The sequence below is a fragment of the Anomaloglossus baeobatrachus genome, chromosome 8 (assembly GCF_048569485.1).
Source record: "Anomaloglossus baeobatrachus isolate aAnoBae1 chromosome 8, aAnoBae1.hap1, whole genome shotgun sequence".
Lineage (NCBI taxonomy): Eukaryota > Metazoa > Chordata > Amphibia > Anura > Aromobatidae > Anomaloglossus > Anomaloglossus baeobatrachus.
The window spans coordinates 215,420,640-215,564,818 of record NC_134360.1 but is presented as its reverse complement, the minus strand read 5'-3'; the positions used below and the strand labels follow the sequence as shown (position 1 = coordinate 215,564,818).

Sequence of the window (144,179 nt, the reverse complement as noted above, 5' to 3'; positions counted from 1 at the left end):
GCTCAACCCTCAAAATATAGCGGGTTTTACATGCTACGATATCGTTAATGAATTATCGTCGGGGTCACGGTGTTTGTGACGCACATCCGGCTTCATTAACAATATCGCAGTGTGTGACACTTATGAGCGACCTTAAGCGATCGCAAAAACGGTCAAAATCGTTTGCCGTGGAGAGGTCGTCCTGAAAGAAAAAATTGTTTTCTGTTTATTAGCGATGTAGTTCGTCGTTCCTGCAGTGTGACACATCGCTGTGTGTGACACCGCAGGAGCGACGAACATCTCCTTAACTGCCTCCACCGGCAATGCGGAAGGAAGGAGGTGGGCGGGATGTTACGTGATGATCTCCGCCCCTCCGCTTCTATTGGTCGCCTGCCGTGTGACATCGCTGTGACGCTGCACGAACCACCCCCTTAGAAAGGAGGCAGTTCGCCGGCCAGAGCGACGTTGCAGGGCAGGTATGTGCGTTTGACACTGCCGTAGCATTATCGCTTCGGCAGCGATCACACAATATCGGCCGTACGACGGGGGCGGGAGCTATCGCACTCGACATCGCTAGCCGATGCTAGCGATGTCACAGCGTGTAAAGCCCGCTTAAGACCTAAGGTCTGTCTAGTAGCAAATGTGGCGCCCCTGAGGCTTCCGTCGCCACAGGTCATTGCACCCCATCTGCGGTGTGATGCCCCATTCTGGGAGAGGAAGAGAGTGAACTCCGGTCTCCTGGTAAATTCACACTACACCCATTGCTAGGGACACACAGGACCAGGGAAAGTGGCAGGCAACCCTCCCATGCTGCATGCTGAGAGGGGCTGTAAGACCCATCCCTGCTCCCATAGGTTACAGCTTAGCAACTGGGGAGGTGGGAGGAGCCACAGAGAGCAGATAGAGAAAGGAAGGACAAGTTAGTTTCAGTTCGCTCAGGGAGTGGGAGAGTGAGGAGTGAGCATGTAGGACGAGAAGAGAAGAAAGGGTCGCAGGGCCACGGGTAGTCCTGTAAGGTACCACGAGCAGTCCTTGTTGGGTACCGCTGCCGAGGGCCCAGAGGCGCTACGGGTAGCTGCAGGCTGCGGTGGCCCGTTCCACAGTGACATCGGTGGAGTGATTAGCTGCGACAGGGGACGGTCCCTAGAAACTGGAGGAGTGAAAAGACAGTCTCCAGACAGTAAAAACCGAGGCCCAGGGAATTGCAAGCTCCCAGGGCCAGAACCCAGAGCAGACCTTCAGAAAAGGGGTAATCAGCCGACAGGTGACCCCCCAGCCTGGAGGCTGTAATGGAGGCCAAGCCAAGTCCATCTACCTAAGGCAAGGCTAGTGAAGACAGCGGAAAAAGAGACACTAAAGAGAGGGAACCGGATTTCACGCTCTGAATCATCCAGAACCGGCGGAGGTCCCTGACAGTGGTCCCAGCAGTCTGAGGGTCCCTGCAACTGTGACAGAAACTGTGAGTAAAAGAACTGGAACTGCACCTTTGGACTCGTCTCTGTCATTTCATCTGCATAGACACTTACAAGCACCAACTGTGCCCCGGGCATTGCTCCACCTGTAGGGAGCAGTACTATCATTGCTGCCACAACATCATCCCGGAGGCCTCACACAGCAGCGGCGGCTTAGTAGCCGCATACCACAGGTGGCGTCACGAACACAAACATTAACAAACAAGCCACATATTCTACTGACACCCACCAGGGCCACGGAGCCGGGCCCAGCCACCACTGACTACCACCGGACTAGTCCGGCCTGGCACCGGGTGTCCCATAGCCCTGGGGTGGGCGAGTCAACTTTTGGCGTCACGAACAGGATTTCGTGCCCGGTCACACCGGGTACTGTGCGCCTGAAGAACCGTGTGACAGACTGTGTACTTTACTGAGAAACCGCCGCCATTAGCGCTGCTGAGAGCGGGAAGAAGGGGGGCGTGCAAGAAGAAAGGGCGCGAAGAGAAGCCCCGCCCCCTTGTCCAAGAAAAGCGCGCGAAGCGGTGCCCGCCATAGAAAACGGAAGAAAAAGAAGTGGTGACCAAATAAGCTGCCCGACTGGCAGAAAGAGTTTAAAAACCAGATCAGAAGAAACGAAAATGTACCTGATACTAAGCGGAGCGGTGCCGGCCGTGATGGGCTGGGCGCCAGTCTGGCGCCAGTTGCAAGTACAGCCTCCGGCCCCGCCGCCGAGAAGGGAAAGGGAGAAGCCGAGTGGCGTGGTCGAGCACCCGAGCAGTGATCCAGCAAGCGTTCCCCAGGTCGGCAGCATGGCAGAGAGGCTGCAGGAGTGTACACCTGGGATCGGGAAGATGGATCCCGAGCTGGACCTGCTCCGGGAGGAAATGCGAATCCTGGCTCGGAGACTGCGTAACCTGCAAGCAGAGGTGGACCGGCGGAGTGAAACACCGATGGTGCCGGAGAGTGTGGGCCACAGGATGGAGGCCGCGGAGCAGCGACTGGGTGAGCAATGTGAAGCCCCGACCCGTCCGGACCCACTGACCCACCAAGCGCCACCGCCCTGTCCCTCTACTGTCCCGCAGGCCTTTCCCGCCCGCCCCGCTGATGCCCGGTGGGGCACCGGAGGCCTGCCCGAAACCCCCGCAGACGGAGCCTGGGGGGGGTGGACCCCGACCAGCTAGTGGGCCCCCTACCGAGTCCCCCTGTGAGTCTCCTGGGAGCGACATCCCCGGGAGTGCACTGGGACGCAACGCCCATAGAGAGTAGAGGACTGCAAAAGCCCCTGCGCCCCAAGGAAACCGCACTGCCAAACGAGCTGACCTGCCGGAGATTGGTGCAGGAGTACCAGCAGGAGCGGGAGGCCCGGGAGGAGACGGCCTCAGAAGAACCGGAGTGGCGCCGCACTATGCCAGCGTGCAGCGTCTCCCCTGTCAGCAGCCGCCGCAGCACTACCCCAACGCAGGCCCGAGCCGCCGAACTGAGCCGCGGGCCTGCAACAGCCACGCAGGAGACGCAGACCCGGATCTCCATGGCTTGTTTGATGCAAGGTGCACGGCCAAAGAAGGACCCCCGCAATGAAGAGTAAAGATGAAGAGATGCTGAACTGTATATAGCCCCTGTCTGCCCCTCATTCTTTTCGAAGATGACACCCTTTCCTGCTGTACTGCCCCTGATTCTTTTTGAAGACGTCACCCCCCCATGTTATGTGCTACCGGGCCACTGAACTGGAATGTGGGCCCCGGTGAATGTGTAGGTGTCCTGACATACCAGGCCACTGGACTTAGTGGCTGGTGTGTGGTGTATGTGTTTTATGTCCTACCAGGCCATTGGACTTAATGGCTGGTATGTTGTTGATCTGTCTGATGCAACCAGGCCATTGGACTTAATGGCTGGTCGAAGATGTTACTTTGTTTGTTTGAAACGAACTGACGGGCTACTGGACTTGTAGTAGCCAAAAATGTAATTAGTTGCACCCGTTGTGCCCCCTACCAGAATTATGGGGGATTTGCCTGAACCGTGCAATGGACTGGAAGTGCACACTTAGAGTTTTCTTTATAAGAAGTTTGCAACGTTTATGATATGTGCCTCCCATAAAGGGAAGAAATGTTTTACTGTTTTATGTTATTGCATACAAAAATGTTTTTGCAGTGTTCCATATGTTTTTGTTGTTTTTCAGCCCGAGGACGTGCTGGGATTTGCTGTGGGGGAGTGTGGCGCCCCTGAGGCTTCCGTCGCCACAGGTCATTGCACCCCATCTGCGGTGTGATGCCCCATTCTGGGAGAGGAAGAGAGTGAACTCCGGTCTCCTGGTAAATTCACACTACACCCATTGCTAGGGACACACAGGACCAGGGAAAGTGGCAGGCAACCCTCCCATGCTGCATGCTGAGAGGGGCTGTAAGACCCATCCCTGCTCCCATAGGTTACAGCTTAGCAACTGGGGAGGTGGGAGGAGCCACAGAGAGCAGATAGAGAAAGGAAGGACAAGTTAGTTTCAGTTCGCTCAGGGAGTGGGAGAGTGAGGAGTGAGCATGTAGGACGAGAAGAGAAGAAAGGGTCGCAGGGCCACGGGTAGTCCTGTAAGGTACCACGAGCAGTCCTTGTTGGGTACCGCTGCCGAGGGCCCAGAGGCGCTACGGGTAGCTGCAGGCTGCGGTGGCCCGTTCCACAGTGACATCGGTGGAGTGATTAGCTGCGACAGGGGACGGTCCCTAGAAACTGGAGGAGTGAAAAGACAGTCTCCAGACAGTAAAAACCGAGGCCCAGGGAATTGCAAGCTCCCAGGGCCAGAACCCAGAGCAGACCTTCAGAAAAGGGGTAATCAGCCGACAGGTGACCCCCCAGCCTGGAGGCTGTAATGGAGGCCAAGCCAAGTCCATCTACCTAAGGCAAGGCTAGTGAAGACAGCGGAAAAAGAGACACTAAAGAGAGGGAACCGGATTTCACGCTCTGAATCATCCAGAACCGGCGGAGGTCCCTGACAGTGGTCCCAGCAGTCTGAGGGTCCCTGCAACTGTGACAGAAACTGTGAGTAAAAGAACTGGAACTGCACCTTTGGACTCGTCTCTGTCATTTCATCTGCATAGACACTTACAAGCACCAACTGTGCCCCGGGCATTGCTCCACCTGTGGGGAGCAGTACTATCATTGCTGCCACAACATCATCCCGGAGGCCTCACACAGCAGCGGCGGCTTAGTAGCCGCATACCACAGGTGGCGTCACGAACACAAACATTAACAAACAAGCCACATATTCTACTGACACCCACCAGGGCCACGGAGCCGGGCCCAGCCACCACTGACTACCACCGGACTAGTCCGGCCTGGCACCGGGTGTCCCATAGCCCTGGGGTGGGCGAGTCACAAACCACATAACATGGGTCTCCTTAGAGGGAGAGGAGTCTGAGACGGTGATAGCGAGATTCCAAGTAGAGGAAACTGAAACACAGAGAAGTGAGTTCCTGGTGAGAAAGAATCGACTGTAGCGCAGAGTGATCAACTGGAAATAGGTCTAGAGAGAGGATGCCTAGCAGTACAGCCTAGAGTTTATAGCTCGGAAATGGTGATGGGGTAGGACTAGGGATGATCGAATACCTCAAATATTCGGCATCGCGAATATTTGCTGAATAGCTCGCCGCTATTCGACTATTTGCGAATATTCGATGCGCAATGTAAGTCTATGGGAAACCCGAATAATAACTATTCGGAAGTATTCGGGCTTCCCATAGACTTACATTGCGCATCAAATATTCGCATAGCGGCGACCTATTCGTCGGATATTCGCGAAGCCGAATATTTGAGGTATTCGATCATCCCTAGCCAGGATGGAACACAAACGTTTGTGGGACGAAGTCAGTACCTCTGGCAGGAGTTCCTTAAGCGTGAAAATGCTAGAGACAAATAGACATAGGAATAAGTAAGTGTGAAGAAGTAACAAAACTGTGTTTGGAGATACTCTGTGTTGGGAAAGAAACATAAGAGAAGTTGTGTACCTGCTATCTACTGTACATAGCTGTCATCAAATGGCAGTTGAGTAAAGCACTGTTTTTAAAAACTTGTGGTCTCCATCAATAAACTGGTTAATGGGAACCTGTCACCAGATTTGGCGACTATAAAATGCAGCCACCACCAGTGGGTTCTTATATACAGCATTCTAACATACTGTATATAAGAGCACAGGCTGCTGTGTACAACGTAAAAATCACTTTATAATACTCACCTAAGGGATGGTGCCTTGCAGACTGGTTGGATGGGTGTCTCCGTTCTCCGGTATCAGCGCCTCCTCTTTCGGCCATCTTAGTCCTCCTTCTTTTGAAGCCTGGGTACATGATGCGTTGTACGTCATCCACACAAGCCGACACTGGGGTCCTGAGCAGGCACAGTTTGATCTGCGCTGAACAGGGCAGATCAAAGTATTGTAGTGCGCCTGCGTGGGACCTCAATGTCGGCTAGTGTGGATGATGTAGGACTCGTCATGCACCCAGGCTTCAGAAAAAGGAGGACAAAGATGGCCGAAAGAGGAGGCGTCGGTAATAAAGAATGGAGACACCCATCCGACGAGTCTGCACCGGACCGCCCGTTAGGTGAGTATTATAAAGTGATTTTTACGTTTTACACCGCCGCCTGGGCTCTTGTATACAGCATATTAGAATGCTGTTTATAAGACCTCACTGGTGTTGGTTGCAGCTTATAGGCCCAAAATCTGGTGACAGGTTCCCTTTAAAATCTGGCCCTGGCCAGCCAAAGCAATCGGCATCATGTAGCCTGCAAATGTGTATTGTCTCCTTAAGACTAATCTACACACCCTGCCAGGACACCCTCTTTCATGTAACATGCCGGGGCGCTAGAAAGCCAACGACTACCGCACCACGTTACACATATGCATTGAAAGTTGTTTTGACATTGCAGTGCATATAGTATGTTAACTCTATTTTACGGTTTTTTAGCGATTTTTAGGCTGGTTCTGGGCAGAATCCAATGGAAAAACACTCTATATGATCATACCCTTACGGCTGATGCCACTTGCGTATGACTCGTGTAAGTCTCGCATCGGTATCACCCGGCACGGCGCACAATCTCCTGACAGGAGAGGGTTGGCTACATGTATTTCCATGCAGCTGAGGTGCTCGTGTCAGAAGAGTGTGCGCCGTGCCGGATGATACCGATGCGGGACTCACACGAGTCATACGCAAGTGGAATCATACCGTTAAGATGAGTCTTTGTGCTGAGTTTTTGAACACAAACTCCAAAGAATTTTTAGTGTTTTTGCTTCAAAAAAATTCAACAAAAAATTCAGAGTGAACACATGGCTACGGTATTTGCCCACAGAATCTTTTTGATGAGTTTTTGGAGAGCTCAGTTTCCACTCCAAAAAATTCTCAAAAAACTCATTGTGCAAATTGCCGAAGCAAGCAGACAACCCACAAGCAATTTTAATCGGGAGCAAAAAGGATAAATTAAGTTTGCCCTTGTAGCTGCTCACATGAGATCTTCTCTTCTTTTACTTTCCATTCATTGTTCAGGGCACATGTCGTTGTAAAGTGTCACGTACCAGAACCACAAATAAAGAATATGGCAAAAAAGTCACTAGATCCTTATTGAAAAGAAAAATGATTTTATACTGTAAGTGATTAAAATAAAAAAAAAAAAAACTTGTGAGAGGTTCCTCGTATTTTAATACAGAGAATAGATAAAGCACATAGCTGGGGGTTGCAGCCTACAGCTGACTGTTTATCTCCTCTGTGTATCAAAATATGGAGGACCCTATGCCATTTTTTCCAATTATTTATTTATTTTTACACTTCACTTCGGGAATCAAGACAGCTAGTGTGAGGGCAACAAATCGCAGAAGTTGGCACAGAGGGTGGGTTGGGGAAGTAGTGAATATTCATAAGCTTTCCTGAGTTGAAACATTGTGCAGAAACTCGATAAGGTTAACTGTCCTGCTTTAACCCCATTTTGCTTCTTTTTGTAGCCCTTGAGCCCTTTATCTGGGTTGGCTGAACCCGAAAAGTAATACATACTTCCCTGAGAAGTCTGTGTTCTGGGTCTGTGAATGGACAGTAGGTATCTAGTACAGACCCTGAACTTTACAGTACATCAGCATCAGCACTGCTCTGTAGAGCAGAAATCACAATCTCCTTTGAATGCCGGCTTGCAGCCAGCGTTCACAGGAAGATCGTAAAGACAGCCACAGGGGTCATCAGCTGACTCCTGGCTGTCATGAAAACCCATCGATAAGACTAGAAAAAAGAAGCGCTGATAGGGTATTACCGGATGACAGGAGTAATATATAAAAATATATACACTCAGCTAATGTGGTTGTGAAAGTCACAACCACTGCCAAGCATGAGATAATGGCGTCTGCCTCAGCCACACGTGGATGAGTATTCAAACAGGAGAAGAGAAGGGGTTAACACCGCACATCAGCCAAATGAAGATGTAGAGTTGTTGATAAATTTATATCTTTTTTTATTTCATAGGTCAACACGTTTCGAGGTTGAAACCTCTCCCTCAGGACCAGAATATCAACAAAGCAACCCGAAAAGTAATACATACTTCCCTGAGAAGTCTGTGTTCTGGGTCTGTGAATGGACAGTAGGTATCTAGTACAGACCCTGAACTTTACAGTACATCAGCATCAGCACTGCTCTGTAGAGCAGAAATCACGATCTCCTTTGAATGCCGGCTTGCAGCCAGTATTCACAGAAGGAACATAAAGACAGACAGAAGGGTCAAAAGTTGACCCCTGACTATCATGAAAACCCATCGTCATCCTGCAATCATGTTTCGGGCGTGCTGACGGGAGGGGACAATGACCCCCTTTTGGCTTGCGCTAAATCCCACAGTCAGAGATTGATAGCAGGATTTCCCAGGTTAACGCCCCCGTTGGATCTCCGATCCACCTGCGGTCGTTAGAGGCACATGAATCAGCAGTCAAGTGCTGGGCAAAATGCAGGAACACGACCTTTGACGTACCATTTGCTCTGGTTAAAGAGTAACTATTCTTTTCATATTTTTTTTTTTTAATTAATCAACAGTACATGTGAAAATAAGAAACCTTGTAATATATTTTATAAGATAAGTCTTCTAATTTCTTCTCCTGGACTCATCTTTTATTATCAAAATTTTTAATTCATGGTTAAAATCTGTCTTCAGTGAATATAGATTTTTCTCATTAATAATGTGGCGCCCCTGACCTGGTCAGGCACCACTGAGTACTGCACCCATGCTGGGTGAGTACAAACAGGTAATCCTAAAGGCTGAGTAGGGTGTGTACGCACAGGCACACTTTAACCAGGTCTCACACACACATTAGAGGGGACCCCTGGGCAGACCCAGGAGGGGGCGTGGCCTCCACATCTCAGCTAATGGTGCTGTAGTGAAGCTGGAAGAGAGTTGTTGCAGTGGCGGTCAGAGGAGTAGGGGTGGAGCAGTCGAGTCTGAAGTGCAGACGCCGAGGAGCGGAACACTAGTGAGACCCTGCACGTGTAGTGGCTGCTGGCGGGGGAGAACATTACCACCCAGTCAGTCTGAAAGACACCCGAAAAGAGAGAGCAGTAAGGAGTTGAGTACGAGGACTCCTGGTAATGATGCACGCATGGGGTACAGGTCCCTAGAGCCAGACATCCATTTAGTGGTCTACTAAATCCTGCAGGTGGTGTGACTAGAGGTTCCACACCAACCATCACAGAGCCCGAGAATCAACAGCAACGAGGGGGCCCATAAGGAGAATCGAGCCTGGAGCCATCATTTCCTTGGTCCACGCTGCCAGCAAACGGGTCAGAAAGGGGAGAAAAGGCAGCTGCGACTTCCCTGGATGAATCCCACGATACTTTAAGTCAAGGGTTGTCCGAAACAAGAAGTGCTAGGAACGCGAGTCAGCAGTCACTCCTATACCAGACTGAAGGATACCTGGTTCTCTCTGGTTCATCGCAGTATCGCCCGGGTTGCCTCACTCTACCACCAGAAAGTGAGTAAACAATTGAAAGATATTTCTGGACTGAGACTGAGTTCTTCTGCGACCTGTTGTTCCACACACATACACCCGAGCCCCTGGGGCCAGCCTCACTCTCGGGAGGCCATACCATCTAACTACAAGTACCATCAGCCCCAGACGCTCGTTAAACTGCAGTGGCGGTCACCCCTCGCCCTGACCGCAAAACCGAGAGTGGCGTCACGACTCTTATGAAAGTGAACCTGACATACCTGTTGCCAGAAGGGGTTGTTACAGAGAAGTCCCCGCAGTGTCCCGCAGGCGACCGTTGCAGTGCTGTGGTGGGCGACTCAATAAGATAGGGAAAAGTACCTCTGATCTTTGAGAGGCCTAGCAGAGTTGCAGCAGATAAAACAGAAAGAAGTCCAGTAAATACCTTAGTGCTGGAATCAGGGCATCTACCCCTTTTTTTTGTTGCCCTTAGGTGGAAAAGCATGAAGCTGGTAGCAAATTCCTTTAAAATCTTATTAAAGTGACAAAAATTAAACCCATGATACATTGTCTTTAAAACAACTGAAGCTTCAACGTATTATCATATATTTTTTAATTAATTCACTTCTATTATTTAAATATTCCAATTCTTATACAGTACAAACTGCACAGACAAATGCCCGGAATACAAACCAGTGAGTCCCAGCGGGAAGGTGGTATTAGCTGCTGCTGTCTTTGGTTGTTCGGTGAGAAAGTTACCCTGTTGTTTAGTTACCTTCTCCTTACCTTATTTACCCCCTGTACACCTTCTTATGGTGTTTGTTTTTGGGGTGTGTGAGTTTTGTTGTCCGCCCAGTCTGTGTTGTTTGTCGGTGGGGTTTTGTGATTACTGTCCTGGCCTGACCCCTGGGTGGTGGGTGTGAAGGGTGTTACATCAGGGTCTTGGATATGTGATAGAAACATGGTGGTGGCTCAGACCTCACTACCATCGAGTGTACCTCTGGGTTGAGGGTCAGCTCAGAATGCTACCTAGTCTGAGGCCCAGCTTAGGGGACATTTTCAGTAACATCCTAGTCACCAGTGTGACAGGTGGTCCTTGGCGACAGAGACAGATATTGATGGAGCAGGTCACGGTAGAGATGTAACTTTTACAAATTTGGACATTTTTGCAACAAAGAAGTCACAATATGCGAAAATGGATAATTGTCAATATTTACTTTTCAATGAGTAATACCAGAGGGAAGGCATAATGCAGACTTCTTCACTTATAGCTACAACCCTGCATATTTACAGGAACAACCACTTTCTGTCTGTAATAATTCATTTTAACCAGAATTTTCTTTTAATCCTCTCATTCACAGCATACAGAACACAAAATTAGTGTTTCCATCCAAACAAGAACCACCTATTGATTGGTCACAAAAAGTGAAGAAGTCTATAGAACTGGAGCATTGTGAGAGGAAACTGCTTCTATATACTGCAAATAAGAGGTAAGTCATACATGGCTATAATAAAATATATGTTAGAAATAATTTTACACAACACACACAGTAACACAAGAATAAATTGATAATAAGTTAAATTACTGTAGCACCCACAGGGCAAGGGGTTAAGTTACTCGTCACTGTGCCCAGGGCTAACTGACTATGTGTGAAGATGCTCCTTCTCTTTTCCCCAAGTGGTGCCCGCTCCCCAGGTGGTTGTCCTAGTGACTGGGAAAGTCCCATGCTTCGTGATTGCCACCCCCTATCTACCCCAGACCCTTTCCCCCCGGTGGGAAAGCACCGAACTGTGTTTGTTATGTGAATGTGAGAAACACCAGCCATTAACCTCTCCTTACCCGGGATGAGTACTACATCTTAAGGGAGATACAGTACCCTGCGGCAACTGAAGCCTCAGGGGCGCCACTGTTATGATCCGGAACCATGGAAGACCACCACAAATCATTGGCAAAAAGGTGACAAGAGCATTGGCAACTAATCTGGCCGCCATCCCCTTACTAACCAACACAACTAGAAGTAGCCGAGGGGTGAACTAACATCCTGTGCACCGCGAACCCAGCCGGAGAACTAACTATCCTAAAGGTAGGAAAGATGAATAACTCTCTGCCTCAGAAAATAGACAAGAATAGCAAGCCCCCCACATTCAAAGACTGCGGTGATATAGGAAAAACACAATACACAGGTAGATGACAGGATTAGCAAAAGGTGAGGCCCCCGCTGACTAAAATAGGAAAGGACAGGAAAGGGACTGATGGTTGCCAGAGAAAAACCCTGCAAAATACCAACTTCCTGATAGTACAAAAAGGCCCTCAGATCGCTCGATCTGAACTCCGTCCTATACCAGGTGCCCTTGTCATACCAATGAACAGAAAACAAGAATTATAACAAATTCAACAAGCCACAAACACATGGACCCAAAGGAGCTATACTCCACACAGAACTGCAGGGAGTTCCTCAACAATCCACTGAGGGGGAGAATCCCTGGAAGGAAATAAACTGAAACCAACCACAACAAATGACAAACCCAGATAAGCAAAGAACCAGACAATAAATAAAGAGCAAGCACTTATCTGGAGTAGATGTGGTGTAGAGCAGGATTAAGCAGGCTAGAGATACAAAGAACAACTGACATCCGGCAACAGCCTGCAATCAAACCAGGACTTAAATAAGCAGAGAGTTAGCAAAGGAAACACCCACTGCACAACACACCTGGTCTCTGTCCAAACCTTTCCTGGCCACCAGAGGGAGTCTCCCAGCAGCCAAGACATAACTAACATTCACAACAGTACCCCCCCCCTTGAGAAGGGGTCACCGAACCCTCACCCACGCCACCGGGTCACTCGGGATGAGCATGATGGAAGGCGCGAACCAACCTGTCCGCATGAATGTCAGAAGCCACAACCCAAGAGTTATCCTCCTGCCCATAACCCTTCAATTTCACAAGGTACTGAAGCTGACGCCTATTGTGACGGGAATCCAGAATTTTTTCAACCTCATACTCCAGATCCCCTTGTACCAAAACAGGGTCAGGAGGCGCTGCTGCAGGAACTGTTGGCTCCACATGTTTCTTCAATAAGGACTTATGGAAGACATTGTGAATCTTAAATGACGCAGGCAGAGTCAAACGGAAAGATACAGGATTAATAATCTCCGAAATCTTATAAGGTCCAATAAATCTGGGCTTAAATTTAGGAGACAGAACTCTCATAGGAATATTTTTAGAGGACAACCACACCATGTCCCCTACTTTAAACCGGGGACCAACAGTCTGACGTCGGTTGGCAAACTTTTGGGCAGTTTCTTGGGACTGAAACAATTTATCCACTACCTGCCCCCAAATCTGCTGCATTCTGTTGACCACCGAATCCACCCCCGGACAGTCAGATGCCTCAAGCTGCCCTGAGAGGAACCTAGGGTGATACCCAAAATTGCAGAAAAAGGGGGACACCAACGTGGTAGAGCTAGCTCTATTGTTAAGGGCAAATTCAGCCAAAGGCAAAAACGAAACCCAGTCATCCTGATCCGCAGAAACAAAACACCGTAAATAGGTCTCCAGGGTCTGGTTAGCCCTTTCAGTCTGACCGTTGGTCTGAGGATGAAGCGCCGAGGAGAAAGACAGCTGAACACCCAATTTGGAGCAAAAAATCCTCCAAAACCTGGATACAAACTGCACCCCTCTGTCAGAAACAATGTTTTCGGGAATACCATGCAAACGGACAACATGTTGGAAAAACAAAGGCACCAACTCTGATGAAGACGGCAACTTAGATAGGGGAACCAAGTGGACCATCTTGGAGAATCTGTCACAGATCACCCAAATCACAGTCATTTTCTGAGAGACGGGAAGCTCTGAAATAAAATCCATAGAGATGTGCGTCCAAGGTTTCTTAGGTACAGGCAAAGGCAATAATAGCCCACTAGAACGTGAACAGGGCTTGGACCTAGAACAAACTCCACACAACTGCACAAAACGACGGACATCTCGGGACAGGGAAGGCCACGAAAAAGAGCGTCTCACAAGATCCCGAGTACCAAAAATGCCAGGATGACCCGCCAAAACAGAGCAATGAACCTCAGAGACAACTCGGTCTCTCCATTGGTCTGGGACAAACAGTTTCCCTGTAGGACATCTCTCAGGTTTATCCCCCTGAAATTCCGCCAGTGCTAACCGCAGATCAGGCGAAATAGCCGAGAAAACTACACCATCATTCAGGATAGTAGACGGTTCGACAACCTCCAAAGAGTCAGCGCAGAAACTCCTGGAGAGGGCATCGGCCTTAACATTCTTGGTGCCCGGCAAAAAAGAGACCACAAAATTAAACCGGGTAAAAAACAAAGCCCACCTGGCCTGCCGAGGATTCAACCTCTTGGCCGATTCCAGATAGATGAGATTCTTGTGGTCCGTAAGCACCACAACTTGATGCCTAGCCCCCTCCAACCAATACCTCCACTCTTCAAATGCCCACTTCATAGCCAATAATTCCCGGTTCCCCACATCATAATTCCATTCAGAAGGAGCAAACTTCCGAGAGAAAAAGGCACAGGGCTTAAGTTTACCCGAAGTAGCGTCTCGTTGAGACAGAACAGCACCTGCTCCGATCTCTGAGGCATCGATCTCAACTTGAAATGGGCGAGACACATCAGGTTGCTGCAAAACTGGGGCAGAAGTGAATCGCCTTTTAAGCTCCTGGAAGGCCACAATAGCCTCAGGGGTCCAATGCTCAGCATCAGCTCCCTTCTTTGTCAAATCTGTCAGAGGTTTAACAATGGCAGAAAAATTGGCTATAAATTTACGGTAAAAATTAGCAAACCCCAAAAACCGCTGCAGGGATTTTAGAGAAGTCGGTTGCACCCAGTCGTAAATAGCCTGAACTTTAACCGGGTCCATTTCAATAGCGGAGGGAGACAGGATGAAGCCCAAAAAGGAAATCCTTTGCACCCAAAAGAGGCACTTTGACCCCTTAATGTACAGTGTATTATCCTTAAGTATCTGAAAAACATCCCGTACTTGCACCACATGAGAGTCCCAATCATCAGAAAAAATCAAGATGTCATCCAAATACACAATCAAAAATTTACCAATAAGGTCCCGAAAAATATCATTCTTGAAGGCCTGGAAGACGGAGGGTGCATTAGTGAGCCCAAAAGGCATCACTAGGTACTCAAAATGCCCCTCAGGAGTATTAAAAGCCGTCTTCCATTCATCACCCTCCTTAATACGGATGAGATTATACGCACCCTTGAGATCCAGTTTCGTAAAACATTTGGCACTCTGCACTCTAGAGAACAGATCAGACATCAGAGGCAAAGGGTACTGATATTTGACCGTAATTTTATTAAGAAGACGGTAATCAATACAAGGCCTCAACGAACCATCTTTCTTAGCAACAAAGAAGAAGCCAGCACCCAAAGGAGAAGAAGAAGGCCGAATGTGCCCCTTCTCCAATGATTCTCTGATGTATGACCGCATGGCATCATGTTCGGGCACAGACAAGTTGAAAATCCGCCCCTTGGGAAATTTACAACCGGGCACCAACTCAATGGCACAGTCACAGTCCCGGTGTGGGGGCAGAGAATCAGATTCCTGGTCATTAAATACATCACGGAAATCAGACAAGAAAGCCGGAACATCAACTGCCTGAGCAGACGTGGACGACACGGAAAGGTCCTGATGCAAACCTTGACAACCCCAACTAGCTACCGACAAGGATCTCCAGTCAAGAACCGGATTATGGGTCTGCAACCACGGAAATCCCAGTACCAAGGTATCCTGTAGATTATGCAATACTAAAGATGTACAAGTTTCCTGATGCGCTGGTGCAACTCTCATAGGCACCTGGGTCCAAAATTGGGGTTTATTTTCGGCCAAAGGGGTAGCATCAATGCCCCTTAAAGGAATAGGCGTTTGCAAAAGAACCATGGGAAAACCACAATCCCTAGCAAACCCAAAATCCATCAAATTGAGCGCTGCCTCTGAGTCCACAAAGGCAAATGCAGATAAGGAAGACAATGAACAAATCAATGTGACAGACAAAAGAAACTTTGGTTGCAAAGAACCCACAGTAACAGAAGTAGCCAATCTCCTTTCACATTTAGGGCAGACAGAGATGTTATGAGAAGCGTCTCCACAATAGAAGCACAGTCTATTCTTCCGTCTGAACCCCTGCCGACTAGCATTAGAAAGGACCCTATCACACTCCAAAGGCTCCAAAGGCTGTTCCACAGGCACAAAACCAGCAGGTATCTTCCTGCGCTCACGTAAACACCTATCAATCTGAATGGCCAAGGTCATAGAGGTATCAAGACCAGAAGGGACGGGAAATCCTACCATTACATCCTTCACAGCATCCGCAATACCCTTGCGAAAAAGAGCCGCAAGCGCATCATCATTCCATTTGGTAAGGACCACCCACTTACGAAATTTCTGACAAAACGTTTCTGCAGAATCCAAACCCTGAGTTAAGGACAACAAGACCTTTTCTGCTTGGTCCACAATATTGGGTTCGTCATATAATAATCCCAAGGCCTGAAAAAAGGAGTCCACATCATTGAGAATCGGATCATTAGACGCTAAAGAGAAGGCCCAGTCCTGAGGGTCACCACGCAGCAAGGAGATGACAATCTTAACCTGCTGTACAGGATTCCCTGAGGACTTAGGGCGCAGGTCAAAAAATAATTTACAATTATTTTTGAAGCTCAAAAATCTCGACTTATCTCCCGAAAAAAATTCAGGAACAGGAATCTTAGGCTCTGCAAGGGGAGTCTGTGCAAGAAAAGACTATACGACGAGCCTTAGCATCAAGATGAGCAACACGCTCACCCAATTCATCCATGCTAGACAAAAGAAATCTTCCACAGAACCCAAAGAAGAAGAGGAAAAACACCAAAAAAAAAAAAAAATTCTCAGCAGCTTTGTTTTTTTTTTTTTTCTTCCTTCTTAAGAGTACCCTTTAAATTTGGTTGGCCGGATGTACTGTTATGATCCGGAACCATGGAAGACCACCACAAATCATTGGCAAAAAGGTGACAAGAGCATTGGCAACTAATCTGGCTGCCATCCCCTTACTAACCAACACAACTAGAAGTAGCCGAGGGGTGAACTAACATCCTGTGCACCACGAACCCAGCCGGAGAACTAACTATCCTAAAGGTAGGAAAGATGAATAACTCTCTGCCTCAGAAAATAGACAAGAATAGCAAGCCCCCCACATTCAAAGACTGCGGTGATATAGGAAAAACACAATACACAGGTAGATGACAGGATTAGCAAAAGGTGAGGCCCCCGCTGACTAAAATAGGAAAGGACAGGAAAGGGACTGATGGTTGCCAGAGAAAAACCCTGCAAAATACCAACTTCCTGATAGTACAAAAAGGCCCTCAGATCGCTCGATCTGAACTCCGTCCTATACCAGGTGCCCTTGTCATACCAATGAACAGAAAACAAGAATTATAACAAATTCAACAAGCCACAAACACATGGACCCAAAGGAGCTATACTCCACACAGAACTGCAGGGAGTTCCTCAACAATCCACTGAGGGGGAAAATCCCTGGAAGGAAATAAACTGAAACCAACCACAACAAATGACAAACCCAGATAAGCAAAGAACCAGACAATAAATAAAGAGCAAGCACTTATCTGGAGTAGATGTGGTGTAGAGCAGGATTAAGCAGGCTAGAGATACAAAGAACAACTGACATCTGGCAATAGCCTGCAATCAGACCAGGACTTAAATAAGCAGAGAGTTAGCAAAGGAAACACCCACTGCACAACACACCTGGTCTCTGTCCAAACCTTTCCTGGCCACCAGAGGGAGTCTCCCAGCAGCCAAGGCATAACTAACATTCACAACACACCACATTACTACAGTATGTTACTGTCACTATACAGTCTGGGACAACTGGCAGAAACTATGGAATCACAACATAGGTGGACAAGTGCTAGATTTATTGGGGAAGGATGGCTATCAGTGCAATGGGAAAACTGTGTATTTTATGGGGCACTATTGTTGGCAATTTAATACATTTCCAATTGGGCGATATTCCCTTTTTCTGCGCAATTGTTTTTTTCCTATCCCTTCTTCCAAGAGCCAAAGGGATTTTTTTCTGACCACATAGCTGTATTGGGGCTTGTTTTTTTGTTGGATGAGTTGTATTTTTTAGTGACGCCATTCATTTTACCATCACCAGGGATAGCACCAATTCTCCAATATATACCACCTGCTTAACCCAGCAGTAGGTCACCTCAAATCACTAAAATGGACAAATCATCGGTTCTGGATGCTCCCCTCCTTCTCCAGTACTGTAGGGATTAAGAACTGTGATCAACGGACCATTATTTTTTATATTCAAGTATTCTATACTAAAATGGTCTATATCAGAGTGCTGAACCATAGCAAATGTAATGCCAATATTCGAGAACTGAGCCTATGGTTATTTGGCCTTTCCCAGCCTAAACATAACAACCCGCAGTTGCCCCAGACGTGGGACATCCATTACCGAGCTCTTTATGATTGCTCTGGTACAGTGGCAATTGGGGTAATATTTTTGAGTTTTATGTCAAGACCTTCTTAGCTTGATAATACCAGCCCCCAGCTGTCTGCTTTACCTTGGCCAGTTATCAAAAACAGGGGGAGCTCACACTGTTTTTTAAAATTATTTAAATTAAATAATTTTAAAAAATGGCTTGGAGACGCCTTTATTTTTGATAACCAACCAAGGTACACAAGACAGCTGAGGGCTGCAGCCCACAGCTGTCCACTTTACCTACACTGGTTATCAATAATAGGGGGGACCCCACATCAATTTTTTTTATTTATTCCCTATTCACATCTGTTTGCAGAGCAATTGTCCTGCTCTTAAACACATTTTGCTTCCTGTTGCAGCACCCTAGCCCTTACTATGACCATTTTCCAGCCATTTTACAACACATTAGTTTTTTTTTTATAGGGAATCATGGTTTCTTTTAAAGCCTGGCCACAGGTTAGGCTTAAGCAGAGCTATTTGATGGCAGACATGGAGATCTTCAATAGATCCCTGAATTTCATTGCAGCCCATGGGTGCCTCACGATCACTTTGCGAGGCAGCCAATAAGCACTGAAAAACCTATGTACCTATGCAGGTGCACTATTAATGCAACTTTAAGAGATTTGCTGTGGCATTTAATAGGTTAACAGTAGTGGGCAGAGCTCGGCTCTACTCATAGCTGTCTGAGGAGGTGGTCTGGTTGTCGTGTTACCTTCCTGGAGATACCAATTGTACCATTGTATAGTCATATAATTCGATATTTTATATTGTTAGTGTTGCTAAAATGTTTTGGTTTTCCTGAGGGCTGCAGTACTAACCACCAGCCATAAGAGGAAACTTTCTTCCGTTTTACTCTTGCATAGACTCTTGTTTGGAAAAGACAGGCTAAATACTTAGCCAGAGAAGGGGAAGAGTGATAGAGACCAAAGTGAGTCAGTTCCTGGCTCAGTTAGTGTAGTGGAGACCTTGAGCAAGAAGACAAGTCTTTTGGGTGTGTGTGTTCTGTACAAGGTAGCAAGCTCAACAAGTAACCCAAGTGATGATAGAGATACAGCACACAGGCAAGTGGGTGAAACCTGCTAAAGAGAGACTTGTTAGGGAAATGAGTCTAGTGTTGGCCAGTTGTGGGTAGACCTTAGGAAGGAAAAGGATCTACCAAGCTGTGGATAGAAGAAGAGAGTATTTGCTCTAGGAGACGCCCTTGTCAGGGATCACAGCTAGTAGTGTGGGTGCATGGTTCAAAGCGTAACACATTGACCTGTGTGGCCCTGTATCAAGGAGATGGAGGTTCATTTTATCTGGTCTAACTGTATACCGTACACAATTAAAGTACCGTTGCCTGTAACCGTGTTGATTGTGCCTCTGTATCAGCAAAGTGGTTGGATGCTGGACAGAGTGCGACAGGGGTAAGGTGAAGATGCGCACAGTAATAACACCCCTCAGAATTTCCAATTTAATGTAGGGTGCCGGTTTGTTAATGAAGCAGAACTCGGTTGTCTGAGGGATGTTCTGCCACACTAAATGCACTTGTGCATACAACTCATCAAGATCTGCTGTTGGCAGCTTCCTTTGAAACTGATAACCAATAGTGTTACAGACATGCTCGATAAGAGACAAGTTTAGAGATTCTGCAGGATATAGGTCACACACTACTGACAGCAGCACTAACAAGTGCCACATTGTGACTGCAGGAATCACACCAGGTACAAGAGGACTCCTGGCGAGTGGTGCAACACAGAGGGAACACCAGGGTAGTAATACAATGGAAGGTCCTAGCACTGGGAGAGGGGAGTGGGGTAACCTCCTAACACTCACCTAAGGCTGATCCCTGCACTCCATAACGTCACTAGATGTGTCATTACCCCCATGCTCAGTTATGTACCTGGGCCCTAACTGACCCTGAACCCACTCTGACAAGTAAAGGCCAGTGAAACACTAGTCTCACCCCTACAATAAGACAATACAAGGAAGGTGAGACAAACAGGTGGGGAAATACACAACAAATAATACTCCACAGCTTCTCCAGCAGGAACTTCTCAGCTGCAACAGAAGTGACACCTCAGCTTCTCCAGAGACTGGCTCCTTCAAAGTGGACAGCATTGATATGAGTTATGGTTGGCATAGGGAGGAATGAGGAGTGGATATTTATAGCAGAAGAGCGGACCTGCAGCTGAGGTTTCAACTATCTGTTAGATCACTGCAGGGTAGAAATGAACCTTAACCCCTTCAGTACTCAATGGAATTAAATACGTTCCAACTCAGGGTAAACGGTGAACGGGCACAAAAGTGGATGTGTGATAAACAATATGCTGTGACCTTCTGATTCCAGATCCCCCCGAGATTACATCGGACAGTGAAATACTCGTGAAATGTGAACTGGCAAAATTATCTTGAAAAATTACCCATGGGTCACTTTGTAAAAATGTCCTTACAACTTGTTCCACAACCAAATCAATGGAACACTGAGCTTTTAGTGCAACAGGAATGAAGACGAGTCTGATTACTGTGAATTATGCCATCCCATATAGTAATACAGGGAGTAGGACTTGTGTGACGTTTCCACATGAAAGCCTCTTCATGTTATTGCCCATATGGTCACCAGATGGAGACCAGAACCTGGGATAGAGCATTGGAGGATAGAATGGAGATCTCTCCTCTTTAGTGGCCTGTCCTGCTTTTGTTTTGGATGCATTGATAGTTGGGTCTTTGTCTGGAGACCCTGTGGGCATTGCCATGAAAATGCCTTTGGGACGGAACTTCACACCAATCCTGCTCCTAGGATTATGGTGTGGGATGACGTAATATACAATCTCTTTGAGTATATCGAGTATCATCCATCAGTCTCAGGAGGAAAATCCACTGCATCAAGCCACATAGACTTTCTTTTGTCACTTGAGAAAATAATGGTAACAGCATCTTGTCTTTGGTTCAGGCGTTTTCTTAACATCATTGTATACAAGTCAATTTAATTTTTCGTTATGACATCATTTGGGCTATGCTTGTAAAGATATTTTTTATTTGGTATAATTCAGAACTGTATAGTGTTGTAAAACATAAACTATGTTCTTTCTTATGCCTATTTTTACTTTTATGACTCTCCCTATCTGACATCGCTTCCACGTCTCTACTATTTTCATGGCTTTAGATATTTCTACCATTCACATTGTATATCTCTTAAAATAACCTGTTACACATGGCTTGTTCCTAATTCCAGAGCAAGTCTTTAGAACAATTTTTCTTTCCTTGAACAATTATCCTATGGAAACCACTTTCTTTATGTGTTTAGGATAACATGAGAGTGCATGTAGCAGAATATTAACTGTAGAGGGAAGCTCTCATCAGAAAATGAGCTATTGTTTAAATTGAGTTTTTTGATACATGTATATTTCAAAAATTTAATAAAATAAATAATAATTAATAGATAATAAATAAAAAACTTTTTTCTTACATCATATTCCTCAGTCAAATGCAGATTTTTTAATTTTGCAATTTTCATACTGGCCACTGGGGCTTTTTAGATTCATGCTTTCTATCCTTTCAGGAACAGTTTTCAGTAGACTTCTTATCGCATACAAAATTGCAAAGACATGTGTCACTTCATACTCAGCTGATAACAGAGATTACACCATTGACAATTAGTGATATCATAGCTGATCCTTCTCCCCTCCCTTCACAATAACCTTTGCACACACATCGATATACCCTACATCAGGACCGCCTTGATAAATGTTGAAAATAGGATAGGATAATTTCATCTGGAAGAAAGAATGGCTCATTAGATTTTTTAGTTATTACCAGAGCGGAATTAGGGGCAAATTTACCATTACCATTGTTGTCTTCAAAATCTCTATTATAAAAGTCTTTTGATTGTTACCATCCTCACAAATGTATTCAAATACAAAATAGTTCTGAACCGGATATCCAGACAGGTGAAAAAGATAGCCTTTTTAATAGTACTTGCACCTTTCGCTATGATAAAATACGACCCAAATTCTCAAAAAGTTGGGACGCTGTATAAAATATAAAGAAAACGAAAATCCTATGATCTGGAAATCTCTTATAGTGATATTTTTTACACAACACAGATCAGAAGGTGAAAGTTAGACATGTTTCCATTTCATTTGAAAAAAATATACTCATTTAAAAAAGTTGGGGCAGGGTTATCAAAAGAGTCATCAAATGGCTGGATGAAAAAATAATCCTATTAAAAAACAGCTCAATCTTCAACTAAGACACGTGACTGTATAAAAAGAAAATATTAGAGAGGCAGAGTCTCTTAGAAGCAAATATGGTCAAAGGTTCACCTGTTAAGATTCAGGGACCGAGGAGGATCAAAAAATGTGGAATCCCAAAAAGGTAACAGAGTGGCTGGAAACTTAACGGACTGCAGACCTAATCCTGACACACAACTAGAAGTAGCCGTGGAGCATGCCTACGATGACCCGGACGCCTCGACAAAGCCGGAGAACTAAATAATCTCACAGATAGAGATATAAGAAAGCTAATCTGCCTCGGAGCAGTCCCCAAAGATAGATAGATAGCCCCCCACATGTAAAGGCTACAGTGATATAGAAAAACACAATACAAAGCCAGAAAAGACAGAATAAGCAAAGGTGAGGCCCAAACTATCTTTATAGAAAAGGATAGGAAATAGCAACTGTCTGCAGTCGTAAAAACTCTAATAAATACCAGCACTTCTGATATGGAAAAATCCTGAGGTCACACAAACCCCCCCCCAGATGTTACTGGGATTCAAAAACTCTAATACAGATGAGGGACTGAATTAATACCAAGCATGACAAACACAATACCCTGCAGAATCATAGAGCTAAATATACAGATACTCCCAGCAGGGAATGCTCCCATTCCACCAAGAACTCCACACAGACAAAATAGGAATCAAGTATTAGTATCAAAAGCAGAAAAAACAACAAGAAAGTGGAAAACAAACAGCAGAGGTACAAAGACCACTTATCTGAGAGGAGTTCAGGTAGTGAGCAGAGCTGGTTACAGAATGTCCTTACACACAGGAGACATTGACCACTGGCAAGGAACCAGAGAAAATTACTCAGTTAAATAGCCCAAACTGACCCTGATTGCCAGTCCTCTGCAGGTGTGAGACTTTTATTCCACACATCAACTGCACCTCCAGCACTGACCACAAGAGGGAGCCCCAAACTGGAAAACGTATTCACAACATTCACCAATCTGTGCTCATCTCCAAAAATTTCAAAATTGTGGAATAATTTTAGAAAAATATTCCTCATTGTAAATTTACAAAGACTTTGAATATCCCATCATCTACAGCGCACAATATCATCAAGAGATTTAGGAGAAATCCACGTGCACAAGGGATAAGGTGTGTGGCACTTCAAATGCGCTGTATTAAAAACAGACATGTGCAAATCACTGCATGGCCTCAGAAATATGTCCAGAAATCTTTAAGTGTGAACACAGCTCGCCATGTAATCCATAAATGCAGTTAAAGCCCTATAATGCAATAAAAAACAAAAACATATATCAACACAATCCAGAAATGCTGCCTTTTTCTCTTGGCAAAGATCATTTAAAATGGACTTTGGGAAAAATAGAAACCGTTGTGTAATCAGATGAATCAAAATCTGAAATTTTATGGAAACCACGGACACTGTGTCCTGAGGACTCAAGAGGAGAGAGCCCATCCAAGTTGTTATGAATGCACAGGCCTGTATCTCTGATGATTTGATGTTGCACTAGTGCCTATGAAATGGGCAGTTTACATATCTTTAAAAGGCATAATTCACTCTAAAGGGTGTTGTACACGCTGCAATCTCGTTAGCGAGATCGCTAGCGAGCGTAACCGCCCCAGTCTGTTGTGCGTCACGGGCAAATTACTGGTGCACAACATCGCTTACACCCGTCACACGGACTTACCTTCCCTGCGACGTCGCTGTGGCCGGCGAACCGCCTCCTTTCTTAGGGGGCGGTTCGTGCGGCGTCACAGTAATTGTACACAGGGCATTTAAATACTATATTGTTCCCTTTTTTTGTGTAAAATCCTTCTAGTAAACTGTCATGGGGATCCTTATTATCTGTACCCTTCAAGGGATCAGCTTCTTTAACATAATTTTTGAAACTCGTCACATGCCACCACAGTTCATAGAATCATAGAATCATAGAATGGTAGAGGTGGAAGAAACCTCAAGGGCCATCGGGTCCAACCCCCTGCGAATGCAGGCTTTCCTAAATCATCTCAGCTATATGTTTATCCAGTTTATGCTTGAAGATTTCCATTGATGGACTACCTCCCATGGTCGCCTGTTCCACTCTCTGACTGCCCTCACCACCTCCCGTGGTCGCCTGTTCCAATCCCTGACTGTCAGAAAGTTTTTCCTAATGTCTAGTCTGAATCTCCTTCCTTTAAGTTTCTTCCCATTGCTTCTTGTACTTCCTTGTGCTAATGAGAATAGGGTAGTTCCCTCTGCACTGTGACTACTGTTCAGATATTTGTAGCCCGCTATTAAGTCACCTCTCAGCCTTCTGTTTTTCAAACTAAACATCCCTAGTTCTTTTAGCCGTTCTTCATATGACATGGTTTGCAGACCTTCTACCATTCAAGAGAGTTCAGTCTCTTGAAGCAGCAGCTTCTCCAAAATGTTCTTGTCATCCTAAATCAACTTGAAGTAGAAACATTTTAATATTCTGCTTTCAGAAAATAGTAAATATTTTAATCCCACATCTACCAGTGCATAAACTCTAACAAAAGTTCCGGTTTGTGTCTGGCACAAAACAATATTTCCTCGGTCAACATAGAACTGCAGTTATGTGTAAAAGTGGTTGGCTGGAGATGGTGCAAATTTATCTGCAGGACCAGTCCAGTGGCACAGCAATCTGTCACCAATGGAAAGGAGCCCAGAGAACTGTGTAGGAAAGTGCACCGTATTAGAGAGACCTGGAAAGGTTAGTGATGGGATAGGAAGAACAGACTGGGAAACAAAAATCACCTAGGATATAGAAGCCTTGCAGTTTGTTTCTGGCGGGAGGCATTTCAGAGAGGGATGAGCTCAGGAAGAGGGAGTGGGAGAGGAATAAAGAAGAAGAGCACAGGAGCCGACTGGAAAGGCAGCTCTGGCGTGAAGGAGAAGCAGCGCGCGGTTGTGCAGGCTGAAGGTCAGAAGGAGGTCTCCCTTGCAGAAGATTTTAGCATCAGAGAGACGAATTCAGTGGATACTGGAACAGGTAGTCCACAAGTCCCGCACCCCTGCACCACCCAGCAAGACCAGCAAGACCCCTGAACCATCCATCAATATCCTCCAGACCGCCGCTACACCTGTCAAGACCCCCAAGACCCCCGCTATGCCTTTAAATACCCCAATTTTGCCTGTCAAGACCCGCAGACCGGACTACATGGTCAAGCCACAGACATTGCCAGTCACAACAGCCACCCGTTGGTGACCCGACTTCGCCGGGCTATCGCTTCCTGCCCAGCCGTGCGGTACCTAATACAGGGACTGTATTGATAGTGGTTGGAGCTTAGCGTACTGTGCAATTCAGTGACCGTAACACATAGAGACGGGAAGTGTAGGGTCTGGGGACTACGGACGGAGGCCCTGGCATTTCTATACTGCTTCTCATGAGGATTAATGTGTTTATCTCTTGCCCCTGTTAGGCTGAGTTATATGAGCCGCTTTGTTGTTACCAGAAATGTAACTATTTTTCCCTTGTGATCACTGTCCCTTGCTTTCTGTTTCCCTATCCCTATCAGTAAATTAAAAAATTGAGTTACGACTGTTCCTGCTTCTCTGTGTGCTTCATTTTGACCCTGCTCTTACAACTGCCCGCTACCTGCCAGCATCTGCGGCTGTTTGATTAGCTGCCCTGGTGTGATGTCACATTTGCTTCACATTGCAGTGAACATATTGTGCCAGGCTGGCTAATAAAGAGTAGCCATGGATGCTACTGGACTGGATCCTGCAAATCAATTTGTGCTTATTCTAGGGCTGCCTTACTGCTCATTTACAAGGGGTTGTCAGATAAACTAATGAAAATGTATACATCTACAGAGAGAATGGGGTACTTGTTGTTATTTTAACATTATTCTCTTTTTTTTCAATAGGAAAATGGGTCTCAATGTTCTCACTCCTTGGCTTGCCCCAATTATCTGGGATGGAATATATGACATTAACATATTAGATAACCAACACAACAGTACAAGAATTGGATTGTTTGTTTTTGCTGTGAAAAAGTAAGTATACATTGGAAATTAGTAGTTGGTGCGCAATGCGCAATGTTGAAACACCGCTTACCGGCAACATTCTCACTGGCCAGTCGTAATTTAAGGCCTAAGACACACGGTGTGAAAATCGGAGTGAGTGGAATGCGATAAAACATCGCATTCCACTCGGACCAATATTAACTTGTGTGCCAGCACCCATGAGCGATTATTTTCTCAGCCCTAATCGGATCCGAGAAACCAGTCGCAGCATGCTGCGGGTGCAATGCGATCCTTGTTTCACTCGCACCCATTCAAGTCTATGGGGCGAGAGAAAAATCGCACTGCACTCGCAGTACACCGGTATAATGCGAGTGCAGAGCGAGAATCGCAATAGCTGGCAATGGAGGAGAGAGGGAGATAAATCCTTCCCTTTCCTCTGCAGCGCCGGTCCTCCCCTCCTCAGCGCTGGCCCACCCCTCCTCAGCACCGGCCCACCCCTCCTCAGCACCGGCCCGTCCCTCCTCAGCGCTGGCCCGCCCCTCCTCAGTGCTGGCCCGCCCCCCGCAGCTGTGGTCCGATCACATGATTGGACATCAGTCACAATGACACTCGCATGACACTCGGCTCCCGCTGTGCTGCCAGTGTGAGCCGAATGTCATGCGGGGATCACACTAGTCCCTGTGTGGCCCGGCCTAATAGTTTGCTTACAAAAGCCGACTGCAATTCAGATATGCACTGAACAATCAGTAATAAATCAGTGCGCACACTGTAGGCTGCCAATGTCCTCGGCGGCGCGAGTCCTGTTTATACAGGACCATACGCTGCCAAAAATATTTTTTTTTGTTGTGCAGTACACAAGATCATGCAGTGTGACTGGACCTTAACCGAGATTAAAAATAGACTGAAGCTACTTGAATTTATATTGATAGTGTTATATAAGCTGTTAGTGTGGTCATTATATAAATTATAACAGGAAACCATCAAGACCTTTAACTAATGTAAATGGGAATATGGGATAAAAAAAGTTTAGGACTTGAGCTCATTAAGCCATATGTTCTTTTTTTTTTATATATATTTTTTTTCTTTTTTTTTTATTTTGGAGTTGTTTATCTTTTTCATTCTTCTACAAAGCAATACTAGGGCCTTCTTTTGGGGGTGGAATAGGTGGAAAAGTTGTATTTATCATCTGCATCATCTTACGTATCTTACATATACGAGGGGCTGCTGCTAAGTCTTTGGCTTTACCCAGAAATAAACGAGATAGGATGACATTTATTCCACATACTCTCCACTGATGTCAACACACTTCTTACATCGGTATTCCAACTTCTGTAAGCCTAGCAAAAAAGAAGGATTTTGGTTGTGCCTCAAACCAGGTATCCATAGCAGCCATGGCATCAGAAATAGTGTGAAATTTAGAACCCTTGATCTTCAGGTTTGGAAACAGATCATAGTCAGAGAGAGCTAGATCTGGTAAATAAGGTGGATGGTCAAAAAGCTGGAAGCCCAGCTGTGCCAGTTTTGCTGTGGTTGCTTGTGCAGTGTGAGCAGAGGCGTTGTCATGCAGGAACAAGATTCCTTTGGAGAGCTCGCAGCACCTTTTGGCCTTCAGAGCTGCCTTCAATTGGTCCAAAAGTTCAATGTAATACCTTGCAATGATGGTGGAACCCCTTTGAAGGTAGTCTACTAGCAGCATGCCCTCCTTATCCCAGAACACAGACGCCATCACCTTAGTGGCTGATTTTTGCACCTTGAGCTTCTTTGGAAGAGGAGAACCCCTGTGCCATCACTCTTTTGAGTGCTCCTTGTTTTCAGGGTCATACAAGTAAATCCAGGTCTCATCAATAGTGACCAGTAGATCCAGAAAGTTCTTATCAGTCCAGAAACGCTGACAAATGGACCGGGAAGTTGTCACTCACATGCTTCTCTGATCTGTTGTCAAACATTTGGGGACCCACTTTGCAGATCGCTTCCTCATGTCCAAATGTTTATGGATAATGACACAAACACGTTCTTGGGAAATCCCCATGATGTCTGCTATTGCTTTAGCTGAAATTCGTGGATTCTCCAGTATGAAGTTGTGCACAGCATCGACAATCTTTGGAACAACAACCACTCTCAGTCGTCCACGACGCTCCTCATCATTGGTCCTGAAGTGGCCCGTTTTAAATTTGGAATCCCAGTTTATAACTGTAGAATATGAAGGGCATTGATCCCCCAATGTCTGCAACATATCACCATGCAGGATAAATAATAATACCATATGGGTCATATAATGTACGCTGTGATACCAAATATGTGTTATTTCTGCACATTACTTTAATTTTTTTCTTTTTACCACCCCAAAATATTTATGTCCATTTTTTTTTTTTTACAACTGCATCTTAGAGTCATCCTCCTCTAGCAGATTAATCCTCTATACACCGCTATGTCAACCTCTGGGAGATTAACCTTTTACAATCAGATGTTTCCTTCTCTATTATTTGGGTTGCACAGTACACAATTACATCTTATTACATGGTTGATGAATAACAATATTCTGTATATTGTAAAGTTCAGTTGCATATTTCCGGCTACCTTCCGACTAGGCATGCACAGCCTTGCTCAATGCTAGTGGATTGAGCAAGGCTGAGTATGACTAGTTATCATGTAACCGCATGTATACAAATCGATACTTGGGGCCATGTGACTGCCCACTCTTTCTGCTGGCACCGTACGGATTTTTCTTGTGTTTGTGTTTAAGTCTTATGACTTATGAGATTAGTGATGCAGGGGTTTCATAGACCTCTACCCATCACTAATTCTGGGCTTAGTGACAGCTGTGCGCTGTCATTAACCCCGATTACCATCACATCAGGGCAATCAGGAAGAGATGGGTAAAGCACAGGGATTGTCACATCTAATGGATGCAACAATTCCGGAGTGGCTGCAGGCTGCTATTCTTAGTCTGGGGGAGTACCAATAATCATGGGCCTCCCCAGGCTGAAAATATCCGCCCCCAGCTATCGGCTTTACCTTGGCTGGGTACCAAAACGAGTGGGACCGCACATTGTTTTTTAAAAACTTATTTATTTAAATTATTATTCCAAAAAAATTCTGCATGCAGTTCCTTTTATTTTGATACACAGCCAAGATAAGCCCACAGCTGGGGGTGGCAGCCTATATCCGTGGCTTTATCTGTGTTGGTATTGATATACAGGGGGGACCCTAAGCCATTTTATTTATTTATTTTACACTGCAGTATAAGGCCGCAAACAACGCCTGTTATGTGGAGCCATGGTCTACTCGCAGCCAATCAGAGCTGACGGTAGGCGGAGAAAGCAGTGAATATGTATAAGCACCCTTTGTTTTTGTTTTTATTATCTGGGTGGCCAAAGCCAAAGTGTAACACAGACTTCCCAAAGAAATCTGTGTCCGGGTTCGGGACCCAAACACCTGTTATTCAGTATATTCAGTATGGACGCCGAACTTTACAGTTCGGGCTTGCTCATCTCTAATCATGAACAATACAAGGCATAGACTGGTACAGGATGTCAGGAATCCGGTTATTCTGATTACCTTTTGGGATTTTTTTTGCCCTCTTACAAGATGTCGTCCTCTACTTCATTCCTCTCCATGTGTTTTTTTTGTCTTCCTGCCTTTACAAACCCCAGTCCAGCCTCCAGTTCTCTGCTTGGGTATGCTGCCTGGTTTCCTACTGCTAGTGGCATCTTAAGTTACTCCAGCAAATCCTGTGTGAAACTCCTGTCGCTGCTCTTCAGAGGTTCTGTCACCTTCTGCTCACCTGCTGCCTCCAGCTGCTGATGCCTAGCATCTGCTATGGCTCTTGCCTGACCTGCCTTGCTGACTTGTAAGGCTAAGTTCACATTTCCGCTAAAATGTATCAGTCACAATCCGCTGCTCTTGTAAACAACGGAATCTGTTTAGCGGATTCCATTGCTCCCATAGACTTGTATGAGCAGCGGATTGTGACTGATGATGCTGCGTTGCACCCTCCGCCCGACTGATCAGTCGTGGAACGACTGACCGCCGGGCGGGAGGAATGCAGCATGTAACGTTTTTTGAGCAGCGCGATCCGTCGGATTTCGCTGCGCATGCTCTCTAGCTCCCTGCACATGTCACCAGCTTTGGTTGGTTACCCGATATTTACCCTGGTTACGGTGCAAGGAGCCAGCGCTAAGCGGTGTAGGCCCGTAACCAAGGTAAATATCGGGTAACCAAGGTAAACATCGGGTGCTTTGCTACCCGATATTTAGTCTGGTTACGTGTGCAGGGAGGCTGACACTTCCCCGCTCGGCCCCGCCCCTCCCGCACTCCGCACATGTGTGTACACACACACTTACACACACTCACACACACACACCTACCTGTCCCCAGCCATGCAGACAAGCACTGCCACTGACACCCTCGTCTGGCCCCGCCCCCCGCTCGGCTCCGCACCCTCCCGCACATCGCATGTGCACACACACACACACACACAGTCACACACTCACACATACACTCACCTGTCCCCAGCCATGCAGACTGCAGCACTGCCACTGACATCCTCAGCTCCTGGCCCCGCCCCCCACTCGGCTCCGCCACCTCCCGCATTCAGCATGTGTATATACACACACACACACACACACACACTCTCATACATCACACACTCACACACACACACTCACCTGTCCTGCAGTCCCTGCGGCACTGACGTCCTCAGTGCCACAGCCCCGCTCGGCTCCCCCCCCGAACTCCGCCCCCCGCACACAACGGAATCCGACAAAGAATTCTGTTCTTTGTCATCCGTTGTACAGCGTTGAACAGCGCATCAGTCACATGCGTCAAGCGACGCATGTGACTGATACAAAACAACGGAAATGTGAACTTAGCCTAAGCTGGTTTTCTTCATTAACTGCTCTGTTGTTTCCACTTTTGAATTGATGCAGTAGCAGAGCACGGGACTGTTCTGGACACTAGAAACTGCTCTGCATCTGTTTCCTGAACATTGTATACTGCTCTGCATCTCGTTTTGGAATTTCAGAGACTTCCTTACGGAGCTTCAAAGACTGCATTGCTAAATCACATGATCCTGTGAGGTTTTCAAGAGACTTTCCTTAAAGGCTTCATTTGATATTTTCACTGTGTGTTTATGGACTTGATTGTTTTTCCTCTGCACTTGTTTGCTAATCACCGTGTGTTACAATACAAACTTTATCACCTAGAGACCAGGTTCAGTTGTGTCTTTGCTCCACGCAAATAGATTCCTGAGTTATCCATTATAATCATTACACAGGAGGACAGAGAACCAAACCTCTCAGGGCTCACAATCTACAGGATGATCTAATTATTGCATAATACAATCTGTTTGAAGACTGGAATGATATAAATTACACTGATGATATCAATTAGAAGCCAGATAATTTTGTATTGTTAAGTAACCTCCCGTTAAAGCCTATTATTTGTATATAATGAAGTCAATTTATTCCTTCCAGGTATATCCGATTCCTTCTACCATTCTTGGAGTCTGCAGAACGTTATTTCATGGTTGGTCACAAAGTTACGTACTACGTATTCACTGACAATGTCAATAATGTAGTTAAACCCAAAGTAGCTGATGGTCGCATCTTGCAACTGCACAATGTGATTGCTGACCAACGCTGGCAGGATGTGTCAATGAGAAGAATGGATACCCTCACGATCTTCACGAAGGAGCATATGCGCAATGAGATAGACTACCTTGTATGCGCTGATGTTGATATGGTATTCAACGATCATGTAGGAGTCGAAATACTTGGAGACCTGGTAGCTACACTCCACCCAGGATATTTTCTTGCTGAACCAAAGTACTTTACATATGAGCGTAGACCGATTTCTGCAGCATATATACCAGAAGGACAAGGAGACTTCTATTACATGGCGGCTCTGTATGGTGGAAAAGTGGAGGAAATTTACAAACTTAGTAAGGAATGCCAGAAAGGTATTATGGAGGACAAGAAAAAAGGTATTGAAGCTGTGTGGCAGGAGGAGTCTCATCTCAACAGATATCTGGTGTACAATAAGCCTACAAAGGTACTGTCCCCCGAATATCTCTGGGCCAATGGCCTCGGTATTGAGGAGTTCATCAAGAGGAAGCGATTCTTAGCAGTACCCAAAAACCATCAAGAAGTGAGGAACTAAAATGCTGTTATGTAAAGATGAAATATGTCATGTGTTCCTCTAGTGAAGAACTAGAAGCCGTTCTGGCCTTGTGTCACGTGCTATAAGGTGGTTTATGGCCGCTGCCAACAAGGACACTGAACTTTATATTTAATCTTTTATGTGCTGATCATACTTAGAGTACAAAAAGCAAACAATGTTATTGCTTCTAAAATTATGCATTCATATCTTTGTTAAAGTGATTTGGAAAATTTGACACATGTTCTTTAAAGTAACTGTAGGAAGAAAATGAGAAAAAAAGTGCGTAACAAAGGAATTCCCTCAGACCTCACCACAGGTCCTGATAGATCGATTGTATAATACTTATGCTAATTATAACAGGGGGAGGGGATAACTATGAATAACCCCAGATATTATCTGATCCTCAGCTGCTGTCACTCAACAAGCAGCTGCTCATTTTATAAACTTTACTTTCTTGGGTTTCAAAATCTAAACATCCGAGCTGACCACTACAGGTGTGTATAGAATCAGCCTGATAGCACCAGTATAGCACTGGCCATAGGTTATATACTAAAATCCTGGTGATTGGTTCCCTTTAAATAATCATAATTTCATGGTTGTTCTATTATAAAAATATACTTTTTATTATTATATATTTTGCCTTTCGCACTCTATATGTAGACACAAGTATATTTTAATTATCACATAACTTTATTAAACGAGTATCACCATTATTATGCATTTTGGAATAATTCCAATGATAAGCTGTTCTTAGGTCATTATTGTGTAATGTTTTATCTATACACTAGGGGGCTGCACTTTATGGTACTTTATGATTGTGATACCGTAGTTACTTTGATAATTTCATATATTACCCTTTTGAAGTGTTAGTAGTCTCTAGCCTCATTATGTCATCAGTCACTAATAGGCAAATAATTATTTTATTACACTTTCCGTATGATGTTACAATAGCTTCTCACTTGCAATGTGCTGCAAGATAAAGATCTGACTCAGCCTATTGTTATTTATCAATATTACATATTTGGTATATTTATATATATTTATATATATTCAGGGGATATATATACAGTGCCTTGTGAAAGTATTCAGCTCCTTTGAATTTTTCAACCTTTTCCCACATTTCAGGCTTCAAACGTAAAGATTAAAAATGTAAATGTTATGGTGAAGAATCAACAACAAGTGGGACACAATTGTGAAGTTGAACGAAATTTATTGCTTATTTTAAACTTTTTTAAAAAATAAATAACTGAAAATTGGGACGTGCAATATTATTCGGCCCCTTTAAGTTAATACTTTGTAGCGCCACCTCTTGCTGCGATTACAGCTGCAGTCGCTTGGGGTATGTGTTTATCAGTTTTGCACATCGAGAGACTGAAATTCTTGCCCATTCTTCCTTTGTAAACAGCTGGAGCTGAGTGAGGTTGGATGGAGGCGTTTGTGAACAACAGTTTTCAGCTCTTTCCACAGATTCTCAATTGGATTCAGGTCTGGACTGTGACTTGGCCATTCTAACACCTGGATACGTTTATTTGTGAACCATTTCATTGTAGATTTTGCTTTATGTTTGGGATCATTGTCTTGTTGGAAGACAAATCTCCGTCCCAGTCTCAGGTCTTTTGCAGACTCCAACAGGTTTTCTTCAAGAATGGTCCTGTATTTGGCTCCATCCATCTTCCCATCAATTTTAACCATCTTCACTGTCCCTGCTGAAGAAACTCAGGCCCAAATCATGATGCTGCCACCATCATGTTTGACAGTGGGGATGGTGTGTTCAGGGTGATGAGCTGTGTTGCTTTTATGACAAACATATCGTTTGGCATTGTGCCCAAAAAGTTCGATTTTAGTTTCATTTCACCAGTGCACCTTCTTCCATATGTTTGGTGTCTCCCAGGTGGCTTGTGGCAAAATTTAAACAACATTTTTATGGATATCTTTGAGAAATGGCTTTCTCCTTGCCACTCTTCCAGAAAGACCAGATTTGTGCAGTGTATGACTGATTGTTGTCCTATGGACAGACTCTCCCACCTCAGCTGTAGATCTCTGCAGTTCATCCAGAGTGATCATGGGTACTTGGCTGCATCTCTGATCAGTCTTCTTGTTTGAGATTAAATTTTTGAGGAACGGCCAGGTCTTGGTAGATTTGTAGTGATATGATACTCCTTCCATTTCAATATGATCGCTTGCACAGTGCTCCTTGGGATGTTTAAAGTTGTGGAAACCTTTTTGTAACCAAATCCGGCTTTCAACTTCTCCACAACAGTATCACGGACCTGCCTGTTGTGTTCCTTGGTCTTCATGATGCTCTCTGTGTAAGGGCCCAGGGAGAGAGGAGGACCTCAAATGTTCTATATGTCACAGTTGCTGTTTTGGCACAAGGGTGCAGGGGCCGTTTTCCCTGGGTGGTCTACAAGGCCCTGATGTTCCCGGCTATCCACCCCCACACAGTATCCCAGCTGATGGACAGTCCACAGACACGGTCGTGGGGATAACAGTTGCTTTAATACAGCAGGAGGAAAACAACACAAAGTATACTGTATGTTTCACAGTCTTTTGTGGGTAGGCCACGGCAAATACAGCTTGGAGTTGAATGCTGAAGTGCAATTAGGGTTCTGGAGCTTTATGAGCATGATTTGTTTCAGATGTAATACTGGTATGCTTTTAGAAGCAGGTTCAGAGTCTCTTGAGCTTAGAGGGTAGATATGATAATAAGATTGTACAGACCTGGGTCCTGGAGTTAATTTAACTGCTAGTTCAGACACGTGCAGTACTTGTAAGCAAATGAAAAGTTTCCCAGCGCGCTACGGGGACCGGACGGCTGGTGCGTGGACAATGGCATGCAAGCCACTAATATTGCAGTGGGGTGGGAGACCCTCAAACTTCCCCAATCTGCGTGCAGTGGGGTCTGGTATATACTCAGTATGCCCTACTGTCTGAAGAGATGTACAATGTATATCTGGCCAGTGAGGATTCAGGATAGGAAGCCTTCAGCATATTGGCTATAAAAGTCAGGAAATGATGAAATTCTAGGCCTCGGGCCTAGCAGGAGTCTTGTGGTGAAGAGAAACTCCACATAATGTCTCCCCTCAGAGGAGACTCAGCCAGAACCAGCTCATTCCAGATCTTTTCAGACAGAGGCTGGAGAATAGCTCCACCTATTGAGCCATGTGACCAAGAACTAGCCAATAGGATAACACACAATGCACACTTCAGATTCTTACAGTTTTCACCAGTAGATGGCGCTAGAACACAACAAATGAAAAATGCTTTACTTATAACCTATAAGGATGCTTTCACACATCCAGTTTTAGCAGTGCGGCTAAATCCGGCTCTAAAACCTATGCAACGGATGCGGCGAAAAAAACGCATCCGTTGCATAAGTTTTTACATGCGGCCTGTCCGGTTTTTGCTGCATCGCGCCGCATCCGGTATCTATAGGCATGCATTGGAAAAAGCGCCGCATCGGCCGGATGCGGCGCGATGCGGTTTTGTTTGCCGGACAAAAGGACGTGCCAGGCAACGTTCCATCCGGCTGCTGCATGGGCTAAATATGCCGCATCCGGCAAAAACCGGACCGAACGCAAGGCCATGCGGCACAATCCGGCACTAATGAAATTCTATGCGGAAAAAATGCAACAGGCGGCAAAAAAATCCGGTTGCGTTTTTTCTGCAAAGAGCCGGATTGTGCCGCACAGCAAAAACCGGATGTGCGAAAGCAGCCTAACATAATCTATATATATATAATTGCCTTATTCTGTCTGTCTGTCTGTCTGTCTTGCTCCAAAATTCTGTCCTTACCGCGACAAGCATCTCATTGGCAGCTCGCCTCGCCTCGACTCCGCCCCCCGCACGGATTGGCCGCTCGCCTCGCCTTGGCTCCGACCCCCGCACGGATTGGCCGCTCGCCCAGGCTCCGCCCCCCACACGGATTGGCCTCTCGCCCCGGCCCCCTGCACGCATTGGCAACTCGGCCACGCCCTGCCCCCCTCACGCATTGCACGCTCGCTCTGGCCCCGCCCCCCGCACGCATTCCCCGAACCGACACGGAGCCCCGATTCCAAGGTGAGTGCTGTACCCCCGGGAGCCCACATCAGCGTACGCCGGCAACCCAGCCGACACATACCCTCGCATTGCTGGGGTTGCCGACGTACGCTGGTGTGGGCTCCCGTGCGAGCGGGGGGCGGGGTACGCTGGTAACCATGGTACACATCCAGTAATATTGGGTAGCATGGTTACCAGCGTACACCGGCTCCCAGGTGAACGCATCAAGGTCCTGCAGCGGTGGAACACACACACACACGCACACACATAAGAACAGACACACACACACATCAGATCACACTCACTCTCACACACACCTCACACACACATCAGATCGCATCCACACACTCACAACTTCCAGTGATATCGCTTGCTTCTCGGCGGCGATACTGTGCGTGCAGTGACCTTCCAGGACCTGCCGGAGGATCACATGGCCAGAAGCATGTGGTATCTCCGGATGTTGTGAGTGTGAGCGCGTATGTGCAATATCGTCAATGTGTGTGTGCGTGTATGCGAACGGGTGTGTGCATGTATGCAATCGGATGTGTGCGTGTATGCGATCGGGTGTGTGCGTGTCGGCAGAAGGCAGAGGAGCACTGCGTGCAGCACAGCTGTTGGGACCGCACACAGGAGGGCACAGGCAGAAGTGGGCTGTGAGTGTATGCGATCACGTGTGTGTGTATACTGTCTGATTTGTGACTGTGGAGCACGATGGGGGGTGCACAGCATGGGGGATGGAGCACGATGGGGAGTGCGCAGCATGGGAGATGGAGCATGATGGGGAGTGCGCAGCATGGGGGATGGAGCACGATGGGGGGTGCGCAGTATGGGGGATGGAGCACGATGGGGGGTGCGCAGCATGGGGGATGGAGCACGATGGGGGGTGCACACCTCCCCCCAAAACACACACACACCGCCACACACGCACTGCACAACACACCACACACACACTGGGAACCACAAACACCGCCCTACACAGACACCCACACACACAGACAACGCCACACACACACAACACCCAACACACAAACACCGCGGCACACACAAATATACGCACATACCGCACAACACACACATTGCACAAAACATACCTCCCACCAAAACAAACACACACACCCCACACCCACACAAACCGCACAACACACACACACAACGCTACAGACACACAGCGCTCCACAAACAACGCAACACACGCAACGCAACACACAAACAACACCGCTCTCACCCCCCGCCAGACCCAGACAACACCCACAACATGTACAGCGCCATACACAAACACTCGGTAACTACACACAACAACATCTATATATATATATATATATATATATATAACAAAAATCATACATTAACTACACAATACATAAATTCTAGAATACCCGATGCGTAGAATCGGGCCACCTTCTAGTATTACATATAAGTGAATGTACTTAAAGAAACAGACACAATCTGGACCAGGCCACTACTTCTGTGCTTTAAACAGAATACTGAGGCTATCACAGAGCAGGTGCATGTATACGGAGATTTGATTACACACAGGGGGCTTATATTTATCATCATCAGTCATTTAGGACAACATTGGATCATTCAGAGATCCTCAATGAACTTCTGGAGTGAGTTTGCTGCACTGAAAGTAAAGGGGATGAATAATATTGCACACCCCAATTTTCAGTTTATTCTTTATTACAAAAGTTTAAAATAAGCAATAAATTTCGTTCAACTTCACAATTGTGTCCCACTTGTTGATGATTCTTCACCATAACATTAACATTTTTTTCTTTATGGTTGAAGCCTGAAATGTGGGAAAAGGTTGAAAAATTCAAGGGGGCCGAATACTTTCCCAAGGCACTGTACATATATATCCCCTGAATATAGTTGATATGAACTTATGGATCTACTTTTCTTTCCTATTAAAGGGGTATTCCCACCTCTAAGATCCTATCCCAATATGTACTAGGAGTAATAATAATAATAATAGCGAATATCTCCAATTAGAAATGTAGTATAGTTCTCCTAATATAGCCATGTGTCTTACCTCATGTGCAGGGCATTGCAGCTTAGGTATCCCATGGTTACTTCCTCTCATATAGTAACAGTTAGTTAGTCAGTTAGTTGCTCATTTTCGTAGTGATGGATACCTAAGATAAAATTCCTTGCACCTGAGGTAAGACACATGGCTACATGTCACGCTAGGGTACAGGGAAATACCAAGCAAACGGCAAAAAGAAAACCCTGTGTCTAGGGAAAGGGAAGATGGTGACTCCTGACCAAACCTACTGCTGATTCCTTGGGTCCCTCACCACCTTAGATAGGATACACAGCTATTTGCCAAGCCAAATACTTGACCCTATGTATCCCTAGTGCTGGGCCCTAGATAAGGAATGGATGGGATGAGCTCTATGTCAACCGCACTAAGCCACTATAGAAGACACAAGGAGGACACACAGGGGGAAAAGTGTGACGCCCTGGGCAAGCCAGGGGTCACAGGTCATGACACCATCACACCCTACACCCCGGATAGGTACACCGTAGCTACACTAAAATCCTTGTTGCCTTCCTCCAGGGGCTGATGTTCACACCAGGGGGTGGAGCCAGGCGGTTGGTCTCCACCCACCAAGGAGTTCACAGTCCTGGAGGCGGGAAAACCAGGCAGTTCAGTTGGGAGTTCAGTGAGAGTGGTAGAGGAGCAAGTCAGAGAAGTAAAAGTGACAGAGAAAAGTGACAGTTTGAGAGCCTGAAGTTGGTCCGGGTGTGTGCCCCGGACTACTATAGCAAGGTCAGCAGACGGCGGTGACTGTCTGCAGGAGAGGCTGATTGGAGGTTGCCGAAAGGACCGTGGACGGGTGGTGGCCCGGCGGTACCGGAGCGGTATACGAAGAGAAGCCAGCACCATTGGCAGGGGCCTTTCGGATCCCGGCAAGGCTAGGAGTCGCCGTGAATTTGCCAAATCTGTCAGTGAAGGGGACCTCCGGGTCTCCAAACAGCTAAGTCCCGATTGAAGGCAACAGTCCGACCGTAGAGGAGAGACACCGCCACCGCCAAGGCACCAGTTTCTCAGGGCCAGCGCCTGCGGGCAAAGAGGGGCTCCTCCGGCCCATATCCAAGCCGGGGAGCGGGTAACCGGTGGGAACCCATCGCTACCAACATTACACTAGGTGCAGGGACAGAGACCGTCACCGTCAACTACCGGGGAAAAGCAACAGCAGCCGTCCGTGGGCACCGTCTTTCCAGCCGTGTGTTTTACCGAGAACTGTGTCACCGTCTCAGCCTGAGTGAGTACCACAGTGCCGTGAGGCACAGCGCTGCCCCCGCGTCCTTGCACCTCATCAAGCCCTGCACCGGCCCTGCCATCCCTCATCCCCCACCTCATCACTGGGCCCCGGGACAACCACCCCCCTACCCACGGAGGGGAGAACTAACAACTTTGCTGCTCCCTGTCACCGCTCCCGGGATCCCCATACAGAGCAGCGGTGGTGTCCATACAATCACCACAACCGTGGGTGGCGTCACGGACAATAAACAATCCACCCCAACAATCAATTCCCCCTTTCACTCACGGGCAAGGAGCGCCGCTCGAGTCCCCGGGATCCGGCCCATCGCTCGAGCCACCGAGCAGCAGCAGCGGCGGCCGGACCCGAGCAGTAGGGAGAGCGCTGCGTCCCCTCCTCCGCCTGCGACAACTTGGCGTCACGAACAGAATCTTACCGCTCTGCCGTTGGGTAGAGGTGCGCCTTGTTATAGCCGGAGGTGTCCGGACAGAAAATTTCAGAAGCCGCCATCTTTGGCGCGAAAAGTTCCCACTCGAGCGTCTTCTCGAGTAGCGGAGGCGCGAAGGCCAAAACCCCGCCCCGATAGAGGAGGGGCCGGAAAAGAGGCTAAGGGGGACGAAATGACGACTGGTCGCATGTAGCCGCGGCTATACAGATAAGGACGCTGGGACCCCACGATCCGCCGACCCCTGCAAAGAATGTCCGCTCCCCCTAGCTATGCGGAGGCTACCGAACCGGTGCCCGGGACAGCGGCATGGCTGAGGGCCCGAGTGGCAGGGATCTGCCGATACTACCGGAGCCAGATCTGTGGGTTGATGGAGCAGTGGACCGCGGAGGTGGAGGTGGTAGCTGCCGTTGCACGAGTGTACGGAATGGAGGCCATGATGGAGGAGCTGGTGAGTGACCCACACCCCTGTGTCCCCGAGGGACCGGCCGTTGCAGCTGAGGGACCCGGTCTACCCTTGGCCCCCATGCCGCCTCCGTTCTTCTTGCCCGTGCACCGCACTGCGCCTGGCCCGTCGGGCGTACACCCCTTCATGACCGTGGCCGAGAGAGTGGCAAGCCTGGAAGCTGCGGCAGCTGGCGGCAACCCGCCTGGCGCAGGGGCAGACGATAGTGATTCCGGGCCTGACACCAAGCTTGTTTCAGAAGAAGATGAAGGAGTCGCTGCTCTGCATGGCATGGAGGCCCGTGTGATCGCCGCGCCCCCTCCCTCAGGTGATGTCGAGGACTCTGAATAATGGCAGCGGAGCACCGTTGCACCGTCCCCGTAGGGACCACCAGTGTTTGTTTAAAAGTTTGAAAAAGTTACCGAATTATAAGAGAAATAATTAACCGAGGAAAGTCATCTGATTAACCGTGATTGGGAACCGGCCGTTGCCGGCAGTGTTGTCCCCGAGGGGACCGTCAACAGTTGTTTTGCATAGAAACTTCTATGAACAGGCCCGTGAACTTGCAGGGCAACCACAAACGTTAAGTGGGTTGTAAATAAAAATGTTTTGTTGCAGCTACCGTTACCGCCTCCAGAGAGGCAGGTTGGAGGGAGGGCCCGCAGTGGAGCAGGCTGGGGCCCAGCCACCACCGGAACCGGTGGCTACCCTCTGGAGGGGAAGGACAGATCCCGCTCGGGTAACTTGGTTAAGGACTGGGGTCAAGGGGTGCTGCCTGTTTCTTAGAGGCAGCATCAGGGCCAGGTTACTTGGGTGGGAGAGAGCGGCAGCAGCAACCGTTAAAACCGTTTTGCAACGTTTAAGTACCGCACCTCCCGCTGTGGGATGAAGTTAGTATACTTGTTATGTTTTATCTCTTTTCAGAAAAATAAAACCGGTGTTGGATGGGCAGCCCGCGGACGGTCTGCATTTTGCTAAGGGGGAATGTGACGCCCTGGGCAAGCCAGGGGTCACAGGTCATGACACCATCACACCCTACACCCCGGATAGGTACACCGTAGCTACACTAAAATCCTTGTTGCCTTCCTCCAGGGGCTGATGTTCACACCAGGGGGTGGAGCCAGGCGGTTGGTCTCCACCCACCAAGGAGTTCACATCCTGGAGGCGGGAAAACCAGGCAGTTCAGTTGGGAGTTCAGTGAGAGTGGTAGAGGAGCAAGTGAGAGGAGTAAAAGTGACAGAGAAAAGTGACAGTTTGAGAGCCTGAAGTTGGTCCGGGTGTGTGCCCCGGACTAATATAGCAAGGTCAGCAGACGGCGGTGACTGTCTGCAGGAGAGGCTGATTGGAGGTTGCCGATAGGACCGTGGACGGGTGGTGGCCCGGCGGTACCGGAGCGGTATACGAAGAGAAGCCAGCACCATTGGCAGGGGCCTTATCGGATCCCGGCAAGGCTAGGAGTCGCCGTGAATTTGCCAAATCCGTCAGTGAAGGGGACCTCCGGGTCTCCAAACAGCTAAGTCCCGATTGAAGGCAACAGTCCGACCGTAGAGGAGAGACACCGCCACCGCCAAGGCACCAGTTTCTCAGGGCCAGCGCCTGCGGGCAAAGAGGGGCTCCTCTGGCCCATTCCAAGCCGGGGAGCGGGTAACCAGTGGGAACCCATCGCTACCAACATTACACTAGGTGCAGGGACAGAGACCGTCACCGTCAACTACTGGGGAAAAGCAACAGCAGCCGTCCGTGGGCACCGTCTTTCCAGCCGTGTGTTTTACAGAGAACTGTGTCACCGTCTCAGCCTGAGTGAGTACCACAGTGCCGTGAGGCACAGCGCTGCCCCCGCGTCCCTGCACCCTACCAAGCCCTGCACCGGTCCTGCCATCCATCATCCCCCACCTCATCACTGGGCCCCGGGACAACTACCCCCTACCCACGGAGGGGAGAACTAACAACTTTGATGCTCCCTGTCACCGCTCCCGGGATCCCCATACAGAGCAGCGGTGGTGTCCACACAATCACCACAACCGTGGGTGGCGTCACGGACAATAAACAATCCACCCCAACAATCAACCCCCCTTTCACTCATGGGCGAGGAGCGCCGCTCGAGTCCCCGGGATCCGGCCCATCGCTCGAGCCACCGAGCAGCAGCAGTCCGCAGCAGCCGCGGCGGCCGGACCCGAGCAGTAGGGAGAGCGCTGCGTCCCCTCCTCCGCCCGCGACAAAAGCATGAACTACTTATCCAAAGATAACACCGCTAGAATTTCAGCAGAGTTTTCAGCAATAATACCACAGAGGAGTACAAGCCACCTGCTTGCAACCAAGGCTTTAATGGACTGAAAAATATCACCAGCACCAGTCCAAGAAAGAAATGGATATTTAAGTACCAAGAGAATACTGATGATGAGCAGCAGGGTGGAATGTGAGCTCCTGCTGTGTCCAAAAAGGGGAGAGATGAAAATCCAGCAGGAAATCTACAAATACCAATGAATACTGACAGCAGGAACAATGGAAAGTCAGAGAACATTGTGCACAGCCAAACTATGGGACCTGCTATGGCCACAAACCGCATGATTGTCTATCACCCGTGACACTATATCAGGGTAACTATACTATGTCTAATTGGAGGAATTTGCTAATATTATTATTATAATACCTACTACATATTGGGATAGGATCTTGGAGATAGGAATAACCCTTTAAGTTTCACATTAAATCAAATCTCCAGTCATGTGATATTAATCTCCACCCACTGGGGTCCAGCCCCTCTTTCTGAGGCGTCAGAGGGGGACGTAGACACATGACATGGGCCGCCAAGCTGACAAGCATGGGATTCCTGATGCCATTGCGGCAGCACCGGTCACAGCTGCAGCGCCTTGAGGCACTATAATCCCCTTGTGAAGAAGCCCACGCAAAACGTGTCATGGGACCTCCATTTATACTCTATATATTTGAGCTAGGTATTTATTATTTTTCCATTTTGATTTGATTATAAATATAATGGATTATTCCTGCCCGCCTCACGTGAGGATTATTTTCTATGATGTTCACTACTATATATGATGATATGTGCTAACCTGACCATTCGGATTTCTGTCCTATTTCTTGTATTTATAGTATAATGAATTGTATTTATTAATCTCATTTGAGAATCACTTGCTATTTATTTACTGCAATTTAATATACCTTTAATTATTTTGGCCAATTTTAATACCTATCATTATTAAATTAAAATTAAATACAATATATTTATTGACACTAGCACTTTAGTCTTTATAGTATATCATCAATTTATTTGGCTGGTTTCCACACCTTCTCCTCTGAATTGGAAAGAAATACAGTGCCTTGCCAAACTATTCAGCCCCCTTGAATTTTTCAACCTTTTCCCACATTTCAGGCTTCAAACATACAGATACAATTTTTAATGTTATGGCGAAGAATCAACAAGTGGGACACAATTGTGAAGGTGAATGATATTTATTGCTTATTTTTAATCTTTTTTTTAAAAAAAAAAATAATAACTGATCAGTGGGGCGTGCAATATTATTCATCCCCTTTAAGTTAATACTTTGTAGCGCCACCTTTAGCTGCGATTACAGCTGTAAGTCACTTGGGGTATGTGTCTATCAGTTTTGCAGCTGGAGCTGAGTGAGGTTGGATGGAGGCGTTTGTGAACAGCAGTTTTCAGCTCTTTCCACAGATTCTCGATTGGATTTCAGGTCTGGACTGTGACTTGGCCATTCTAACACATGGATACGTTTATTTGTGAACCATTCCATTGTAGATTTTGCTTTATGTTTGGGATCATTGTCTTGTTTGAAGACAAATCTCCGTCCCAGTCTCAGGTCTTTTGCAGACTCCAACAGGTTTTCTTCAAGAGTGGTCCTGTATTTGGCTCCATCCATTTTCCCATCAATTTTAACCATTTTCCCTGTCCCTGCTGAAGCAAAGTAGGCCCAAACCATGATGCTGCCACCACCATGTTTGACAGTGAGGATGGTGTGTTCAGGGTGATGAGCTGTGTTGCTTTTACGCCAAACACATTGTTTGGCATTGTGCCCAAAAAGTTTGATTTTGGTTTCATCTGACCAGAGTACCTTCTTCCACATGTTTGGTGTGTCTGCCAGGTGGCTTGTGGCAAACTTTAAACAACACTTTTTATGGATATCTTTGAAAATGGCTTTTTCCTTGCCACTCTTTCATAAAAGACAGATTTGTGCAGTGTACGACTGATTGTTGTCCTATGGACAGACTCTCCCTCCTCAACTGTAGATCTCTGCAGTTCATCCAGAGTGATCATGGGCCTCTTGGCTGTATCTCTGATCAGTCTTCTTGTTTGAGATGAAAGTTTGGATGGACGGCCGGGTTTTGGTAGATTTGCAGTGGTATGATACTCCTTCCATTTCAATATGATCGCTTGCACAGTGCTCCTTGGGATGTTTTTAAGTTTTGGAAATCTTTTTGTAAACAAATCTGGCTTTCAACTTCTCCACAACAGTATCACGGACCTGCCTGTTGTGTTCCTTGGTCTTCATGATGCTATCTGTGCTTTAAACAGAACCCTGAGACTATCACAGAGCAGGTGCATTTATATGGAGACTGGATTACACACAGGGGGATTATATTTATCATCATCAGTCATTTAGGACAACATTGGATCATTCAGAGATCCTCAATGAACTTCTGGAGTGAGTTTGCTGCACTGAAAGTAAAGGGGATGAATAATATTGCATGCCCCAATTTTCAGTTATTTATTTTTTAAAAAAGTTAAAAATAAGCAATAAATTTCGTTCAACTTCACAATTGTGTCCCACTTGTTGCTGATTATTCACCATAACATTAAAAGTTTTATCTTTATGTTTGAAGCCTGAAATGTGGGAAAAGGTTGAAAAATTCAAGGGGGCCGAATACTTTCGCAAGGCACTGGATATAGCTCATATATATGATAGACTCATGAACATTGAAATTGCTACACAAGAAGGAAAACTGTGGCAGAAGAGCACTACGCATGTCCGGTCGTGAAGGAGAAGGCTTCTCCACTCCTGGATATACACAATGCACCTCTCTTAACCGGAAAGCATACACCTAGCTTCAGAGGTATAATGATATTGGTGGATAAAGCTGTGCACATGCGCAAGATTTATAGAAAGAGCTGGTGACTCTTGCAAATCATGCTATCACACCTACAGGGGAGTGACAACATGCTGAGAGGGCTGACTAAGTAAGCCAAGCTGGAAATAAATAAATGCGCAATAGGGTCTTATCCGGATAAAATATTAACAGGAGGTCTAGGATAGACTCGCCTTGTGTGATTATGAGAGTCACAACCACTGTAGAGACATAAACGGCTGCAGCAGAGACCCACATGGAAGACAATCACTGGTGAAGAAAAAAAGGGTTAAAAGCTCCACATTGTCTGGGGATGAAGTCAGGAAGCAATTGAATGTGATCAATAAAATGATTGATCGTCAATGCGTTTCAGAGCCATCTTGGCTCCTTCCTCAGGACAAATCATATACCGTACCTATGTATATATGTATATTTGCATTATTCCTTGCACATCTTGGCTGATCTGATCAGTTGACATGTGTCACGCTCCCCGGGTCCCCTGCTCTGCTTCCCGGCTCACCTGCCACGCTCCCCGGCTTCCCTGCGTCGCTCCCCGGTTCCTCTGTCCGGCGTCCGGCGACTCCCGGTCTCCAGCCTCCATTGCCTGCGGTTCCCAGGCGTCCTGGTCCCCGCTCCCGGCGCCCGTCGGCTACTCAGCCCCAGCCCGGCTCTCCTGCTTCCTCCTCACCGCTCCCTGCCCTGGCTTCTGGCACCCGGCCTCGCGCATGCGCATTAGGGCGCGCGCGCGGTCATTGACCCTTTCTTAAAGGGCCAGCGTCCACTGACAGGAAATTGAGCACACAGGTACAGGGTATAAAGGGGGTTAGTGTCCAAGTGGGCGGGGCCTGTTCTTCGTGTTTTCCAAGCTAGGAGTCAGGTCTCCTTGTGTTCCTGTGATATACTCACCTCTCTCTCTTCTAGAGCCGATCCTGCCTCGCCATCCGGTCCTGCCGAATCCCGAACCCCGACCGCTGACTATCTGCCATCCTGACAGTCCGTTCCATCTCTGATCCCTGTGGTGACCCGTCCTCTCGCTCCATCGGTTCCGGACTCCGCCTGACAACATCTCGGCTTCCGAACCTGAGCTCCGTCACCCGGACTACCATCAGTGACTCCGTGGTCCCAGGGACTTCTCCATTCTACTCTGGTGCACGGACTGTCCTGCTATCCGTAGTGCTCCAGCTACCGGACCCCTTACCTTCATCAAGGCGTTCGGCCCAGTGGATCCACCTCCTGGGTCTGCCCGTCCACCTGGCCCTAACAGTAAGAACAGGCCATGGATCCCGCCGAAGCACTAGCGGCCTTGCAGGAAGAACTCACACGCCAGCGTGAGACTCAGACCCGCATGCTGAACTTTATGTCTTCTGTGGACGCCCGCCTGAACACGCTACAAGCGTCGGTTACATCTTCAGCATCTCGGGCTTCCACTAGCCAATCCACGGCTCCAGCTCCCGTGGCAGCCTCCTCGGATGCTTCCAGGCTTCGTTTGGCCTCACCACCCCGGTACGCCGGAGATCCCAAGACCTGCAGGGGATTCATAAACCAATGCTCCCTCCATTTCACGCAGCTGCCGCATTTGTTTGCCTCCGACCAAGCCAAGGTCGCCTTCATGATGTCCCATCTAGAGGGTGAGGCATTGGCGTGGATGAACCCCTTGTGGGAGAAGGAGGACCCTGTGACCACGAACATCCAGGAGTTCCTGCAGGCATTTCGTGGCACCTTTGACGAGCCCGGACGCGCCTCCGCGTCTGCCTCATCTCTTCTCCGGTTACGTCAGGGGACTACGACGGTGGGTCAATATGCCATCCGTTTTCGCACCTTGGCTTCGGAACTCGGGTGGAACAACGAGGCTCTAACCGCCGCCTTCTGGGAAGGACTCTCGGGTCGAATTAAAGATGAGCTGGCTGGTCGTGACGTACCGTCCACCCTGGATGCCCTGATTACCCTAGCGACTCGAGTGGACATTCGCTTTCAGGAACGATCCAAAGAGGTGTCCCGTGAGAGACGTCCGGTACGGCATTCCTCTCCTCCGCAGAAGCCCGCCGTACTTCAGTCAACGGCATCTGGTGTCTCCGTCCACGAGCCCATGCAAATCGACCGTGTGCGGCAGTCTGAACAACGCCGAGCAGAGCGGCTCGCCAAGGGCCTCTGCTTCTACTGCGGAGAGGGCACACACCTTCTACGCTACTGTCCAGAGAGGCCGGGAAACTCCAAAGCCTAGGGTTGGTAGGAGAGGCCACCCTAGGTGCTGGGACTCTCTCAGACCCGGTTACGTGGACTGTTCAAGTGACAACGGGAGAGACGCGGTTCACGGCCGAGGCGTACCTCGATTCTGGGGCAGCAGGCAATTTCATCCAGCAGGCCACGGTGGACAAGTACCAGGTGCCTGTTATTCCACTCGACAAACCCCTCGTGATTGCCTCTGTGGATGGGAGACCCCTCTCTGACACCATCTCGTGGATCACCAGGCCGGTCGAACTGCGTATCGGTGCCCTGCACACCGAGAACATCGCTCTCTACGTCCTTCCACACATGTCCCATCAAATCCTGCTGGGACTCCCCTGGTTATGGATACACGAACCGTCAGTCAGCTGGGGCACTGGTGAAATCACCCGATGGGGCTCTTCTTGCCATGAGAACTGTCTGAAGACCATACAACCCATCCGACGACCTCCGGTTCCAGAGTCCCTATCGGGACTGCCCTCGGCCTATTGGTCCTTCGCGGACGTCTTTGACAAAAAGGAATCTGAGGTACTCCCGCCACATCGTCCTTACGATTGTGCCATCGACCTGCTCCCGGGAACTACACCACCTCGAGGACGGATATATCCGCTGTCTCCTGCCGAAACAAGGGCCATGTCTACTTACATCACAGAGAGCCTGGCAAGGGGATTCATTCGGAGATCCTCCTCTCCTGCTGGAGCAGGCTTCTTCTTCGTTAAGAAGAAAGAAGGTGACCTACGCCCATGCATAGACTACCGGGGATTGAACCAAATCACCGTGAAAAACAAGTACCCCCTGCCGCTCATCCCCGAATTGTTTGATCGGCTTAGAGGAGCTCGTGTGTTCACCAAATTGGATCTTCGGGGTGCCTACAACCTGGTCCGCATCCGCTCTGGGGACGAATGGAAGACCGCGTTCAATACTCGCGATGGGCACTATGAATACTGTGTGATGCCCTTCGGCCTGTGTAACGCACCAGCAGTCTTTCAGGAATTGGTGAACGACGTGTTCCGGGACCTTCTCTACATCTGTGTGGTGGTGTATCTTGATGACATCCTGGTCTTTTCTCCGGACCTCCAGACCCACAGAGAGAACGTGCAGCTGGTACTACGACGACTGAGGGAGAATCGTCTGTACGCCAAGTACGAGAAGTGTGTCTTCGAGCAGTCTTCTCTTCCCTTCCTGGGTTACGTCATCTCCGATACCGGACTGCAGATGGATCCGAAGAAGGTCTCTTCCATTCTCAACTGGCCTCCTCCGTCTGGACTAAAGGCAATCCAACGCTTTCTGGGATTCGCCAACTATTACAGCCAGTTCATCCCTCACTTCTCGGCTCTGACTGCTCCTCTCTCCGCCTTGACCAAGAAGGGGGCTAATCCAAAGGACTGGTCACCTGCGGCCGACGCCGCGTTTGGCTCTCTGAAGCGGGCATTTGCCTCCTCCCCTGTGCTCCACCGTCCGGAGTTAAACCGACAGTTCACCTTGGAGGTGGATGCCTCCTCCTCGGGAGCCGGAGCAGTGCTCATGCAGAAGTCCTCCTCCGGGAAGATGGTGACTTGCGGTTTCTTCTCCAAGAGCTTCTCAGCGCCTGAACGCAACTACACCATCGGTGACCGAGAGCTATTGGCAGTCAAACTGGCTCTGGAGGAATGGCGCTACCTTCTGGAAGGAGCAGTGTACCCCGTTATTATTTACACGGACCACAAGAACCTGGAATACCTGCGGTCTGCTCAGCGACTGAACCCACGGCAAGCCAGGTGGTCCTTGTTCTTTGCCAGATTCGATTTCCAGCTCCATTTCCGACCCGCGGACAAGAATGTACGCGCAGATGCCTTGTCCAGGTCATTCATGCCCATGGAGCAGGAGGAGGAGACATCCCAGCCCATCATCTGCCCTAGTAAAATCATTCCGGTGGCTCCTGTCACCCTGGCCCAGATACCGCCCGGGAAGACCTATGTCTCTGAGACTGACAGGCAAAAAGTGCTACACTGGGGCCATGCCTCGAAAATAGCCGGTCATGCTGGTCAGAAGAGAACATGGAGTACAATTGTACGTCACTACTGGTGGCCATCCCTTCGGACGGATGTCGCTTCTTTTGTCTCAGCCTGCTCCTCTTGTGCCAGGAACAAGACGCCCAAACACCTGCCATATGACCGTCTTCTGCCTCTGCCTATACCCTCAGTTCCGTGGCAACACATTGCAATGGACTTTATTACGGACTTGCCCCTGTCCTCCGGACACACAGTCATATGGGTCGTGGTGGATCGGTTCTCCAAAATGGCTCATTTCGTCCCTATGGCTGGACTGCCCTCTGCCCAGGAACTCGCTGACGCCTATATACAACACATCTTCCGCTTGCATGGCTTTCCATCACACATTGTGTCCGACAGAGGAACTCAGTTTACCTCCCGCTTCTGGAGGGCCCTCTGCAAACATCTGGGAGTGACTCTGGACTTTTCTTCAGCCTACCATCCTCAGTCGAACGGCCAAGTGGAACGGGTCAATCAGATCTTGACCTCCTTCTTACGTCACTACGTCAACGCCCATCATGACGACTGGTCCACGCTTCTTCCTTGGGCTGAATTCTCCCATAACCACCACGTCAGTGAGTCCTCCTCCAGCTCTCCCTTCCATGTCGTTTACGGACTTCAGCCTTCCGTCCCATTACCTGTATCCTCTTCCTCGGATGTTCCTGCTGCTGATGCTGTAGCCCGTGACTTTGCCACAATTTGGGACTCTGTCAAGGCGTCCCTTGGACGTGCTTCCCTGCAGATGAAGAGACACACAGACAAGAGGCGTCTGGATCCCCCGTGTTTCTCTCCAGGAGATCTGGTCTGGCTTGCTTCCAAGTACGTCCGATTGAAGCTGCCATCCTACAAGCTGGGACCTCGCTACATCGGGCCGTTTAAAGTCCTCAGCAAGATCAATGAGGTCTCCTACAAGCTGCAGCTCCCGGCCACGATGAGGATACCCAACTCCTTCCACGTCTCCCTGCTCAAGCCGGTTGTCCTTGGTCCGTTCTCCGCTGCTGCCAGTTCGGCTCCTCCTCCTATTGCCGATGACGACATCTATGCGGTAAGGGATATCGTGGCCATGAAAACCGTACGGGGCCGACAGTTCTTCCTGGTGGACTGGGCAGGGTATGGTCCTGAGGATAGGTCCTGGGAACCCCGGAAGAATGTGGGTACTCCTCTGATCCGTGCCTTCCTGTCCCGGTTGCGGGGAGGGGGGCGTGGGAGGGGGGGGTACTGTCACGCTCCCCGGCTTCCCTGCGTCGCTCCCCGGTTCCTCTGTCCGGCGTCCGCCGCCTCCCGGTCTCCAGCCTCCATTGCCTGCGGTTCCCAGGCGTCCTGGTCCCCGCTCCCGGCGCCCGTCGGCTACTCAGCCCCAGCCCGGCTCTCCTGCTTCCTCCTCACCGCTCCCTGCCCTGGCTTCTGGCACCCGGGCCTCGCGCATGCGCATTAGGGCGCGCGCGCGGTCATTGACCCTTTCTTAAAGGGCCAGCGTCCACTGACAGGAAATTGAGCACACAGGTACAGGGTATAAAGGGGGTTAGTGTCCAAGTGGGCGGGGCCTGTTCTTCGTGTTTTCCAAGCTAGGAGTCAGGTCTCCTTGTGTTCCTGTGATATACTCACCTCTCTCTCTTCTAGAGCCGATCCTGCCTCGCCATCCGATCCTGCCGAATCCCGAACCCCGACCGCTGACTATCTGCCATCCTGACAGTCCGTTCCATCTCTGATCCCTGTGGTGACCCGTCCTCTCGCTCCATCGGTTCCGGACTCCGCCTGACAACATCTCGGCTTCCAAACCTGAGCTCCGTCACCCGGACTACCATCAGTGACTCCGTGGTCCCAGGGACTTCTCCATTCTACTCTGGTGCACGGACTGTCCTGCTATCCGTAGTGCTCCAGCTACCGGACCCCTTACCTTCATCAAGGAGTTCGGCCCAGTGGATCCACCTCCTGGGTCTGCCCGTCCACCTGGCCCTAACAACATGTGCAGCTAACAGGCGCTGGGGGATCGGAGATCCACCCCACCTTTTAACTAGTTAAATTGTGCTGTCAAACTCTGACAGCATGATCTAACATGCGTTGGTGGGGATTACGCCATTCCCCGATGCCCTTGGCGGCCCAGTGCAACAATCACGGGGCACCAATGGGTTGTCATGACAGCCAGTGGTCAGCTGACATTCACAGATCATCAGCATTTCTGCTGTTCAGAGGGATGCTGAAGCAACGCTCTGAACAGCAGAAGCGATCAGACAGTGGCAACTTCAGGTCCTCTAAGGACAAATTAAATCAATAAAACAATTAAACTATTTTAAAAATATTTAAACCCCAAAAAAAGTTCAAATCACACCCCTTTTGCCCCATTGAAAATATAACAATAATAAAACATACACATATTTGGTAACTGAGTTCAGAAATGCCCGAGCTATCAAAATATAAAATCAATTAGGCCCCTTTCATTAGTTTTTTGCCATCAATCACAATCCGTTGGCTCGACGGATTCGTTGCAGATTGTCGAATAAACGTCAATCTGTCGCATCGGTTTTTTCAGCCCAACAGTGTTTTTACACCCAATATGAGCATGCTCAGTTAAAAAAAACGGAATCCATCGTCGGATTCCGTCATTTGACGGATTACGACGGATCCTGCACCTATAGGCTTCCATTATACCATACGACGGATCTCTGCCGCTATCCATTTTTTCAACGTAGACAAAAAATGATACTTTGTCCGTTGTCTCCGTCCGACAGACAAACAATTTTTTAAGGATCCGTCAAACAACGGATGAAACGTGAGGCCATCCATTGCAATCCGTCGCTAATACAAGTCTATGAGAAAAATAACGGATCCAGCAGCATCAGTCGCCGGATCTGTTTTTTCAAAATTCAATGGATTTTAACTGATGGCAAAAAAATGATCTTTGAAAGGGGCCTAAGGGGTACTTTACACGTTGTGACATCGCTAGCATCGGCTAGCGATGCCGAGCGCGATTGTACCTGCCCCCGTCGCACATGCGATATGTGGTGATTGCTGCAGTAGCGAACATTATCGATACGGCAGCATCACACGCACATACCTGCTAGGCGACATCGCTGTGATCGCCGAACTATCCCTCCTTCAAGGGGGAGGTGCGTTCGGCGTCACAGCGACGTCACCGCGACGTCACTAATCGGCTGGCCAATAGAAGTGGAGGGGCGGAGATGAGCGGGATATAACATCCCGCCCACCTTCTCCCTTCCGCATTGCCGTCGGGACGCAGGTAAGCTGATGTTTGTCGCTCCTGTGGGTATACACACAGCGATGTGTGGAGCTGCAGGAACGACTAACAACATCATACCTACGGTCGACCCAACATTATGGAAATGACTGACGCTACACAGATCACAGATTTTCTACGCTTTTGCGATCGTTTATCGGCACATCTAGGATTTACACGTTGAGATGTCGTTACCGGCGCCGGATGTGTGCCGACGATATTTCAGAAGCAATGTTGCAACGTGTAAAGCCCCCCTAAGTCTGATCACCTACTGTATCCTCAGCCATCCCCTGTAGACTGGGAGCCCTCGCGGGCAGGATCCTCTCTCCTCTGTACCAGTCTGTACCTTGTTTTGTTTATGAATATTGTACTTGTCCTCATTATGTGTACCCGTTTTAACATGTAAAGTGCCATGGAATAAATGTCGCTATAATAATAAATAATAATAATAATAATAATAATAATTGGTAAAAGGCATATCGAGAAAAAAAAACAAAGGATAGAAATATGGGGTTTTTTTTGGTTGCTGCAAAATTGCAGTAAAATGCAATAACAGACGATCAGCTCATCATATCTAACCAAATATGGTATAATTAAAAATAACAGCTCAAGAAGCAAAAAATAAGCCATCTTGCAGCCCCAGATACCGAAAAATGAGAACGCCACGGGTCTCAAGAAATGGCGACAAAAGTGCAATTCTTTTTTTTGACAAATTTCTGAATTTTTATTCACACTTAGATAAAAGTAAAACTATGCATGTTTGGAATTTACAAACTCGTACTGACCTGAGAAATCATATTGCTGAGTCTGTTTTACCATATCGTGAACATTGTAAATAAAAAAAACAAAAAAAACAATAAAAAACAAACAATCGTGGATTTGAACTTTTTTTTTTTTTGCAATTTCGCCACGCTTGGAAATTTTTCCCCATTTTCCAGTACAATATGTGGCAGAATGAATGGTGTCATTCAAAAGTACAAGTCGTCTCGCAAAAAACAGGCTCCAAACGGCTATATTGGCGGAAAGATAAAAATGTTATAGCTCTTGGAAGAAGGGGAGGAAAAAAATGGAAAATGGCCTGGAGAACTGCCGTGCTCTTGTTTGTTTTGTCTATTTCGCACCCTTCCCATTATGCTCTACACAGGAGAAAAGGGAATATTAAGTATTGATGTTGCTTAGGACAGGTACTGTTAGGTATGTGCTAGGAGGATATACTGTATGTATTTAATGTGGTTGAAGCACTAGAATTGGAAGAGGAGGTTACACCTTTACTTGCTGCTACATGAGAAACTGACTCATTGTCCTCTGAAATTCAGAGAACAGATAATTCATTATCACTTATTGGATGCCAACATCTGTCATTACTAGCGCTTCTCTCCTTAATGATAGTTTAGTCTAACTTTCTGAGAGCTCTACCTTTTTTTTCTTCCCTTTGGCATGTAAGAAACTGTAACTCTGACACTCACCCAGAATAAATGCATGGCACCTTATAAGAACATGCTGCTTCCCAGGTCTTATGTCATTGGAGCCCTGGTCGTCTTCATACTCTTTATAGTGGGATTTTGGTAAGTAATTTTTGTATTTGTTTATGTTAGTTTACCTGTATTTTCTAAAATAAAAAAAAATCCCATCTAATATATGTAGCTGAGTGTGTGTGTGTGTGTGTGTGTGTGTGCGTGTGTGTGTGTCTGCTAAAAGAATTACAATCACAAAATTTTGCTCAGATGCCTCATTTGACTCAGTGAACGTCATAGGGAAAATTTAACCCCATGCTTTACAGTTATTCACCAAAAAACCTTGCTACATTAAAGTGAATGGAGCTAGGAGCTACAGGTCATTAATAGGAGCTGTGATTGGTTGCTATAGGCAATGAAGGATGTTCTTAGTATAAGAAGCTTCTGTGTGAGGTAATATGATGTCGGTAGAGACACAGACAGACACAAAGACAGACAGACAGACACAAAGACAGACAGACAGAGACAGACAGATACAGATAGACACAGACAGAGACAGACAAACAGAGACAGACAGACATAGGCACAGACATAGACAGGAAAAGAGACAGAGACGGACAGGGAATGAGGCAGACAGACAGTGACAGACAGACAGACAGGAAAAGAGACAGAGACAGACAGGGAAAGAGACAGACAGAGAGATATGGAAAGAGAGAGAGAGATAGACAGACAGGGAAAGCAAAAGATAAGCAAAGAGACAGACAAATAAAGAGACAGACAGACAGTGAGAGACAGGGAAAGATACAGACAGGCAGACAGGGAAAGATATAGACACAGACAAAGAGAGAGACAGAGGCAGACAGGAAAAGAGACAGACAGGGAAAGATACAGACAAGGAAAGATGCAAACAAGGAAAGATACAGACAGAAATAGACAGACAGACAGAGACAGACACAGACAGAGACAGAGACAGACAGAAAAAGAAAGAGACAGACACACAGAGAGACAAAGACAGATAGAGAGAAACAGAGAGAGAGACACACACAGAAAGAGAAAGAGAGAGACAGAGAGAGATAGAGAGAGACAGAGAGACAGGCAGAAATAGAGAGAGACAGGCATACAGAGAGACAGAGAGAGAGAGACAGAGACAGAGCGACACAGACAGAGAAATAGAGAGACAGAGAGAGACAGAGAGAAAGACAGAAACAGAGACAGAGAGAGACAGAGACAGAGAGTCAGACAGAAATTGGGAAAAAGGGAGAATGGGAGAGACACAGAGAGACAGTCACTTTCCCGGGCAACACCGGGTACTACAGCTAGTAATGATATAAATATCAATAAAATAGATTATTTATAAAGACTAATTTCATCCATTCTGCTGGATGGAAAAATTGATCTCTTGGAAGATTTTATTTTTTTAAATATTTGTATCTGCATAAAAGAAAAATAACTGTATATTACAGCTTTGCAGTTCTCTTACATGCCTATTGAATGGAAATGGTTATTGTCTGTCTGATTATATTCAACTAACAAAGCTGCAGAAAAAAGAGAAAAGAAGACACTGCTCATGGAAAAGCGAGCACCACCTAGAAAGTGTGATAAAACATGACCTTTATGACAAATCCGACATAAAAACAATTAAAACCATGCACACAAAATATGAAGACAAACCACCCCAAAATACCCGTGGAAATCATTCAGGTGGCCAGTCATATAAAATAGGATGCATGAAAGTGCAGATTAACACTAGAAGTCCCAGAGAGGGGTCATTTAACATTTCTACCATTGAAACCTTATGGAGCTCGAAATTCCTGGGACTTCTAGTGTTAAAGGACGGAGAATAACAGCTCACAACATACAGGAATGCAACCCCAAATATATAGTATATATAAATGTGGTCCCGAAAGGAGGTAAGCCCCGGCAGTAATCACAAAATATGCAAACAAACAGGGAAATGGCTAATGACTCACCCTGCTCCTCACAGGATACACCCTGTTATGTGGGAATCCATATTTTCCTGTCGGAGCTGCCACACTTTATTGTCAAATATATATATATATATATATATATATATATGTATATATATATATATATTCTGATTAACAGCTAGTAATGCATTGTGTTCATATTTTGTGATTACTGCTTGTGGCTTACCTCCTTTCAGGACCATATTTATTTATATATATTATATATATATATATTTATATATTATTTTTGTTGGGGTTGCATTCTTGTTTGTTGTGAAGGTATTGTCTGATTACTTGGATTACCAGCCAAGGTGAAGCTGCCAGCCGTGGTCTGCAGGCTACAGCTGTCTGCAAAAAATAGAGGGGGCCCCATGTTGTTTTTTGGGGGAAAATATTTAATTTGGAGCTTAAAACAATCCTAAACACCCTTAGTGCCACATGAAATGCCCTAAAGGGTGAAAGCTTACAAAATGCAGGGGAGTTGGATATTATATGTCTTTCTTATCTATCTTTCTACCTATCTATCCAGCTATCTATCTTTGTAGGTTTTGACTGTATGTAACACACCATGTTAAAACTGTGTGCTTTCTGTGTGCTGTGTGTTTATTCTCGCACCAATTGACCTCTATTGCTGCGGTACAGAGCCACTCGCAGCATGTTGCGATTTGCCCCGCACACAGAAGAAGATAGAAACACGCTGTGAGACTGTGACCGGGGTTATCTATGACGGCCGGTATGTCTCGCCCCGGTTGTGCTCACTCCATGATAGGAAGTAAATCCACTACAGGGTTAATGCTGTTTCCCTACAGGCTTAAGGAAGGGTTAAATGGAAACAGGAAGGAGGGCAGGTGTGCCGGGTGTGAGGGAGTGATCACATCTCCCTGAGTTCTCTGCCGAAAAGGCACATATGTACTATTGTGGACTTTTTCTTTGGAATAAACCGTGTGCTGTGAACCTTGGTGCCTGGATCCCGTGTCTTCTGCAGCGCAGCCGACGACGCTACCTCACATATGGTGGAGAATCGGCGGGCATGACAGCCGGTGAGGTGTAGCATCCATCCCTGGTGACCCAGCTGCGCATGTCCTGGATTCGAGCGGCTATACTACAGCCCAAACCCGGCGACGCCATGGAGGACATAATAATGCACAGCAGCAACAGGCTAATGCACAGCAGCAACAGACCAATGCACACCTGCTCCAATCCTTGCAAGTGCAGGAAAAAAAATTCCAAGAACAGATGGAGCAGGCCAATGCACGTCAGCAGCAAGCCTTGCAATTGCAGGAAAAAAGGCACCAAGAACAGATGGTTCTCCTGGCCAAGTCGATCCGTGCCGGACCGGCAGCAACAACCCCGGGACCGGGTGACGACGGCAGCGTCCGGAAAGCTGTGAGACAAGCGTTGCAAAAGATGACCCCGGGTGATGATGTGGAAGCGTTCCTGGCGGTGTTTGAACGGGTGGCCGAACGGGAAAAGCTGCCGACCCCGCAGTGGGCTGAGGTATTGTCACCCTATCTGACGGGGGAACCCCAAAAAGCATACCTGGACCTCTGTACCGAGGACGCCATTGACTATGTGACCCTGAAAGCCGAAATACTGGCTCGGTTGGGCGTGAATACCTATGTACGGGCTCAGCGGGTAAATCAGTGGTTCTTTGAGGAAGCCAAACCCGTACGCTCCCAGGCCTATGACTTGTTACATCTTGTAAAAAAGTGGTTGCAGCCTGACACTCTGAGCCCGGCGCAAATGGTGGAAAGGGTAGTAGTGGATCGTTTTGTGCGCACTTTACCCGTCACCATTCAACGGTGGGTCGGACAGGGTGACCCGAGTACCCTGGACCAATTAGTGTCCCTGGTAGAGCGGCATGTGGCTACGCAGGACTTGATACGGGACACTGAGACTTTGCGTACCGCCCGTCGGTCCGGCCCCTCCAAGCCTAGGGCCAAGGACCCACCGCTGACACCGGTGCGGGAGTCCGCTACCGTCCCGTCTGAAGCCGCACCCTCCGTCCCTGAGGTCCGGAAAACTATGTACCCTAAACGACAACTCGTCAAGGGGGTGTCCTTCCCTATTAGATGTTGGCGGTGCCAGCGGGTGGGACATATGGAAGCCCAGTGTCCACTCACCACGGAGCCCATGGATTGTGGGGTTACCCGGCGGGGTTCAATGTATGCTCAGGTGGTGTGTACCGCTGACCTGGTCTACCCAGAGACTGAGCCCCACTTGTGCCAAATTCAGGTGAATGGATGTCCGGTTACAGGCTTGTTGGATTCCGGAAGCTTAGTGACCCTTGTGCGATCAACCCTAAGGGCTAAAGTAAAGGCCACAGGACGTACCGTGGGGGTGGTTTGCATACATGGGGACCGCCGAGACTATCCCACGGGGATAGTCACCATCACAGCACCTTGCGGTCAGGTGCAACATGAGGTGGGACTTATTAATACTCTTCCCTATGATGTGATCCTAGGAAGGGATCTGCCCTATTTTTGGACTTTATGGAAGGGACCTCCTAAGTCCCCTCAGATATTGGTCAGTCCGGGACCTGAGCCCTACAATCCTGAATCCGGGACGCCTGCCGTAGGGGTCCCCATGATAGGGACAGGATGTGAACCTGATAGGTCGCCCCTAGAGGTATTGGCAGGAGAGGCTGAGACGGTCGAGCCCATCCCGGAGTTGGAGGCGTCCCCAGATACGTTTGGGACAGCCCAACTCCAGGACCCTACATTAATACATGCCCGGAGTCGGGTGACAGTAGTTGACGGGGTGGCACAGCTGCCTGGTGCCCAGGTAAGATACCCCCATTTCGCTCTTAAGCAGGATTTACTCTACCGGGTAGATGAAATACGGGGCGTAGGGGTAGAGCAGTTGGTGGTGCCCCAGCCGTATTGCCGGCGGGTCCTCGACTTGGCTCATAAACACCTGATGAGTGGTCACCTAGGGGTCAAGAAAACGCCGGAGCGAATATTGCAAAGGTTCTATTGGCCCGGGGTCTTTGGGGAGGTAAAACGGTTCTGCGAAACCTGCCCGGAGTGTCAGCTTACCGCACCCCTGACCCACTTTCGCAGTCCGTTGGTACCGTTACCCATTATAGAAGTCCCTTTTGAACGGATAGGGATGGATCTGGTGGGGCCCCTCGTAAAGTCTGCTCGAGGGCACCAGCATATCCTAGTGATCGTTGACTATGCCACCCGGTATCCAGAGGCGATACCTCTCAGACATACTGCAGCCAAGCTTATAGCTCGGGAGTTGTTTGCTGTGTTCTGCCGGGTGGGGTTGCCCAAGGAGATCCTTACGGATCAGGGGACCCCATTCATGTCTAAAGTGACCAAAGAGCTATGCCGGCTACTCCAGATCAAGCAGTTGCGTACGTCTGTGTATCATCCTCAGACGGATGGTTTAGTGGAACGATTCAATAAAACCCTGAAAACCATGCTCAAAAGGGTGATTTCCAAAGACGGGAAAGACTGGGATATGATGCTTCCCTATTTGATGTTTGCCATACGAGAGGTGCCACAGGCATCCACGGGGTTTTCGCCTTTTGAATTGTTATACGGGCGACATCCCCGGGGATTGTTGGACCTGGCAAAAGAAACCTGGGAGCAGGAGCCCACCCCCCATAAAAGTGTGATTGAACACATTTTGGGTATGCAGAACCGCATAAGCGCGGTCATGCCAATTGTGAAGGAGCATTTACAGGAGGCTCAGGCCGCGCAAAGCAGCCGCTACAATAGACAAGCCACCGTGCGGACCTTTAATCCCGGGGATCGGGTGTTGGTATTGATTCCCACGGCGGAGAGTAAATTCCTGGCTCAGTGGCAAGGCCCCTACGAGATAAAGGAAAGAGTCGGGGTGGTTAACTATAAAGTATTGCAGCCCGGTAGGCGGAAACCTGAACAAATATACCATGTCAACCTATTAAAACCTTGGCAGGAACGGGAAAGCCTGATGGCTGTTTTTTCCCCACCTCCCTCCTCTTCGGGTCGTTCACATCCGGCTCCAGTGACCTCCGGAGAGGACGAACCGGAAGTAAGGATTGGAGAAGCCCTCACCAAGACACAGAGGCGAGAGGCCAGACGGTTGGTTCAGCAGAACCCCGATGTCTTCTCCGAGCTGCCCGGTAGGACCAGTCTGATACGACATGATATTGTCACCGAGCCCCACCTGAAGGTACGCCTGAAGTCATACCGAGTACCGGAGGCTCGACGACAAGCCATATCGGAGGAAGTAAAGACAATGTTACGCCTGGGGGTCATCGAAAAATCCCGGAGTGAATGGGCTAGTCCGATTGTCCTAATACCAAAACCCGATGGCTCCTTACGGTTCTGCAATGACTTTAGGAGATTGAACGAAATATCCAAGTTTGATCTCTACCCCATGCCCCGGGTGGATGAGCTGATTGATAGGCTGGGACAGGCGCGATATTTTACCACGCTCGACCTGACCAAGGGGTACTGGCAGGTGCCACTAACGGAGTCCGCCAAGGAGAAAACCGCTTTTGTTACGCCGGAGGGTCTCTTCCACTATGTTGTCTTGCCTTTTGGGTTACATGGCGCTCCGGCCACGTTCCAGAGGTTGATGGACTTAGTGCTGGAACCCCACCAGGCGTATGCCTCAGCGTACCTTGATGACATCATTATTTACAGCTCCGATTGGCAGACCCACTTGGAACAGGTACAAGCGGTGGTGGACGCGCTTCGAACAGCCGGATTGACAGCCAATCCCAAGAAATGTGCGTTGGGACTCACGGAAGCCCGCTACTTGGGCTACGTAATAGGCCAAGGAGTGATTAAGCCCCAAGTTAACAAGGTTGAGGCGATCCAGAAGTGGCCTAGACCCCTGACCACGAAGCAGGTTAGGGGCTTCCTGGGTATCGTGGGGTACTACAGGAGGTTTGTAAAAGATTTTGCGGGACTATCAGCCCCCTTGACGGACCTTCTCAAAGGCAAGAAGTCCGTCATGGTGCGCTGGACTCCGCAGGCCGAGGACTCCTTCCGGGCCCTGAAGGGGGTCCTGTGCGGACAGCCCGTTCTTGTAAACCCTGATTTCCGGAAGGAGTTCATAGTACAGACTGACGCCTCGGAGGTCGGCCTGGGGGCAGTGCTGTCTCAGGTGGTTCAGGGGGAGGAACACCCCGTCACCTTCTTAAGTAGGAAGCTCACCCCTCCCGAGCGGAATTATAGCGTAGTGGAGAAGGAGTGCCTGGCGATTAAGTGGGCCTTGGAGTCCCTACGCTATTACCTGCTGGGACGGCAGTTTCGCTTGGTGACGGATCACTCTCCACTGGTCTGGATGAGGTCCGCCAAGGAACGGAATGCCCGGGTTACCCGGTGGTTCCTTTCTCTGCAGAACTTCCGGTTTACGGTTGAACACCGGGCCGGTAGGTTGCAGGGCAACGCCGATGCCTTGTCCCGCGGCCCGTGTTTGATGGCAGGAGTTCAACCCCGCTCGCTTGAACTGAGGGGGGGGTATGTGAGACTGTGACCGGGGTTATCTATAACGGCCGGTATGTCTTGCCCCGGTTGTGCTCACTCCATGATAGGAAGTAAATCCACTACAGGGTTAATGCTGTTTCCCTACAGGCTTAAGGAAGGGTTAAATGGAAACAGGAAGGAGGGCAGGTGTGCCGGGTGTGAGGGAGTGATCACATCTCCCTGAGTTCTCTGCCGGAAAGGCACATATGTACTATTGTGGACTTTTTCTTTGGAATAAACCGTGTGCTGTGAACCTTGGTGCCTGGATCCCGTGTCTTCTGCAGCGCAGCCGACGACGCTACCTCACAACGCGTTGAGACGCGGTCCTCATTTGCTCCAGGCTCCAGCCTATTCCCTGATCCACGGGTAGGCACTTCACTCGCTGTTTCCATGTGTGTATACTTGTCTAAAGTGATTAAGGATAGTGTAGCGGGTTGTGCCAGCAGCAGCAACTAAATTATTATCTGCAGGATATAATCCAGCCATTCGTTATATGTATTTACCTGCAGCTATTGATGGTAGTATAGCTGGTTAATCCAGCAACACTATATAAACTTACTTCTGCAGTTGAATACATATTATCACCTACAGCCATATAGCTGGTTTATTTATTGTGGGTGTATTTTTTGATCTACAGTGAATAATAATGATATACCGTAGTTGATTGTACCAGCAGTAGCAACTACCGTAAGTTATTGTATTGCACTGATATATTGGTATATTATCCACACATTAATTATATATACAGTTAGGTCCAGAAATATTTGGACAGTGACACAATTTTCGCGAGTTGGGCTCTGCATGCCACCACATTGGATTTGAAATGAAACCTCTACAACAGAATTCAAGTGCAGATTGTAACGTTTAATTTGAAGGTTTGAACAAAAATATCTGATAGAAATTGTAGGAATTTTACACATTTCTTTACAAACACTCCACATTTTAGGAGGTCAAAAGTAATTGGACAAATAAACCAAACCCAAACAAAATATTTTTATTTTCAATATTTTGTTGCGAATCCTTTGGAGGCAATCACTGCCTTAAGTCTGGAACCCATGGACATCACCAAATGCTGGGTTTCCTCCTTCTTAATGCTTTGCCATTCCTTTACAGCCGCAGCCTTCAGGTCTTGCTTGTTTGTGGGTCTTTCCGTCTTAAGTCTGGATTTGAGCAAGTGAAATGCATGCTCAATTGGGTTAAGATCTGGTGATTGACTTGGCCATTGCAGAATGTTCCACTTTTTTGCACTCATGAACTCCTGGGTAGCTTTGGCTGTATGCTTGGGGTCATTATCCATCTGTACTATGAAGCGCCGTCCGATCAACTTTGCGGCATTTGGCTGAATCTGGGCTGAAAGTATATCCCGGTACACTTCAGAATTCATCCGGCTACTCTTGTCTGCTGTTATGTCATCAATAAACACAAGTGACCCAGTGCCATTGAAAGCCATGCATCCCCATGCCATCACGTTGCCTCCACCATGTTTTACAGAGGATGTGGTGTGCCTTGGATCATGTGCCGTTCCCTTTCTTCTCCAAACTTTTTTCTTCCCATCATTCTGGTACAGGTTGATCTTTGTCTCATCTGTCCATAGAATACTTTTCCAGAACTGAGCTGGCTTCATGAGGTGTTTTTCAGCAAATTTAACTCTGGCCTGTCTATTTTTGGAATTGATGAATGGTTTGCATCTAGATGTGAACCCTTTGTATTTACTTTCATGGAGTCTTCTCTTTACTGTTGACTTAGAGACAGATACACCTACTTCACTGAGAGTGTTCTGGACTTCAGTTGATGTTGTGAACGGGTTCTTCTTCACCAAAGAAAGTATGCGGCGATCATCCACCCCTGTTGTCATCCGTGGACGCCCAGGCCTTTTTGAGTTCCCAAGCTCACCAGTCAATTCCTTTTTTCTCAGAATGTACCCGACTGTTGATTTTGCTACTCCAAGCATGTCTGCTATCTCTCTGATGGATTTTTTCTTTTTTTTCAGCCTCAGGATGTTCTGCTTCACCTCAATTGAGAGTTCCTTAGACCGCATGTTGTCTGGTCACAGCAACAGCTTCCAAATGCAAAACCACACACCTGTAATCAACCCTAGACCTTTTAACTACTTCATTGATTACAGGTTAACGAGGGAGACGCCTTCAGAGTTAATTGCAGCCCTTAGAGTCCCTTGTGCAATTACTTTTGGTCCCTTGAAAAAGAGGAGGCTATGCATTACAGAGCTATGATTCCTAAACCCTTTCTCCGATTTGGATGTGAAAACTCTCATATTGCAGCTGGGAGTGTGCACTTTCAGCCCATATTATATATATAATTGTATTTCTGAACATGTTTTTGTAAACAGCTAAAATAACAAAACTTGTGTCACTGTCCAAATATTTCTGGACCTAACTGTATTTGCCTGCGGTTATTGATAGCGGTATAGCTGGTTGATCCAGCAACACTATATAAACCAACTTCTGCAGGCAAATATATATTACCTGCAGCTATATTGCTGTGTTTTTCCCAATAATACTATATAAATTGCTTCTACAGTTAGGCTATGTTCACACTAGAAAAATTATTTTTCTTAAGAAATTTCTTGAGAGTGAAGGATTAGCGCACCTGCGTTAAAAAATGCACCAATAATGCAGGTGAGTTTTTGTTGCAGTTTTTGGTGCGTTTTTGGTGCGATTTTTGGTGCGTTTTTTTCAGGTTGATCCCTGCGTTTTTTAATGCTTTTACAGCAATAAATAATCTAGATAATAGATAGATAGATTGATAATGGATAGATAGAAAGATGGATAGATGAATAAATGGATAGATAGATAGATAATAGATAATGGATAAATAGATAGAAAGATGGATAGATGGATGGATAGATAGATAGATAATGGATAGATAGAAAGATGGATAGATGAATAGATAGATAGATGAGAAAGACCTATATAATATCCCACTTCCCTGCATATTCTAAGCTGACACCCTTTAGTGACTTTCATGTGGCACTAAAGGGTGCTTAGCAGGGCCGGCGTCAGCACCTGGTGTCGCGGGCGGCGGGGCACTGCGCTCACTAACGCTCGGGTCCGGCGCTGCTGCTGCTCGGTGGCTCGAGCGGTGGGCCAGATCCGGGGACTCGGGCGGCGCTCCTCACCCATGAGTGAAAAGGGGGTGGTTTGTTTGGGGATTTAGTCCGTGACGCCACCCACGGGTTGTGGTGAAGATGGGCACCACCGCTGCTGGTAACGGGGAACCCGGGAGCGATGGTAGGGAGCAGCTGGGATGTTGTTTTCCCCCTCCGTGGGTAGGGGTGGATGGTCCCGGGGCCCAGTGGTGTAACGGGGAGGCAGGGTCGGTGAGGTGCAGGGTTGCAGGGACAGAGCGGCGCGGTGCCGGATGGCACGGGTGTACTCACTCAGCAAAAGAGGCACAAAGTTTCCGGTAAGCCAAACGGCTGGATGGACGGGTCCCGCAGCCGGCTGCAGTGTCTCTCCCCGGACAGGTGATGGTGGCTGTCTCTCCCTGCACCTTTGTGTACTGTGTTGACTCCAATGGCTTCCCAACGGTAGTCCGCTCCCCGGTGTATAGATACCGGAGGAGCCCTTGGACTTCTAGCCAGTGGCGGTGGCTGTATATCCTCACGGTGTGAGCGGTTGCCTTCAATCGGGACTTGGTTGTCAGGGAACCCCGGGGGTTCCTGTCACATTCGGATTTGACTATTGACGGCGGCTCCAAGCCTGGTCAGGGTCCGATGGCCCTGCCTGTGTGTGCTTAGCTTCACTCCGTTCCCCGGTCCGGTACCGGTGGGCCACCGCCCAGCCCCTATCCTTACGGCTCTGCGGAGTTCCACCAACTCCTGCAGACGGCCACCACCGTCTGCCAACCTTGCTCTCAGTGCCTGGGCTCCAACCCAGACACTCGCAGTACGTGACCTCTCACTCTCACCTCCTGAACTGAACTCCTCCAAACTCTAACTGACTGCTTTTCCCGCCTCCAGGCCTGTGAACTCCTCGGTGGACGGGGCCAACCGCCTGGCTCCGCCCCACCTGGTGTGGACATCAGACCCTGGAGGGAGGCAACAAGGGTTTTGTGTCTGACTAATGTAACTGTCTGGGGGTGGGGGTGTGTGTGTGTGTTTTGTCTGTGGCTACCTGGCTAATCCAGGGCGCCACACTCCACACTAGCATACCTGGGCAAGTGCCGGGGCCCTGGAGAGCTGGGGGGGCCCACTCGGCCTTGTCACTTCAGCTGCCCCCCGGGCCCTGCCCACTCTCCTTCAGTTCTGCTGCCCCCGGGCCGAGGTCCGGGGACCGCAGTCCTCGGCAGCCACAGTTTCCACAGTCCCTTAGCTAGTTTCACACTTGCGTTGCAAAAAGTGTGATAATAAAGGCCACGGATTCCAGTGAAATAACGCGTTGTGTTAAGTTTTCTTTAGCCGAGAGAGAGAGCCCTCATCATCACCGCACACATCCCGACATCACCGCACACATCCCGACATCACCGCACACATCTCGACATCACCGCACACATCTCGACATCACCGCACACATCTCGACATCACCGCACACATCTCGACATCACCGCACACATCCCGACATCACAGCACACATCCCGACATCACAGCACACACCCCGACATTACCGCACACATCCCGACATTACCGCCCTCATCTTCACCGCACACATCCTGACATTACCGCCCACATCTTCACCGCACACACCCCGACATTACCGCCCACATCTTCACCGCACCCACCCCGACATTACTGCCCACATCTTCACCGCACACATCTCGACATTACCGCCCACATCTTCACCGCACACACCCTGACATTACCGCCCACATCTTCACCGCACACATCCCGACAATACTGCCCACATCTTTACCGCACACACCCCTACATTACCGCCCACATCTTCACCGCACACACCCCGACATTACCGCCCACATCTTCACAGCACACATCCCGACATCACAGCACACACCCCGACATTACCGCACACATCCCGACATTACCGCCCTCATCTTCACCGCACACATCCTGACATTACCGCCCACATCTTCACCGCACACACCCCGACATTACCGCACACATCCCGACATTACCGCCCTCATCTTCACCACACACATCCTGACATTACCGCCCACATCTTCACTGCACAGATCCCGACATCACCGCACACATCCCGACATCACCGCACACATCCCGACATCACCGCACACATCCCGACATCACCGCACACATCCCGACATCACAGCACACATCCCGACATCACAGCACACATCCCGACATCACAGCACACATCCCGACATCACCGCACACACCCCGACATCACCGCACATATCCCGACATCACCGCACACTCACACCCCGACATTACCGCACATGTGACGCCCTGGGCAAGCCAGGGGTCACAGGTCATTGCACCACCACACCCTACACCCCAGTTAGGAACACCAAGGCTACCAAAATCCTTGTTGCCTTCCTCCAGGGGCTGATGTTCACACCAGGGGGTGGGCCAGGTGGTTGGCTCCACCCACCGAGGAGTGCACAGCCCTGGAGGCGGGAGGAACCAGGCAGTTTTAGCTCAGGGGGAGCTTGAGTGAGGAGCTAAGTGAAGGAGTAAACAGTGGAGTTCAAGTTTAGGAAAGTGAAGTAAAGTAGAAGTGAAGTTGTGGTACAGCTAAAGAAAGAAGCTGAAGTGACAGTAGTAAAGCCTGAAGTTGGTCCGGCTGTGTGCCAGGACAGTGACAGCAAGGTCAGCAGACGGCGGTGATAGTCCGCAGGGGTGACTGCTCGGAGGTTGCTGGAAGGACCGCGGACGGGTAGTGGCCCGGCGGTCTGGAGCAGTATACGAAGAACAGTCAGCACCAGGGCAGGGGCCTCTCGGATCCCGGCAAGGCTAGGAGTCGCCGTAAATTTGCCAAATCCGTCAGTGAAGGGGACGTCTGTCTCCAAACAACCAAGTCCCGATTGAAGGCAACAGTCCAACCATTGAGGAGAGACACCGCCACCGCCAGGGCACCAGTTTCTCAGGGCCAGCGCCTGCGGGCAAAGTAGGGCTCCTCCGGCCCATATCCAAGCCGGGGAGCGGGTTACTGGTGGGAACCCATCGCTACCAACACAGGAACATTAGGTGCAGGAAAAGGGACATCACCGTCACCTACTGGGGAAAGCAAGTGCAGCCGTCCGTGGGAACCGTCTTTCCAGCCGTGTGTTTTACCGAGAACTGTGTCAACGTCTCAGGCTGAGTGAGTACCACAGTGCCGCAAGGCACAGCGCTGCCCCCGCGTCCCTGCACCCCACCAAGCCCTGCATCTCCCACCTCATCACTGGGCCCCGGGATCACCAACCCCTACCCACGGAGGGGCAACACAACAACTGGCTGCTCCATACCATCCTTCCCGGGATCCCCATACTGAGCAGCGGTGGTGTCAACTAAATCACCACAACCGTGGGTGGCGTCACGGACAACAAACAATCCCCACACCCAACAACCCCCTTTCACTCACGGGCGAGGAGCGCCACTAGAGTCCCCGGGATCCGGCCCATCGCTCGAGCCACCGAGCAGCAGCAGGCCGCAGCAGCCGCGGCAGCTGGACCCGAGCAGCAGTAGGGAGAGCACGGCGTCCCCTCCTCCGCCCGCGACAACTTGGCGTCACGAACAGGATCTTACCGCTCTGCCGTTGGGTAGAGGTGCGCCTTGTGACCGCCGGAGGTATCCGGCTGAAAAATTTCGGAAGTCGCCATCTTTGGCGCGAAAAGTTCCCGCTCGAGCGTCTTCTCGAGTAGCAGAGGCGCGAAGGCCAAAACTCCGCCCCAATAGAGGAGGGGCCGGAGAGAAGCTAAGGGGGACGCGATGGCGGCTAGCTGCATGTGAGAGCAGCTATAAAAGCAGGGACGCCAGGACTCTGCAGACATATTGTTCCTGGGAAAAGCCGCCAGCAGCATGTGGATGCCGTCCCGCAACACCGTAGCCCCCGTGCCTGGAACCGCGGCGTGGGTGGAGATCCGGACCGCGCAGCTCTACCAACGGCTGCAGGTTAAGATGCAGCTCCTCATGGAGGAGTAGGAGACCGACATGGCGGACGTTATAGCAGTCGTGCGGAGACGCGAGGAGGAAGCGGAGGAAGGGAGGGTGAGTGACCCACGCCCCGATGCCCTGGAAGGGCCGGTCATCGCGGCTGCGGGACCCGGTCCAAGCCCTCTCCCCCCGCTGCCTCCCTCGCCACCCGTCTCGGAGGCCGTGGCCCCGCCACTAGGCCTTCTACCACCGCAACCGGTAGCAATACCCAGCATCCCCGCCCAGGCGGGCCGACCTGTAGCCAGAGCCTGTAGTCGACCGGAGATGCTGCCTTGGAAGGCTCCGAAGACCGCACCGGAGGCGTCTCCGGAGCAAGTCCCCGAGCCGGAGCCGATGACCCGCTCCAAGCCGGAGGCCCAGCTGCGGAAAGCCCCTGTGCCCATCCCCCACACCTCGGCTGAGGTAGCGCCGGGTTGTCGCTGCAAGGTGGCGCCCAAGGCCAAGACACCGCGGGACTTGTCGCCCAGATCCCTGACAGTGGGCAACGTCCAGAATGTCCCGCGGGGCCCGACCCGTGCGCCGGAGCTCGCAGCAGCGCCGTATTGGGACAGGGAGCCGGTACCGCTGGGCCTGGAGATCGGTGAGAGAGAGAGGAAAAAGGCGGAGCTGGTGGCCCGAGCAATTAGAGAAAAGGAGAACCTCCGGCAAGCAACATTCCATGTCCGGGGACCGCTGTATGAAGGACAGGTGAGGCGGTTTGATGTCCGCCGGGGCTATGGGTTTATATACGAACCGGGCCTGGAGGCCGAAGTGTTTATAGCCCGGCGGGATGTTAATGCCCACCTGCCCGAAGAGCACCCCGGCCGTAACCTGATGCCGGGTGACATAGTGCAGTATACCCGGCACTGCGGAGAGAGGGGGTGGTTTGCCCTAGATGCTAAACTGCGGGGCAGCCAGGAGAGCCGAATGAGTCCTGCACCCCCTCCCTCGAATGCAGCTGAAAGTCCGGAGTAGGGCAGCGGATGCCCGCTGCAGCAGTCCCCGTTGGGACCCCCTGTTTGTTTGTTGAAAAAGAATGATAAGCAAAAATGATTACCGAAGTTTCATCAGATTGTCTACAACCGTGATTGAGAGGAAACCGGCCGTTGCCGGCACCGTTGTCCCCGTGGGGACCGTTTAAAAAGTTTGCATGAGGAACTGCTCATGGACAAGCCCGTGAACTTGCAGGGCAACCACAAACGTTAGTGGCATGTAAATAAGTTGTTTTACCGTTACCGTTTCCGCAGTTGCCGCCTCCGGAGAGGCAGGTTGGAGGGAGGGCCCTCAGCAGAGCAGGCTAGGGCCCAGCCACCACAGGAACCGGTGGCTACCCTCTGGAGGGGAAGGACAGATCCCGCTCAGGTGACTTGTGCTGGACTTGGGTCAAGGGGTGCTGCCTGGGCTTTAGGGGCAGCATCAGGGCCAGGTTGCTTGGGTGGGAGAGAGCGGAAACCGTAGCCGTAAACCGTTTAGCAACGTTTAAGAAATGTGCCTCCCGTTGTGGGATGATATTATGCTTTATATGTTACCTTTTTACCTTTTTCAGAAAATAAAACCGGTGTTGGACGGGCAGCCCGCGGACGGTCTGCATTTTGCTAAGGGGGAATGTGACGCCCTGGGCAAGCCAGGGGTCACAGGTCATTGCACCACCACACCCTACACCCCAGTTAGGAACACCAAGGCTACCAAAATCCTTGTTGCCTTCCTCCAGGGGCTGATGTTCACACCAGGGGGGTGGGCCAGGCGGTTGGCTCCGCCCACCAAGGAGTGCACAGCTCTGGAGGCGGGAGGAACCAGGCAGTTTTAGCTCAGGGGGAGCTTGAGTGAGGAGCTAAGTGAAGGAGTAAACAGTGGAGTTCAAGTTTAGGAAAGTGAAGTAAAGTAGAAGTGAAGTTGTGGTACAGCTAAAGAAAGAAGCTGAAGTGACAGTAGTAAAGCCTGAAGTTGGTCCGGCTGTGTGCCAGGACAGTGACAGCAAGGTCAGCAGACGGCGGTGATAGTCCGCAGGGGTGACTGCTCGGAGGTTGCTGGAAGGACCGCGGACGGGTAGTGGCCCGGCGGTCTGGAGCAGTATACGAAGAACAGTCAGCACCAGGGCAGGGGCCTCTCGGATCCCGGCAAGGCTAGGAGTCGCCGTAAATTTGCCAAATCCGTCAGTGAAGGGGACGTCTGTCTCCAAACAACCAAGTCCCGATTGAAGGCAACAGTCCAACCATTGAGGAGAGACACCGCCACCGCCAGGGCACCAGTTTCTCAGGGCCAGCGCCTGCGGGCAAAGTAGGGCTCCTCCGGCCCATATCCAAGCCGGGGAGCGGGTTACTGGTGGGAACCCATCGCTACCAACACAGGAACATTAGGTGCAGGAAAAGGGACATCACCGTCACCTACTGGGGAAAGCAAGTGCAGCCGTCCGTGGGAACCGTCTTTCCAGCCGTGTGTTTTACCGAGAACTGTGTCAACGTCTCAGGCTGAGTGAGTACCACAGTGCCGCAAGGCACAGCGCTGCCCCCGCGTCCCTGCACCCCACCAAGCCCTGCATCTCCCACCTCATCACTGGGCCCCGGGATCACCAACCCCTACCCACGGAGGGGCAACACAACAACTGGCTGCTCCATACCATCCTTCCCGGGATCCCCATACCGAGCAGCGGTGGTGTCAACCAAATCACCACAACCGTGGGTGGCGTCACGGACAACAAACAATCCCCACACCCAACAACCACCTTTCACTCATGGGCGAGGAGCGCCGCTAGAGTCCCCGGGATCCAGCCCATCGCTCGAGCCACCGAGCAGCAGCAGGCCGCAGCAGCCGCGGCAGCCGGACCCGAGCAGCAGTAGGGAGAGCACGGCGTCCCCTCCTCCGCCCGCAACACACACATCCCGACATTTCCGCCCTCATCTTCACTGCACGCATCCTAACATTACCGTCCACATCTTCACCGCACACACCCCGACATTACCGCCCACATCTTCACCACACCCACCCCGACATTACTGCCCACATCTTCACCGCACACATCTCGACATTACCGCCCACATCTTCACCGCACACACCCTGACATTTCCGCCCACATCTTCACCGCACACATCCCGACATTACTGCCCACATCTTCACCGCACACACCCCTACATTACCGCCCACATCTTCACCGCACACACCCCGACATTACTGCCCACATCTTCACAGCACACATCCCGACATCACAGCACACATCCCGACATCACAGCACACGCCCCGACATTACCGCACACATCCCGACATTACCGCCCTCATCTTCACCGCACACATCCTGACATTACCGCCCACATCTTCACCGCACACACCCCGACATTACCGCACACATCCCGACATTACCGCCCTCATCTTCACCGCACACATCCCGACATCACCGCACACATCCTGACATCACCGCACACATCCTGACATCACCGCACACATCCCGACATCACCGCACACATCCCGGCATCACAGCACACATCCCGACATCACCGCACATACCCCGACATCACCGCACACATCCCGACATCACCGCACACTCACACCCCGACATTACCGTACACATCCCGACATTTCCGCCCTCATCTTCACTGCACACATCCTAACATTACCGCCCACATCTTCACCGCACACACCCCGACATTAGCGCCCACATCTTCTCCGCACACACCCCGACATTACTGCCCACATCTTCACCGCACACATCTCGACATTACCGCCCACATCTTCACAGCACACACCCTGACATTACCGCCCACATCTTCACTGCACACATCCCGACATTACTGCCCACATCTTTACCGCTCACCCCTACATTACCGCCAACATCTTTACCGCACACACCCCGACATTACCGCCCACATCTTCACCGCACACATCCCAACATTACCGCCCACATCTTCACCGCACACACCCCGACATTACCGCCCACATCTTCACCGCACACATCCCGACATTACCGCCCACATCTTCACCGCACACATCCCGACATTACCGCCCACATCTTCACCACACACATCCCGACATTACCGCCCACATCTTCACCGCACACATGCCGACATTACCGCTCACATCTTCACTGCACACATCCCGACATTACCGCCCACATCTAAACCGCACACACCTCGACATCATCGCACACATCCCGACATCCCCGCACGCATCCTGACACTATAGCCCTCATCATCATCGCACACACACTGACACTACCGAACCCATCATCACCGCACACACACACACCGGCATTACCTCAGTGACGTCCCCGCTGACAGCGCGATTCACTTCAGTTGCTGCGTGGAGCTCACAGGAGCGGCGGTGTTCTACTGCAGCTCCTGTCAGCTTCATGTAGCAGATCTGGATGCGGGACCTCATGTGGATTACTCCGGACCTGGAGGGATATTTGGGGATTTTAATAAAGTGGTGAAAGAGGGTGGGTTTTTTTTGTCTTTTATTCCAAATAAAGGATTTTTTTGGGTGTATATGTTTATTTACTTTCATTTACAGGTTAATCATTGAAGGTATCTCGGGGAGACGACTGCCATGATTAACCTAGGACTTAGTGGCAGCTATGGGCTGCTGCCATTAACTCCTTATTACTTCGATTGCCACCGCACCAGGGCAATTCAGGATGAGCCGGGTTGAGTCCCGGGACTGTCGCATCTAATGGATGCGGCAATTCCGGGCGGCTGCTGGCTGATTTTTTTAGGCTGGGGGGCTCCCCATAAGGTGGGGCTCCCCATCCTGAGAATACCAGCCTTCAGCCATGTGGATTTACCTTGACTGGTATCAAAATTGGGGGGGACCACATGCCATTTTTTTTTAATTGTTTATTTATTTATTTATTATACTGCATGATATAGACCCACTCACCGGCGGCTATGATTGGTTGCAGTGAGACAGCTGTAACTCAGCGTGGGGGCGGGTCTGACTGCAACCAATCATAGGCGCCGGTGGGCAGGGGAAGCAGTGAATACGAGATTGAATAATGGGCGGACGGCGTTTTCAAAAGAGGAAAAGCCGCCGGAGCAGTGTGAGTGTGTCTGTATGTATCCAGCAGAGCAGTGTGTGTCTGTATGTATGCAGCAGAGCTGTGTGTGTGTCTGTATGTAGCAGAGCTGCGTGTGTCTGTCTGTAGGCATGTATGATGTGTATCTATGTATGTCAGTGTATATGACTGTATAGATTTGTCTGTTTATATGTATTTTGTGAGTTTGTCTTTAAATATGTATATGTACGTATCTGTGTATGTGTGTGTGTCTGTGTGTTTATGGGGCCCACTGGGACTCTTCCGCCCGGGGCCCACAAAAACCTGGAGCTGGCCCTGGTGCTTATCCTTATATTTAGCCAAAAAATAAATAAATAATTAAAAAAAAATGACGTCAGGTCCCCCCTATCTTTTGTAGCCAGATAGGGTAAAACAGACGGCTGCAGCCTGCAGACCACAGCTGGCAGCTTCACCTTGGCTGGTAATCCAAAACAGAGGGCACCCCATGCTGTTATTTTAAATTAAATAAATAATTTAAAACAAAAAACGTGGGGTCCCCCCCAAATTGGATCACTAGCCAAGGTAAAGCGGACAGCTGTGGTCTGGTATTCTCAGACTAGAGAGGTCCACTGTTATTGGACACTACCCAGCCTAAAAATCTTGGCCACAGCCGCCCCAGAAGTGGTGCGTCCATTGGATGTGCCAATCCTGGCACTTTGCCCCAACTCATCCCATTGCCCTGGTGCGGTGGCAAACGGGGTAATATATGGGGTTGATGCCAGATGTGTAAAGTCACCTGGCATCAAGCCCTGCAGTTAGTGATGTCACGCGTCTATCAGATACCCGACATCACCAACCCAGTCAGTAAGAAAAAAAAAAATAGACAACAAAAAAAGTTTTATTTGAAAAAACACTCCCCAAAACATTCCCTCTTTCACCAATTTATTGAAAAGAACAATCAAATTCGGGTCCAGCGTAATCCAATAATCCCACAACGATCCATACCATAGTCACGGTCCCAGTCAATGAAGAACAGAATGTTCCCCATTGGCTGGGAGAGCAGTGCAGTGACCTGAGCTAACATCAATAGGACAGCCCAGGTCACTGCAGGGGATGACGAGCGCTGACTTCAGGAGGTTAGATGAGATCATTACCTGCTGTGACGATCTCCTGCTCTCCTGACGTCAGCGCTGTCACTGACTACTATGCCGCCGCGTTCACAGCGAAGAATTGCGGGAGCTCGTGACGTCACCGCTAGTGACAGTCTCGGGCCGCCCGCGAGATGAGCATAGAAGGTAGTGACAGCGCTGACGTCAGGAGAGCAGGAGATCATCACAGCATGTAATGACCTCATCTAACCTCCTGACAACAGTGCTCGTCATCGCCGCGGCTGCTCGCACTGCAGTGTGAGAAGCTACTGATACTGCACTGCTGTGTAGAAGCTGCTGATACTGCAGTGCGGGCAGCTGCGGGGCTGAAGCGGGACACTGACTGCACGGGCACCTGTCGGAGGTCACGCGGTCCGGGGATTTTGCGGGCCCATTGACTTGTATTGAGTCACTGTCCATTATCATGGAACAGAATAGGACATGTTCCATAATAACGGAGCGGACATACAGCATCCGATGTGTTTTTTGTAGGATCGGATGCACACGGAAGTGCTTCTATGTGCCATCCGATCCTATACAAAAGACATTGAAAAAATAGTCCTGATGATTACATTACAATCAATGGAGTGAATTACGCAGTTAGCTGCAGAAAAGAAGTGACATGCTCATTCTTTTTCTTAAGAAAATCTACCGAAAGAATTTTCTTAAGAAAAAAACGCAGTGTGCGCACAGCTAATTTTTTTTCCCACAGGTTTTGCTGGGGAATGTCTGCAGAAAGGTTACAAGAATTTCTCAAGAAATTTCTGCAGCAAAAACGCACCAAAAAGGTAGGTAAAAAACGCAGTGTGTGAACATAGCCTTAGGCGGGCTTTGCACACTACGACATCGCAGGTGCGATGTCGGTGGGGTCAAATCGAAAGTGACGCACATCCGGCGTCACTTGCGATGTCGTAGTGTGTAAATCCTAGATGATACGATGAACGAGCGCAAAATCGTCGTCATCGTATCATCGCTGCAGCCTCCGACATTTCCATAATGCCGGGGAAGCGACAGGTACGATGTAGTTCCTCGTTCCTGCGGCCGCACACATCGCTGTGTGTGAAGCCGCAGGAGCGAGGAACTTCACCTTACCTGCCTCCCGGCTGCAATGAGAAGGACGGAGGTGGGCGGGATGTTTACATCCTGCTCATCTCCGCCCCTCCACTTCAATTGGCCGCCTGCCGTGTGACGTCACTGTGACGCCGCACGACCCGCCCCCTAAGGAAGGAGGCGGGTCACCGGCCAGAGGGACGTCGCACGGCAGGTATGTGCGTGTAAAGCTGCCGTAGCGATAATAATCGCTACGGCAGCTTTCACTATATATCGAACGTGCGACGGGGGCCGGGACTATCGCTGCAGCATCGGTAACACATTGTTACCGATGTTGCAACGTGCAAAGCCCGCCTTAGATGTTACAGGCTGGTGTAGACTCCATTAGTAGTAATCACTATTGAAGATCAATTGATCTATCCAGGGATATGTTAGATATTGTAGCCATTTAAATAGTTGTGGTCATAATTTTTATATTTGAAGCATCTTAATAGATTAATTACTATATCTATCTAATATATAAAGCTGAGTGTATGTGTATGTGTGTGTGTGTGTGTGCGTGTGTGTGTGCGTGTGCGTGTGCGTATGTATGTATGTCCGCTAAAGGAATCCGCACCGTCACATATACAGTTACAAAATTTTGCGCAGCCGCCTCATTTGACTCAGGGAACGTCATAGACTATGTTTTGAGGGGAGAATTTAACGCCACGCTTTACAGTTATTTGGCAAAAAACCTGCCTCCATTAAAGTCAATGGAGCTGGGAGCTACAGGTCATTAATAGGAGGGCTGATTGGTTGCTATAGGCAACAAAGGACATTCTTAATATAAGACAGCTATGTATGAGGTAATATGATTTCAGAGGAGAGATGGATAGAGAGAGACAGAGAGAGAGAGAGACAGAGAGAGAAGGAACTCTAGAGAGAGACAGAGCGATACAGAGACAGAGAGAGAAACAGAGAGAGGCAAACAGACAGAGACACACAGAGAGGTAGACAGAGAAAGGTAGTGAGAGACAGAGCGAGACAGAGAGAGATAGAGAAATAGAGAGAGAAACAGAGAGAGGCAAACAGAGAGAGAGAGACAGAGAGGTAGACAGAGAGAAAGGCAGTGAGAGACAGAGAGACAGAGAGAAAGACAGAGAGAGATGGAAAGAGACAGAGATACAGACAGGGAGAGAAACAGAGAGATAGAGAGAGAGGCAGACAGGGAGAGAGACAGACTGAGACAGAGAGATAAAGAGAGCGAGACGGTTAAAGAGAGAGACAGACAGTGAAAGAAACAGAGAGATAGACAGAGAGAGAGACGCAGAGAGAGGGACAGACTGGGAGTGAGGCAGACAGAGAAAAATACAGACAGAGACAGTAACAGACAGAGTATTTGGTCCTGCCAATAAAGCCTATTTGATTTGATTTGACAGACAGAGTGTGTTGGATAGAGAGACAGAGAGAGAGAGACAGACAGAGAGAGACAGAGAGACAGAAAGATAGAGACAGATACAGAGACAGACTGACAGAGAAAAAGACAGAAAAACAAAATGACAGACAGAGAGATAGATAGAGAGAGAAACAGACAGAGAGACAGACAGACAGAGAGAGACAAAGAGCGAGAGAAACAGAGAGAGAGATACAGACAGAGAGAGAGGGAGAGTGGGAGAGAGACAGAGAAACAGTTACTATGCTGCGGGACCCGGTCCAAGCCCTCTCCCCCCGCTGCCTCCCTCGCCACCCGTCTCGGAGGCCGTGGCCCCGCCACTAGGCCTTCTACCACCGCAACCGGTAGCAATACCCAGCATCCCCGCCCAGGCGGGCCGACCTGTAGCCAGAGCCTGTAGTCGACCGGAGATGCTGCCTTGGAAGGCTCCGAAGACCGCACCGGAGGCGTCTCCGGAGCAAGTCCCCGAGCCGGAGCCGATGACCCGCTCCAAGCCGGAGGCCCAGCTGCGGAAAGCCCCTGTGCCCATCCCCCACACCTCGGCTGAGGTAGCGCCGGGTTGTCGCTGCAAGGTGGCGCCCAAGGCCAAGACACCGCGGGACTTGTCGCCCAGATCCCTGACAGTGGGCAACGTCCAGAATGTCCCGCGGGGCCCGACCCGTGCGCCGGAGCTCGCAGCAGCGCCGTATTGGGACAGGGAGCCGGTACCGCTGGGCCTGGAGATCGGTGAGAGAGAGAGGAAAAAGGCGGAGCTGGTGGCCCGAGCAATTAGAGAAAAGGAGAACCTCCGGCAAGCAACATTCCATGTCCGGGGACCGCTGTATGAAGGACAGGTGAGGCGGTTTGATGTCCGCCGGGGCTATGGGTTTATATACGAACCGGGCCTGGAGGCCGAAGTGTTTATAGCCCGGCGGGATGTTAATGCCCACCTGCCCGAAGAGCACCCCGGCCGTAACCTGATGCCGGGTGACATAGTGCAGTATACCCGGCACTGCGGAGAGAGGGGGTGGTTTGCCCTAGATGCTAAACTGCGGGGCAGCCAGGAGAGCCGAATGAGTCCTGCACCCCCTCCCTCGAATGCAGCTGAAAGTCCGGAGTAGGGCAGCGGATGCCCGCTGCAGCAGTCCCCGTTGGGACCCCCTGTTTGTTTGTTGAAAAAGAATGATAAGCAAAAATGATTACCGAAGTTTCATCAGATTGTCTACAACCGTGATTGAGAGGAAACCGGCCGTTGCCGGCACCGTTGTCCCCGTGGGGACCGTTTAAAAAGTTTGCATGAGGAACTGCTCATGGACAAGCCCGTGAACTTGCAGGGCAACCACAAACGTTAGTGGCATGTAAATAAGTTGTTTTACCGTTACCGTTTCCGCAGTTGCCGCCTCCGGAGAGGCAGGTTGGAGGGAGGGCCCTCAGCAGAGCAGGCTAGGGCCCAGCCACCACAGGAACCGGTGGCTACCCTCTGGAGGGGAAGGACAGATCCCGCTCAGGTGACTTGTGCTGGACTTGGGTCAAGGGGTGCTGCCTGGGCTTTAGGGGCAGCATCAGGGCCAGGTTGCTTGGGTGGGAGAGAGCGGAAACCGTAGCCGTAAACCGTTTAGCAACGTTTAAGAAATGTGCCTCCCGTTGTGGGATGATATTATGCTTTATATGTTACCTTTTTACCTTTTTCAGAAAATAAAACCGGTGTTGGACGGGCAGCCCGCAGACGGTCTGCATTTTGCTAAGGGGGAATGTGACGCCCTGGGCAAGCCAGGGGTCACAGGTCATTGCACCACCACACCCTACACCCCAGTTAGGAACACCAAGGCTACCAAAATCCTTGTTGCCTTCCTCCAGGGGCTGATGTTCACACCAGGGGGGTGGGCCAGGCGGTTGGCTCCGCCCACCAAGGAGTGCACAGCTCTGGAGGCGGGAGGAACCAGGCAGTTTTAGCTCAGGGGGAGCTTGAGTGAGGAGCTAAGTGAAGGAGTAAACAGTGGAGTTCAAGTTTAGGAAAGTGAAGTAAAGTAGAAGTGAAGTTGTGGTACAGCTAAAGAAAGAAGCTGAAGTGACAGTAGTAAAGCCTGAAGTTGGTCCGGCTGTGTGCCAGGACAGTGACAGCAAGGTCAGCAGACGGCGGTGATAGTCCGCAGGGGTGACTGCTCGGAGGTTGCTGGAAGGACCGCGGACGGGTAGTGGCCCGGCGGTCTGGAGCAGTATACGAAGAACAGTCAGCACCAGGGCAGGGGCCTCTCGGATCCCGGCAAGGCTAGGAGTCGCCGTAAATTTGCCAAATCCGTCAGTGAAGGGGACGTCTGTCTCCAAACAACCAAGTCCCGATTGAAGGCAACAGTCCAACCATTGAGGAGAGACACCGCCACCGCCAGGGCACCAGTTTCTCAGGGCCAGCGCCTGCGGGCAAAGTAGGGCTCCTCCGGCCCATATCCAAGCCGGGGAGCGGGTTACTGGTGGGAACCCATCGCTACCAACACAGGAACATTAGGTGCAGGAAAAGGGACATCACCGTCACCTACTGGGGAAAGCAAGTGCAGCCGTCCGTGGGAACCGTCTTTCCAGCCGTGTGTTTTACCGAGAACTGTGTCAACGTCTCAGGCTGAGTGAGTACCACAGTGCCGCAAGGCACAGCGCTGCCCCCGCGTCCCTGCACCCCACCAAGCCCTGCATCTCCCACCTCATCACTGGGCCCCGGGATCACCAACCCCTACCCACGGAGGGGCAACACAACAACTGGCTGCTCCATACCATCCTTCCCGGGATCCCCATACCGAGCAGCGGTGGTGTCAACCAAATCACCACAACCGTGGGTGGCGTCACGGACAACAAACAATCCCCACACCCAACAACCACCTTTCACTCACGGGCGAGGAGCGCCGCTAGAGTCCCCGGGATCCAGCCCATCGCTCGAGCCACCGAGCAGCAGCAGGCCGCAGCAGCCGCGGCAGCCGGACCCGAGCAGCAGTAGGGAGAGCACGGCGTCCCCTCCTCCGCCCGCAACACACACATCCCGACATTTCCGCCCTCATCTTCACTGCACGCATCCTAACATTACCGTCCACATCTTCACCGCACACACCCCGACATTACCGCCCACATCTTCACCACACCCACCCCGACATTACTGCCCACATCTTCACCGCACACATCTCGACATTACCGCCCACATCTTCACCACACACACCCTGACATTTCCGCCCACATCTTCACCGCACACATCCCGACATTACTGCCCACATCTTCACCGCACACACCCCTACATTACCGCCCACATCTTCACCGCACACACCCCGACATTACTGCCCACATCTTCACAGCACACATCCCGACATCACAGCACACATCCCGACATCACAGCACACGCCCCGACATTACCGCACACATCCCGACATTACCGCCCTCATCTTCACCGCACACATCCTGACATTACCGCCCACATCTTCACCGCACACACCCCGACATTACCGCACACATCCCGACATTACCGCCCTCATCTTCACCGCACACATCCCGACATCACCGCACACATCCTGACATCACCGCACACATCCTGACATCACCGCACACATCCCGACATCACCGCACACATCCCGACATCACAGCACACATCCCGGCATCACAGCACACATCCCGACATCACCGCACATACCCCGACATCACCGCACACATCCCGACATCACCGCACACTCACACCCCGACATTACCGTACACATCCCGACATTTCCGCCCTCATCTTCACTGCACACATCCTAACATTACCGCCCACATCTTCACCGCACACACCCCGACATTAGCGCCCACATCTTCTCCGCACACACCCCGACATTACTGCCCACATCTTCACCGCACACATCTCGACATTACCGCCCACATCTTCACAGCACACACCCTGACATTACCGCCCACATCTTCACTGCACACATCCCGACATTACTGCCCACATCTTTACCGCTCACCCCTACATTACCGCCAACATCTTTACCGCACACACCCCGACATTACCGCCCACATCTTCACCGCACACATCCCAACATTACCGCCCACATCTTCACCGCACACACCCCGACATTACCGCCCACATCTTCACCGCACACATCCCGACATTACCGCCCACATCTTCACCGCACACATCCCGACATTACCGCCCACATCTTCACCACACACATCCCGACATTACCGCCCACATCTTCACCGCACACATGCCGACATTACCGCTCACATCTTCACTGCACACATCCCGACATTACCGCCCACATCTAAACCGCACACACCTCGACATCATCGCACACATCCCGACATCACCGCACGCATCCTGACACTATAGCCCTCATCATCATCGCACACACACTGACACTACCGAACCCATCATCACCGCACACACACACACCGGCATTACCTCAGTGACGTCCCCGCTGACAGCGCGATTCACTTCAGTTGCTGCGTGGAGCTCACAGGAGCGGCGGTGTTCTACTGCAGCTCCTGTCAGCTTCATGTAGCAGATCTGGATGCGGGACCTCATGTGGATTACTCCGGACCTGGAGGGATATTTGGGGATTTTAATAAAGTGGTGAAAGAGGGTGGGTTTTTTTGTCTTTTATTCCAAATAAAGGATTTTTTTGGGTGTATATGTTTATTTACTTTCATTTACAGGTTAATCATTGAAGGTATCTCGGGGAGACGACTGCCATGATTAACCTAGGACTTAGTGGCAGCTATGGGCTGCTGCCATTAACTCCTTATTACTTCGATTGCCACCGCACCAGGGCAATTCAGGATGAGCCGGGTTGAGTCCCGGGACTGTCGCATCTAATGGATGCGGCAATTCCGGGCGGCTGCTGGCTGATTTTTTTAGGCTGGGGGGCTCCCCATAAGGTGGGGCTCCCCATCCTGAGAATACCAGCCTTCAGCCATGTGGATTTACCTTGACTGGTATCAAAATTGGGGGGGACCACATGCCATTTTTTTTTAATTGTTTATTTATTTATTTATTATACTGCATGATATAGACCCACTCACCGGCGGCTATGATTGGTTGCAGTGAGACAGCTGTAACTCAGCGTGGGGGCGGGTCTGACTGCAACCAATCATAGGCGCCGGTGGGCAGGGGAAGCAGTGAATACGAGATTGAATAATGGGCGGACGGCGTTTTCAAAAGAGGAAAAGCCGCCGGAGCAGTGTGAGTGTGTCTGTATGTATCCAGCAGAGCAGTGTGTGTCTGTATGTATGCAGCAGAGCTGTGTGTGTGTCTGTATGTAGCAGAGCTGCGTGTGTCTGTCTGTAGGCATGTATGATGTGTATCTATGTATGTCAGTGTATATGACTGTATAGATTTGTCTGTTTATATGTATTTTGTGAGTTTGTCTTTAAATATGTATATGTACGTATCTGTGTATGTGTGTGTGTCTGTGTCTTTATGGGGCCCACTGGGACTCTTCCGCCCGGGGCCCACAAAAACCTGGAGCTGGCCCTGGTGCTTATCCTTATATTTAGCCAAAAAATAAATAAATAATTAAAAAAAAATGACGTCAGGTCCCCCCTATCTTTTGTAGCCAGATAGGGTAAAACAGACGGCTGCAGCCTGCAGACCACAGCTGGCAGCTTCACCTTGGCTGGTAATCCAAAACAGAGGGCACCCCATGCTGTTATTTTAAATTAAATAAATAATTTAAAACAAAAAACGTGGGGTCCCCCCCAAATTGGATCACTAGCCAAGGTAAAGCGGACAGCTGTGGTCTGGTATTCTCAGACTAGAGAGGTCCACTGTTATTGGACACTACCCAGCCTAAAAATCTTGGCCACAGCCGCCCCAGAAGTGGTGCGTCCATTGGATGTGCCAATCCTGGCACTTTGCCCCAACTCATCCCATTGCCCTGGTGCGGTGGCAAACGGGGTAATATATGGGGTTGATGCCAGATGTGTAAAGTCACCTGGCATCAAGCCCTGCAGTTAGTGATGTCACGCGTCTATCAGATACCCGACATCACCAACCCAGTCAGTAAGAAAAAAAAAAATAGACAACAAAAAAAGTTTTATTTGAAAAAACACTCCCCAAAACATTCCCTCTTTCACCAATTTATTGAAAAGAACAATCAAATTCGGGTCCAGCGTAATCCAATAATCCCACAACGATCCATACCATAGTCACGGTCCCAGTCAATGAAGAACAGAATGTTCCCCATTGGCTGGGAGAGCAGTGCAGTGACCTGAGCTAACATCAATAGGACAGCCCAGGTCACTGCAGGGGATGACGAGCGCTGACTTCAGGAGGTTAGATGAGATCATTACCTGCTGTGACGATCTCCTGCTCTCCTGACGTCAGCGCTGTCACTGACTACTATGCCGCCGCGTTCACAGCGAAGAATTGCGGGAGCTCGTGACGTCACCGCTAGTGACAGTCTCGGGCCGCCCGCGAGATGAGCATAGAAGGTAGTGACAGCGCTGACGTCAGGAGAGCAGGAGATCATCACAGCATGTAATGACCTCATCTAACCTCCTGACAACAGTGCTCGTCATCGCCGCGGCTGCTCGCACTGCAGTGTGAGAAGCTACTGATACTGCACTGCTGTGTAGAAGCTGCTGATACTGCAGTGCGGGCAGCTGCGGGGCTGAAGCGGGACACTGACTGCACGGGCACCTGTCGGAGGTCACGCGGTCCGGGGATTTTGCGGGCCCATTGACTTGTATTGAGTCACTGTCCATTATCATGGAACAGAATAGGACATGTTCCATAATAACGGAGCGGACATACAGCATCCGATGTGTTTTTTGTAGGATCGGATGCACACGGAAGTGCTTCTATGTGCCATCCGATCCTATACAAAAGACATTGAAAAAATAGTCCTGATGATTACATTACAATCAATGGAGTGAATTACGCAGTTAGCTGCAGAAAAGAAGTGACATGCTCATTCTTTTTCTTAAGAAAATCTACCGAAAGAATTTTCTTAAGAAAAAAACGCAGTGTGCGCACAGCTAATTTTTTTTCCCACAGGTTTTGCTGGGGAATGTCTGCAGAAAGGTTACAAGAATTTCTCAAGAAATTTCTGCAGCAAAAACGCACCAAAAAGGTAGGTAAAAAACGCAGTGTGTGAACATAGCCTTAGGCGGGCTTTGCACACTACGACATCGCAGGTGCGATGTCGGTGGGGTCAAATCGAAAGTGACGCACATCCGGCGTCACTTGCGATGTCGTAGTGTGTAAATCCTAGATGATACGATGAACGAGCGCAAAATCGTCGTCATCGTATCATCGCTGCAGCCTCCGACATTTCCATAATGCCGGGGAAGCGACAGGTACGATGTAGTTCCTCGTTCCTGCGGCCGCACACATCGCTGTGTGTGAAGCCGCAGGAGCGAGGAACTTCACCTTACCTGCCTCCCGGCTGCAATGAGAAGGACGGAGGTGGGCGGGATGTTTACATCCTGCTCATCTCCGCCCCTCCACTTCAATTGGCCGCCTGCCGTGTGACGTCACTGTGACGCCGCACGACCCGCCCCCTAAGGAAGGAGGCGGGTCACCGGCCAGAGGGACGTCGCACGGCAGGTATGTGCGTGTAAAGCTGCCGTAGCGATAATAATCGCTACGGCAGCTTTCACTATATATCGAACGTGCGACGGGGGCCGGGACTATCGCTGCAGCATCGGTAACACATTGTTACCGATGTTGCAACGTGCAAAGCCCGCCTTAGATGTTACAGGCTGGTGTAGACTCCATTAGTAGTAATCACTATTGAAGATCAATTGATCTATCCAGGGATATGTTAGATATTGTAGCCATTTAAATAGTTGTGGTCATAATTTTTATATTTGAAGCATCTTAATAGATTAATTACTATATCTATCTAATATATAAAGCTGAGTGTATGTGTGTGTGTGTGTGTGTGTGTGCGTGTGTGTGTGCGTGTGCGTGTGCGTATGTATGTATGTCCGCTAAAGGAATCCGCACCGTCACATATACAGTTACAAAATTTTGCGCAGCCGCCTCATTTGACTCAGGGAACGTCATAGACTATGTTTTGAGGGGAGAATTTAACGCCACGCTTTACAGTTATTTGGCAAAAAACCTGCCTCCATTAAAGTCAATGGAGCTGGGAGCTACAGGTCATTAATAGGAGGGCTGATTGGTTGCTATAGGCAACAAAGGACATTCTTAATATAAGACAGCTATGTATGAGGTAATATGATTTCAGAGGAGAGATGGATAGAGAGAGACAGAGAGAGAGAGAGACAGAGAGAGAAGGAACTCTAGAGAGAGACAGAGCGATACAGAGACAGAGAGAGAAACAGAGAGAGGCAAACAGACAGAGACACACAGAGAGGTAGACAGAGAAAGGTAGTGAGAGACAGAGCGAGACAGAGAGAGATAGAGAAATAGAGAGAGAAACAGAGAGAGGCAAACAGAGAGAGAGAGACAGAGAGGTAGACAGAGAGAAAGGCAGTGAGAGACAGAGAGACAGAGAGAAAGACAGAGAGAGATGGAAAGAGACAGAGATACAGACAGGGAGAGAAACAGAGAGATAGAGAGAGAGGCAGACAGGGAGAGAGACAGACTGAGACAGAGAGATAAAGAGAGCGAGACGGTTAAAGAGAGAGACAGACAGTGAAAGAAACAGAGAGATAGACAGAGAGAGAGACGCAGAGAGAGGGACAGACTGGGAGTGAGGCAGACAGAGAAAAATACAGACAGAGACAGAGACAGACAGAGTATTTGGTCCTGCCAATAAAGCCTATTTGATTTGATTTGACAGACAGAGTGTGTTGGATAGAGAGACAGAGAGAGAGAGACAGACAGAGAGAGACAGAGAGACAGAAAGATAGAGACAGATACAGAGACAGACTGACAGAGAAAAAGACAGAAAAACAAAATGACAGACAGAGAGATAGATAGAGAGAGAAACAGACAGAGAGACAGACAGACAGAGAGAGAGACAAAGAGCGAGAGAAACAGAGAGAGAGATACAGACAGAGAGAGAGGGAGAGTGGGAGAGAGACAGAGAAACAGTTACTATGCTGGGCAACGCCAGGTACTATAGCTAGTATTATATATTGTTTGGTAGAATAATTTATATACCGTATATTATTCCAACTGAGTTTGAAACATTTTAATATCTTGATAATAGATTGCAAAAGACACTACATTCGTTATTGTTGTACTTAGATACATTATTTATTGGCTATTTATTGCCTTATTATTATTGCACTTTATTGAAGATACTGGTAATTATTTACTATTTTATAGTGAATGTAGGGGTATTAATTGCCAATTAATTACTAATATATAGAATAAGTTACCATATACAACCTTGTCACTAACAATTGGAAATTGCAAGTTAAATTCATCTCATTGTGTTATTTAATATTGACAACCGAGTTAATAAGGCCCTTTTCTGGATCCCTTGTTTGTGGTATTTTTTTAATAGTCTGGTTTTAATTAATTAATTAATTAATAAATAAAAATAATTTTACATTGGAGCAATTATGCACTTTTTCCTTATTCTAGGGTATTGAATTGGAAAAGAGATAAAAGTAGGAGATGTGTTCTGCAGCATTAGTTAACATTTTTGCCTCGTTTTTGGGTGCAGTTTGTTGTCCTAAACTACATGTAGTTCTTCCTCAGCAAAGTCTATGAGAATTCAGAAAGGCTGTGCGCACATTGCTTCTTTTTTGCCTGCAGTTTTGGGTGCAGAAAAAAGAAGCAGCATGTTAATTATTCCTGCGTTTTTCACTCATTGACTTCAATGAAGCCATGAAAAAAACGTATGGAAAACGCAGGTAGACAATTCTTTGCGTTTCATTGCGTTTTACCCACGTTTTGTCTTTGCGTTTCAGAGGACTGGCAGATCAATCCCCCGCTGACTCGGGGTGTGTGGGGGATTGATCCACGGAATATGTTCAGATGCTGGTCCCCATATAAAGTCCAGGGGAACAGAATCCGATGCAAACGGGTAGGAGCAAGCACTTCATACTCACCAATCACTGAGGCAACTGCCACACTGCTCCCGCGGCAGCTCTTTGTTCTTCTAGAACCGGCTGCTCATTAGGCTCATACATATTCACTGCTTCTCCTGACCACCGGCGACTGTGATAAGTTGCAGTCAGATGCACCCCCACGCTGAGTGACAGCTGTCTGGCCGCAACCAATCACAGATGCAGGTGGGTGGGTTTGTATCATACAGTATAATAAATAAATAATTTAAAAAAAACGGCGTGCAGTCCCCTTAATTTTGATACTCAGACAAGATAAAGCCCCAGAGCTGGGGGCTGGTATTCTCAGACTGGGGAGGGCTATGGTTATTAGACTGCCCCCCAGCCTTAAAATATCAGCCTGCAGCCGCCCAGAATTGCCGCATCCATTAGAGGCGACAGTCCCGGCACTTTACCAGCTCTTCCGATTGCCCTGATGTGATGGCTATTGAGGTAATAAGGCGATAATAGTAGCCCATAGCTGACACTAAGTCCTATATTACTGATGGCAGATGTCTATGAGACTCCCCCATCATTAATCTGTAAGTGGAAGTAAATAAACACAAACACCCCAAAAATCCTTTATTTGTAATAAAAGACAAAAAAGCATCCTTTTTCACCACTTTATTAACTCGCAAAACACACCTCCAGGTCCGATGTAATCCACACGAGGTCCCACAATGCTTCCACCACTGCTACATCTGACAATCACAGCGAGCGGCCATAGAGCATTTGTAAAGGAATCCGGCCCTGCCCTGGCCGCAGCAATGAAAATGAAGAAAAACGATCCAGCTGAGTGACCGGGTGATTTATTCAGTGCATTTCAGACAAGGCATGTGGTCGTGGTTAACCACGACCATATGCCTTGTCTGAACTGCACTGAATAAATCACCCGGTTACTCAGCTGGATCGTTTTTCTTCATGGCCATAGAGCATGACTGCCCACTGTGAGGTGACTCACTCAGGTGAGTCCTCTACCTGTGGCTCCCTTCAGTCATGGCCTGATTTACGGTCACAGATGGACGACTCCAGTTGTGAATGCAAATCACCAGAGTGACTGAAGTGAGCTGCGCAATCAGCGCGACATTACTCAGGGTAGTCACAGCCACAGGGTGTCAAAATTAACTTGGATGAACCTGTGACGTCACAGCCGCGACACCCTCAGGTGTGCGCAGCTCAGACGTCAGGTGTTCATCCGAGTTCATTCTGACACCCTGTTGCTGTGACTAACCCTGAGTAATATCGTGTGGCTCACTTCAGTCACTCTGGTGATTTGCGGCCACAAGTGAAGGACTCCAGCTGTGGCTGGAAATCACCTGAGTGATGTCACTGCTGATCAAGCGGTTCACTTCAGTCACTCGGGTGATTTGCTGTTATGACTGGAGGACTCCAGCTGTGGCTGCGGCTAACATGAGTGATGTCACTGCTGATAGCGCGACTCACTTCAGTTGCAGTGTGGAGCTCACAGCCGGCCATCATCTTCTATTGCCGCTCGCTGTGAGCATCATATGTAGCAGTGCTGGAAGCGTCGTGGGACCTCATGTGGATTACTTCGGAACTGCAGGGGGTTAATAAAGTGGTGAAAGAGGGTAGTTATTTTTGTCTTTTATTTAAAATAAAGGATATTTAGGGTGTTTGCTTTTATTTACGTTCATTTACAGATTAGTTATGAGGGGGTGTCTCATAGACCCCTGCCATCACTAATCTAGGATTTAGTGGCTGCTATGGGCTGCTATTAAAACCTTATTACCCCGATTGTCACTGCACCAGGGCAAAGGGAAAAGCCGGGTCCAGTGTCAGAATTGGGCTATCTAATGGATGTGTCACTTCTGGGGCGGCTGCGGGCTGCTATTGTTAGGCTGGAAAGGGACAAATAACCATGGCCCTTCCCACCCTAATAATATCAGCCCCCAGTTTTCTGCTGCACCTTGGCTGGTTTTAGAAAAATGGGGGGACCCCACGTCATTTGGTTTTTTTTTGTTTAATAAATCAAATAATTAAAAAAAAAAGCCTTCAATCCCCTCAATTTTTCATAACCAGCCATGGTACAGCAGACAGCGGAGAGTTGCAGCCCACAGCTGCTGCTATTCCTATGATGAATATGAAAAATGATGGTGAGCCAAGTCATTTTTTTTGCCAAAATATAATTTAAAAAACAGCTGGTCAAGCTAGCTATCCCTCTATTGAGCTATTCTGTAATTTATTTCTATCTGTTCTTTCTTTTTATTTATTCTGTATGTTCTTTCTATCTATTCTATATTCTTTATCTATTCTTTCTATTTTTCTATCTATCTATTCTATCTATCTATTCTAGCTATCTATCAATTAAAAACACAAATGAAGAACAAAAACAAATAGCCAAAAATAAAATGTAACTTTTATTTGAAATAATTAAAATACAATGTGCAAAACAGTAATTGAAAAAGAGCAGCACAACACAGCAGGGGGAGAGACAAGAAAAGCAGCTGCACAGAAACTGTTTACACAACAAAGCACCTATGACACCAGGAGATTGCATAAATAAATCACATGTGTGAGTCAGTCTGACCAAGCACCAGCAGAAGGAGATGGCACTAGGTATTGTATTCATTCATCTGTTTGTTTACTGAGACTCCTTTGTACTATCTATTGCATTTTCAATGAACTGCACACTACTTCTATTTGGTGTCTCAGTGTCACTGGAGTCAGATCCTAATTTGTTTCACCTTTAAAAAACGCATTAAACGCATATAAGTGCTGGGGCAGCCCGCCGGGTCGAATAGTATGGGCGTTTAATAGGCTGCCAGTCAGTTACTTTGCACCTGCATGTGTGAACGGTGCCCTATGCAAGCCACTAATGTGCATTTTATCATCCAGCAAATGCCCCCTCCATTTTTTGCAGGTGTGTGTGTGATTTGCTCCTCTTATGTGGCGCGCCTGAATACATCAGGGTGCCACAGGGTACTGCATCCTTACCCAGGGTGCAGGGCCTACCCCCCATAGTTCCAGGTACCCGAGAAACCGGTGTCACTCCCATCTGCACCACAAAACCCAATCACCTCACAGCAGTCTCTGCCAGACACACCAAGGGGGAGGACAAACTGGAAATGGGCCGGCCACTGGGGGACTGAGCAGACTGTGAGAGGGAGACAGACAGAACAGAAGTAGGCTCCAAAGAGAGAGGAGCTGAGAAAGTGAGCTCCTGGGGAGCTAGGGACTCTGGTTGGGTCACAAGCGGTGATCCTGGTCCAGAGGAGTCAGGGACCGGTAGCATTGACATTGGACAATGGTATGACGGACATAGTCTTGGAGGACTGTCGGCACCAGAAGGCCCAAAAGAACTGACCGGTACCGAGAACGATGGGATACAGGACCCTAGATTAGGAGCCGATTCAACGTCCTGGCAATTCACCTGTAAAGGAGGGGACCTTCAAGGACTTCTCTTGATACTCAGAGGTTGAGGGCATCAGCACTGTGCACGGAGGCAGGCTCCGGATCACTAAGTGACATCGGTGGGACTGGGTACTTGGACGTTCTCCCGGGAGCGGCAGCTGTACACAGAGACTTTGGTTTACCTGCAGTGTGTGTGTCTCCTTTCTAAACCTCATCCAGCAACACGATTACCCACAGTGAGTACCCTGGTCACCTGCACCCTGTCCAACCAAAGCACCAACACCTCGAGTCTGGGGCCTTCCCTACCTGCGGAGGGACTGACACCTTGCTGCCCAACACCATCTGCCCTGGTACACCTTCCAGCAGCGGCGGTACTCCGATTGCTGCAATCCGCAGTTGGTGTCACAAACTAATACATTGTAAATACCCCCTTTCACGGATAAAAGTGTCCGCCAAGCCGGCCCCTCAAGCCACCACGATACTGGATCCGAGCAGCCCAACCAACACCAGGACAGTACACTTGCACCTGTGATGCCTCCACCTACTGGGGGTTTGGCTGCATCCTGTTAGCGCATTAGTTTTTTGGCCTGGGCAGTTCACAACTGCTCTTGTTGCTGTAAGTATAAAAAAAATGCAATTGCAAAAACGTATGTGTGACGCCCTGGACTAGCCAGGTGGTCACAGATAGGCCCTTACACAAACACCTTGTACCCCCCTTAATAAGGTGACAGCAGCCAACCTATAAAACCCTTGTCACCTCTCTCAGGGTTCAATGGGCACACCAGGGGGGCGGGGCTAGGCATTTGGTCACGCCCACCTAGGAGTCCAGAGGGCCTGAGACAGGAAACAAACAGTTAGTTCAAGGTGAGTCTGGACAGTGAAGTGGAGAGTCCAGTTCAAGTGCAGCAGGCCTGAGGTGTCAGGTGGGTTGTACATAGGCTCTGCTTGATCACTGCATCTCTCCAGGTATTAATGACAATTTGAATTGCTTTTGTCTCTTTTGGCGTTTGGGGCGTCAGGGTCCCTTTCTCACCCCTGCACCTTACACATTGTGCAACCTTTTTTAATGCCAATATTTAATATGCATCACATATAGTTGCCATGATCCTCACAGGAGGTAATTTGTGTAGATTGGGACCCCAGTACATTGATGCTTAGGAGTTTTTCTGTCCTTCCTGGAGGACTGCTGACCTCTCGATCATACATATATATAAACTATGTTTCACATGTTATTGTATATCACATGTATGGATTGTCAATGATCAGTCAGCAGTTGGGTAAGATCCCTAATATTTAGTGATCACTTGCCTATGTCCACACTTGGTTTGTGCCGCTCTGCACCTATCCACCAAATAAAGTTTTTTCACTTTTTGTACCTTGGACTTTGGTCGTAATTTCTCTTGTTTGCACCTATGTATAACGACTTGTCCTAGTCCCCATCCAGTCATTATGATCATTATGGTTTTTCTATATTGCTACATAATTTTCTGGTAAATTATGGTGTGGCTGTGGCTCTTTTTGCAGCGTCAACAATGACCGGTGCCGAGGTCGTAGCCCTGGTACCGTGGCAAGGAGGCAGACGGTGGTGGCTGCCTGCAGGAGCTGGGATTACAGCCGGTGGAACCATAAGGGACCGGGATTGGGTAGTGGCCCGCCGGTACCGAACCGGGGAACCGATTGGAAACCGGAGCACCAGGAGGGGTACTCAGACCCAGTACGAGGCCCAGAAACAACTGGACTGAGACGAATCAACTGATTGAGGACTTGACTTTAGGCCCTTTCTCACCTAAGACCCGACTGAAGACAACAGCCCAATGATAGGGGTAGAAAGCCACCGCCTAGGCATCGAGACCCCACGGGCCAGCGTCTGCGGGCACACAGGCTCTACTGGCATACATCAGGCTGGGGAGTGGACTACCGTTGCTCAGGCATAGGAGTCATCATTTTCTACAAAAGTGAGGTGCAGGAGAAAGGCAGAAACCACCAACCTGAAAAGGGGAAAAGCGCAGTCGGCTGCGTGCACCGTCCACCATCTTGTTTGGTTTACCAGAGACTCCAACATGTTTGTAATAGTGAGTTCAACAGTGACTTCGGGCCACGCGCCGCACCGCACCGACACGCCAGCATGCATCATCCATTCCCCCGCTTCAGCACCTTCCTCGGGCCCCCCGGGACCATCATCCCCCTACCCATGGAGGGGGTCAACACCAAGCTGTGCAACGCCATCCCCGGGAGCCTAGTCAACAGCAGCGGTAGTGTCCATCCATTCACCACAACCCGTGGGTGGCGTCACAAACTTATATCCTCAAAAACAACCGCGGCCCCGGCCGTGGACCTCTCCACCGAAAACCACCCCTCGCGTAGCGCCAGCAACTCCTTTTCAGAGTGACGTGACCCCCGGGTCCGTGAGGAGCTTGAGCCACCCACCCACGAGCACAGATCCGAGCGGCTCGGCAGCCGGCCGAGCCCCGGGGCAGTACATACGCATCATTGGACGAAAAACGCACAAAAACGCAGCGAAAAGGCACTGTAACGCGACAAATCCGCATGTATTTTTTATGCGTTTTTCTGCCAGAGTGGGTTTTTTTGCTGAAGAAACAAAACTGCAGCATGCGCACATAGCCTTACTATACAAATTATACAGACAAATGACGGAATACAAACCGGTGAGTCCCAGCCACACCAGTATACCTCGCGTGATAAAGATTTTACCTCTCGGCAATATTGGCCATATTATCTTTTTTCACCGGTGCCAAGAGGAATATGGTAGCACCCGGTGACAGAGATAGATATTGATGGAGCAGGTCAGGGTAGAGATGTAACTTTCACAAATTTGGACATTTTTGCAACAAAGAAATCACAAAATGTAAAAATGGATAATTGTCAATATTTGTATACTTTTCAATGAGTAATATCAGAGGGAAGGCACAATACAGACTTTTCATTGAATTTTCTCATTCTCAGCATACAGAATATTGATTGGTCACAAAAGGTGGTGGAGAAGTCTATAGAACTGGAGAATTGCGAGAGGAAACTGCTTCCATATACTGCAAATAAGAGGTAAGTCACACATTAATATAATAAATTATGTGTTATAAATAATTTTAGTAACACATGAATAAATTGAAAATAAGTTAAATTACCAGTCTGTTACTGTCACTGTACAGTCTGGGACAATTGGCAGAAACTAAGGAATCACAAGATAGGTGGACAAGTGCTAGATTTTTTGCAGTAGCATGGCTGTCAGTGCAATTGCAAGACTGTATTTTATGGGGCACTATTGTTGGCAGTTTAACACCTTTCCGGTTGGGCCATTTTTTTCAGGGTTTTTTGTGCTTTTGTTTTTTTTTTTCCCTTCTTCCAAAAGCCATGAGTTCTTTTTTCATTTTTTTCTGACAACATAGCTGCATGGGGGCTTGTTTTTTTTTTGTGGGACAAGTTGTAGTTTGGAGTGACACCATTCATTTTACCATCACCAGGGACGGCATAAATTCTCCAATAAATACCGCCTGCTTAACCGAGTTGAAAGTACTGTGTCACTTCAAAAGCACTAAAATGTAGAAATCATTGGTCCTAGATGACCCCTCCCCCCCCCAAGAGTACTGCAGGGATTAAGAATCGTGATAGACAGACCATTATCTGTAATATTCACGGGACTAGGACTGTCAGTTTAACCTTTTATTGTGGCCCAATTTTTTAAAGTTTTCTAAAAGATGCTATCCTTGAGTAGCTCACTAAAAACAACCCCATAGCACAGCATCAGCTTTGATTTAAAAGGATCAGTCCTGTAAAACTAATATGATCAACTTCTATGAGGAAGTAAGTTCCAGATTAGATCACGATAAGGTCATTGATGTCCTTTATCTGGACTTTTTAAAGGCTGTTAGTACAGTGCCACATAAAATGTTACTATGTCAAATAAGAGCAGTAGGACTGTGGAAAATATGTGTACCTAGTTTAACAACTGTCTCACAGATACGAAACAGAGGTATGTTATTAATGAAACACTCACTGTTTGGGCCATAGTTAATAATGGGGTACAACAGGGGTCAGTATTGGGTGCTCTTCTTTTTAACATCTTAATGAATGACCTTGTAGAGGATATACAGAATAAAATTACAATATTTGCAAATTATAATAAAGTCTGCAGGGTAATCAACACAAAGGAGGCTATTTTGATATTACAGGGATTTATGTGAGCTGGAGGTTTGGGCTGAGAAATGCTAATTAATATTTAATGTTAAAATGACCTGGCAATATTCTACAGATTAGTATGAATGTGGCAATTATCGATTTAACCTCTTACCGACATTTGACGTACTGGGTACGTCCTGCCTCATCACAGTATACGCACCGCCGGCTGCCGCGGGCAGCCGAAGGTGAATTCCGCATGTGCCAGGTGAATTGAACAGCTGACATGTGTGGCTATCAGGCGAGACTGGATTTGCAGTGAGAACACCCTAAGGTGTTTTTTCCCATTTTTTCCACACTGTCTGTTTGCATGACAATTTTAATGGAGAAACAAATCACGATAGAGGACCCTAGGCTATCCCTAACCTGAGGGTTAGTCCTGATGGTGGAGATGCCTGATTCCCATTTTTGGCTATGCTCCTTACCCTTACTACACTGATAGCTCCCTCACCCTCCCTAGCACCAGGAAGGACAGGGCAGACAGATAAAGACAGACAAGGGAAAACTCTGAAACACTGCGCACACACACAGGAATAGACAATGAGAGACTCAGGAATAAAGCAAAAGTAGGAAGGTAACAACAAAAAGGCAACAATGGTTAACTCCACAACCGCACTAAGCAACAAGTATACCAACCACCAGATAGTCTAAATCACAACACCTCACCAATACATCTAAGATAAACTATACTTGGCATAGGTGGAAGGATCTAGCCAGCATACATAGGAGGGGAGCAGATGTGATTGGCTTCCCCACAACATGTGATGAAAGGAGACTAACAAGCAGACTATCAGAGATTAACTCTTGCTAGTCTGTCTATGAATTACCACTCTGCAAGTCGACATCCGAGCCTGTATTGATCACAGACACCAGAGACCTTATCGGGTGCAGTGTCAGAACATGGTACGATCCTTATATTGCTGAAAGATTCACTTTTTTATTTTACTGGGGCAAAGGATATGGAATGAGAAGGGATTGTCCTAGCAGTGGACAATCCCTGTAGTAACAACGACAACCCCCTACTCTGTCTATACATCAGTGTCAGAGAAAGGAACTGCTTAGTTGTTGAAATAAAAAGTCAGTTTCAAGTTTGTGCTGACACAGAAAACACTGTTCTTTGTTAGACTTATTAGGTCAACAAAGGGGCTAATGCGTTTAGGCCTGCCAAATCTCATAGGGTGTGGTACTTCTCAGGAGAACACACTGAAACCAAAACTTGTTGTGGGGTGTGACTAAGCTGAGTGGATAGAGGGAGGTTCTTTTTTATGCAGCTATGGTGTCTGCTATCATGTTAGAAAAGTTTACATTTATGCACGGTCCGCCTATATTCATGAAGCCTATAAATAAACGAGATCTTCACTTTTTCTTTGGAGAGCATTGGAAATCACATGCCTATGTACTTCTTTGATTCACTCCAGTGCAGTAATATGAATACCAGGAACTTTTAAATTGGCGTTTAAAGGGAACCTGTCACCGGATGTTTATAATACTCACCTAATGCTCGGTGGAGAGCAGACTGGTCGGATGGGCGTCTCCGTATTCTGGGTCCGCACCTCCTCTTTCAGCCATCTTTGTCCTCCTTCTGAAGCTAGTGTGGATGACGCGTTCTAACTGACTGTGCAGGACCTAAATGTCGGCTTGTGTGTATGACGTAGAACACGCCATGCACACTCGCTTCATAAGGAGGACAAAGATGGCCGAAAAAGTAGGCGCGGACCTGGAGAACGGAGACGCCCATCCAAACAGTCTGCTCCGCACAGACCGTTAGGTATTATAAACATCCGGTGACAGGTTCCCTTTAAACTGCTCCGTCAGACACAAACTGGAAGAAGACCTTTTAGGATCGGAGATCGGTGGGATCAATTGAAGTACTTTTCAGAAGTAAAATATATTAGCATTTTACATAACTTACTAATTTAAATTCATTTAATGCCAATTTTCCCCCCTAGACAACTCCTTCAAAAGGGATTGTCCTGTTTTAACTATTTTTAACCCATAGGTTCATTGGTATATAGAATAACAAGCTAAGCTTTACTTACCTTTTCCAGTTGTGAAGCCCCACAGGTGTTGTGTCGGTGCATTACCTTCAGGGACTCCACTCGGCTGGATCTTGTCACTGGTAGGAGATCTTCTATTTGTCGTGACGCCACTCTCAGTATTGCGGTCAGTGGGGACCGCCACTGCAGGTTGAGGGACGCCTGGGGCTGATGGTAAGTGCAGTTAGTTGGAATAGCCTCCTGAGAGTGAGGCAAGCCCCAGGGCCCTGTGTAGGTGCGTAGTACCACAAGGCGCAGAATAACTCCACACACGCAGGATGTCTTTCAGGGGTTTTACTCACTTCAGGTGGCAGGGTGAGTAACCCGGGCGTAGCTGGGATGAACCAGGCGGGAACCAGGTATCCTTCAGGCTGACTTCTGATGGTGACTACCAACTCGCCTTCCTTAGCCCTTGGTGGTTTGGGGTAACCCCGACTTTTAGTCCCTATGGGGGTCACCCAGGGAAGTTCCTGAAGCCTCTCTCCCCTTCGTTTGCCGTTTGCTTGTTGCCTGGGCCAGATCACTCCAGCTGCTTGCCTCCTGTGAACTGTGGGCCCTAACTGTGGCTACGTGGCTGCGGCTTTTAGGTGTTGTGGTGTGGGCTTTGAGGGCCCCACACCGGCATGTTTAGCAGGGAAAGGTGGATCTATCCCCGCTCCGGGATCTGCCGCCCGTTTGGGCCTGGTTCTCCCTAGCAGTCTCCTTACTTCCCACTCTGTGCTCTCTCTCTAGCTGGAGATGGGTTTCGGGTAGCACTCCTAGGTGACCGTTCTCCCCCGTCGGTAGCCACTGCGCGGACGCTGTCAGACTGCAACAGCTCCAGGGGAAGGGGTCAGCTCCTCTTCGGAGCTCCCTGGACTCTGCACTGAACCGGCTCACTTGAGGGACCTGCACTTCTCCTCCTGTCTGAGCTCCACTTCATGCTCCTCACTCCTCCACACTCTGCTGCAGACTGTTTACTCCTCCTTCTCTTCCCTCTTGTGCCTGCCTACGCCACCTAGCAACCAGGCTCTCTTACCACACCCCTTGAGAGGAGATGGAGGCTTTTGGCCCCCTCCACTATTCCAGTGGAGGTGAAGGCTTTTCCCCCTCCTGGGATCCCCAGGGGTCCTCTCATAGGTACATGTGTGAGACCTGATCACTATGCGCCTGTGTAGTCACACCTCGGTCAGCCTTCTGGATTACCTGTATTGTACTGTCCCCAGCATGGGTGCAGTACTCAGTGGTGCCTGACCAGGTCAGGGGCGCCACACAGTCTTTGTTGATCATCTGCAGTGGTGATCTCAGTCGATGGTTGGAGTACTGTTGAAGTGACGTCACTGCTGCAGCCCATCAAGTAAGACCGAAGTAGAAGTGGAGAGTCAGTGGTGAATCCTAAGAGGGTAAAAATAGTTGAAATGGGACAACTAAGGGAAAGGGATTAATTCTCCAATGTAAAAGCCTCTCTATGTAAGGCCTGCGCCACACATCCGTGCCTCCGGTACGTGTTTGTCATTTTTTACACGTACCGGCGGCACGGAGACACTTTAACCAATGCTACCCTATTGTAGCAGGCACACACACGTAAAACCACACGGAACGTGTGTCCGTGTGCGTTTGTACGTGTGTGCGATTTTCAAAGCGCTGACATGTCAGTGTTTTCTCCGGCAGCACGGGTGTCACACGGCCCGCACCCGTACCACACGGGTGTAGTGTGGATGCGGTCCCGTGTGACACGCGCCGGAGAAAACACACATGTCAGTGAAAAAAAACCAAAACATTTACTCACCTTCTCCAGCCCTCCTGTCTCTGCCGCTGCTGCCTCTTGCTGCCGACCGCCGCTCATTATTCTCATTGAATATTCACTTCACTGCCTGGCAGCAGCAGCAGCGGGGAGACGGGAGGGCTGGAGACCGAGGATCAGCACCACGGACAGCAGCGCGGACAGCAGGAAGGACCAGGTGAGTATAATAATTACTGATTCTACGTGTGCTATCGCGGATAGCACACGTAGAACACACGTGTCACGCACGTACCAGAGACACGTACTTACCTGCACGCAACACGCAGGGAAAATACGTGTCTCTCGGCACGTGCGTGAATTTCACGTGAGTGTGGCAGAGGCCTAAGACAAACTAATGAAAATGTATACATATATGGGGTGAATGGGGTATTTGTTGTTATTTTAACATCATTCTCTTTTTGTTTAATAGGAAAATGGGTCTCAATGTTCTCACTCCTTGGCTCGCCCCAATTATCTGGGATGGAATATATGACATGAACATATTAGATAACAAACACAACAGTACACGAATTGGATTGTTTGTATTTGCTGTGAAAAAGTAAGTATACATTGTAAACTAGGAGTTGGTTCACAATGCACAGTGTTGAAATACCACCTACCGGCAACATGCTCGCCGGCTGTTGCTGATTTAAGGCCTAAGACACACGGCATGACAATCGGAGCGAGTGGAATGCGATAAAACATCGCATTCCACTCGGACCAATATTACTCTGTGCCAGCACCCATGAGCGATTATTTTCTCAGCCCTAATCGGACCGAGAAAACAGTCGCAGCATGCTGCGGGTGCAATGCGATTCTGTGTCACTCGCACCCATTCAAGTCTATGGGGCGAGAGAAGCATGGCACTGCACTCACGTTACACTGGTGTACTGCGAGTGCAGAGTGAGAATGGCAATAGCCGGCTACGGAGGAGAGAGGGAGATAAATCCCTCCCCTCCTCAGTGCTGGCCCGCCCCTCCTCAGTGCCGAGTTTCATGCGAGGATCGCTGAAGTCTCCGTGTGACCCCAGCCTAATAGTTTGCTTACAAAAGCTGACTGCACTTCAGATATGCACTGGATGATTAGTAATAGATCACATACTGTACACTGCCAGTGACCTCGGCAGCGCGAGTCCTGTTTATACAGGACTAGTGATGTGCGGACGCGGACTGTAAAAAAGATCTGGGTGCTGGCCCCGGGCTCGGAGTTCTCAGGGAACTCCGGCTAATGATCTTGCAACAGGACGATACGCTTGCTGTATGCTGCAGATATTTTCTGCACCAAAAATCACACTTTGTAGCTGAAAAACATAAAAAAAAATTACGCTTGTAATAATGGGGCATATTTGGTGCGTTTTTAATGCGTTTTTTCAGTAGAAGCAAGCCAAAAATGCAAGAAATAGAACATGCTGTGTTTTTTTGTTAGAAGTTTATGACAAAAAACTGCAAAGTGCTCGCAGCAAATCTGATTTCTCATATACTTTGCTGGGAAGTCAAAAGTAAGAACTTTGTGACAACAAAACTGCACCAAAAAACGCAACAAAAACTCGACAAAAACTGCAGCGTGCGCATGTAGCCTAAGTGTAGTCATTATACAATATACCGTATATTATAACAGGAGACCATCAAGACCTTGAAAAAATGAACATTAGAATATGAAAAAAATGAGTTTAGGGCTTGAGCTCATTAAACCACCTTTTCTTTTTTTATCATTCTTTCAGTTTTTTTATTTTTGCTTTGTTTACCTTTTTCATAAATGTGTGAGTATGATGATGCCAAATTTTGAAAACGTTTTTGTTGTTTATAAGCTTTTTTTAAAATAAATACTCCCTTTAAAAAAAAATCTGTTTTTGTGTGATAATATTCTGGGAGCCAAATGTGTTTCGATAGAGTTATGTGAGGGCTTATTTTTTAAAGGCAAGTGAATTTTCTTTTGTACCATTATGTGATAAATATGACAATTTAATTTCTTTTTATTATTTTCTTTTGTTTTAAAATGAAAAAAAAAAAAACAAAACCAAAAACAAAACAGAAATTCTAGATTTAATTTATTGTAAAACTGACCAGTTATCTTTTTATTCTGTGGTTTGAAACAATTCAGACAATGACAAATTTTTAAAAAATGTTTATGCTTAGATCAAATAAGGACTTTTTAATATATATCTTTTAGCATTTTACTTTTAGCTCAATTTTTTGTGCGGGATACTGAACAAAAACAGCAATTTTAGCATAGATTTTCATTTTTTTTAATAACAAAATTCACTATGCAGGATAAATAATAATACCATATGGGTCACAATGTACGCTATGATACCAAATATGTGTTTATTTGTGCAAATTATTAGGTTTTTTTCCTTTAAAATAAAATATTTATTAATAAACGTGTGATATCGGGGTTCCATTTTTTTACAACAGCATCTTAGAGTTGTCCTCCTTGCAGATTCAGCGGGTCCTGACCTGCGGGGCCGCGAGTATCCTCTGCAGGAGAACGCAGGAGACTGCAGCTACTCGTACCCACGATCAGGGTTCCGTGCACTGCGGTCTCCTGCTTGTGTTCTCCCTACGGAGGACGCATGCGATTGTGATGCCCTGGACAAGCCAGGGGTCACAGGTAATGACATCACCACACCCTACACCCCGGTTAGGCACACCTAAGCTAGACCTGAAATCCTTGTTGCCTTCCTCCAGGGGCTGATGTCCACACCAGGGGGTGGAGCCAGGCGGTTGGTCTCCGCCCACCAAGGAGTTCACAGTCCTGGAGGCGGGAAAACCAGGCAGATTAGGTTTGGAGTTTGAAGTAGAAGGAGGGAAAGTAGTGAAAGAGAAAAAGTGACAGTTTGAAAGCCTGAAGTTGGTCCGGGTGTGTGCCCTGGACCGAGACAGCAAGGTTAGCAGACGGCAGTGACCGTCTGCAGGAGTGGCCTATCGGAGTTACCATAAGGACCGCGGACGGGTGGTGGCCCGGCGGTACCGGACCGGTACACAAGGAGAAGCCAGCACCATTGGCAGGGGCCTTTCGGATTCCGGCAAGGCTAGGAGTCGCCGTGAATTTGCCAAATCCGTCAGTGAAGGGGACCTCCGGGTCTCCAAACAACTAAGTCCCGATTGAAGGCAACCGTCCAACCGTATGAGAGAGACACCGCCACCGCCAAGGCACCAGTTTCTCAGAGCCAGCGCCTGCGGGCAAAGAGGGGCTCATCCGGCCCATATCCAAGTCGGGGAGCGGGTTACCGGTGGGAATCCATCACTACCAACATTGAACATAGGTGCAGGGAAAGTGGGTGGCGTCACGGACAATATCCCTAAAACCAAACAACCATTCTCCTTTTCACTCACGGGCGAGGAGCGCCGCTCGAGTCCCCGGGATCCGGCCCATCGCTCGAGCCACCGAGCAGCAGCGGTCGCAGCAGCAGCGGCAGCCGGACCCGAGCAGTGGGAGAGCGTAGCGTCCCCTCCTCCGCCCGCGACACGATTCCGCAGCAAACAATTGACATGCTACAGTCTGGAAAGACGCTCCACAGGTCAGTATTTGCCGCGGAAAAAACAAGCACAGTAGGCATGGGATTTCTAGATATCCCGTCCACTATGCTTGTACTGTACAACACAGCATTTTGGACATAGCGAAAACACACTACATCCAAAACACTGCAAACACTGATCGTGGGCACACACTCTAAGATGTGTCCTTCTGTTACATGGTGTTCAGCTCTAAACTCACCAGGTGTCATGGTGACTTCTGACTGTGTTCACAGAGTCTGACAGGCCATCCCGTGCTTTTGAGTTCAATCAAACTCGGGTGTTGAACAGTAGTGTGTTTACTAGTGATCAATCTCCCAGGAGTTAATTTCCGCTTCCCTGTCATTGCTGCTAGGGTGACAGGTTGCTGGATGCCTATCACAGCCTCCTCCACCATTTAAAAGATGGTGAATGTCAATTATAGCTTAATTTGCAAATACCGGTCCTTGTACTCTGGTGATCTAGTTTTGGTGATCTCTTGAGCGTTATTTGTTGTCTTGTCAAAATATCCTTGTTGTTTATTTCCTCCCAGATTCTGTATTTCTTATTGAGCACGTATTGTCTTACCTTTATGTGTGTGAGCAGTGAGTTTGAGTTTTGGTTGTTCTCTCTCTGTCTATTTGTGTTGTATATGCCACTCCTGTCCTGGCCCTCCCCAGAGGTTGGGGAGATGGGGTAGAGGCCAGGGATATTCAGGAGCTAGGGTTAGGAAGGCGTCCCAAACATCATCACCATCATAAGTATATTTTGGGAACAGGACCAGCGAGCCCTAGAACCAGTGTAGTCACCCCATTTCCAAGTTACCTTGTCACACCCCTCGACACCTTCTCTATTATTTTGCTTGCATAGTACACATCTTATTACATGGTTGATGGATAACATATTGGAAAGTTCAGTTTGCATATTTCCAGTCTCATTCTGACTAGACATGCTCAGCCTTTCTCAATACAAGGGGATTAATAAAGGCCGAACACGACTAGTTAGCATGTAACTGTGGCGCCCCTGAGGCTCTGGTCACCACAGGGTACTGCAACTAAGTTAAGGAGCAGTATCTATCTGGGGAAAGTGACAGGTATCAGAAAACAGCAAATGATAAAATGTAACTTTTATTTATGTTTCTCTAAAAAGGGAGTAGACCCTGTCTTTAAAAAAATTCCATAAAAAATGCCATAAAGAGGGTAGGATAATGTATCGCCCCTAGAGCACTACAAAAGTGGGGGGGCCCATACACCCTGTTAGCTGGCATTAACACACAAACATAAAGACTGGTTACTAATGGCAACCACACTGAGGGCACCTGAATAGATCGGTATGAACAAGACTCCAGACTGCAGGGTCACTCCACCCTAGCACTGCCTGTTTCCAAGAACACACCGTGCCATACCCTCATGTAAACAGATAGAGGGAATGGAAACACTTATCAACTATATCAGTTCTGAATCAAAAATGCCCAAGAGGACAAAACAATAGGGTAAATATTTCTCTTTGGGAGAAGGAGGATTGGGGATTTAAACAGCATTTTTGTCACTTTAGAAGGGATCCCGGATCCAGAGTGGAAGTATCCGTGGATACGCCGTTAAATGGTGGCAAATTGTCTGTATGGAATCTGAACACACTTATATGGGTGAGATTGTTCCATTTTTCTAAACCAGACAAGGATACAATGGGGCTTTGATTATTTACCCTATTGTTTTGTCCTCTTGGGCATTTTTGATTCAGAACTGATATAGTTGATAAGTGTTTCCATTCCCTCTATCTGTTTACATGAGGGTATGGCACGGTGTGTTCTTGGAAACAGGCAGTGCTAGGGTGGAGTGACCCTGCAGTCTGGAGTCTTGTTCATACCGATCTATTCAGGTGCCCTCAGTGTGGTTGCCATTAGTAACCAGTCTTTATGTTTGTGTGTTAATGCCAGCTAACAGGGTGTATGGGCCCCCCCACTTTTGTAGTGCTCTAGGGGCGATACATTATCCTACCCTCTTTATGGCATTTTTTATGGCATTTTTTTAAAGACAGGGTCTACTCGCTTTTTAGAGAAACATAAATAAAAGTTACATTTTATCATTTACTGTTTTCTGATAATTAATAATCATCACCAGTGGCTATATTACTGAAAGTGACAGGTAGTTTTCTGGTGCTCACACCAGACACGTTTCACATGCAGTTAGGTGCCTTCCCCCGCAGAGGGGGTGGACTGGGATGGACAGGGAGAGTTAGCCATCCAGGAGTATGAGAGTTCCCGGTCACCAGGACAACCATTGGGGGGCGGGTGCCTAATGGGGTATAATAGGAAGTAGCCATGACACATAGTGAGTAGTGATGAGCGAGCATGCTTGTCACTACTCGGTACTCGCACGAGTATCGCTGTACTCGGGCTGCTCGGCGGGGACCGAGTAATCTCGCGATACTCGTGTTGTACTCGTGGTCTTCATTTCTGCATGTTGGCGCTCTTTTGAGAGCCAGCCCTCATGCAGGGATTGGCTGGCAGACCACTGCAATGCCACAGCCCTGTTAGTTGTGGAATTGCAGTGATTGGCCGGCCTGCACAGCGTGACCGAGCCTTTATATCGGCCGGCGCGCTGTGCTCTGTACACAGCTATTCAGACATTCAGTGTAGGGAGAGTGTCGCTGATTCAGGGAAAGCTTTGCGGCCCTTTATAGTTAGTTCCGGAGCAGGGCTGCAAACAGTGTGACCAGAAGTCCTTCTCAGGACTATTCTAGTTGTATACAGGCAGGCAGGGTATAGCCAGGTCGGAGTACAGTAGCAGAGTCCTTCTCAGGACTATTGTTGCTATATACAGGCAGGGTATAGCCAGGTCGGAATACAGGCTAGTGACCAGAAGAGTCCTTGTCAGGACTATTGTAGCAGTATACAGGCAGGCAGGCAGGGTATATAGCCATTCCTAGTGGTGACCGTATACCAGCCTTCATCATATCTGGGGCTGGTGTACACAGTGTAAAACAGTCCAGATAGTGTCAGACTTCTCAGTAATTGTCGCTCCTAAAAACCAGTTAGGTTCTTATTGCGTCCGTGCTTGCATTTAAAAACAGCACGTGTGTGGCAGTCGGTGGCAGCGTACAGGTGCGCGTTTTGCACAAACTATTATATAACGCACAAGTCTAGTGTATAATACACGTCAGTCAGCAGTGTCTGATAGTGTCAGACTTCTCAGTAATTGTCGCTCCTAAAAACCAGTTAGGTTCTTATTGCGTCCGTGCTTGCATTTAAAAACAGCACGTGTGTGGCAGTCGGTGGCAGGGGACAGGTGCGCGTTTTGCACAAACTATTATATAACGCACAAGTCTAGTGTATAATACACGTCAGTCAGCAGTGTCTGATAGTGTCAGACTTCTCAGTAATTGTCGCTCCTAAAAACAAGTTAGGTTCTTATTGCGTCCGTGCTTGCATTTAAAAACAGCACGTGTGTGGCAGTCGGTGGCAGCGTACAGGTGCGCGTTTTGCACAAACTATTATATAACGCACAAGTCTAGTGTATAATACACGTCAGTCAGCAGTGTCTGATAGTGTCAGACTTCTCAGTAATTGTCGCTCCTAAAAACCAGTTAGGTTCTTATTGTGTCCGTGCTTGCATTTAAAAACAGCACGTGTGTGGCAGTCGGTGGCAGGGGACAGGTGCGCGTTTTGCACAAACTATTATATAACGCACAAGTCTAGTGTATAATACACGTCAGTCAGCAGTGTCTGATAGTGTCAGACTTCTCAGTAATTGTCGCTCCTAAAAACCAGTTAGGTTCTTATTGTGTCCGTGCTTGCATTTAAAAACAGCACGTGTGTGGCAGTCGGTGGCAGGGGACAGGTGCGCGTTTTGCACAAACTATTATATAACGCACAAGTCTAGTGTATAATACACGTCAGTCAGCAGTGTCTGATAGTGTCAGACTTCTCAGTAATTGTCGCTCCTAAAAACCAGTTAGGTTCTTATTGCATCCGTGCTTGCATTTAAAAACAGCACGTGTGTGGCAGTCGGTGGCAGCGTACAGGTGCGCGTTTTGCACAAACTATTATATAACGCACAAGTCTAGTGTATAATACACGTCAGTCAGCAGTGTCTGATAGTGTCAGACTTCTCAGTAATTGTCGCTCCTAAAAACCAGTTAGGTTCTTATTGCGTCCGTGCTTGCATTTAAAAACAGCACGTGTGTGGCAGTCGGTGGCAGGGTACAGGTGCGCGTTTTGCACAAACTATTATATAACGCACAAGTCTAGTGTATAATACACGTCAGTCAGCAGTGTCTGATAGTGTCAGACTTCTCAGTAATTGTCGCTCCTAAAAACCAGTTAGGTTCTTATTGCGTCCGTGCTTGCATTTAAAAACAGCACGTGTGTGGCAGTCGGTGGCAGCGTACAGGTGCGCGTTTTGCACAAACTATTATATAACGCACAAGTCTAGTGTATAATACACGTCAGTCAGCAGTGTCTGATAGTGTCAGACTTCTCAGTAATTGTCGCTCCTAAAAACCAGTTAGGTTCTTATTGCGTCCGTGCTTGCATTTAAAAACAGCACGTGTGTGGCAGTCGGTGGCAGCGTCAGGCTCTATATTGTCCCTGGATAGAGACGTGCATGATGGCCTGTAAACATGAAGTGCCCATTGTAAGGAAGTGGGTCTATTGTAGTATAGCCCTTAGGCAGGGCAGCCAAAAATTGGGAGGCTCCACGTTGTCCCTGGATAGAGACGTGCATGAGGGCCTGTAAACCTGAAGTGCCCATTGGAAGGAAGTGGGTCTATTGTAGTATAGCCCTTAGGCAGGGCAGCCAAAAATTGGGAGGCTCCACGTTGTCCCTGGGTAGAGACGTGCATGAGGGCCTGTAAACCTGAAGTGCCCATTGGAAGGAAGTGGGTCTATTGTAGTATAGCCCTTAGGCAGGGCAGCCAAAAATTGGGAGGCTCCACGTTGTCCCTGGGTAGAGACGTGCATGAGGGCCTCAAAACATTGTTCCCATTGCAAAGGAGCGGGTCTCCTGTCGTTGTAATATCCATTCTGCAAAGAATGGGCGAAAAAATTTACCACTGGGGGTATACCTGAAACAAAGGCCTAAGTATTGCAATTTGTAACGGTCATCATCATGGTGGCGCATGAGGAGAAGGAGGAGCAGTCCAGCGATTATCCAAAGTCCAGAAGTGTGTACCCATGGGTGAGTGGAGGTACATGGCAAACTTTAAATTCCGCTCTCATTTGCTGGTGGTGTGGTGAAGTCTGGCCCAATCCAACCCTTGTTCATCTTGATCAGAGTCAGCCTGTCAGCATTTTCAGTTGACAGGCGGGTGCGTTTATCTGTAATGATTCCACCTGCGGCACTAAAAACACGCTCTGACAAAACGCTAGCAGCAGGGCAGGCCAGGACTTCCAAGGCGTAGAGAGCCAATTCATGTCACGTGTCCAGCTTGGATACCCAATAATTGTAAGGCACAGAGGAATGTCGGAGTACAGTTGTTCGATCTGCAAGGTACTCCTTCAGCATCTGGGCAAACTTAGGATTTCTTGTGGCACTACCCCGCACCTCAGGGGCTGTGGTACGTGAGGGGCTGAGAAAACTGTCCCACATCTTAAAGACTGTTCCCCTACCTCTGGCGGATTGGACTTGTGCCTCTCTCGGCTGTACGCCTCGGTTGTCCACTGATTCATGACCTATGCCGCTAGCGTTTTGTGAGGGGAATGCTTTGCCTACTTCCGTGACTATGGCCTTCTGGAACTGCTGCATTTTGCCTGACCTCTCCGCCTCGGGAATAAGAGACATAAAGTTCTCCTTTTAGCGTGGGTCTAACAGTGTTACCAACCAGTAATGATTGTCGGCCAAGATGTTCTTAACGCGAGGGTCACGAGACAGGCAGCTTACCATAAAGTCAGCCATGTGTGCCAGACTCTTAACAGCCATCACTTCAGTATCCTGACCAACACGATGACTGAACATGCTGTCCTCCTCCTCCTCCTCCTCATCATCTACCCTGTCCTCTGGCCAGCCACGCTGAACCGAGGATATGACTGCATGTCATATCCTCAATTTGGCCAGAGAGTTGCTCCATGTCTTCATCCTCCTCCTCGTCATAGTCCTCCACTGCACGTTGTGATGAGACGAGGCTGGGCTGTGTGTTATCATCACCCACACCCACTACTGTTTCTTGCTCAAACTCATCGCGCTCCGCCTGCAATGCATCATGGTTGTTTTTTGAGCAGAGACCATTTTAGAAGGCAGAGAAGCGGTATGGTGACGCTAATAATGTCGTCATCGCCGCTCACCATCTTGGTGGAGTCCTCAAAGTTTTGGCGGATGGTGCATAGGTCGGACATCCATCTCCACTCCTCAGGTGTTATGTGTGTAGTTTGACCCATTTCCCGACGGCTTAGGTGATGCAGGTACTCAACAACTGCCCTCTTCTGCTCACATATCCTGACCAACTTGTGCAGAGTTGAATTCCAACGCGTGGGGACATCACACACCAGTCTGTGTGCCGGAAGATGCAAACGGCGTCTTAAGCTGGCAAGGCCGGCTGAAGCAGTAGGTGACTTTCGAAAATGTGCAGACAGGCGGCGAACTTTTACCAGCAGATCAGACAGCTCTGAGTATGACTTTAGAAACTGCTGAACGACGAGGTTGAGCACATGGGCCATGCATGGAACATGTGTCAGCTGGCCTCGCCTCAAAGCCGCCACCAGGTTCCGGCCATTGTCACACACGACCTTTCCTGGCTTTAGGTTCAGAGTTGTGAGCCAGTGATCTGCCTGCTGTTTCAGAGCTGTCCACACCTCTTCTGCATTGTGGGGTTTGTCACCTATGCAGATTAGCTTCAGCACTGCCTGTTGCCGCTTCGCCGAGGCAGTGCTGCAGTGCTTCTGTGTCGCCCTGGACAAGCCAGGGGCCACAGAGCACAACACTTAAACACCCCACACTCCCTGCAGGCATATCATAGTCAAAACACAAAATCCTTGTTGCCTTCCCCAGGGGCTGTTGTCCACACCAGGGTGTGGAGCCAGGCGGTTGGTCTCCACCCACCGAGGAGGAGGGAAAACACAGGCAGTGAGAGTTAAGCTAAGGAAGTGGAAGGAGGAAAGTAGTAGAGAGGAGAAAAGTGACAGCAAAGAGCCTGAAGTTGGTCCGGGTGTGTGGACCGGACAGGACAGCAAGGTTGGCAGGATGTGGTGACCGTCTGCAGTTGAGGCCGATTGGAGTCTGCCGTAAGGACCGTGGACGGGTGGTGACCCGGCCGTACCGGACCGGTATACAAAGAGAAGCCAGCACCATTGGCAGAGGACTTTCGGATCCCGGCAAGGCTTGGTGTCGCCGTGAATTTGCCAAATCTGTTAGTGAAGGGAACCTCAGGGTTTCCAAACAGCCAAGTCCAGATAGAAGGCAACCGTACAACCGTGAAGGGGAGACACCGCCACCGCCAAGGGCAACCGTCTCCCAGGGCCAGCGCCTGTGGGCAAAAGGGGCTCCTCCGGCCCATATCCAGGTCGGGGAGCGGGTTACCGTTGGGAAACCATCACTACCAACACTTAACTTAGGTGCAGGGAGAGACAGTCATCACTAACCTGCAGGGAGGAACAACCGCAGCCGTCCGAGTGACCCGTCCATCCAGCCACTTGTTTTACCGTGAACTGTGTCATCATCATTGGGCTGAGTGAGTACCTCCATGCCGTGCGGCACAGCGCTGCTCCTGCGACCCTGCACCTCATCAGGCCCCGCAACCCGCCTGTCATCCATCTCTACCCCATCACCAGGCCCCGGGACAACCAACCCCCCTACCCACGGAGGGGAGAAATAACAACAAAGCTGCTCCCTGTCACAGGCTCCCGGGATCCCCGTCCAGAGCAGCGGTGGTGTCCACACAATCACCACAACCGTGGGTGGCGTCACGGACAATATCCCCAAAACCCAAACCACCCCTTTTCACTCACGGGCGAGTAGCGCCGCTCGAGTCCCCGGGATCCGGCCATCGCTCGAGCCAACGAGCGATAGCAGCAGCCGTAGAGCAGCGTCAGCCGGACCCGAGCAGTGGGAGAGCGCACCGTCCCCTCCTCCGCCCGCGACACTTCCAGCTTGGGACTGGTGTGGAGGGTAAAGTGGATGAGGATGCGCAGGAGGAGGAGGAGGCTGAGGAGCATGACATTCCGGAGCTGTAGAGTGTGTGTGAAACCCTGACTGAGGTAGGGCCTGCAAAACTTGGTGTGTGAAGGACGTGTTCCGTCCCTCGCTCAGACTGGGTCCCAGCTTGCACAATATTAACCCAGTGTGACGTCAACGAGATGTAGCGGCCTTGCCCACATGCACTTGTCCACGTGTCTGTGGTTAGGTGGACTTTGGCTGAAACAGCGTTGTTCAGGGCACGTGTGATGTTTTGTGACACGTGGTGGTTATGCAATGCGGGGACGGCACACCGGGAGAAATAGTGGCGGCTGTGGACCGAGTAACGTGGGACAGCTGCCACCATCAGGTCGCGGAATGCTTCTGTCTCAACCAGCCTAAAAGGCAACATTTCCAGCGCAAGCAGTCGCGAAATGTTAGCATTTAGAACTGTGGCATGTGGGGTGTTGGCAGTGTATTTGCGCCTGCGTTCAAAGGTTTGCTGAATGGATAACTGAACGTTGCGCTGGGACAAGGACGTGCTTGATGATGGTGTTCTTTCTGCGTAGGCAACTGCAGGTGCAGGAGTGGAGGAGGCTTGTTCGCAGGCAGCATGGACAGGGGATTGGCTCGCATGCACAACCAGCGAAGACGTAGCAGTGACATCAGCAAGCACTGCTCCTCGACTCTGTTGTACTTCCCACAAAGTCGGGTGCTTGGCTGACATGTGCCTGATCATGCTGGTGGTGGTCAGGCTGCTAGTTTTGGTACCCCTGCTGATGCTGGCATGGCAGGTGTTGCAAATGGCCTTTTTAGAATCATCTGGAGCCAACTTAAAAAACTGCCAGTGTCAGAGTTCCGGGTTTTCCAGTTTTCTTTTGAAAGAGCTTGCCCTTTGTTAACATGGAGTTTTCTGTTCTGTTGCCCTACTTCCTGTCCATCTGTTTAAAAGCCGCCCCTAAAGCTTAGTCCAGTGCCTGAGTATACTGCTTCCTGTGTGCTCCTGCCCTGCTGCTTTTGGTTCCTGATTGTTATTCGGATCCTCTTGGAAAACAACCGACACCGACTCTGGACTTCATCTGGTATCATCTAGCTGTGCCCGGACTCCGTTTGCCGTCTTTGGTCGGCACTTCTGCCCGGTTCCTTCCGTTTAATACCACTCTGGACTCACATCACGTACGGACATTTTTGGACTTACCTATTGCCCTTTTGTGTCCCGGCTGCTGCGCATTTAGGGCTTCTGGGGTGATTGCCAGACAGTCCCTGTATAGGGGTTCGCTCTTGGTGGTCTCCCTGGGGGAGTCCGGTGCGCGGTCCCGGGAATTCCCTTTCGCTCCGTCCCTGGAAGGTATTTCCTGTATTTATGTTCTACTGTGTTTTTGTTCCGTTTATGTACATATTTGCTGGTTGCATATTATAAACGTCTTGCACCAAGAACTCGTCTCTGGTTGTCATTGCCCTAACGCAATCGAAATCCTCAATACATACAATAGTATTACAGCCAGACTCGGGAAGACCTAACATTTGTACAGGCACCTTGTGTCGTGTTGTTCCGGGGAACAGTTGCCTGACGTCTGCCTGGGGCCACCACTCTGCTTCTTACTGCCTGTTGGGATGCTACGCCTCCCTCCCCCTGTGCACTGCTGTCCTCGCTCTGCATATCCTCCTGCCAGGTTGGGTCAGTTACTGGATCATCCACCACGTCGTCTTCCTCTTCCGCACCCTGCTCCTCCTCCTGACTTCCTGACAATTGTGTCTCATCATCGTCCACCCCTTGTTGAGACACGTTGCCAACTTCGTGAGAACGTGGCTGCTCAAATATTTGGGCATCTGTACATACAATCTCGTCATGGCCCACTTCAACAGGAGCTGGCGAGAGGCCAGAATTTGTGAATGGAAACGTGAACGAACAGCTCTTCCGAGTGTACAAGTGTGGGATCAGTAATGTCCGTGGACGTGTACTCGGCCTGGTGGTAGGAAGGAGGATCAGGTTCTGAAATGTGCGGTGCAGTATCACGGCTACTGACACTTGACCGTGTGGAAGACAGAGTGTTTGTGGTGGTGCCAATCTGACTAGAAGCATTATCCGCTATCCAACTAACAACCTGTTGACACTGGTCTTGGTTCAAGAGCGGTGTACTGCTGCGGTCCCCAAGAATTTGGGACAGGACGTGCGAGCGACTAGATGTGGCCCTTTGTTGTGGCGAAATTAGAGCTTGCACACAACCTCGGTCTCTGCCTGCACCACCATCACGTCCACTTCCTTGTTCGTTGACAACGCCCTTGCGCATTTTGCAATGCTGTGCTGATGTGTATTATTCACTAGACTTGTGCGTTATATCCAAGTTTTTGCAAAACTCACACAAATGCAGCGGAAAGCTGCCACCAACAGGCACACACGTGCGGTTTTTAAATGCAAGCACGGAGGCTCTAAGAACCTAACAGGTCTCTATCCAGGGACAACGTGGAGCCTCCCAATTTTTGGCTGCCCTGCCTAAGGGCTATACTACAATACACCCACTTCCTTCCAATGGGCACTTCAGGTTTACAGGCCCTCATGCACGTCTCTATCCAGGGACAACGTGGAGCCTCCCAATTTTTGGCTGCCCTGCCTAAGGGCTATACTACAATAGACCCACTTCCTTCCAATGGGCACTTCAGGTTTACAGGCCCTCATGCACGTCTCTATCCAGGGACAACGTGGAGCCTCCCAATTTTTGGCTGCCCTGCCTAAGGGCTATACTACAATAGACCCACTTCCTTCCAATGGGCACTTCAGGTTTACAGGCCCTCATGCACGTCTCTATCCAGGGACAACGTGGAGCCTCCCAATTTTTGGCTGCCCTGCCTAAGGGCTATACTACAATACACCCACTTCCTTCCAATGGGCACTTCAGGTTTACAGGCCCTCATGCACGTCTCTATCCAGGGACAACGTGGAGCCTCCCAATTTTTGGCTGCCCTGCCTAAGGGCTATACTACAATAGACCCACTTCCTTCCAATGGGCACTTCAGGTTTACAGGCCCTCATGCACGTCTCTATCCAGGGACAACGTGGAGCCTCCCAATTTTTGGCTGCCCTGCCTAAGGGCTATACTATAATACACCCACTTCCTTCCAATGGGCACTTCAGGTTTACAGGCCCTCATGCACGTCTCTATCCAGGGACAACGTGGAGCCTCCCAATTTTTGGCTGCCCTGCCTAAGGGCTATACTACAATAGACCCACTTCCTTCCAATGGGCACTTCAGGTTTACAGGCCCTCATGCACGTCTCTATCCAGGGACAACGTGGAGCCTCCCAATTTTTGGCTGCCCTGCCTAAGGGCTATACTATAATACACCCACTTCCTTCCAATGGGCACTTCAGGTTTACAGTCCCTCATGCACGTCTCTATCCAGGGACAACGTGGAGCCTCCCAATTTTTGGCTGCCCTGCCTAAGGGCTATACTACAATAGACCCACTTCCTTCCAATGGGCACTTCAGGTTTACAGGCCCTCATGCACGTCTCTATCCAGGGACAACGTGGAGCCTCCCAATTTTTGGCTGCCCTGCCTAAGGGCTATACTATAATACACCCACTTCCTTCCAATGGGCACTTCAGGTTTACAGGCCCTCATGCACGTCTCTATCCAGGGACAACGTGGAGCCTCCCAATTTTTGGCTGCCCTGCCTAAGGGCTATACTACAATAGACCCACTTCCTTCCAATGGGCACTTCAGGTTTACAGGCCCTCATGCACGTCTCTATCCAGGGACAACGTGGAGCCTCCCAATTTTTGGCTGCCCTGCCTAAGGGCTATACTACAATAGACCCACTTCCTTCCAATGGGCACTTCAGGTTTACAGGCCCTCATGCACGTCTCTATCCAGGGACAACGTGGAGCCTCCCAATTTTTGGCTGCCCTGCCTAAGGGCTATACTATAATACACCCACTTCCTTCCAATGGGCACTTCAGGTTTACAGGCCCTCATGCACGTCTCTATCCAGGGACAACGTGGAGCCTCCCAATTTTTGGCTGCCCTGCCTAAGGGCTATACTACAATAGACCCACTTCCTTCCAATGGGCACTTCAGGTTTACAGGCCCTCATGCACGTCTGTATGCAGGGGCATTGGTGAACCTCACAATTTTGGACTGCCCTGGCAAAGGAAAATACTACAAAGACTCACTTCCTCAAAATGGGCACATTAGACTCAAGAGGCCTTCATGTACGTCTCTTCTCAGGGACATCGGAGTGCCACACAATGTTTTCACGTAAAATCTTTCATGTATTAATCTCAAAAAGTAACATACACCAGCTCTATCTCACTATTGCGTATGTGCCCTTAACATTTCTGCCATGAAAAATCATTTTGGGGTCATTTTGGAAGGTTTTCTGGTGAGTCCGTAAAAATGGCGTAAAACGCGGACAAAATTGTTCACAGCTGTGACTTTTCAGTGATAAATGCTTCAAGGGGTCTTCCCCATGCTGTTGCCATGTCATTTGAGCACTCTTCTGAGACTTTTGTGACATTTTTAGGGTTTCTCCATGCTGCCGGGGGGTCATTTCACAAAAATACTCGGGTCTCCCATAGGATAACATTGGGCTCGTTGCTCGGCCCGAGTACACGAGTATCTTGGGATGCTCGGCCCGAGCTTCGAGCACCCGAGCTTTTTAGTACTCGCTCATCACTAATAGTGAGCCTTTTCTGGCGGGACGTCCTATGAGACCAGACTGGGTGCAGGAAAGCACCAGTGCTGGTGGAACTTCACACATCTTATCTTTCTCTTGCGGGGCCTGGGGCTTGTGAGCTGGAGCTCAGCCCAGGTTCCTTCTGCTGATCGCTGGATAGCGAGGTCAAACAGGACCTTTCCACTGACTCCGGTAACCACCTGGGTCTTGCACCGGATAACCGAAGACTTACCAGCAGTGAACCAGTATGCTCTCAGGCAATCTCCTAACCAGTGAGTAAAATACCTAAACTGGAGCTCTTGCCTCGTTCCCATTATTTACCGGCGATGCTGTCCTGCGCTCCGGCAACTACAACTACCATCATCATTGTCCCCTGGGGTTCAGCCCTACTTGCAGAGGGCCCAACATCCAGGCTGCCATTAACATCAGCCCCAACGGCGAAGGACTGTGCTCCATCTACCTAGCCGCAACCCGCAAGTGGCATCACGACATAAACTTTATTATTTCTCCCCTGTACATAACCCCCTTCAAGCGACCCCCAGGGTCACGGCTACCCAGTGAACTGTCCCCATAAATATATAGCCCGGGACCGAGTACCCCATAGCCCTGGGGCGAGTCATAACTGCATGTATACAAATCTCATACTAGGGGACATATGACTGCCCACTCTCGCTGGCGAAACCGTAGAATCCTGACAGGGTGCGGTGCCCGATTTGTGACAATTGAAAAGTCAGCGATCACATAGAGAGACTGCAGACTTTCTTTACAAAACCTGCACAACCGTCTTAAGAAAGTCAGAGTATAGAGACTTGGCAATGTGTAATAAAAAAGAAAACGTACAAATTTTGTTTCTGATATGAAAAACTAACAAACTACATAGCTAGTGCTCCCTAATATACCGTAGGTAGCAATTTAAGTGGTAGTGGGCCTAGTTGCCATTCCATGTGACTTTTCAGAACAAGCTGTGATATAGAGGTACATGTTGAAGACCACTATTTCTGGCCATTATCTGGACTTGTAGCCTGCCTTTCTTTTTACCAAAAATATACCCCTTCCTCATGGTGCTTAAATCAGAGGATGGACTCCAGATATAATGAATTATGAAAAATCGTCACTCACTTTTTTCTTGTTTTTTTTTCAATTTATTTTCTTCACGTCTCAAACTGTTTGAGAAAGATCGATGGATTAGATTGAAACGCGTCACTATTCTATATGATGACTTGAAGAACATAAATTAAAAGAAAAACAAGACAAAAGTGAGTGCTGATCTTTGATAATGCCTCTCTTTTTACCAGTTATCCATTTAGCCACGCGGGGATTAGTGCGATGTTCGCATGATACTCGGCTCACGCTCGCAGCACAGTGGGAGCCAAGTGTCATGCGAGGGTCATGCCACTGTGGTCCGATCGTGCGATCAAACCACAGCTGTGAGGGGAGGGCCGGTGCTGTGGAGGGGAGGGCCGGATTTATCTCCCTATCTCCTCCGTTGCGATTCTCGCACTGCACTTGCGTTACACCGGTGTAATGTGAATGCAGTGCGATGTTTCTCTCGCCCCATAGACTTGTATGGGTGCGCTTTACACTCGCAGCATTCTGTGACTGTTTTCTCGGTCCGATTAGGGCTGAAAAAATAATTGATCATGGGAGCGGGCCCATAGGGTAATATTGATCCGAGTGGAATGTGATTTTTTTTTTGCATTCTACTCGCTACGTTTTTCTCACCGTTTGCCCTATGCCTTAAAGGTGCGATCTATAATTTTCAGCCCTGTGTAAAATATTGGGTGTAGACTAGCTGCTATGATGTTTGCAGTACACAGAGACATGAGGGAAACCAGCTCTTCTTTCTCTGTGTAGAACACAGATTCTGAAAAAAATAAAATAATAATAATAATAATCTATATATATAATTGCCTTATTCTGTCTGTCTGTCTGTCTGTCTGTCTGTCTGTCATGCTCCAAAATTGTGTCCTTACGGTGACACAAAGCTGATTGGCCGCTGGGCTCGCCATGGCCCCGCCTCCCCACATGGATAGGCCGCTCGCCCAGGCTGCGCCCCCACACGGATTGGCCAGCCGCTCGCCCAGGCTCCACCCCCCCACAGATTGGCACCCTGCAGGGATTGGCAATTCGGCCACGCCCCGCCCCGCCCCGCCCCCCTCACGCAATGCACGCTAGCTCTGGCTCCGCCCTTCTCCCCCCCCATTCCCCGAACTGACACGGCTGTCACGGAGCCACGACTCCCAGGTGAGTACTGTACTACCCGTCCCCCCCCCCGGGAGCCCATATCAGCGTACGCCGCCAACCCAGCCGACACTCGCATTGCTGGCTTTGCCGCCGTATGCTGGTGTGGGCTCCCGTGCGAGCGGGGGACGGGATACTTTGGTAACCATGCTAGCATGGTTAGAAGCGCATCAAGGTCCTGCAGCGGTGGAAGATCCACACGCACACACATAACAGCACACACACACACATACACACACATCAGATCACACTCAATCTCACACACACCTCACACACACCTCACACACACATCGCATCCACACACTCACAGCATCCGGCGATATCGCTTGCTTCTCGGCCTCGATACTGTGCTGTTGTGAGCTTCCAGGACCTGCCGGAGGATCACATGGCCAGAAGCATGTGCTATCTCCGGATGTTGTGAGTGTGAGCGCGTATGTGCGATTTCGTCAGTGTCTGTGTGTGTGAGTGTATGCGATCGGGTGTGTGTGAGTGTATGCGATCGGGTGTGTGTGAGTGTATGCGATCGGGTGTTTGAGTGTCGGCAGAGGAGCACGGCGTGCTGGAGGAGGCTGGGAGCAGAGAGGCTGATCTTGGGGAAGGCTGGGAGGGGGAGGCTGATGCTGGGGGTGACTGGGAGAGGAAGGCTGATGCTGAAGGAGGCTGGGAGGAGAGAGGCTGATCCTGGGGAAGGCTGGGAAGGGGAGGCTGGAAGGAGAGAGGCTGATGCTGGGGGAGGCTGGAAGGAGAGAGGCTGAGGCTGGGAGGGGAAAGCTGATGCTGGGGAAGGCTGGGAGGACGGAGGCTGGGAGGAGAGAGGCTGATCCTGGTGAAGGCTGGGAGAGGGAGGCTGATGCTGGGGGAGGCTGGAAGGAGAGAGGCTGATGCTGGGGGAGGCTGGAGGGAGAGAGGCTGATGCTGGGGGAGGCTGATGCTGGGGGAGGCTGGGAGGACGGAGGCTGGGAGGAGAGAGGCTGATCCTGGGGAAGGCTGGGAGAGGGAGGCTGATGCTGGGGGAGGCTGGAAGGAGAGAAGCTGATGCTGGGGGAGGCTGATGCTGGGGGAGGCTGGGAAGAGAGAGAGGCTGGGAGGAGAGAGACTTATGCTGGGGAAGGCTGGGAGCAGAGAGGCTGTTGCTGGGGACAGAGAGGAGAGGCTGATGCTGGGAGGAGAGAGGCTGATGCTGGGATGAGAGAGGCTGATCCTGGGGAAGGCTGGGAGGGGGAGGCTGAGAGAAGAGAGGCTGATGCTGAGGGAGGCTGAGGCTGGGGTAGGCTGGGAGGAGAGAGGCTGATGCTAGGGACAGAAATGGCTGATGCTCTGAGGAGAGAGGCTGATGCTGGGAGGAGAGAGGCTGATGCTGGGAGGAGAGAGGCTGATGCTGTGTGCAGAGAGGCTGATGCTGTGTGCAGAGAGGCTGATGCTGCGGGCAGAGAGGCTGATGCTGCGGGCAGAGAGGCTGATGCTGGTGCAGCATGGGGGATGGAGCACGATGGGGGGTGCGCAGCATGGGGGATGGAGCACGATGGGGAGTGCGCAGCATGGGGGATGGAGCACGTTTGGGAGTGCGCAGCATGGCGGATGGACCACGTTTGGGAGTGCGCAGCATGGCGGATAGACCACGTTTGGGAGTGCGCAGCATGGAGGATGGAGCACGTTTGGGAGTGCGCAGCATGGCGGATGGACCACGTTTGGGGGTGCGCAGCATGGAGGATGGAGCACGTTTGGGAGTGCGCAGCATGGCGGATGGAGCACGTTTGGGAGTGAGCAGCATGGCGGATGGAGCACGTTTGGGAGTGCGCAGCATGGCGGATGGAGCACGTTTGGGAGTGCGCAGCATGGCGGATGGAGCACGTTTGGGAGTGCGCAGCATGCCGGATGGTGCACGATGGGGAGTGCGCAGTATGGCGGGTGGAGCACGTTTGGGAGTGCGCAGTATGGCGGATGGAGCATGTTGGTGAGTGCGCAGCATGGCGGATGGAGCACATTTGGGAGTGCGCAGCATGGCGGATGGAGCACGTTTGGGATTGCGCAGCATGGCGGATGGAGCACGTTTGGGAGTGCGCAGCATGACGGATGGAGCACGTTTGGGAGTGCGCAGCATGGCGGATGGAGCACGTTTGGGAGTGCGCAGCATGGCGGATAGAGCACGTTTGGGAGTGCGCAGCATGGCGGATGGAGCATGATGGGGGGTGCGCAGCATGGCGGATGGAGCACGTTTGGGAGTGCGCAGCATGGCGGATGGAGCACGTTTGGGAGTGCGCAGCATGGCGGATGGAGCACGTTTGGGAATGCGCAGCATGGGGGATGCAGCACGATGGGGAGTGCGCTGTATGGGGGATGGAGCACGATGGGGGGTGCGCAGCATGGGGGATGGAGCACGTTTGGGAGTGCGCAGCATGGCGGATAGAGCACGATGGGGAGTGCGCAGCATGGCGGATGGAGCACGTTTGGGAGTGCGCAGCATGGGGGATGCAGCACGATGGGGAGTGCGCAGTATGGCGGATGGAGCACGTTTGGGAGTGCGCAGCATGGCGGATGGACCACGTTTGGGAGTGCGCAGCATGGCGGATGAAGCACGTTTGGGAGTGCGCAGCATGGGGGATGCAGCACGATGGGGAGTGCGCTGCATGGGGGATGGAGCACGATGGGGGGTGCGCAGCATGGGGGATGGAGCACGATGGGAGGTGCACACCTCCCCCCAACACACACACACACACACGCGCACTGCACAACACACACACACTGGGAACCACAAACAACGCCCTACACAGACACCCACACACACAGACAACGCTGCACACACACAACACCCAACACACAAACACCACAGCACACACAAATATACGCACATACCGCACAACACACACATTGCTCAAAACATACCTCCCCCCAAAACACACCACACACACACAAACCGCACAACACACACACACACACACACACACAGCGCTACAGACACACAGCGCTCCACAAACAACGCAACACACGCAACACACATACAACACCGCTCTCACCCCCCGCCACACCCAGAACATGTACAGCGCCCTACACAAACACTTGGTAACTACACACAACAACATCTATATATATATATATATATATATAACAAAAATCATACATGAACTACACAATACGTAAATTCTAGAATACCCGATGCGTAGAATCGGGCCACCTTCTAGTAATTAATAAATGTATTTATAAAGCGCCAATATATTCTACAGCATATAATGCAAAGTTTTTTACATTTGCTTGTACTATAAATTTATTCAAAGTTTTTGGAAACAAGAGAGACCTTGTATTGTTCAACCTTTTAACGAGCCTAGAGAGAGAATTGGGGATATTAGCCAAGCCAGGTGTGCAGCACTAGTTAGAAAATCCTCCTTCCATTAGAGAACTAATTTACAGATTTTTCAATTAAAACCTATTAATAAAACCCAAACTCAGCTGGTCTCCATAAATAGAGACAGCAACCCCAAAGTTGATCAGGAGTATTCTCATACTAACATATAACGATCAAGTGTACTACGAGAAAAAAGGGATTGCACTCAGTCCAATTTTATTCAACGAGTGTAACACCTGCCTGGATCAACAGACTCAGGGGGGATGTAATGGACAGACTAGAGGGAAGCCACTCACCAAGCAGGACCCTCAGAACCCTGAAACCCTTTAACCCCTATACAGGGATTTTGAATTACACAGGGCCCTGGAGATCACTACCTGTGGAAGGCTGCGGTCCGATGAGAGTAGTCATCAGGCAGGGTCAAACCAGGAATAGCAGAACAGGGACAGAATCGGCAGACAAGGATGTAATCAGAAAACGAAGCAGAGGTCAAATCCGGATCGGGCAGCGAGGTAAAAAACAGCAGGCAGAAGGGTAGTCAGCAAACACGCAGAAGTCAGCACACAGGAATCACAAAACAGAATAGGGCGGACCAGGAGCCAGGAGATCAGAACTATCTCTGGCAGTGGTTATGTGATAGGAGGGGGAATAAGAAGGGTGTGGTGTCTTCCCATTGGCTGTAGCTGAATGCTGGCAACTTCAGCTGGAAGACACACGCCACCCACAGTCAGCCAGCGGTACTGCAGATCCCAAGATAACCCAGCCCAGTGGATGATCGGAGCCTGCGCCCACCGGTGCTGCTGGCATCGACTCCTCTCCCATCACCAGCACCATCCACGGCAGGAACACGGCGTCGCCTGGTGATCGGGGCAGAAGTCGCTGGAGCAGACTCCGGCGGTGACGTAACAACGAGGCAGTGAGGAGTGGCAATTTTTTTCTCAAATGTATTTGGCCTGAGGAAATATCTCAGCATGCTGATGTCGCGGGCGGAGGAGGGGACGCTGCGCTCTCCCACTGCTCGGGTCCGGCCGCTGCTGCTGCGGCTGCCGCTGCTCTGTGGTGGTTCGAGCGGTGGGCCGGATCCCGGGGACTCGAGCGGCGCTCCTCGCCCGTGATTGAAAAGGGGGATTGCTTGGATTGTGGGGATTTGGATATTGTCCGTGACGCCACCCACGGTTGTGGAGATATTGGTGGCACCACCACTGTTCTAGACAGGGATCCCGGGAGCGGTGACAAGGAGCAGCTTTGTTGTTAGTTCTCCCCTCCGTGGGTAGCGGGTTGGTTGTCCCGGGGCCCGGTGATGGGGTAAGAAATGGATGACAGGCGGGTTACAGGGCCTGGTGAGGTGCAGGGTCGCAGGGGCAGCGCTGTGTCGCACTGCACGGTGGTACTCACTCAGCCAATGATGAGGACACAGTTCTCGGTAAAACACACGGCTGGATGGACGGGTCCCACAGACGGCTGCGGTGTTGTTTCTCCCGGCAGGTTGATGGTGACTGCCTTTCCCTGCACCTATGTACGGTAGATGGTTCCAATGGGTTCCCACCGGTAACCCGCTCCCTAGCTTGGATATGGGCTGGAGGAGCCCCTTTTGCCCACAGGCTCTAGCCCTGGGAAACGGTTGCCTTGGCGGTGGCAGTGTCTCCCTCTCTTGGTTGGACTGTTGCCTTCTGTCGGGACTTGGCTGCTGGGAAACCTGGGAGGTTCCCTTCACTAACGAATTCGGCAAATTCACGGTGACTCCTAGCCTTGCCGGGGTACGTAAGCCCCTGCCAGATGGTGCTGGCTTCTCTTTGCGTACCGGTCCGGTACCGCCGGGCCACCGCCCGTCCACGGTCCTTACGGTAGACTCCGATAGGCCACTCCTGCAGACGGTCACCACCGTCTGCCAACCTTGCTGTACCATCCGGGCCACACACCCGGACGCTGTCAGATAGTTGCTCCACTACCACACTTTCCTTCCTCCAACTTCACTTCCCTCACTGAACTGTCTGCTTTTCCCGCCTCCAGGACTGTGAACTCCTCGGTGGGCGGGGCCAACCGCATGGCCCACCCCCTGGTGTGGACATCAGCCCCTGGAGGAAGGCAACAAGGGTTTTGTGTCTGACTTCGGTGTGCCTGACCGGGAGTGTGGGGTGTGTGAGTGTTGTTCTCTGTGGCCCCTGACTTGTCCAGGGCGCCACATTCCCCTTAGTTAAATGCAGACCGTCCGCGGGCTGCCCGTCCATCACCGGTTTTATTTTCACAAACTGAAAAATAGAAAAACGGTAACACATTACAATTAAAATAACATCTTCCCACATCGGGAGGTACTCTTACTTACATGTTGCAAAACGGTTACGGCTTCCGCTCTCTCCCACCCAAGCAACCTGGCCCTGATGCTGCCCCTAAGCAAACAGGCAGCACCCCTTGACCCCAGTCCTGCACAAGCTGCCCGAGCGGGTTCTGTCCTTTTCAGGGGACCCACGTCCATGGGGAACCCCTGAAACCCCCAGAGGATCGCCACCGGTTCCAGTGGTGGCTGGGCCCCAGCCTGCTCCACTGCGGGCCCTTCCTCCAATCTGCCTCTCCGGAGGTGGCAACGGTAAAAGCCACAACAACATCATTTACATGCCACAAGTTTGTGGTTGCCCTGCTAGTTCTCGGGCCTGTTCATAAGGAGTTCCTTATGCATAATTGCAAAGGGGGTCCCAACGGGGACCAGTTGCCGGCAACGACCGGTTTCAATCAGGCTGACAATCAGGTAGCAAATCAGATGACTTTCACGGTATCATTTACTTATCATTCTTTTTTTTTTTAAAACATTTTAAACGGTACTCTGTGTTCCAAACGGGGAACAACTGCAGCGGGGCTCCGCTGACCTTACTCCGACTCTTCGGTGTCGGCTGGGGGAGGGGACGCGGTGGACACCCGGGCCTCCTGGCTGCCCCTCAGCTTGGCATCCAGCACAAACCACCCCCTCTCCCCACAGTGCCGGGTGTACTGCACCAAGTCGCCCGGCATCAGGTTACGGCCTGGCTGCTCCTCCGGCAGGTGGGCATTAACATCCCGCCGGGCTATGAAGACTTCGGCCTCCAGGCCCGGTTCATATATGAAGCCATAGCCCCGGCGGACATCAAACCGCCTCACCTGCCCTTCATACAGGGGGCCCCGGATGCGGAAGGTCGCCTGCCTCAGGCTCTCCTTCTCCCGGATTGTACGGGCCACCATCTCTGCCTTCTTCTTCTCCCGTTCTGCGATCTCCGGGCCCAACGGCACCGACTCCCTATCCCAGTACGGTGCTGCTGCGAGCTCCGGCGCACGGGTCGGGCCCCGCGAGACCTTCCGGACACTGCCTACCACTGGTAATCTGGGTGGAAGGTTCCGCGGTGACTTGGCCTGGGGTGCTGCTTTGCAGCGGCAACCCGGCGCAACCTCAGCCGAGGTGTGGGGGATGGGCACAGGGGCTTTCTTCCGTTGGGCCTTCTGCACGGAGCGGCCTGTCGGCTCCGGCTCGGGGGAAGTCTCTGTAAATGCCTCCGGCTAGGGCCTCTGGACTTTCCAGGGCAGCACTTCCGGTCGGTCACGGGCTCCGGCTACAGGTCGATCCGCCTGGGCGGACATGCAGGGTACCGCTACCGGTTGCGGGGGTAGCGGGCCTAGTGGCGGGGTCACGGCAGCCGATACGGGTAGCGAGGGAGGTAGCAGGGCGAGAGGGTTCAGACCAGGTCCCGCAGCCGCGATGACCGACCCACTAGGGGTACCGGGGCGTGGGTCACTCACCCTCCCTTCCGAAGCTCCCTCCTCTTCGCGTCTCCGCACGGTTGCTATAACCTCCGCCATGTCGGCCTCCCACTCCTCCAAGAGGAGCTGCATCTTGACCTGCAGGCGTTGTTGGAGCTGCGCGGTCCGGATCTCCACCCACGCCGTGGTTCCAGGCGCGGGGGCTACGGTGCTACGGGACGGCATATACATCTTGCTGGCGGCCTCTCCCAGGAACAAGATGGCTGCAGGGTCCCGGCGTCCCTGCTTTTATAGCCGCGGGCTACATGCGGCCAGACGCCATCAGTCCCCCTTAGTCTCTTTCCGGCTCCTCCTCTACAGGGGCGGGGTTTTGGCCTTCGCGCCTCTACTACTCGAGGAGATGCTCGAGCGGGAATTCTTCGCGCCCAAGATGGCGGCTTCTCCAAATTTTCGGCCGGACACCTCCGGCGGTAACAAGGCACACCTCTACCAGACGGCAGAGCGGTAAGATCCTGTTCACGGCGCCAAGTTGTCACGGGCGGAGGAGGGGACGCTGCGCTCTCCCACTGCTCAGGTCGGGCCGCTGCTCCTGCGGCTGCTGCTGCTCTGTGGTGGCTCGAGCGGTGGGCCGGATCCTGGGGACTCGAGCGGCGCTCCTCGCCCGTGATTGAAAAGGGGGATTGATTGGATTGTGGGGATTTGGATATTGTCCGTGACGCCACCCACGGTTGTGGTGATATTGGTGACACCACCGCTGCTCTAGATGGGGATCCCGGGAGCGGTGACAGGGAGCAGCTTTGTTGTTAGTTCTCCCCTCCGTGGGTAGCGGGTTGGTTGTCCTGGGGCCCGGTGATGGGGTAGGAAATGGATGACAGGCGGGTTACAGGGCCTGGTGAGGTGCAGGGTCGCAGGGGCAGCGCTGTGCCACACGGCACGGTGGTACTCACACTCAGCCAATGATCAGGACACAGTTCTCGGTAAAACACATGGCTGGATGGACGGGTCCCACAGACGGCTGCGGTGTTGTTTCTCCCGGCAGATTGATGGTGACTGCCTTTCCCTGCACCTATGTACGGTAGATGGTTCCAATGGGTTCCCACCGGTAACCCGCTCCCCAGCTTGGATATGGGCTGGAGGAGCCCCTTTTGCCCACTGGCTCTGGCCCTGGGAAACGGTTGCCTTGGCGGTGGCGGTGTCTCCCTCTCTTGGTTGGACTGTTGCCTTCTGTCGGGACTTGGCTGCTGGAAAACCCGGGAGGTTCCCTTCACTAACGAATTCGGCAAATTCACGGCGACTCCTAGCCTTGCCGGGGTCTGTAAGCCCCTGCCAGATGGTGCTGGCTTCTCTTTGCGTACCGGTCCGGTACCGCTGGGCCACCGCCCGTCCACGGTTCCTACGGTAGACTCCGATAGGCCACTCCTGCAGACGGTCACCACCGTCTGCAAACCTTGCTGTACCGTCCGGGCCACACACCAGGACAATGTCAGATAGTTGCTCCACTGTTACACCTCGTGGCTCTCCTGTGGCAAGGAATGAGACAGTCTCCTTGCCTGCCACGAGCGCTCCTGCTCCGCAGCGCCGAAGGTCTGCCAGACTGCGCAGAGTGCAGGAGAAACCTCCTCAGAGAGGCAGCACAAGGGTGACACCTAGTGGTACTCCTGTTGCAAGAAATGAGGCGGTCTCCCATTCCTTGCCTGCCACAGCTCCTCCTGCTCAGCAGCCTCGAAGGTCTGTGAGGTTGCGCAATGTGCAGAGATTTGCTGCTCAGGGAAGCAGTGAGACTCCCGTTATCTCTACACATTGTGAGACCGAGGATCCCAACTCTATTTCCCAGAGGCAGGAGGGTGAGCATGTGCTATGCTTGGTGGATCCTGATTCGCCCACTGACGTCACACGGCTTGATGACAAGGCTGGTGACATGGTGAATCCTGACTGGCCAGGCTGGGATGTCGTGGATCCTGATTGGGTCAAGTCTGTCATCTCCGCCTCGCGCCCGCCCTTGGCTGGAGCTACACCTCCTTAAAAGCTCCTCCTGCCATCATGGCGGCGCACGGCCGTCCTTCTATGTTTGGATGTCTGGCAGCGTGCTGCCACGCCACTGCTCAGGCATTATCTTCTTCTGTGGGCTTGGCCCTTGCTGCTTAGGCAGCACCTGGTTTGCAGGCCGTGTCCCTGCCTTGCTGCTCCGGCAGTAGCTCCTTCTACAGGCCGTGTTCCTGTCCCAGGTGAGCTCCTCGAGTCTCCACTGGACTCACCTGGTTATTGAAAGCACACGTGCTACCCTCGTGCCATATTCTCGTGACTTCCACTGGCACACGTGCGTGGGCACCTCTGTGCTTCCCCGTGCAACAGGTACACCGAGCCGTGTGATCCCTGCCATACAACCCACACGGGTTAGGGCAGACCGGTGTACATAGATCGTCTGTGACATTCCAGACGATCGCTAGCAGCAACCCGCTCACTCTTCACCCACCATAGCAGCGGTCCCTTACACCGCACAGTGGACCTTAGCCGGCGGAAGCTGTCCATTCCCCATCTTGGCACGCTTCCCCGGGTCCCCCTCGTAACACTCCACTACCACACTTTCCTTCCTCCAACTTCACTTCCCTCACTGAACTGTCTGCTTTTCCCGCCTCCAGGACTGTGAACTCCTCGGTGGGCGGGGCCAACCACCTGGCCCACCCCCTGGTGTGGACATCAGCCCCTGGAGGAAGGCAACAAGGGTTTTGTGTCTGACTTCGGTGTGCCTAACCGGGAGTGTGGGGTGTGTGAGTGTTGTTCTCTGTGGCCCCTGGCTTGTCCAGGGCGCCACACTGAGAGTGGACGTGTAAGTTGGTCGAGACTCACCTATTGAAGCTTATGGATGCAAGAAAAAAATCGGATGCCACAGAGACCATCCAAGTGGTGTCTGTTTTTTAAGAATACATTACCATTCTGCTGCATAGGACACTGTATATGGTCCTATAAATGATTATAAAAAAATAAAACCTGCTAAGAAAATAAATGGAGTGCATATGGACCGCATACGGGTGATAAGTGAGAAAAATGAGTCCTACTTTTCTGGCTGAAAATATGACCAATTTTTTTTTATGCACGTGTATGACTCTAGTCACTACTTATGGGTAGTACAAATGGAAGAGTAGTCAAGAAAGCTGGGGTTTAGTAACAGGAGGACATGTCAAGGATTCCAGGAGGAAACAGAGGCATAGTCAGGTCACGATCCGGGTCAGGGATTCCAGGAACACACGTATGGATACAGGGAGTAAACTATAACGTGGTCAGGTAACAGTCCGAGCTCAAAATAACAGGAGGTCGCATTAAGAACAGGGAGCAAGCAGAGGGGAGTCAAACTACAGTCCGGGGTCAAGCAACAAGGATCAGATCACAAAAAAACAGTTTAACAGCACACTCACAAAACCAGAATATACGACTGGCAGGGTTCTAGGAGAGCTTGCTCTGTTAAGAAACAGAGGAATTAAAGGGACAATGGAACAAATGAGCCACCAGCACTTCCCAGAACCAACATGGAAGCCAGCACTGTCAATCTACACTGACAGCTCAGTAAACCAGGTAAACACAGCAGAGCCACTCAAAGTGTGCGAGCCATCCAAAAGCTGCTGGCACAGATAATGAGCAAGTTACCTGAAGATGAGTATCCTTTTTCATTTTAGAAGACAGTTGAAACACTCAGATATTGACTGAAAAGCTGACATTATAATGTTCTGCAACATTAATATAATTAGTATTAATATAGTACCATTTCTTCCATGCACAGCCGGCTTTAGGCTATGTGCGAGTGGTGCGGTCGCACAGGGCGCCGACAGGCCGACAGCAGAGGGGGCGCCCAGGGAGCAGAGCTGTTTACTTTCACTTTGCCGCTCCTAATGCACAGGCTCCAGCAGGAGCTCCCTCCTCTCCCCTCTGTCGGCTCCCTGCACAGCCTCCAGCAGGGGGCGCCCTCCCCACCCCTCCCCTCATTTCTCCTCCCCCCCTCCCTTCTCCTCCCCTCTCCTCTCCTCTCCACTGTCGGCTCCCTGCACAGCCTCCAGCAGGGGGCGCCCTCCCCTCTCCCATCCGCTCTGCACTGTCGGCTCCCTGCACAGCCTCCAGCAGGGGGCGCCCTCCCCTCTGCTCTCCCCTCTGCTCTACCCCCTCCCCTCCGCTCTTCCCCCTCTCCTCCACTCTGCACTGTCGGCTCCCTGCGCAGCCTCCAGCAGGGAGCGCCCTCACCTGCTCTTGGCTTTGTGTCCTTTCTCCTGTCTTTACCATAGAGAGGGGGGAGGGGAAGCAGCACTGCCGGAGATGCTGTTAGAAAAGCCACACTGAACTCCTGGAGCCCAGGAAGTGACTGTATATGAGTATAAAATGCTGTGTCATCTGTAATGTATTATGTGCTGTATGTGTGTGTTATGTATAACATGTGTGTCCTGTATACTGTGCAATATCTAGCTGCCTGTCTATTATCTGTCTGTATGCCTATCTCTCTATTATATATCTGTCTATATCTATGTATCTCTATTATCTATCTATTATCTATCTATCCCTCTATCTATCTATCTTTCTATTATCTATCTATTATCTATCATATATCTATCTATCTCTTATCTATCTATCTTTCTATTATTTATCATCTATCTATCTGATATTTATTTATCTATCATCTATCCAGCGTTGGTCTGGCCCACAGACACCAGTCAATGCCCCAGAGGGCTCTCCAACTGGATATAGAGGGGACCCACCGGCAGGGGCACCACTGGCATCAAAGATCCGGAGCTCCGGCCCAGAACTTCTTGGCCTGAGCCCCGAATCTTCTGCAACCACCGCACTGAACTATGTCGGCGTCACCCTGATACAGTTCAATCCTGTAACAGAGCAAAGCTCCCTGCTCTATCACTGCCCGTCTCCTAAGCCACAGACCGCTGCAGGCCTGTGTCTTAGGAGACCATATATCCACAAGGGCAGAGCAGTGACATCATTGCATCGCGCTGCCTCCGCAGGCCACCATAGAAGAGAAGATGGAGGCTGCCGTGCTGGGAATCAGGATTAGGTGAGTATAATTTTTTTTAAGTTTATATGGGATCTGTGGGTCTCCTGTTGTATATAAGAGGCTATGTGGGGGCCCCTGCTGTGTATGGGAGCCTGTGTGAGGGCTCCTGCTGTGCATAGGAGGCTGTGTGGGGGCCCCTGCTGTGTATGGGAGCCTGTGTGTCTCTGTGTCAGTCTGTGTGTCTCTGTGTGTCTCTGTCTCTATATCAGTCTCTGTGTGTCTCTGTCTCTGTGTGTGTCTCTGTCTCTGTGTTTGTCTCTATCGACATTATATTATCTGACACATTACCTGTCTTATACTAACAATGTCCTTTGTTGCCTATAGCAACCAATTACAGCTCCTATTAATGACCTGTAGCTCCATTGATTTTAATGTAAGCAGGTTTTTCGGCAAATAACTGTAAAGCGCAGGGTTACATTTTCCCCTCAAAACATCAAGACATAGTCTATGACGTTCCCTGAGTCACATGGGATGTCTGCAAAATCTTGTGATTGTAAATGTGACGGTGCGGATTCCTTTAACGGACACACACACACATACACTCAGCTTTATATATTAGGTTACACACCCTACATATGCCCTATACCTGTCTTGTATAGTGTATAATGTCATGTAATTCTGAATATTGACCTGCCATATCCTATAGGTGTGTAATATGCGCTGTGTTAGGATTTCACTTGCCGATTTGAGTGGTCGTCATCTGATCGTTCACTTGTGATTTGCAATGTGTGGTCATCTGCCGAATGACGTCTCCTCCTGCTTCTCTCAAATTGAAAATTATAACTATGACCCCCAGTATAAATTATGAACCCCAGTCTGCAAATCACTGGTGAGTGATCATACAACCACTCAAATTGGCAAATGAAATCCCAACAGTGTGTATTACACATTTTGGGGGTTCGACCAGTCAATGTGCAGAATGTCAGACACAGGGGAGACACCGGTCAGTCCAGGGCAGCAGAGCAGGGAGAAGCCATTGGGCACCGGGCTCCTGGGCTCCTCATCCTGGTGGCATCATCCTCGGCCAGAGATTAAATGTGTTTTATCTGAAATGTGGAAGCATCAGAGTAAAATAAACACGACTGCAATAATGGTGCCGATGTCTGATTCCTTCCACGCGGGGGTCATGCAGGAGGAATCAGCCGTCAGATTCCTTACCTGGTAGCAAAATAACATTGGAGTCTCATATGTTACATGGCGTCACTGCCGTCTGCACATCACATGGAATGGTTTAGGGTATGTTACACGGGTCATCTTTTTTTTTTACCACAAATAAGCAGTGTTTTTGTCCCAAGAGTGCACCAAAACGCACCGTGGCAAAAACGCATAAAAAACGCAATGTGTTTTTGATGCGTTTTTACCACGTTTTGCCTAATGTGGTTTTTAAGTCTAATCTATTGACTGGAAGGGTTCAAAAACGAAAACGCAAAAAGAATTGACAGGTACATCTTCAAAAACGCAGCCAACAAAAGATGCCCAGTGTGACAGCAAAAGAGCAATCCCATAGACTTTGCTGGGAGGAGGAAATGCATGCAGGGGCATCTTTGTGACCTGAAAATGGCAACAAAAGATGTCCTGTGTGAACTTAGCCTTAGTGTCATTATGAAGGCCATTCTGTCAGTGTAATGCATCGTCAGCAGCTGAGGTGTATTATGAGGTTCTGCAGCAGCTGACGTGTATTACACGGTTCTGCAGCAGCTGAGGTGTATTATGAGATTCTGCAAGAGCTGAGGTGTGTATGATGAGGTCCTGCAGCAGCTGAGGTGTGTATTATGGGGTTCTGCAGCAGCTGAGATGTGTATTATAGGGTTCTGCAGCAGCTGAGGTGTGTATGATGAAGTTCTGTAGTAGCTGAGGTGTGTATTATGGGGTTCTGCAACAGCTGAAGTGAATTATGATATTTTGCAGCAGCTGAGATGTGTATAATGAGGTTCTGTAGCATCTGCGGTGTTTATTTTGAGGTTCTGCAGCAGCTGAGGTGTGTATGATGAGGTTCTGCAGCAGCTGAGGTGTGCATTATGAAGTTCTGCAGAATATTACATTATTTGGCACGGATTTATCTTACCAATTTGCCAACAAAATTATTTGCAGCATTGCAAAATGGGGTGAGCCCAGTCTGGTTAATAAAGGGACTACAGTATATATGCCATAGTTCTTCCATACACTGTGCCCCTACCTCATGGTGTGTATGTGGTACTGCACCTCAGTCTGTTCCGGTCACTTTAGCTGAGAGGCAGTGACACATATAACATGAGGACTCTTTATTATGTATAAAGCAGAGATTTTTTCTAATTTCTTACATTCCCCTTTAACATCTGTATTTTGGACATTTTGGTCTGGCGTACACACAGCATCGGCCGCCGACTCCATGGTGCCTTGTCTGGTATCATCTAATACATTTATCCTCAGGATCCCACCAATGGGACCACAACCTGCGCCGCTCTAAGTGTATAGGAATTTATATCATCTCTCCACGAAGAGCAGCAGCACCTAATTCTCAAGATACATGTGCACCCCATTGGGGGGATCCATATGTACCATCCATAATGTAATATCCAGGCATACAGCATGTACGAGATGAGAAGACCCCAATAAGAATAATTTCAGATGGGGTGGAATTAATGTGGATTTGAGAAGCTGATTCTCCAGCACAAATCTGGAGGACTTTATTGTACATTTGGAGAAATCAATTTTCTTAGGATATAAAAAAAAATGGCCTCTGGTCCCCATTTGTTTCCTGGAAACTGGGTACAAAATCAGTAGGGGGGGAGCACCAAGGGACAGTTTTGCACAGGGCACCGTTCAGGCTAAGGCCGGCCCTGCTTCCAATGGCGCTATACATATAAAAAGCGGTATACATAATAAAACCAAGTACAATAATCATGAACAATACAAGACATAGACTGGTAGAGGAGGAAAGACAACCCTGCTCCCGAGGGCTCACAATCTACAGGATGATATAATTTGCAAACAGGAGACATCTGAGTCGATATAAAAAATATTCTTTTATTGAAAATTCTACATACAAAAGGTTTAAAATTTCATGGTTATCATCAAAACATAGTCCCAGTCCACAATTACTGTCTAGTCTGGTCCATAACAATGGATTGGCTAGTTAACAAATATATTGCCATTGCTACCCCATTTTTGTTTTAATTGGCCACATACGATTATGGTTTATTTTTTAAGGTTTGTTTTTTAATGGATAGTTTTTTGATATATTACTGCATGGGGTGCACCGAATCCTCAGATATTTATATATCTTATTGGCGTCTATAATATATCAAGTTGCATCACCATTAATGTCTAGCTCCGTTTATATAGAGCTAGGTTAAATATAGTACACTCTAATTTTAAGAGCTACAATCATATAGTGCATCGCCATGCAGCATATAGAAAAAAGTATCCAAAAATATAAGTCAGATTTTACAATTGCCTCACAGTTATCTATCCTTCTACATTGGATCTCACAGGTGGCACTACATAGGCACTACATAGTATGTGGCACATCAATCACTACCCTCCATTTCATGGTGTTTGCACTTCTAAATAGTACGGCAGTAGAAAGTACGGTAGTAAACATCAATATTTACCCATTGTTACAGGCGGACCACACAGACATGGCAGCTGTTTTTGATATCGACTCAGATGTCTCCTGTTGCAAATTTAGAATGTGAGTTACAAGATATTTCACTAATGATGGGTTTTTGGAACTTTTGTGTAGTATGGATGATATAATTGTTGTATAGTACAATCAGTTTGAAGACTAGAATGATATAAATTACAGTGATGACATCAATTAGAAGTCAGATAATTTTGTATTGTTACGTAACTTCAGGTTAAAGCCTATTATTGTGTATAATGAAGTCAATTTATTCCTTCCAGGTATATCCGATTCCTTCTTCCATTCTTGGAGTCTGCAGAGCGTTATTTCATGGTTGGTCACAAAGTTACATACTACGTATTCACTGAAAATGTCAATAATGTAGTTAAACCCAAAGTAGTTGATGGTCGCATCTTGCAACTACACAATGTGGTTGCTGACCAACGCTGGCAGGACGTGTCAATGAGAAGAATGGATACCCTCACGATCTTCACCAAGGAGTATATGCGAAATGAGATAGACTATCTTGTATGCGCCGATGTAGATATGGTATTCAACGATCATGTAGGAGTCGAAATACTTGGAGACCTGGTAGCTACACTCCACCCAGCATTTTTTCTTTCTGAACTAAAGTCCTTTACATATGAGCATAGACGGATTTCTGCAGCATATATACCTAAAGGACAAGGAGACTTCTATTACGCGGGGGCTCTGTATGGTGGAAAAGTGGAGGAAATTTACAAACTTAGTAAGGAATGCCAGAAAGGTATTATGGAGGACAAGAAAAAAGGTATTGAAGCTGTGTGGCAGGAGGAATCTCACCTCAACAGATATCTGGTGTATAATAAGCCTACAAAGGTACTGTCCCCCGAATATCTCTGGGCCAATGGACTCGGTATTGAGGAGTTCATCAAGAGGAAGCGATTCTTAGCAGTACCCAAAAAAAATGAAGAAGTGAGGAACTAAAATACTGTTATGTAAAGATGAAATATGTCATGTGTTCCTATAGTGAAGAACTAGAAGCCGTTCTGGCCTTGTGTCACATGCTATAAGGGGGTTTATGGCCACTGCCAACAAGGACACTGAACTTTATATTTAATCTTTTATCTGCTGATCGTACTTAGAGTACAAAAAGCAAACAATGTTATTACGTCTAACATTATGCATATGTGTCTTTGTTAAAGTGATTTGAAAAATTAGATTTTTTAAATGTTCTTTAAAGTAATTCCTGGAAGAAAAAGAGAGAGAAAAGGGCGTAACGCAAGAATTCACATTTTCATGGTTTTTTTTTAAGTTCTGGTACTGCTGTAAGCGTTCTTTGTGTTTCGTCAACTTATACAGTTCCAAAGTCATTGCGTCAAGTGATTTGGTTATTAGAACTTCAAGACTTTTTTTTGCAATGGTTTACAAATTACTGTTGTATTTATATAAGTCCATTTTAATTTTAAAGTGCTAGTGCTATTAAATATATATTATTTATTTCCAATTTAGTGGAGGAGGTAAGTATTAAAAGCAGCCAAATAAATTGATGATGTACTATAAATACTAAAGTGCTAGTGTTCATAAATATATTCTATTTCATTTTAATTTAGTAAGCATGACAGGTAATGTAATGTGATGGGTAATCTTGAAGATTTTGGAGCCATGACTGGATTCAAAGGTGGAAAATTTCTCCTTATTGGGTAGGCTAGGCATTGGCCACAGGGAAAGAATCCCCATTTTGGTCCCTTTGTGCCAACGACATTCTGTAAGGTATTCCCCCTAAATTGAAATTTTACTAAGATATCTTTCAGATTCTCAGCTCTCCTATAAGTGATAAAGGTTGTTCCGAGATACATTTCCCCAGTGTTTAGGATCTTGTTAGAATATTGCAATATCCATTAAGTGCCCCCTTCATATCTTGTCAGTGGTCATTGTAAGGTGAAATTAATCTTACCTGGTTATCATTCTTCACTTTTCTCCTTGGCATCAGAAAATCTCTTTTGGTATTTCTTGCCCTTCTGAAAACATTCTGAATGATTGTCTTATTGTAGCCTGATTCCTGGAATTTCAATGAAAGTCTCTTGAGCCTGTTGTGAGAACGTTACACCTTTGGGACAATTCCTTTTAATCCTAAAGAGGGCTTTACACGGAGCGACATCGCTAGCGATATCGCTAGCGATGACACCCGCCCCGTCGTTTGTGCGTCACGGGCAAATCGCTGCCAGTGGCGCACAATCTCGCTTGTCCATGTCACATGTACAGCCCTCCCTAACAACGTCGCTGTGGGCGGGGAACAACCTCCCCTGAAAGGGGGAGGTTCATTCGGCATCACAGCGACGTCACAGAGCGGGCCGCCAATAGAAACAGAGGGGGCGGAGAGCAGCCGCATCTCCATCACTCCCACCTCGGTGCTCGTTGAGGACACAGGTAGGCTGTAGGTCGTTGTTCCCGAGGTGTCACACATAGCGATGTGTGCTGCCACGGGAACAATGAACAACCTGCATCCTCAACAACCAACGATTTTTTGAAAATGAACAACATGTCAACGATGGACAATTTGGTGAGTATTTTCCATCGTTAACGGCCGCTTGTTGGTGTCACACGCAACAACTTTGCTAACGATGCCGGATGTGCGTCACGGATCCGTGACCCCGGTGACATATCGTTAGATACGTCATTGCGTGTAACGGGGCCTTAAGAAATTGTGGTACAGGTATATTCTTGTTTGCTGGTCTAGGATGTTCAGATGTAGCATGCAGGAGTGAATTTACAGCTGTACTTTTGTAGAAAGTTTTAATTTCCACCAAAACTGTTTCACCCCTGTATATCACAACATCAACACACTCCACAGAGTTTTGACTGTGGTTCTAAGACAATTTAATATTACAGTTGTTCATGTTTAATTCCTCTGCAAACTCCTTGAGATCATGTTCATTTTCTTTCCAAATCATTAGAACGTCATCAATGTATCTTGACCAGCGTAGAACATTGTCTGCATTTCTGTCCAGATTGGTGAGAAAAATTTCCCTTTTCCACAGACCCAGGAACAAATTTGCATATGAGGGCATGACATCTTCTTCCATAGCTGTTCCTTGGAACTGTAGGTAGATGATCCCTCTAAAAAGAAAAAAAAATTTAAGGACAAATTCAAGGGCTGTCAGGAAAAGAAATACCTCCCAAAAATATAGGCTGTATGGTGTCATCTATTAAGATCCATCTACATTAAATATTTTGTATTCATTTATGATAGTTATGCACTAAACCAATTTAATATTGAGTTCGGTTCAGGGATTGTTTCAATTGCTTTTTCCTGTCTTGGGTCTGCTCAATTTTTCTATCTTCTCTTTTTCTTTATTTTTCCTCTTTTTCTTCTTTTCATATCTGCTGGATTGACCAAGTAGATTCCAGATACCATTTTTATTTTTTGCTCTCTCCCTTGTCCCACGGTTTTTCTGTGGTGCAGTAGATGAGGTGATATAATGGCTTTTTTTCCAGTTCGTCATTTTTTATTTTTTTGGGGGGGGGACTGTTTTCCTGTCCTCTATTTAGTCCATTAATCCTTTAGTATAGTTATCCTTCAATATTCTGAGTAATCAGTCATGTATATTTTTCATTATTGGTGTAGGTTAATGTTTCAATATGATATTATAGTTTCACTTGGGTACACTATTTGCTCAGTTTTTTTATATGTAATCATAGTCAATTTGTCACTTTTTTATACGAACAAGAGAAAAAAATGATTTAGATAGAAAAATCTCCTTTTTTTACACACGTTTCACCATTATCAACCCACACTGCATCATATTTTATTTCAGGGGGTTTTAAATCATTATTGAGTTATGTCCTTCTTATTAATGAGGGTGCAATTTTTTTTGGTCCTTTATCTTAAAGGGAACCAATCACCAGTATTTTCGTATGTAACCTAAAGCCAGTGCTATACTGGCACTATCAGGCTGATTCTATACATACCTGTAGTTGTCAGCTCGGATGTATAGGTGTTGAAATCCAAGGAAGTAACGTTTATAAAATTAGCTGCTTGTTGAGTAACAGCAGCTGAGGATCCGATAATATCTGGAGAGTATTCATAGTTATCCCCTCCCTCTGTTAGAATTAGCATAAGTATTATACAATCAACCTAGCAGGACCTGTGTGAGGTCATACCCATGTGACCTGGTGTCCAGCTTTGCTGCCTGAGGCCCCGCCCCTTCTGGTCTCATGGGTATGACCTCACCACAGGTCCCGCTAGGTTGATTGTATAATACTTATGCTAATTCTAACAGGGGGAGGGGATAACTATGAATACCCCCAGATATTATCTGATCCTCAGCTGCTGTTACTAAACAAGTAGCTAATTTTATAAACTTTACTTTCTTGGGTTTCAAAACCTAAACATCCGAGCTGACCACTACAGGTATGTATAGAATCAGCCTGATAGTGCCACTACCTCCAATTAGAAAACTAGTATAGTTCTCCTAATATAGCCATGTGTCTTACCTCATGTGCAGGGCATTGCAACTTAGGTATCCATGGTTACGTCTTCTCATATAGTGACAGTTAGTAAGTCAGTTAGTTGCTCGTGGTCATAGCGATGGATACCTAAGTTAAAATGCCCTGCACCTGAGGTAGGACACATGGCTATATGTCTGGCTAGGTACGGGAAAGTACCAAGGAAACAGCAAAAGGGAAGTGTCTAGGGAAAGGGAAGATGGTGACCCCTGACCAAACCTACTGCTGATTCTTGGGGTCCCTCACCACTCTAGATAGGATACACACCTATTTCCCAAGCCAAATACCTGACCCTAGGTATCCCTAGTGATGGGCCCTAAATAGGGAACAGATGGGATAAGCTCTATGTCAACTCCACTAAACACGATAGAAGACACAAGGAGGACACACAGTGGGAAAATGCATGAACTACTTATCCACACATGACACAGGTAGAATTTCAGCAAAGTTTTCAGCAACAATACTACAGAGGAGTACAAGCCACCTGCTTCCAACTTCGGCTTGAATGGACTGAAAATATCACCAGCACCAGCCCAAGAAAGAAAGGGATATTTATATACACCAAGAGAATACTGATGATCAGCAGCTGGGTGGAAGGCGAGCTCCCGCTGGGTCCAAAAGGGGGAGAGATGAAAATCCAGCAGGAAAGCTACCTATACCAATGAGTACTGACAGCAGGAACAATGGAAAGTCAGGGAGGATTCTGCACAGACAAACTAGGAACCTGCTATGCATGATATGGGCCACCAAGCTGACAAGCATAGGATTCCTGACGCCATTGCAGCAGTACCGGTGGCCTTGAGACACTATACACCCTCATGAAGAAGCCCACGCAAAACGTGTCTTGGGAGCTCCGTTTATACTCTATAAATTGAGCTGTGTATTTATTATTTTTCCATTGTGGTTTTCATTGTAATGGATTATACCTGCCATCCTCACGTGAGAACTATTTTCTATAATGTTCGCTACTATATATGATGGCATTTGCTAACCTGACCATTCGGTTTTCTATACTATTTCTTGTATCTATAGTATAATGAATTGTATTTGTTAATCTCATTTGAGAATTGCTTTCTATTTATTTACTGCTGTTTAATATACCTTTATTTATTTTGGCCAATTTTAATACCTATCATTACTAAATTAAAATTAAATACAATATATTTATTGACACTAGCACTTTAGTCTTTATAGTATATCATCAATTTTTTGGGTTGGTTTTAATTCCCCCCTACACTGTATTGGAAAAAAATATATATATTTAATAGCACTAGCACTTTAATATTGTGAATAACAGTTTCCCGCCTTGGTCATTTATACCTGCTAATTAACGTATTATGTGAGCATTGTATCATTCCTGCAATTATTTTCATTCTTTAAATATTTTTTATGATTTTTTTTTCATTTTAATAAACTTTTTATTTTTATGACTAAAAGTCTCTATTTATTTATCAGATTATTGTATTGTTTTTTGCATCAAATAAAAATATTTCTTATGGTTGTTCTCCCCATTGGGTAATAAGTAGAGTTGAGTGGATTTCTAATAATCCGGGTCCGGCGGATCCGTCGCGGGTTGGAAAAGAAGGAGAGAGAGAGAGAGAGGAGAGAGGAGAAGGGGAGAGGGGAGAGGGGAGAGGGGAGAGGGGAGAGAGGAGAGAGGAGGGAGGAGCGAGAGAGAGAAAAAAAAAAAAATATCCCGGATCCGGATCGTGCAGCCGGATTCCCGCATCCGGGCCGGTCCCGGATCGGACGCTGAAACCGCGTGGATCCGGATTTTTACAGTTCGGATCCGCTCAACACTAGTAATGAGATAAATCATTTACAGGAAATCAGCAACACTGGGTCTATATCACTTAGTGGAAAAAGTAGCATGTTTTTTAAGATACAGTATATTACAAAGTTATCTATATTCGCTCTACTATATTCGCTCTACTTTACATAATCATCATTCTTAATTTACCTTTTTTTCTGAAGGATTCAATGTTTTGCAGCAATTTTTCATTATTTTTAGCAATAAAATTTGGAAAACCTATTTTTTTAATGAACTTTTCACTTTTGAAGTGACTTTGAGGGACCTATGTGTCACACAACAAGTGTAGTAAGTGTGTTCAAACCAACTGAAGTCTGAAGCACAACAAAAAACACACCTCAAAAACACCACAGACAAGGAGGACTCCGGGGAAACAATAACAATAGTGCACCCTGGGACTACTGGGAAGGTAGACCTTCCTTGGGAAGGTAAACTTCCTATCCTCACTTGTAGCTGTCCCTACTTTCCTAGTCAGTCCCTGCACAGTGTGCGCAACTGTTGCAGAGCAGCACCCCGAGTCCCTGGGAAACCCTATAGATGCCCTAGCTAGTGAGAGGCAGGTGAGGTTCACTAGACCCATTGTTGCACTAAAAAGACAAAAGGGTAGGGGGAGACAAACAGATAAACAACCAACATTGAGAGGATATGACTTTAGGAGAATCCACAGCAGCTCCTTCCACCAAGGCGGCTTGCATACAAAAGGCTTTATATACTCAACAAAGCTTGTTAGGAGACCTAGCTATGTAAACACAATAGGGTGTGTCTAAAGAGCAGGTGCAGCTGACCTTAACTACACGAGAGCTGCAAACAGAAAAACTGGCATTAACTACTTCTGAACCAATGGAAACAAAACAACATTTAAATGCAGAGTCCCAAATAGAGATTAGAGGCTCCAGTCCTCAAGCTGCCATTAGTCTCCAAAAACAGGGAGATGGCCTTGACAGTTGTGACACTGTGTCAGAACCCCCCAAAAACAATACACCAGTTTAAAATCTGCACCCCTAATTGTATTCAGAGCTGAAAGTTTAAAAAATGAAAGTTTGTTAATCCTTCAGGTGTTGAAATTGATGCAGATTAGGAGGAAAAAAAATTGAAGTTTCTTTTTTTACAAAAATGTCACTTTAACCCCCAAACTTTCATGTTCCAAAATGTGTAAGTAGAAAATAGATCCCAAAATGTGTTGTGCTATTTCTCCTGAGTACACCAATGCTCTATATATGGTTGGAGCACACAACAGGGCATGGAGAAAGGCGAGCTAAAAAAGCTAAAAAAGATCGTGGATGGCAGGTTCCATTTGCAGAACCCCTGAGGTGTCAAAGCAGCAGAACCCCCCCCACACAAATTACTCCATTTTGGAAACTACACCCCTTAAAGAATTTATAGATGGGTGTAATTATCACGTTGAACCTACAGGTGCTTCACAGAGTTTTATAATATTGGGTAGTGAAAATTATATATTACATTTTTTACCACAAATCTGTTGCTTTAGCCCCAAATTTCACATCTTCACAAGGATAACAAGAAAAATTGCAAAACAGATTGTGGTGCCAATTTTATCCTGAGTATGCTGATGCCCACATGTCGTCAGAAACTACTGTTTGGGCGCACAACAACCTTTTCTGGATCAGCTTGCAGATGCCATGTTCCACAAATGGCAACAATTTGGAAAGTGCTTGCCTTGAGTAATTTAGGAGTATAGTGAGCATTTTAATCTAACAGGTGATGTGCGGAATTATATAACATTGGTCCATGAACATTTTGTCTTGAAGAATGAGAGATTACTTGTTTTCCATTTAAAAAAATAGCTCTAGTTCAAAATGTTTGATTTTCATAAGGGAAACAAAATAACATGTACCCCACAACTTGTGCATTTTTACCTGAGTTTGCTGATGCCCCGTTTGTGGTCAGAATCTACTGTTTGGCACACTGAAGGGCTCAGAATGGAAAGAGTACTGTTTGACTTTCGGAGTGCAAAATTGGCTGGAATAGATTCTAGACGGGAGCTCTGCGACATGTTGAGGTGCCAAAACAGTAGAACCCCCCCCCCCCCAAATGACACTATTTTGGAAACTACACCCCTAAAGCAATTCATGTAGGAGTGTGATGAGCATATTGAACCCATTGCTCTTTCTCAGAATTTTAGAATATTTGGCTGTCAAAATGAAGTATTACAATTTTCTGTGAAAATGTTACTGTAGCCCCAATTTTTCATTTTTACAAGGGTAACAAGAGAAAAGGAAACCCCAAGAAACTCTTTGGGCAAACGGTAACTATTTGAATTTTGGTGTGTAATTTTTGTTAGAATAGATTGTGTATGCCATGTCACCTTAGGGTATCCTGTGAACAGCAGAAATCTTCCACAATTGACCCCCATTGTGGAAACTACTATTTTAAACCCTCATGTGATTAAGGAATTGTATAACATTGGGCTGTGAAAATGAAAAATTACATTTTTTCCGTTAAAATGTTGCTTTACTCTCTAGTTTTTAAAAGATCTAATAGAAAAAAAATGGACCAAATAGTTTTTACGCAATTTTCCCTATGTTCGGCAATTCCCCATATGTGGTTAGAAACTACTTTTTAGGCACAATTTAAAGCTCAGAAGGGAAGGAGTGCCATATTAGAGGGCAGATTTTGCTGGAATGGTTTGCAGGTGCTATGTTATATTAGGAGAGCCCCTGAAGTGCCAGATAAGCAGAACCCAGCAAACGTGACTTCATTTACAAACTAAACCCCTTGTTTAGTTCATTTTCTCTGCTTCTGCATGTCACAGTACATGTTGGCATTCATGATTCCCTAAATGAACTGTAGCTCCACATAGCTGGCAGCACTCATTTAGCCCCAAACCATGACACTCCCACCACCATGCTTGACTGTAGGTAAGACACACTTGTCTTTGTACTCCTCCCCTGGTTACCACCTCACATGCTTGACACCATCTGAAACAAATAAGTTTATCTTGGTCTCATCAGATCACAGGACATGATTCTAGCAATCCATGTCCTTAGTCTGCTTGCCTTCAGCAAACTATTTATGGGCTTTCTTGTGCATCATCTTTAGAAGAGGCTTCCTTCTGGGACCCCAGTCATGTGGACCAATCTGATGCAGTGTGCGGCATATAGTCTGATCATTGACAGGCTGACCCCCACCCCTTTAACCTGCTGGCAACACTCATAAGTCTATTTTGAAAAGATAACCTATGATATGATGCTGCACTCAGCTTCTTTAGTTGACCATGGCAAGGTTTGTTCTGAGGGGAATCTGTCTTGTTATACCGCTGTATGGTCTTGGCCACCATGCTGCATCTGAGTTTCACAATGTTGCAATCTTCTTATAGTCTAGGCCATCTTCATGCAGAGCAACAATTCTTTTTTTCATATCCCTAGAGAATTCTTTGCCATGAGGAGTGATAACACCAAATGTAACACACCTGCTCTCCATTCACACCTGAGACCTTGTAACACTAATGAGTCACGTGAAATCGGAGAAGGAAAATTTCTAATTGGGCCGTTTTCACTTAGGGGTGTACTCACTTTTTGCCAGTGGTTTACACAATATTGCCTGTGTGTTGAGTTATTTAGAGGGCACCAAACTTACACTGTTACACAACCAACACACTGAATACTGTATATTGTGTTACAGTGTCATATCCTCCCATGAAAAGATATAATAAACTATACAGTGTCTCCACTCATATCCTGTCCACCGCCATTAACTTGAGAATGGCGGCAGCTATAGGCATAGAAGTGGAGTCTAAGGCGGGCTTTGCACACTACGACATCGCAGGTGCAATGTCGGTGGGGTCAAATTGAAAGTGACGCACTTCCGGCATCGCATGCGACATCGTAGTGTGTAAAGCCTAGATGATACGATTAACGAGCGCAAAATCGTCGTAATCGTATCATCGGTACACCGTCGGCGTAATCCATAATTACGCTGATGCGACGGTCCGATGTTGTTCCTCGCTCCTGCGGCAGCACACATCGCTGTGTGTGAAGTCGCAGGAGCGAGGAACATCTCCTACCGGCGTCACCGCGGCTTTCGTAGGATATGCGGAAGGAAGGAGGTGGGCGGGATGTTTACATACTGCTCATCTCCGCCTCTCCGCCGCTATTGGCCACCTGCCGTGTGATGTCGCTATGACGCCGCATGACCAGCCCCCTTAGGAAGGAGGCGGGTCGCCGGCCAGAGCGACGGTCGCAGGGCAGGTGAGTGCATGTGATGCTGGCGTAGCGATAATGTTCGCTACGCCAGCTATCACATGATATCGTACCTGCGACGGGGGCGGGGACTATCGCGTGCGATATCGCAGCATCGGCTTGCGATGTCGCAACGTGCAAAGCCGCCCTAAGTATAGTAAAGTAGCCATGCGCTACGCAATGAAAACACCTATAGCGCCACTTGGTGGAAAACAACGGAGTTAGCATTTTTATCTCGAAAATGGAACGAGATAGAGAAAAAAGTGAGTTACAAAGTTGTAGGTCATCATCAACTCAATATGAATCGACACCTTGCATACAGAAATGCTGTGATTAGAATGTGTAAAACTCACAAGGCTGAGGACGTGAACCGATAACTCACGGAGACCTTCCTACAAGTCATTAGGAATGGTGGCTGCGTGGAGTGGCCTCCACGCTCACCTGTCCTGACCCCCATTAGACTTCTTTCTGTGGAGTCACATCAAACAGCAGGTGTATGCGACCCCTCCACCAACATTGCAGGACCTACAATGATGTATCACACATGCTTGTGCAAACGTGTCACCTA

At 48.7% G+C, this 144,179-nt stretch overlaps 2 protein-coding genes across 2 annotated transcripts; both read left to right on the top strand.

Moving 5' to 3' along the window:
- Positions 1-10,721: 10,721 nt before the first annotated feature.
- On the top strand, positions 10,722-33,168 carry LOC142249433 (histo-blood group ABO system transferase 2-like). Its single transcript, XM_075321087.1, has 3 exons — positions 10,722-10,847; positions 25,980-26,108; positions 31,553-33,168. The coding sequence occupies exons 2-3, from the start codon at positions 25,984-25,986 to the stop codon at positions 32,235-32,237; spliced, it is 810 nt and encodes a 269-aa protein (XP_075177202.1). The 5' UTR covers positions 10,722-10,847; positions 25,980-25,983; the 3' UTR covers positions 32,238-33,168.
- Positions 33,169-54,404: 21,236 nt separating this feature from the next.
- Positions 54,405-137,080, top strand: LOC142248835 (histo-blood group ABO system transferase 2-like). Its single transcript, XM_075320164.1, has 4 exons — positions 54,405-54,587; positions 93,861-93,956; positions 99,316-99,444; positions 133,396-137,080. Exons 1-4 carry the CDS (start codon positions 54,502-54,504, stop codon positions 134,078-134,080), a joined length of 996 nt encoding a protein of 331 aa, XP_075176279.1. The 5' UTR covers positions 54,405-54,501; the 3' UTR covers positions 134,081-137,080.
- The last annotated feature ends 7,099 nt before the right edge of the window (positions 137,081-144,179 follow it).

Bases quoted from the DNA above. Each gene is read 5' to 3' on its own strand.
- LOC142249433 (XM_075321087.1), top strand. From the start codon at position 25,984: ATGGGTCTCAATGTTCTCACTCCTTGGCTTGCCCCAATTATCTGGGAT. The intron at 26,109-31,552 runs GTAAGTATACAT...TATTCCTTCCAG, and splicing joins TTTGTTTTTGCTGTGAAAAA to GTATATCCGATTCCTTCTAC.
- LOC142248835 (XM_075320164.1), top strand. From the start codon at position 54,502: ATGGCACCTTATAAGAACATGCTGCTTCCCAGGTCTTATGTCATTGGA. The intron at 54,588-93,860 runs GTAAGTAATTTT...TCTCATTCTCAG, and splicing joins CTCTTTATAGTGGGATTTTG to CATACAGAATATTGATTGGT. The intron at 93,957-99,315 runs GTAAGTCACACA...TTTGTTTAATAG, and splicing joins CCATATACTGCAAATAAGAG to GAAAATGGGTCTCAATGTTC.